General features: G+C 39.3%; 1 protein-coding gene across 1 annotated transcript; it reads left to right on the forward strand.

Moving 5' to 3' along the window:
• Positions 1 to 1,896: 1,896 nt before the first annotated feature.
• Positions 1,897 to 86,184, forward strand: LOC149184914 (putative galacturonosyltransferase 13). The gene is made up of 6 exons (XM_089417745.1): positions 1,897 to 2,408; positions 2,624 to 2,676; positions 3,403 to 3,558; positions 84,386 to 84,973; positions 85,225 to 85,527; positions 85,641 to 86,184. The coding sequence occupies exons 1-6, from the start codon at positions 2,183 to 2,185 to the stop codon at positions 85,923 to 85,925; spliced, it is 1,611 nt and encodes a 536-aa protein (XP_089273871.1). The 5' UTR covers positions 1,897 to 2,182; the 3' UTR covers positions 85,926 to 86,184.
• Positions 86,185 to 144,179: the final 57,995 nt, after the last annotated feature.

The following is a 144,179-nucleotide window of genomic DNA, read 5'->3' on the forward strand; positions in this document are numbered from 1 at the left end:
TTATAAAACATAATTATAATTTTATTTATTTAACTAATTTAAATAACTAAATGTAATTTAATAATATATAGTTATTATAAAAATGTTATTAATAAAAATTTAATTTAAATATATACAATTTTTTAAGTTTAGCGAATTTCATATAACTTAAGTCGTAGTCTATTTGCTATAAGTTTGGGAGGATTTTAGCTGTATTGTCTAGCTTAATTTGCCTAAGATCTAGTGGAGATTTGTTGGAATTACAAGTTTGAGCTATAAACTCTCCACAATCCAAGTGACTCAGTTTTTTCAGGGTCAAAAACTGATTTTAAACAACAAACATGTAGCTTAAGTTGTAATCTATTTGTTATACGTTTTGGAGGATTTTCGCTGTATTGTCTGGCCTAATTTGCCTAAGATCTAGTGGAGATTTGTTGGAATTACAAGTTTGAGCTATAAACTCTCCACAATCCAAGTGACTCAGTTTTTTTCAGGGTCAAAAACTGATTTTAAACAACAAAGATCAAGATTTGACCAAGCTCCCACAAAAAAGATCTAGTAGAGATTTGTTGGAATCACAAGTTTGAGCTATAAACTCTCCACAATCCAAGTGACTTGGTTTTTTTCAGGGTCAAAAACTGATTTTAAACAATAAAGATCAAGATTTGACCAAGTTCCCACAAAAAAAGATCTAGTGGAGATTTGTCGGAATCACAAGTTTGAGCTATAAACTCTCCACAATCCAAGTGACGTCAAAAACTGATTTTAAACAACAAAAATCAAGATTTGACCAAATTCCCACCGAAAATCCACAATCCAAGTGACGTCAAAAATTGATTTTAAACAACAAAGATCAAGATTTAACCAAAGTCCCACCAAAAATTTCAAAACACAAATGTTTAAACAAAACCATTTAAATATAATTAAAAAACCTAAAATTTGACCAAGTTCCCACCAAAAATTTCAAAACTTAAAATGTTTAAACAAAACCATTTAAATATAATTAAAAAACCTAAAAATCTATAAAATTTATTAGTGATCATTTATTTTAATTTCTAGTGGAGATTTGTTGGAATCACAAGTTTGAGCTATAAACTCTCCACAATCAATCCAAGTGACGTCAAAAACTCATTTTAAACAACAAAGATCAAGATTTGACCAAATTCCCACAAAAAATCCACAATCCAATTGACGTCAAAAACTGATTTTAAACAACAAAGATCAAGATTTGACCAAATTCCCACCAAAAGTTTCAAAACACAAAATGTTTAAACAAAACCATTTAAATATAATTAAAAAACCTAAAATTTGACCAAGTTCCCACCAAAAATTTCAAAACTAAAATGTTTAAACAAAACCATTTAAATATAATTAAAAAACCTAAAAATCTATAAAATGTATTATTGATCATTTATTTTAATTTCTAATAAAAAATTATAAAATTAATAATGATAATTTATTTTAATTTTTAATAAATAAATAAAATAAATATTCAATAATATCAAACTAGGGTAATAATAATTTATTTTAATTTAAAATTAAAATATTTTAATTTCTAATTTATTTAAACATTTATCATAAACTTAATTAGAAAACTAAATAAATCTATTAAAATTTATATGCAATTAAAAATTATACAACTAAAGTTTTAAATTATATTGCTAATGATTAAAATTAAATATCATGAAATTACTTGGTTTTACAACTTTAATAAATTTATTTAATTTGACTGATCTCCATGTGATTGAAAGGCAAAACCAAACCCATATCTCCAACAAAATCCTAAACTATAATAATGATAATTTATTTTATTTTTAATTTAATATTAATATATTAATGCTGAATTTCCTTACAGAGACGCAGTTAAACTTACTGAGTTTGACGGTGATACATAGTAATCAAGTCTAAATTTATTTTAAATTCTGGGTTGCGACCAAGATACCGGTGGATCGAAAACATTCAGATAATTGCTTCGGTAAAATATACTCCGATGGCGACTTTTGATACATAGAAAAAGTGTGCGAAAATGGCGATGAGCTTTTTGTTTTTATTCGGCTCTCGTCATTGACCAGACCTCTTCTGAATGGATCTGTTGTGGCCGCCTTACAGACAGATTAGCCACGGATTTTGACTGTGTTCGCTAAATTCTAAGGCCCAACGGATTGCTTTAAGAATGGTTAACTAGGAAGGACTATGTACTGGAATGATAAATCCCAAAATGCAGGTTCACGTATCTCCTAACATGTCTCGAATCACCATTTCCACCACCAATGGCTTTCTGGATTTTATGAAGGTGAAGGTTGCTGCACGCCATCTATCCTACAGGACCCTCTTTTACAGCGTGCTGCTTCTGGCATTCCTCTTGCCTTTTGTATTCATTTTCACTGCTGTGATTACTCTGGATGATTTTGAGGACTGCACTTCGCTGGGTAACAACATATGACATATGGGTTTTGATTCATTTCTGTGAAAATTGATTTGGGATTATTTTAATTTTTGGGCTTATTTCGGATGCGCACATACTCTTTTCATAGATTCGATGTGTAATGTTCAGTAAACTTTGGGGAGCAGAGTGTTTAGTTAAGATCATTTGGTGTAAGTTGTGTAACAGACAATTGTTTGTATTTGGGTTATTTTTATGCAGATTGTTTGGGGAGATTGGGACCAAGGCTTTTGAGGAGGGAAAATGCTTCACCTGTAAGTCATGCCATCTGTCCCATTCGTTGATCAGTCAGCCAAAACATAGGTTTCCAGGTCATAAATACATGACCGTTATGTTTGAAAGCTTATGCCTAATGTGGTTCTCTTGTTTGTATTCCTGTTATTAGCTTAGGATTGATTTGGTTACCTTCAATTGATTATGTTGTTAGCTGGGGCTTAGACTCTAGAGTGGTTCCTTGTGTTTATTCATCCTTCAGGCTTAGGGTTTAGTATAGTTAGCTTTACTGGCTTTCTGTTTTTGATCTTTTAATGTAACCCTAGGCGTTTAATGGCATTTCACACATAAAAACATGACTATATAACTGCTGGAGCCCCTCTCTGATCTGTCGATACAAGTCAAAGTTCGTCGAAACTCCTTCCCAAATTCAATCGGACCGTGTTCTGGTCAATAAGTTGCCCCATTTTTGCTCAATTAAGGTTCTCTGCTTTTTTTTGAGTGCCTGTTTCCGGACCTTTTAATGGGCTGAGTTATTGCTGAAGTTTGCGTTCAGCTGAGTTGCTGGGTCGAGTCTCCCGTTTGAGATTTCCTGTTGTCCGTGCAAATTGTTGCTGAGTCCAACTCATGTGATATTGTTTTCACATTGTGGTTATGGTTCTGTAGAAGGGCATAATTGTATATGTTTGCCCATTATGTAATGGCTTCTGTTACTCATTGGGGTTTTCAATTCATTGACATTTGAAGATGGCACATGTATGGTGCAGAGAATGGCTAAAGAGATTTTTGGTGTCCTCCTCCAAGTAAACAATAAAGCGCTTCCGGAAGGAATGGTAGTTCCAGAGTCGTTCAATGATCTAGTTGCTGAAATGAGAGCTCATCATTATGATCCCATGACATTTGCCTTAAAGTTGAAGGCCATGGTATGTTCTTGTTAAATTCAGTCTTGGACTTTTCCACCAGTATTTCATATGCTATTTTAGGTTGCTGTTTTTTGTTTCGACTCCCAAGTAGAATAATGAGATTGAGATAGATATAACAGATAGATCAATGCAAATACAATCTGCAAAACTGTAGGAGGTAACGTTCTGATAATGTCTCAGACTCTCAATTGTATCTGAGACCAATGCATTACAAGAAATACTTAAAACGTTTAATTGAAATCATTCCATAATTTACTGAAAATTTATGTGCTGTCCTTCAGACTAGTTCATGGTTACTTGCAGTTTGTACAAGTTGTCATTTTTTCAACAACACAAGATAAATTTCATTCATCTCACAAGAATGTCACATGGCCTGTGGCCATAACTGTGTGGCAATCAGAGCAGCCATAATTGTGGGGCAATCAGAGCTGATCTTTTCAAAGCATTTTGATTTAATTTCTTTTTTCTATTTTACTTCCTCAACCTCTAATTTGCTTTAGCTTTTTCCTCACTGTACCATGGTAAGTTGTTGCAATGCTGATGTATTTACTATTTACTTAACTTGGCATGTTTACAAAAGGTTGCATGCTTTACAACTGGAAATGACTTTAAAGGTGACCATAGTGTTGGCAACTCCTGTGTTGTCTATCCCACAAGAACAAATTTGTACAACCCAGCCACACATTAAGAAATAACAAAGTGAAAAGAGTCTGCATGAACTGGAGTCTCTGGATCGAAGGTTGCATGTTAGGATTGTTGAAGGCTAAGTACTGGGAAGGCTGTTTTTGTTCAATTATTGTTTTCTCAGCTATCCATGCCCTAATTTTCCATAATGAATACCGTTTATCCCCTTTGACGTCCCACCATTGTCATGATCTAGAGTTCATTCTTTGATGAGTGCTACAGAACTGCCACATGTTTCACACCTAAGGTAGGCGTTGTTATAGTGCTCCTCTTCGTTAGTCACCTGTTGCCCTGTTACAAGGCCCACAGATTGAGCCTCTGCTGCTGACAACCAATGTTTGTAGTCACAGAGTTTCTTTGTGAGTTCCTTGATCTGCGTGGTGAGAGAGATTCTTTTTGGAAAATCAGCTAGTCCGGTACTTCTCAAAATGCCATTAGAGTTATGTTGTAGATGGACTTCACAGCGTACCCTTTTTTTGAGGTCTTGGAGTTCTAAAAGTGGCAGCATAACGAAATCACTGGTAATCAGGAGTTTTCAGTGATGAAGTATGGGACTGTGTCACTAACACCTGATGTGAGCACAAAAAATCAAAAGCTAACAAGGAAAACCACTAGGAGCATTGGGGGAGAATGATCTTGCTTAGATTGTGCCAGATATTACTTAATGCTCAGAGTATTACTGCAAGATGATTTGTTCATCTGAATCTCTTGTGCTGAGATCAGCCCCCTTATAGGTAAGTGCATTGGTTTATGAGTTAAAAGTTATATAGACTTGCATAAAACTTATTGTTTTAAGTTTGAGGTCAATGATTTATCTTCAGTAATAATTCTTAACAAGTTAGTGCTAGTGGGGGAGGCCGCCCCATTCATAATGTCAATGATAATTTTGGAGTCCCCTGCAATTTTGATGTCTCAAATCTCTAATTTGGATGTCAGTTTTAGGCCTTTGCATAAAATATGTCCTGCAATATTATTTGTGGTTTGGTCACATGCTCATGCTTGAGCAAATTTTAGTCTTGTCTTTTCTCATGGGTCCCTTGAGCACCCTCCCCATGCTCTGCCTGGGTTTCATTTTGCTGCTCTCCCCATGCTCTACCATATACATTAGAGAGTGGGCTGAACTGGGGAAAGAATCTCAGGTGGGGAGTCTGAAAATTGAGTCCATTCTTCAAGACCCCAACCTTTCACCCATTGCAATTACTTGTCTGTATAATTGATTGCCTCATTTTGATCTTTTGCAGCAGGCCCTAATTTTTTCACTAATGAACACCTTTGCTTTCATGGCTTCCCTTGCCTTAATGGAAGATGATCTTATTCCAAATTTTCCAAGTGACAAACTTTGGAATCAGATTCCATAATTTGGAAATGAAAGATTTTTCCTTGAGAGAGCTTGGATAGTGATTATTCCAGGTGAGGACAGAATCTTCCCAAAACCTCTGGTCTTGTGAGATCCTGTGTGCTGGTACTGGCCAAAAAGGTTTATCAGATTTCTTTAGCTTTTTTGCTATGTGAAAAGAGTAATATTGTTTATGTATGCTTTAGAAGTATGGCAGACATAGAAGGCCTGGATAAACCTTGTGTAATTTCTCTGCTACCAGTGGTTTGTTGTTAGGACTGTAATGTACCTGAAAGCAAATGGCGAACTGATACTTCAATACTGATTTGACCTAAAAGTAAAAGCAGAAATATAATAGACATGAAGCTCAAAATATCAAAAGTAAGAGCTAAAAGCATAAAATAAGTATTGGGGACACTCTCACAAGTTACAACCAAGTAGATTGCACCTGCAAATCTGATTCTAATGGAGGAAGAGATATCTGAGAGAAACTTTGTTGATTAAATATCTGAAATAAAATTTACAAAAACCACTATTTATGCAAAAAAGAGAATGAAGCCCTAACTTAGATATGTTTCTGAACTGAAGCATTGAAGGCTCTTCTGGAGTCCTTTTTTCAACTTGCTAGAAACGTTGGGTTGGCTGATCCTCCAAAGAAAATCATTTAGGTTAAAAACACATGAAAAACATAAAATAAAAAATAAAATAGTCAAAGTGTGGGACCTTAAAACACTATCTTTTGCTTATAAAATACCCCCTCCCCATCCTGAAGTACACAATCAATGTTTCTCATTGCAGTTCACATTTTTAGATTTGTGAGAGTGATTTGGAGCAAAAATAGATAAAAGAAATATGAATTCTCTATGTTTCTGGTCCAAGTGTCTATTTTTCTTAATATTTAGGTTTCTCATAAATTGTTTCCCCATATTTAGATCCAAACTTGTCAAAAAATTTGGTGGATCCATCTCTGTTTGCATTCAACTTAGGACCAAAATAAATCAATAGGATTGAGATGTACATCAAGCGATAATGGCAAAGCGGCAGTGCGTAATTCATCCCTTGAAAATTACAAAGGGCTAAACTAGTAAAAGGACCAAAAAAAAAGACTACAATGAATAGGGGTAAACCCTAGTCAATGAATTAAGAACTGGTGCTATATAATGGGAGAGGAAGGACAAACAGTCATGTGGCTAAAAGATTGATTGAATCATGAATGGAACCAAAAGAGGAAAGAAATTTGTCCTGGTGGTTAGTGGTGTATGTTCCCAAGGAATATTCAATATATGCATTGATTACCCAAGACAACATTCACTCCTCTATTGTTTGTAACAATTTTTTTCTTTGAAAATATAATTCACCACCTTATATTTTATATTATGTATGACACCTTTACATTTAATGTGTTTGTGGCCAAGGATGACGATTGAAAGTGTTCAAATGTGTTGAGATGGAGGTCCAATCTTTTAATCTGTTTTTTTGTTAATTTTTCACTATATGGTAGGTAGATGTGCACTCCTAAAACAAAATCCTAAACTAGGAATCAAACTGTGATTAATCACCTATCAGAAAAACAGATAAAGGAATGCTAGATCTCTAACTACATCAACTTGAAACTGGAACATCAAGTTTAATTTGCAGCACTCAATCAAATCACTCTCTATTAACTGAATGAAAGAATTATAATACAGTAAACTGTAAGATCAAAGCTTCTACTGTCTGGTCATCTCAGTCCAGAATTGTGTAACCCTTCACACCACAGGCCATCCAAAAAGCTCTTGTAGCATTCAGAACAAACTTTTCTTGGTCAGTTGTCCTTTTTTGAAATCAAACTTTATAAATGTCCTCAACTCCAAAAATTTGTGACTTGAGCTTTGAGATTCAGATCCTCTATAGCTGTAGAAAGCTCTTCTACAACTATTCTAAGATCATAGCATCTTCCATATTCTGTTCAGGGAGCGAAGAGGTCATTCTCCACCTTCTTTACATATGAGGCCAAACATACATCTCTCTATTTATCAGGTACTTGTCTATCACACAGATAATCCTTGTTGATAGACAAAGAAAGGACCTTTTAAGTTTCACTGTTTGATCTTCTTCCAGATACCTAGATCTACCATTTTATAGAGTGGATGCTAAATCCTAACAATAGCTCCATATATTTGATACAATTCACTTCAAGAAGAACAACTCGGTGCCAACCTCTTCCTACCACCACACATTCACAAAGGACCACCAAAAGGAATGCCTTATAGTCCCTAGTCAAGGTTCCACACTAGCTTTGTTGCTCCTGTAGGACTTCGGGCCTTGGATCATACCTGTTATTTTGAAACCCTTGAGAGGCACCGTGACACTTCCCAAGATTGCAGAAGAGGACTCTATGTTACCAGATCTCAGACCAACTAAGACTGTTAGGTAGGTTTTGGAGGATTACTAGGAATTGAGGATAATAGACATATACCTGGACTATTCATAGTTGTGTAGGACAGAGTTCATCCTCTAATGGTCAATTGTCCTGATGCACTTTTACAGATCGGAGATTCCATAGATAGTGCTGTACTACATAGGACTTCATGTCATATCCACTATACCGCTATCTTTGTTTACTGTAGTCTTTTACTTTAAAGCTCTTTGAAAATGTCGCACTCAATCTAAACTTATTTTGTTCTGTATGACCACTTGGTCTTGTGGACGGTTAATAAATGCTATTATCCATCTATCTATTGAGTCATATTGACCACTTCTATTCACAATTCGATATTTATATAAATTTCTTTCAACCTTTCTCAAGCTCTTGTCACAAAGTCTTCCTGCTCTTGATTATAAACCATCAGTAAAAAGTAAGAAAAGTACTTCTTTGTAGCACTAATGTAATATATAGGATGTGTTTTTGCTCAAAGGAACCATTAGCTTAGATATACATGAAAGGACATTAAGATTCTGCAGTCTTGGTCCTTAGAAGTGTTAGAATGTTTAATGCTGATTTTTGGTCCTCGAAAGTGTGTTTTCAAAGTAAGTGCATTTACATGCAAGAAAAGTGAAAAAGCTATAAAAGCTATCTTAAGATAGGACAACTTATTTTAGGCAAAGATGAGGATCCATTTTTATCTTCAGGGACCAATTTTGAAACAGTTTTGTATGTTAAATATGTTTTTCCTTCATGTGTGTTCATTGTCTTGTGCATGTGTGCTCTGCAAAATCTAATATGGGAGCCTATAGCTTGTGAGGAAGAAAGTTGAATTTCAGGGTGGTGTATGCCCTCTGGTAGGAGAGCACCAGAAATGTTGAGAATCATTATATGCTGAGTACAGAGAGTTTTCGAGTGTAGCATCTGAGTTTTGGGTGCAACAATCAGTTTTTCTTGTGTCTACCCTACTTTTGTTTGGTAGGAGAAAATTGAAAACACTCCCCTAAAACAGCACAGGGATGGTGCATTGTCAAATTCAAGTATCATTTTGACTAAGATTGGAGCATACAAGCTCAGTAAAAGACATAAATACATATATTTTTATTAATGAATGATGAGTTTTACATAGAAGGGCCCCCGCCTTATATATTGTCTCGGGTGCCTCTTGGTGAAAGGGTGTGATCTTCTGATCGTGCCCCTTTGCCTAATTAACCTATAATTACAAACTTATTAAATTTTTTACATAACATTGCCTTCCTCTTGAAAAGATGCTTTGTCCTCAAAGCATACGTAACGATGGGTGTTGTTGACGAAATGTTTCTGTCTCCCAAGAGGCTTCTTCTTCTGGTAGGTTCTTCCACTTGATAAGGTACTTTTTAATTACTCGAGATCGTAATTTCCTTTCCCTGGTGGTAACAATTCCTTCTGGTTCTAAAACGAACTTGCCTTCATCATCTAATATCAGAAGCATTATCTGTGCTGATTGGTGTTTGCCCAATGCCTTTTTAAGACAAGATACATGGAAAACATTGTGAACTCGACTATTATCTGGAAGGCTTAAGCTGTATGCTACTTGGTTGATCTTTTTGTTAATTTGGTAAGGTCCATAAAACTTTGGCGCTAATTTGTTTTTTCCTTTCTGCTTTAGGGATAATTGCTTGTAAGGTTGAAGTTTAACAAATACCCATTCTCCAACTTCAAATTCTCTCTCTGTTCTATGTTGGTCGACTTGCTGTTTCATGCGATTTTTTGCAATACTTAGATTTTCTTTTAATGCTTGAAATACTTTTTGGGTTTCTTCTCATTGATCCTTAATTGCTGGAACTTTTGTCTTGGTGATGGCTAAGTCCTTCCATTTAGGAGGTTCTTATCTGTACAAAGCTTGAAATGGGGTCATTTTTGCGGAAGTGTGATAAGTTGAATTGTATTACCATTCAGCGAGGTGTAACCACTGAGCCCACTTACTTTGTTTGTCTGCTACATAACAACGAAGGTAAGATTCTAAGCACTTATTGACAGTTTCTGTTTGACCTTCTGTTTGAGGATGATATGCAGAACTCAAATTGAGGTACGTTCTAATATGTTTGAAAAGCTCCTTCCAAAAATTCCCTTTAAATTTAGCGTCTCTATCACTAACAATGACTTTGGGAAAACAATGTAATTTGTAGATATTCTTGCAAAATATCCCAACGATCTCTTTTGTTGAATTTGATTTCTTCATTCCAATGAAGTGTGCATACTTGGTGAGTCTGTCGACTACTACGAGAATTTTGTCCTTGCTGTTAGACATTAGGTAACCCTTCGATAAAGTCCATTGGTATTTCCTCCCATTTCTGATTTGGAATGTTTAAGGAATGGAGTAATCCGGGTGTCCTAATGTTCTCATTTTTGTTAGATTTTAAGCTTTGTTGGTAGTTTTTTGGAGTAACATGCTCCGGATTATCCACAATATTGTGTTCATTCTGTCGACGTTTCAAACCCCAAAGGGGGTCCATCATCAGGACTAAATTTGATAGAATATGAATGAAAGGGGTTGGAGCTTGAAGGTTAAATAAGGAAGATTACATTCATAAGATGAATGAACATTTAAATTGTGGGAGTTATAAGTCAACTCCAACCCTATTCCCAAGGTGATAATGCATGGAGTACCTGTTGAGAGATGACCCACCTTCTTTCAAGAGGAATGTCAGATGGGAGAGAGATTTGATGGGAGCAATGGGTGGGGAACTCTGGCATAATGCTATGTGTTGATCGACATAGGATTGTTGGCTAGTTGGCTGTCAAATGAGGAGAAAATTTATCTCCTTGTGTTACCCACCTTTTAGTCGATAACAAGGCATAATCTAATTATAATCTTAGAAGAGATTGAGACTAAAACTGCATGGATTAAGGAGGTCATAACTTATAAGGTAGGCCAGGAAGATCATTACATTTATCACCAACCACCCCCAATCTTGAGCAATATAGTGAGAATACTCCAAAGTGGACTTGTTCAATGTAGTTGAGACAAGATATGCCTTAAAATTCATAATGACACATCATCTTGTTGATGTCATCTTGCATCAATGAGTATGGTGGCAGGTGTGTCTTGGGTTGAGTGGAGACAGGGAGAGTCAGATTGGGTAAGTATGGTGCATAGGGTGTTGATTGATGAGGATTATTGGAGCAAGATAGATTTCTTATTCAAGATCATCTTACTAACATTTGGGCTTCTTGGAGATGTAGAGGTAGACAAATATTTTTTGGGAGATATTTATGATGGCATGGATACCATGTTTGAGAAAACCATGGAAATTATTACATGGGAGGCTTCCACTCTTCTTTTCGTTAATGCTGGTTTTATAGAGCATGTGAGATCCATCACTGTTATAAGGTGGAATGGCTCTAACACTCCATTGCACACTTTGCCACATGCTCTAAATCCAAAAAATTATAATAAAGAGTTCATTGCTCAAAGCAATGGGAAGATGAAGGCCTTGCATAAGAAAAAGTAGGTGGACAATGGAATCAATAAAACCTTCCATAAGTTGTTTCTAGCTTTTATTCAAACTAAAGCAAGGAAAGAATTTGCTTGTTTTGCCACTGGATTAGAGGACTTTACAGATTTATCATCTTTGGATGAGACGATGTGCATTAACATGGTTAAATGGTGGATTTGCCATGGGAAAATGCTATATATTTGTAAGTCCTACCACTCATGTTTTATCACAAGTGGCAAGCTCTTCATCAATAGAAGGAAATGGAACACCTATGGTTTCATTAATTTCTTGAAGCACAACAAGTCAGGATCGCAAAATGCTGAGAATCTTGTATTTATGCATTCAAACCTACATTTTGTGTCTTGTAGGGTGAAGAATATACAAGTGGGCCTCATAGAGAGTGGAATGTGGATGCCGAATGCTTAAACTTGGAGATCTCTCTTGCTGCGCTTGATATTGGTGATGTAGGATGTGGATGCAAAATGCTCAAACTTGGAACTCATGTTGCACTTGATATTGGTGGTGTGGGATGTGGATGTAGAATGCTAAAACTTGGAAATCTCTCTCGTTGCACTTATGTTAGTGGTGATGTAATCACAATTGGAGTTGCCTCTTCTTCCAATCCATGTTCTAGTTCTACTTAGCAAACATCTTGTTCTATTTTTGTTTGAAGATGAGATGGATATGTAATTGTACTCATCTTTAGCTCGTTTTTAAATCATTTTTAGCACATATAGCCTCATTTATAAAGGTTGATTTTGTATACATAGCCTCATCTATAAAGGCTAATTTTGGATTTTGCATCATGTAATCATTTATGGGTGTTAATATAGACATGAATTTCTTTCTAAAATGTCATTCATGTGTATCTTTCCATTGTTCTTGCAATATAATGTGTTATTTAAAAAAATTACACACACACACACACCTTTTTTTTCAATATTTTTTATATAGCATTTTTTCCTTGATGTACCCATTTTGAGGGGGCCATGTTTCTAGGTGTTCTTGTTTCAGGAATTCATATATGTTTCCATGTTTCTTGGACACACACCTTTTTTTTCTATATTTTTTATATAGTGTTTTTTCCTTGATGTACCCATTTTGAGGGGGCCATGTTTCTAGGTGTTTTTGTTTCAGGAATTTATATATGTTTCCATGTTTCATGGAACTTAGAAGTAGGGGAAAAGATCTTGGTGGACCATGAGTAGGAACTTCACCAAAGACAACATCTCTACGATTAATCACCTGGTGAGTGGAGGGATCATAGGTGTTGGAATTTCTAGTCTAACCCGTTAGAAACCCTTCATGTACTTTCTGATTTATTCCTACCTACTTGTTCTGTTAATTAACAAGTTATTTACCATGTAAATATTGGCAATAAATACAAGTACATGCTCAACACATTACACATCATCAACTGAAGGAAATAGAAACAAGCACACAAGTGACAACGTTGTTTTTGGATTAATGTCCCTGGAAAAACCCAATGCGGGAAAACCGGTGCAACTATTTGAGGGTTTGATTTATTAAGCAGTTTCAGAATACAATCTGGGTGCCAAATCCGGCTCACCCAACATAGAAAAATCTCGGTAGTAGCACCTCTCTACTCGGAAGCAAATATTCCGGTTGAAAACCCCGGATAAACACTCCGACAACTCCACATCTCCAATCTGCCCCACGAAACCCCAGCGTTAGCCCAGCGTCACTCTAGCTTGGCATGCGTCAGCTTTTGGAGGCACTGCATCAGCCCTCTGGCGCTCTGCGTCACCCACATTGCCCTCTGAGGCACTGCGCAGCTCTTGGCTGCCTCTGTGTGAGTCTTGGCTGGCTCTGCGTGAACCCTCGGCTGCTTCTACATCCCTCTCTTCGGCTATTGCGCTGATCCTCTCGGTGCTATCTCTGCCTCTCTGCTTCTGTATTCATTGCCCTTCAGCTGCAACTCTGATCACTCTTTCAACTTTCTTAGGAAACCCAGCCCCAGAAAGCTGACATCTTGATCTCTTGGTGTGTTTTCCAAGTGATCCTCAAGCCTCCTCTTTATACTTTTTCGTTGACAAATCAACGGCAGAGATTAAGTCCCTAATCAACGACTAAGATTAGATCTGACTTGATCCATGACTTTTGGACCATTCTAACACAGTTTTATATTAATTCACATTAATATTTTATTTTCCCTAAGTTTAGACTTAGGGACTCCATTAAAAATATTAATTATTTTAATATCTCCCAAACTGCTTAGAATTGGCCCAAACCCTTTCTGGGTATTGGAGATCTCACGTGCCTTAGCCTCTCCACCAATTTTCGTGGCTAGAGCACATTCGATGCTACCTGAAATCAACACTCCCTCTTAGCGAGGACTGTGCTCTAGTAATACTCCTCACTGAGCATCACTCTGATCATCCGGCATCGGTCCCTGTGCTGATGCTAGGCTTGCTGCCCAACATCCTCTGCACTGCTGCATCCTGTACTGCTACCCATGGCCCTGCCACTGCCACTGCTGCATCCGTACTGCAACTCCCTTTGCATCCGTGCTGCTGCCCATGGCCCTGCCACTGCCACTGCTGCATCTACACTGCAACTCCTCTCATCATGCTACATCGTGCTACCCATAGCACTACCACTGCTAACTGCTGCACTGCAACTCAATTACTGAGAAGTAAGTAACTGATCTCCCAACTCTGACATCTCCGTCAGGCTAGAAACACTCCTGATGCTGAAGCTCCCTCTGTCATTGACAAGTGCTCCCTCTCTGACCTTTGCGCTGTTGCAACAACTTTGTGCATCTCGCACTGTTGCACACCTCTCTGTGCCATCTTGCACTGGTGCAACACTCCCGTGCCTCTTGCACTGTTGCAACCTGCTAGCCTCACGCTGTCCTAGGATTCGTGCATTGTAGCTCCCTCTGTCGCTCCATCCACATCTGTCTCTACCAACATCTGCCAGTCTTGCTACTCATCTTCGAGGCTCCCGTAGCAAGGTCTAATCTAAGAGGCTGGGTACCTCGAGGATCCTACCCCTCATCGCCTGTAGTCCACCAGACTACAGCTCGATGTCTCCCCACTTCTTCTAAAGTGGAACATGAGCACTCATGGCACAATCATTGTCTGTCTCCACTTCCTTCTCTACCCTTGCTGGCGCTGCCTTGGTCTCGGAGGCCTCTTCCTTACTCTTCTTCCTTGGACATTGGGTCGCATAATGACCCAGCTCCACACAGTGGAAGCATTTGACCTTAGAGAGGTCCTTCTTCTTCTGTTTCTCCTGGTTTCCCTCAGATGCTAGGGCAACATCTTCCTCCTCCTCCTTGATTCTGATCCTCTTGCCGCTGCTTACCGCCTTGCTCAATCTTCTAATCTCTTCTTGGCGAAGTGCAGCCCACATTTCCTCCCAATCTGGAAGGGTCGCCTTGCCTAGTATGCTATGGACAAACACCTCCCAATCTTCTGAGATTGCGTTTAGGGCTGTTCTCACCATTAATTCTGGATCCGACATTGCCCCTATGGAAGTCCGCTGATCCCGGATCTCCTTGAATCGACCAAGGAATGGGTCAATCTGTTCTCCCTTCTTCATCTGGTATGATCGCGACTGATTTTCTAGTAGCATATTCCTCTGCACAAAAGTATGCTGATACAATTTGGTCAGGGCCTCCCACATCTCTTGTGCCGTGTTCTTCTCGACAAGATGTGGTACTATATGATCCTTGACCCCATCAAGGATGATACTCTTAGCCCTCGCCATTGCATCCTTGTACCTGTCGTTATCAGCTAGATCAACTAGGATAGCTATCGTCCTCAAGGCGAAGTGCTTGACACGATTCCTGTCTAGTACTGATAAGATTTTGGCCTTCCAGACTACGAAATTTGAGGCTCCGTCCAGTTTGTCCTGGTCTCTTACTCCGTGTAGTGCCATTTCGCTTCTCCTCTACTTCCCTCCTGGAAGTTCTCGGTATGACTCCCTCTGAGCCTCGATTTCCCTCCTGGAAACCCTTCTGCCAATGTCGAGATACCCCTCTCCAATCGTCTGTGAAACTGCAACACTGATTTGGATTCCTTGGCTAGAAATCCACCTCGACAGCAACTCCCTTTACCTTGGCCTTGCCCTGTTAGGTACTGTTTTGACTACAGTACCCCACCAACTTCACTCTGCAACTTACCCATAGCCTCCTAAACCCCAACACACTGAAGGTTAGAGCTCCTAGGCTCCGCGTAATCCCGACATCGACAAATCAACCTCCTTAGCCAACTGCGTCATCCCTCCTGGCCTTTGTGTGGCTCTGCGTGAGTTTGCCTTTGCCTCCCTCAGCCTCTGCGCTACCTCTTCCTGGCTCAATCTTGATGATACAGGCACTACGTCACCCCTTCCTTGCTGCTACTCTGCTAGGAACAACTTCTGTCACTTGGGACAACTGTTTTCTGTTGCTGCTGCTCTATTTGGCTGATGTCCTCAGTTCTCTTGTGATGTGCAACCACGCTCTGATACCATGTTGGAATTTCTAAGTTTAACCCGTTAGAAGCCCTTCATGTACTTTCTGATTTATTCCTACCTACTTGTTCTGTTAATTAACAAGTTATTTACGTAAATATTGGCAATAAAGACAAGTACATGCTCAACACATTACAGATCATCAACTGAAGGAAATAGAAACAAGCACACAAGTGACAACGTTGTTTTTGGACTAATGTCCCCGGAAAAACCCAATGCGGGAAAACTGGTGCAACTATCTGAGGGTTTGATTTATTAAGCAGTTTCAGAATACAATCTGGGTGCCAAATCCGGCTCACCCAACATAGAAAAATCTCGGTAGTAGCACCTCCCCACTTGGAAGAAAATATTCCGGCTGAAACCTCGGATAAACACTCTGACAACTCCACATCTCCAATCTGCCCCACGAAACCCCAGCGTCAGCCTCTCTCTGGCCCAGTGTTAGCCCAACGTCACTCTAGCTTGGCCTGTATCAGCCTCTGGAGGCACTGTGTCAGCCCTCTGGCCCTCTGTGTCACCCAAGCTGCCCTCTGAAGCATTGCGCAGCTCTTGGCTACCTTTGTGTGAGCCCTGGCTGGCTCTGCGTGAACCCTCGGCTGCTTCTACGTCCTTCTCTTCGGCTATTGCGCTGATCCTCTCGGTGCTATCTCTGCCCCTCTGCTGCTGTATTCACTGCCCTTCAGCTGCAACTCTGATCACTCTTTCAACTTTCTCAGCAAACCCAGCCCTAGAAAGCCGAAATCTTGATCTCTTGGTGTGTTCTCCAAGTGACCCTCAAGCCTCCTCTTATACTTTTCTCATTGACAAATCAACGATCGAGATTAAGTGCCTAATCGACGGCTAAGATTAGATCTTGCTTGATCCATGACTTTTGGACCATTCTAACACAGTTTTATATTAATTCACATTAATATTTTATTTTTCCTAAGTTTAGACTTAGGGACTCCATTAAAAATATTAATTATTTTAATATCTCCCAAACTGCTTAGAATTTTTCTGGGTATTGGAGATCTCATGTGCCTTAGCCTCTCCACCAATTTTCGTGGCTAGAGCACATCCGATGCTACCCCAAATCAACAATAGGGGCAATATCTTTGGAAAATTTTGCTATAGCCTACTAAAGTGTAATAGGGTTTTAATAGTTCCGTTATGTTTTTCCCTCCATTAGGAGTGTAGGTCCATGTACTTGATCCAAAAGTTCTGAAATGCAAAAATGAAGGTTTCCCTACCATTTCTCATAGGGAATCATATCTTGAACATGTGTGGATGTTTGATTGATGATGTGGGCTTCATTAACAACTATTTTTTCCTAGAATGTAAGTTTCATTTGCTTGAAGTGAAGAATGCATCGAGCCATCTCCATAATAATCCTATTCTTCTGTTCAACCACTCTATCTTGTTGTGGAGTGTAGGGAATAATTCATTGCCAAGTAACATGATGAGAAATGAGAAATATTTTGAAAAATTTGCTAGTATTTTTACCTTTGACATCAATCCTAATACACTTATTCTTTCCCCGTGCTTTGAATTTCCACAAAAGATTTAAATTCTTTGAATTTCTCAAATGCGTCATCCTTGGATTGAATTGAATGGTATATAATTAAAGGAAGAGGGAAAAGTCATCAATAAAGGTCAGGAGTACTTTGCCTTCTCCCTAGAATGTAAGCTTCATTTCCTTGGAGTGAAGCATCCATTGAGCCATCTCCATAATAGCTCTATTCTTCCAAACGACCACTCTATCTTGTTGTGGAGTGTTGGGAATAATTCATTGCCAAGTAATATGATGAGAAATGAGAAATATTTTGGAAGATTTGCTGGTATATTTACCTCTGACGTCAATCCTGATACACTTAATCTTTCCCTTGGATTTGATTTTCTACAAAAGATTTATATTCTTTGAATTTCCCGGATGCATCATTCTTGGATTGAATGGTGTATAATCTATGTTGCATTGGTTTTGGGGATGGGGGAATGACGAGGACAGGTGGATGCATCCTTGGGACGGCTAGAGCGCACCCCCAATTTTTTCAGGGGACAACAAATATATATATGTGTGTGTGTGTGTGTGTGTGGATTAAAAATTCAGAATTCACTATTAGCATCTGTAGTTGCTTTAAGCTTATAAGCATAACAAGCTATTTTATATAGTATTATGCACAACCCTTACACTTGCCAATTCTAAAATATATCGAGTAACTTAAAAAGGTTGAGTGACTTTCCATTATTGGCTGCTAGACATGAGTAAAATGCAGTTTAGCTTTAGGAAACTTAAGTGTGACTATTTTCAATTTGTAATAAAGTCCATGAACGGTCTATGAGATAGAGAATTGTCTCTATAGCAACTTTTCTTCATATTTCTTGTTAATGATGATTATGCTAAATGTAAAAGGCATCCCCTTATCAAGAATTTTGCAAACTTCTACAACTGTATTGAAAACCACTAATAGATACTTTGATTTTGTAAAGAGATTAGATTCATATTTCATTAAGAAGGTGATTGAATGGGAATTTTTTCAGACATTTAGTACCCAATCCAAGTCACTACTATCTGATTGTTTTTCACAATGCTTGAGGTTGGGATGGTGGAAGCATTGGAATTGAATGACTCTTGGAAATCCATGTACAATATGTAAAAGCTGAGATGACCTGAAAAATGAGAAAAAGCAAGAGCAATAACCACAAGGATTAGCCCTTTGAACTGTTGCATTTTCTGTTTTCTTGACATAGAGGCTTTGCTATTGTAATTTTGTTGTTGAAAATACAATATTTAAATTACTAGCAAGTTAGCAACCCAACTGAAACCCATCATCATACAAAACCTATGTTTTGGGCTGCAACTTGTACAACAGATTTATAGATTCAATGCAATACAAAAATAATGGATGGGAAAAGTGATCATATTGTCCAATCATCAATGTCCATGATTGTCAAAATTGAAGATATATGCCCATATTATCCTTGAAATCTGCTCAGAATATCCTTGAATTCTTTCCAGTACATCCTTGAAATCTATCATGAACGTCCCTGAAATTTGCCCGGAATGTCTTGGTGATTGCAAGGAAGTCCCCAACAATTTGTGGACGTTTCCTAAGTGTCCACAAGTCCGTGGAATGCGGGAATGCAGGGTACGTGTGTTTTTTTAGGGGGGATGGGTTCCCGTGCAACAAGTGTATAATCAAGGGAAGAGGAGAAAGTCATCAATAAAGGTGAGGAGTACTTAGCCTTCCAAATATAATAGGAGGTCACAGGCCCACAAATATTGCTATGGATCAACTGAAGATGTTGAGAAGCTCAACTTACTTTGTCCTTAGGAATATTGATGATGTTTCCCCAACAATCACCCGTCACATAGACCACTAGGTGGTTCCAATTTGTGGAAGGTCATCAATCATATGTAGATGGCTCATATGTGAGAAAGATCCAAATTTGGTCTGACCCAAACATTGATGCCATAACATGCTGGCAAAATAACATGACACGTCCTTCCCCCTCGTGTCATGTATTTCATGTGGGTGACACTTGTCTGACATGAGTTTGACTCATGTCCTGTTCGTAGGTTATGAGTCTGAAATTTGGACATGTGTCTATTGAAAAAAACATCTTAAAATCGATTTATTGCCTCATTTTCACACAATTCAGTCATAGGTTTGGAGCTTTCAAAGCTTTTGGAGTGTAGCTAAGGGTGCTTAAGCAATGTTAGAAAGGATTCAAAGTGTTGGGAAGTGGATTACTCCAGCCCCTACTAATTTGAGGGTGGTTCTGACCTCATTGGGTTTCATGTGGAGAAAGTAGAATTTTAGATCCCACTCAAAATCCAGCACACTAAGCAGTTTTCAGGATTTTAGGATTGGAGGGATTGCAATGTTTCCATTGGAGTTTGTCATGTATGAGGGTATGGAACTAGGATTTAACCCTCTATGTACCTTGATGTTGGTCGCATATATTGTTGAACCCCTCTATCATGACCCTAGTAAAAATGTACCCATCACTCAAACATAATCTCGATTTGAAATGTTAAGCTTTTTCTATCTTTTTTTCATGCTTAGAGGGTGATATTGATGATGAGGATCCCAATATAGGCAATGATTTTGATGACTTGTAATACAAATTATTTATTGTAGCATGATTTTTTTGGACTCTACAAGCCATTTAGGGCCTCTTGTTGATGTATTTTTGGTTCAAAGATGGAATGCACTCAATGCTATTTTGGTTATATGCATTATTTGCATGATTGAATTTGTATCATCATCATGTAAATGTTTTATATATTTCATATTCTATGTGTAATTCACTAATTTGCTATATTTTTTAATATATAATTATATAACATGTCCTCCGTGTCATGTTCTGAGGGGTCATCGTGTCATGTGTCAGATACTCGTATTTTTGTGTCCTTCGTGTTCTATGTCCTCATGTCATGTGGCTTAGCATGCTGGTGTCATCTGTATTGACTACCACAGCAATAACTCCTTTCTATTTTGTGGAAGGAGTCTTCTTTGTTTATAGATATGATCAGAATCAACAATATCTTGTGGAACCCACTTTAAAACCATCACTCATGTCCTTTATGACCCCAGACCCATTGATTGACACAAAATTCTCCTTTTTATTGGTGTGAGTGATGTGATACGTAGAAAGAAGACTTGGTCAAGTTGGTCCAACTCCTTAAACATGGAGAACATCTCCAAAGTTGGTAATGTTAATAATGATATCTTCACAACTTGAAATTAGTTGAGGCTGAGTTATTACCAATAATTACTTTCTCTTCTTTGTGTTGCAATGGATAATCAGAGAGTAGGTGCTGGTGTTTGGTCATATGCTTGATAGATCCATAAACAACAATCCATTCCTGCAAAGAAGGGGGGAGCAAGATGTGCAGTGCACAATCAAATGTGCATTATGAGAAGATCCAATAATATTGTCAAAAAGTCCTTGCTGCCCACCCTAGGTCTTGCAAGTTCTTCAATCATTTCAAGATGAATGATGCTAGATTTGAAAGCACCTCCCTCCTTATGAAAGTGGCTGCCTATGAAAATTTTCTTCTTGGAGTATTTTGAGTTTCCCCCATTAACTTACTCATGCTCATGCTTGGAAGAGGTCAAGGTAGCCTTTGGATGGATTTGATCTCTAGGGTGTAATTCTTCCATATTCTTCAATGTGACTTGATACTGGATAATGTAATACCCCAGTCTTGATCCTTGGAATGTGTTGGATCAGATCATGTTTAAATTGTAAATGCATGGTTATAATGATAGGAGTCTATGTGAGGTTAAATAAATGACCTCATGTGTAAATGATGTAAATATGTTTGTATGGACCCTAGTACATAGCTCATGGCCAAGCCCCAACTTGTGAATGGATAGGTATGCAAATGTTGCAAATAGACTTCTATGAGTAGTATGCACTGCATGGTAGGCTCACCACAACACACTAGAGCTATGTGAATGTTAATGCTGGAATATAATATATAATTGTTCAAGATGGCTATGGAGAGCATAAGAGAGTCTAAGATTGCACACGAAGAGCAGAGGAATGGGCATCTATGGAAAAGTAATTCTCTTTTTCCAATTACGTAAGATAATCTCTTTCCCATCATGTGCATTAAATGAACTTATCCACCTCCATTGAATTAGAAAGCTAATCATGGATGCATGTATAGTTTGGTGAGGGAATTTACCTCACATAGTTATGGAAGAACGTGCAAAGTGCAATTTGTTTGGGAAAATGTGAAGAATACTTCATTCTCCGAACTCGTGGGAAGTCGTTCCATTCATTCCTCGTACACAATTCTCAGGTTGCACTACCCATTTTGTTATGCAATATCCAATTCTAAAAATGACCAAATAAACCCTTTAAAGAGGGATTTGCAGACCTTGGATGAGAGATAGGTAAGCTGGAGATGAGCATATAATATGGACAAGTTAGAAAGCCTTCACTGACTATTATTTGTTGATTTTGTCTGTTTGGGAGCGCAAGATCATTTCTCTTAGGTTATTCTAGAAAGCATTCAATAGATTGGATTCTTTCTACCTGCACTGAAGAGTAATGGAGGGGAAGGAATCCTGAGGGGCTGTTGAGCAGAGAAGGACCTTCCCTTGTGTTATGTAGGGTAGTGGGAATGAGTGCCATGGTTGTTTGCTAGTTTGATGAGGTCCCTAGAGTGCTCTGTTGTGAGCATATTGGCAGAGCCGTGAGAGAAATTGGGTTGGGTTGAGTGAGTTGTAAGCTTGTTGTTGGATTCCTTTTCCCTAGTGGCCTCATAACTCGACTTGGGGGTGGCATCTACATTGGATACTTATGGTTGGGTGGGAAATGGCTTGTATGCAGCCAATTTCTTGAACCATTCTTGGTTAAAAGATGAGCGTTCTGTCTTTGTTTGTATCTTTGCAATTAAATTCTATTCTTTGTTATGGAAATGTATATATTATGCATGTTAGGTGTGTGATTATGTTGAATCCTGCAATGAATTTTGTCATGCCATGTTTGATTATTCTGATGCAATTTTACTATTTGCACCCATGCGTTTATTTTAATCATCGCGAGTCTCTATGGAAGGCCATACCTGCTATGTTATGGGGAAAAGGTCTTTAAAGCCCCAAAATTTTAATACCTTACAAGTGGCTCCTTGTTCCATGGCAAGGAGTACATGAAAGGGGACATCGGAGATAAGATTAGCAAAACCCTCCTTGAGAGTTGTGTATCCTTCAAAAATAGTGGGATAGTATAGAATGCAATATCAAAGTATTTGAATGTTGAAGAAATATTATCCAGAACAATACTTGCATATTCTGAATCTGTCTCTGCTGTTCCTATTGATGTAAGTATATCAGGCTTTACATTTTAAACCTCCCAGTTTACTTCTTAACACTTTCAAAGTTACCCATCTTGAGATTTAAAAGTTTGGTTTCAAGTCTGTTGATCTAAGTAGTGTTCAGAGTTCCAAAGAGTTTCTTAAAGGTATCCCATATTTCCTTTGCACTTTCATTGATCATGGTATGATGAATCAGATCTTGCTTGATATTTAGGGTTGTTAGTTCAAGGGATTTATCCCTTTGTAGAGATATTAGGCGAAGATTGTCATTGGCCATTGTAGGAAGCGGTTGTTTAGATACAGCCATACACCCTTACTTGAAAGAAGAGAAGTCATTTGGTCTGTCCAAACATGACAATTTGTCCCATTAAATTTGGAAATATGCTATTTTGAGTCCATCACGTTTGAAAGGAACAACAAAAGCGGAAGGCTTTGTAAAGTATAAAAAAATTAACATTGATAGACCCAAGAAAGGAGAGGTACCAACAAAGAAGGGAAGTCATTCGGTCTGCCCAAACATGATAATTAGTTCCATTTAATATGGAAATAGGCCTTTTTGAGTCCATCAAATTTAGAAAAAAACAACAAAAGAAGAAGCTTTGAAATTTCTGAAAAGAATTGCCTTGATAGACCCAATAAAGGAGAGGTATCAATGACTTAGTGGAAACAAATATGTAGTGGAAGATAAGAGTGCGCTCACCACATGCTATGAAATAGCATTTTAAAAACCTAGTGAACCCTAGAAAACCCTAAAAAGGGCATCAGCCTTAAAATAAGTTGGTAAGTTGAGTGGGTTTCAGTTCTCCTCCACTCTAATCCCATGTTGAGATTCAAAAGTGCTAGCAAGAGAATCAAATGAAACGAAAATCAACTCATGTTCTCAATGGAGAAAGAGATAAACAACATTAGTGTAACCAAGGGAGGTGCAACCCTGGTAGGAGGCCTTGAGGAGGTTTGCAACGTCTGTTGTTTGAGGTTCACTGCCTCACACATGTAGAGGGTGAGACAACTGTGGTCAGGATAGCAGATAAAAACAAAGGGAGTCCCCTGAATCTTGGCAGAAGCAGAGTGGAATCTCCCACAAATCTCATGGTAAATAGGGCATCTGAAATGAAATATTCTTTGGATTCAACCTCCCCCATATGACATAACTGACAAATTTGATCTGCATGCTAAGCTGTGATGATCCAATTCAACCTGCAGTTCTCAAGAGCAATGCCTGAATTGCCAAGTGGGAAAATGTAAGACTGCAATATTGTAGTGTTACTCACCATATTCACACGGGTAAATGACCTGGGTCTTGAGCAAGGTTCAATTCTTGTATGTACTTCCAGATATTCATTTTATAGACCGATTTTTACATATCTTAATTTCAGTTGCATGCTCAAGATACCTTTAACATTTGGAATTATTTGAGAATCCCCTTCCACAAATGAGGTCTTCTCAGCAAAGAAGGGTCTATCCCTAGAGTGGAGTTTTATATAACATAATTTGATCATGGATCCTGTGCAGTGGATCCAGCTCTGTCTGTCGGAATTGTCCCATATGCATTCAAATTGTAATGCTGTGACAAATTGCTGTGTCTATCTGGACAGAGATTCTTGCTCTTGACAATCATGCCAAATTGATTTGGTCAAGGATGGTGGTCACAAATACTTTTAGATTCCTTGACAGCACAGACATAATTGCAGAGCAGCATGCATGACAACTTTTGTGTTGGTTTTTATTGTGGTTGGTCACTGTCAATGGGCAAGAAGTTTGTTTCAATTCAGATTGATTAGTGTATGATTGCAGCACATGCAAGTTGGTCCTACAAGGGAGACACAGCCATAGCCTCAGCTTTTGCAGTGTCTTGGTTTGTGCCTTGGGAAACTGTTGGAGGAAGTGGGGGGCTGGGCCTTGTAGTCCTGTGAAGTCAGGTCTGGATCGTATTGATGATAATGGGGAAAATGAAGTGACTACAGTGCCTCTTGGTGCCAGTGCTGAAAATTTTGGATTGGCTTTGAAGACTGCCACCAGTTCATCATCCCTTGGAGCTTCATGTATTTTGAGAGATTTTGACTTGAATGATGACCCCACTTTTAATGATATCCGGGATGACTTGATGCATCAGAACTTTGGCTTGTTTTCCCGGCCTGTAGTTGACTTGAGAATGAAAGGGCTGGTCATCAAGTTGTAACTACCAATGTTGTCAACAATGCGATATTATCTCGACGTTATCACCATGTCGCGGTTTTTTGGAGTTGACGATATTATTGGCCAATAATATCAACAATCTTTTCCGTGCGAAAAATATCACAATAGTATCATAAAATTCATGAAAGTATGACAACACGATCCAAAAATTTGTCGATCCATGCCCAGGTCTGTTAATAAACTTAATTTTTGGTTTTTTTTGCCTCGTTTTGCAAACAGAGGCCAGGGGTTAGAGAGCAGAGAAGTAGGAGAACGAATTTCCTAGGGCGAAGGAGGAGAAAAACGGCGATTTTTAGGAGCCCTCCCGCAAATTTTTGCAATGTGGACCAAGTTTCCTCAACAGACTGTGCACTTACAGATATGGGCTTCAAATTTAACTCTGTTTTTTTTTTTTTTTTTTTTCTTTTTTGCCTTGGGTTTTAGTTGCCCATTTATTTACCATGAATTTGCTAGGGGGGAGAGGGTGTAGTTTTTTGCAATTATTGTTTCATTGAGTGGAGAAGATTTCTTGATTGTAAAAATGCTGACTTTTGCTTTTTGTGACCTAGCTTCAGTCTTACATTGAAGGTTGCATGTTGTGTGGGGAGCATATGACAGGGGGAATGTCCTGATTGAAATACCACCTTGCACAAATTTCGGGACATGACATAGAACTTTGCCTAGATGCATCTCTAGAAATCATTCGTATTGCCATCAAATCACTCGAAGATAAAGATTCTTCCAAAAGTAACAAGGCAGCTGTGAAATGTCAAATTGCAAGGGGAGGAGTGGAGGCAAGTGAGAGTGGTTCTTCAACATCACCTTCTACAATGGCTAGCCCCACGTCTACCTCATCACTTTTTGTTCTTAGAACCATACATGGTGCACAACCTTCTATTAGATGAACACTTAAAGGAAAGGAGAAGGAAGAAGATGACAAGCTGGTTGGTAGGTGTTTTCTATGGAGTGATATTCCCTTCAACGTTGCCAAGAACATTCCATTTTACCAGGATATATTTGATGCTATTGCTATTGTTGGGCTGAGGTACAAAGCCTCTTCCTATGATGATTTGAGAGGGCCTATTCTTCAAATTGAAAAGGCTGATCGCATCGCTAGATTGGAGGAATTTAGGGCATCATGGGAACATACTGGATGCATTGTGATGTTGGATGGTTGGACGAATCAAAAGGGTAGAATCTTATTAACTTCTTGGTTGATTGTCCCAAGGGGACAATGTTTATGAAATTTGTTGATACGTTTGCACATATCATAGATGCACGATTGTTACGTGATTTGTTGGATGTGTTCATTCAAGAGGTAGGTCCACAAAATTTTGTCCAAATCATAACGGACAACGTTGCAAATCATGTTGCTACTAGTAGGTTTCTTATGAGAGGTATCCTAACTTGTTTTGGACACCTTGTGCTGCACACTTTATAGATTTGATGTTAGAGGATATAGGGAAAATTCATTATGTCAGGGATATTGTTGAGTCATTGAAGAACAAAACAAAATTTATATATAATCATGCATCTGTGCTTAATTTGATGAGAAGATGCACCAATAACAAGGAGTTGGCGTGTCTTTCTATTACACAGTTTGCCACTAACTTCATATCTCTTCAATCTCTCATGAATTCTGTGTGGGATGTGAAGAACGTGTTTCTTTTAGGGGAATGACGTGCGTTATCTTTTAGCTGCAAACTAGAGGGAGAAGCCATATGTAGGCTAGTTTTATATCAGGAGAGCTTTTGGGCCATTATTGAACCTTTGGTTAAGGTTCTTCAATTGGTTGATGGAGACAAGCTTGCAATGGGCTAACTTGTATGAGGCCATGGATAGGGTCAAAGAAGCCATTCATAGCGATTATGAGGATAAGGGGATAAGGGGTTTGAGAAACAATAGTTGATGTGGAGAGTGATTGATGAGCGATGAAACAATACTCTCCATACTCCCATTCATGCTGCAAGGATCTACCTCAACCCCATATTTTCTTACTCTGGTTTCAGATTTGATGTTGAGGTGATGGATGGATTCTTTAGTTGTGTTCATAGGATGGTGTCATCTCTGGAAGAACGTGCAAAAATTTCTAAAGAAATGGAGATATACAGGATGGCAGATGGCACATTTAGTTTTCACATGGTTATCTACGATAGGAAGACTAAAATGCTAGGTAAGCTTTAGTTTGTTTCAAATTTCATTGTCTCTTCATACTTCGCTCAACTTTCAAATTTCAAATTGTTTTTTTTTTAATTTCTCTAATTTGTCGTAGATGTGTGATGGATAAGCTATGGTGTCAGAGTACCTAATCTCCAAAAGCTCTTCGGATGCGAGTGCAACCAGAGTGTATTTGAACGAACACACACCAAGAAGCGCAACAAGTTAAGAAAATTCAAATTAATTTTTTGAATTCATTATAAATCATAATTTACTATTTTTATAATTATTAATTTATAATTTATGACCCTCATATAGGTTGGAGTCCTAGTGCCTTAATGACATGGTCTACGTCAACTACATTCTCTGATTGTGGGTGAGTCGACTTTAGAAGACACTTGACATATGGAGGCTATCTCATTGGATGGAATGACACCACTACTGCTTAGAGGGTTGAGGTTAAGAGGCCTATCATGGAATGGATCCCTGATTGGTTAGGGAGGATGCACTGGAGGAGCTAGTAGCTGCGAGGGAGAGAGAAGTAGAGGACGAGGATGAGGAGGAGGAGGTGACACTACCTTCCATGGTCACCAGTAGAGGAGGTAGTCTACCTCCTCCTACTTCTTCTAGAGGGCATCATAGTCCAATTTTAGCCCAAGGGCCTTCTTCATCTAGAAAAAAAACCATTACTTTTTCCCATAAAAGGGGTAGAGGAAATCATTAGTTAGTAGTTTATAACCTTATGTATCTAATTTCATTGTATATGACTCATGATGATGAGATACATCTATTATATTTTTTGTTGATATTTTGAGGGTAAGTCAGGACTCGAGATTCAAGACATGATTCACTGTTATGTGTGATGTAGCACTAGACATCTTATACATTTTATATATTAGTTTTCTTTTCATATTGTGGTAATGCATTTATTTGATATTGTGGATGCTTTAGATGCTAATTTTTTTTGAAAAAAATGAATAATTTTGTATTTTTTAAATTTTTTTTCCAATGCTCGTTGATTTTTACCATTTCTTCCCCATATTTACGATTTTTTCGTTTTCCTAACCCTTACTGAAGTCTGATATTATCTTGATGTTGATGTTTTCAACATTGGTAACTACAACTGTGCCTCCACGTCAGTTTAATTGGAGCTCATTACATGTTCCTGAACTCTTTGGTGGTGATATATATAGAGGGGTCATGCTTGTTTGAAACAACATTGCAGTGAGCAATTTTACGAAGAGTTGAACCTTATAACTAAAATGTTATCAGGTTGTATGATGAGGTGCACCTTTTCCTGTGGTTATTTTCAGCAGTTTGAGGTCTGTGGCTAGTAGTAAGCCAAGAACCATCAAAGTCCAGTGTACACCTAAATCTCAGATTTGTACTTGTAGCCTTGGACTTAATGTTTTATAAAAGGGGTTGTGGTATCTGTGGTGAAGAAGCAACACCCTAATTGGCCATTGTTGGCAGAGTTTGGTGTCCCACAATCATAATTTGGCAATGCTGGAGAAAGTGGGCGTGTTGATCACCTTCCAAAGGTCTATGCCTCAAAATTATTTTATCTCTCTGTGGATGAAGTTTAGGCTGAAGTTTTCATCAATTGTGCCAAGGTTTCGAGTTGGCCGAGCTAAGTAATTATAGAGGAATATGAGGGATAGACGTCACATTTGTATGGCATATATATATATATATATATATATATATATAACGTGTGTGCATCAGTCCTTTAATAATGGGTCATTGAGCCAACCTAAATAAAAGCTTGAAGTTGATCTCAAGTTTTGGAATTCTCAATTGACTTTTAAGGGGAATTATAGGGCTGCCCTTTAGTTCATTGAAAAATGGATATAACCTTAGGGCCGACCTATATAAGTGCAAGGATTTTTGAGGGCTGACTTGTGGAATGTGTGTAATAATTATAAGAAGTGCCTTTTGGGACTATCATTGACTAGAACTTGAAGGGTTACTTGAACATAGACCCTTACTTTGGGGGCTTTAGAGGCTAAAACCTCACCTTGGAGCCTGCTTTTCCGCCTTGGATAACACTTGGAGATTGTATTTTCTGATTTTACTGAAGAATGGAGTGTTTGAAAAGCCATTGGAGGCTAAATGTTGCAAGTGGAAGCCCTTTTTGATGAAGGTGCCCCTTCTCTAGGGGTTTTTGAAGTAGATTTTGTACATGTGGCTTGAAAAGCCCCTATATTTTTTAAGATTACTTAATTGTACAAGAGGGTTTATCCCATCAGGCTAGGTCAAATGGTGGATATCTTGCATTAGAAAACATTTGTTGATCAATATTGGGGCCTTGGGGCCTGCATAGGTTCAAAACTCGGCTTACTTGCCTGGCATGCTTTTGAGTGATAGTGCCAGGCTTAGGAGTTTAGGGGTAGTCCCTTGAACTTGACCCTTGGCCTCCTTCCTTCGTGATAGGCGATAGGTCTATTGATTCCCTTGATAAAAAAAATATTGTACAAGAGGGTTTTCACCCCCTCCATAGGCTAAGAGAGGGGGCTTTTAGTTAGGAAAATAATATTTTAATGTTAAAGGAAGTTAAGGTTCTCTCCTATAAATAGAAGGACACTTACTCTCATTTTCTCATGTTTGGATTGGGGGTGGGGGGAGATGAAGGTGGGGGGCGGGTGGGGAGATCCCGTAGCAAGTCTCAAGTTAATGAAATTTGTTGGATTTCTTTTGTCATGGATTTGGTGCAATTGATGGAAGGTGCCTCATTGAGGAAACTAAGCATGGATGATTTCTTAAGTTTGATGGATCATTCATGGCTAGGTTTTATGGATGAGCATTGATTTGCCTAGTAAGTTTTCTTTTTAAGTCTTTGTGGATTTGTTTATTGAAGGTATAAAGTGCAATTGTGCTTTTCAAGTGGTGAAGGTGCATCTTTCTCTTGTATTATTTTTGAATAGATCCTATTTTATAAACCCTAGGAAGGTTTCTAGTGGAGAACTTACCCTTGACATTATCTTTAAAACTTGTTAAAGGACGTAAGAGGGTTTTCTAGGGTTAGTAGTTGACAAACCTAGTTATCATCCTATAGCAGAAATTTCTAACATTTGTAATGGACTACCTTAAGGTTTACCCAATATCCATTTTTGACCTTCTTCAATAGAAGACCTAGTTGACCCCAAATGCCTAATGAAAAGTCACTAGTCTCCCCTCCTCCCATCATCTTTCATACCCTTATTTTTACCAAAACCATTTTTCCTTGAGCTTCATTGACCTAAATTCTAGCAATCTTAACCTAGGGAACCTCCCCTTGAGCTAGAGGAGAGCCAACCTGAAGAGTAGAAGAGGGTTGGTGAGGTGACAGTTGCCATGTCTTAGTTTCACTCAGATCGCACTTGAGCTTCCATGCTTTATCTCCTAAAGTGCAAGTTTGCGTGGTAATGGGTGGCATTGTGTATATTTAGTATATGTGACCATTCTTCAATTGCAAAAAATGCTAGAAAGAAGGGATTTTTTGGGCCAAGAGCCTTTGAAGCAGTGATCCAACAAACCTTCTTGTATCACCTATAAATGCCTTCACTGACAAATTTATTGACCCCCTACTTAGGAAGGAGGTTGTGAGGGCTATCAAGAGCATAACCAAAAGGAGGGAGACACTCAATGGAGATGCCAGTGAATTGAAGTGGGGAAGCCTCAAAGAACCATACTTATCTCGATCTTGAGAGGGAAGATGTGCATTCCTTTGAGTCAGAAATGTGGTATATAGGATAGGGATATTTCTGTTGATTTTACAAGTGCAATAGATACAAGCACAAATTTCTAAAACTGATAATTACTTCTAATGATATTGATATTCTTTTTAACACTTCCAGTTTATCATCAAGCAATTATACTTAAGAAATTCAACCATAGAAAATAATAGGACAATAGAGATCACAATAGAACAATGATGCACAAAGACAACACAAATTTTATCTTGGGAAAACCCACTTGGGGGAAAAACCCAACAACCTTTTCCTTAGAGAAATTATTCAATTCAACAAGAGATACAACTGATCTTTTCCAGTCAAAATAAAGTCAAACAGACCAGCAATAGAACCCTGGTCAAACTGTCTTTTGTCCAAGTCAAACTTTTGCCCAAAAGATTAGGTCAAGTTTGATCTGCTACGTTGAATTTTGACCCTCTTCTTTTCCTCAGAAATTTGGTCTGCTACCTTGATATTTTTCCCAGAAGAAATTTGGCTTATCTGCCATGTGTGTGAGGTCAAGCAAAGATAGAATCCACATGTGTGAAGTCAAATAGAGAGAGAAAAGAAACCTGGTCAAAGGCTAGACTATCTGGTCAACTTTGGCTTCCTTGTCTTGGTCTCCTTCGCTTAGATGAACAAATGATATGTGTGCGTGATTCAAATTGCCCAGAGGAGGACAGTGAGAGGTATATATATATAGTGATTGATGAGGGCGAAAGGGTGTCTCTTTCTTTAGGGTCAACTTGATCATTTTGGTACCAAAAATTTGAATTTCAAAAATTGAAATTTCCCTCTTAAAATCGACTTGAAATCCACAGCATATATATATATATATATTTGGAGGGTTAAAGACTTTAATGTGTTGATTTTTCCTTGGCCCTTCAGATTTAAGTCTATGTCTAAAACACGATCACAAACACTCTGAAATACCTTCAACCTAGTAGCACTTTGCACAACGGAAAACTTCAACAGTGAAATCAATTTAGTGCACAAAGATATGAGCCCAACGCTCGATTATTTTATTTGTCCATTAATAAAAGAATCACAGGTCTCTCGTACCAGGGATCATGGCCCTAAAGCTCTGATACAAGTAGTATACATAATATACAACTAGGGATTGTAGTCTGCAACATCAGATTTGCAATCTGCCCACAAGGAACTAGACAAGAACAAACACATAGCTTACTTGCTTAAGCAAACCATCTAGATCAACCCTTTTTGCACTAGTTGTCCTTGACATTTGGTAGGTCCTTTGCCTCCTTTACACGTAGAGAGTACTGCTGCTCCAATACCTCTGCCATAGTTGCTTACAAGGTCCTCTGTTGCTTCAAATTTTCTTGCACATATCAACTCAACAACTTTGCCTTCTTTCAATGACTATGTTGCTCCAGAGGTCAGTGATCTTAGGCTCCAAAAGCCTACCTCCACATAGTGTCTATGTTGCTCCTTAGATAACTGTTCATGGGCGACAAAGTGTGCTCTCTAATAGTGGATTGCTTCTCCAAATCTCAGTGTATATAGGCACCCAACACAAGGTTTGCACATCCCTTGAATTCACTCTAGAATTCAACGTTCAACACAACCCTAAACTATCAACCTTCTCATAACCTCTTTACTCCATCAAAGTGACTATTCTTAGGCTTCAACGCACTATCCTAACACGCCATTGTAGGAAAAACCTACACACCTTCCTTCCTGCAATCATTCACAACAAAACACAACCCATTACCACTTCTGCTAACCTCTACTCAGGTCTGAAGAAGTTCAGTTCTATAGTCCTTGATCTTTGAGGCCTCTCGGCCCTGAAATAACCCTTTGCTGCCTCCTATAGTTCGGATCCTCTTGCATAGACTCCGACCTCTTTGCATTTGGGTCTGAGACAACTTGGGCCTAATCACAGTCCTAAAATAGGCCTTTCGACCCTCCTTTCCTCATCAAGTTAGGGCTTCTGCATCCTCCAATAATATGCACAGAAAAACACGTCCAACAACCTCCTACAATCCACAAACAGAGATCTCTTGCACAAAATTTTCCTTAAGCTAGCAAATCACACAAGAATTCATCCCTTATTCAAGATCAAGTGCTCCTTCTTAGATACTCGCCCTTCTTTCCAGATCTGTGACTTCTTATTGGCTGATGTCTCACACAAGATGAATTGCACTATTGTTTCTGCCCTCAGTGCCCTTCCTCATACTCATGTTCACTTGGTCAAGTAGCTTGAAACACTCGGCCTGCATACTTTAGGCCCCAACCTCTTATTTCAGCCTGTGGTCTTGTGCTATATCATCTGCTCATAGATCTGAGGTAGTTCTGTCCCAATTCCAGCCTTACAACAAACAGTTCAACCCCTTCTTTGCACTAGAATTAGGGTTATGGCCCTCTCCTAGGCTACAAAAAAACTCAACACGTTCCAACCTTACTCGACCTACTTAGACCAAGAGTATTTCGGCCTCCTAATGCTCTCCTAGCATAAGAGCTACTACATCTTCTCTGGTACTTGCTTGCTCATGAACCTCACCTTAGGCTCATTAAATACTTTTCCTTGGGTCACTTAGGAAAACTTCTAGATCTAGGGTTTTCGCTTCTTTGACCCCTGAAATAAATTATAATTTTCTCTTTTGGTCCTAAACCCCATCTTGGGTCCAAAACCCCATTTTGGGTAAATCCCCCAACAAACAACTTATTGTGGGTTGTCCTCTCTTGGAAATACCTTTCAAGCTACCCAAAATCTAACATAATGAAGACTAAGCATAGCTACAAAAATCAACACTCCCTCTTAGCTAGGGAGGTATTCATAATAATTACTTCAAATGTTCTCTTGTTGAAAAATTTCTCTAAGAAAAGGTTGAATGAGCTCTCTATGTTGATGTATCCATGCACTACATGTGGAAAGTATCTTGCATCAACATCATTCTCAACAAGTCGTCACTTGAAGCTATTCACCAATTATCGAAGTCGTCACTTGGAACCTAGTCAACACCTTTGACCTATGGTGAAACCTTGGACTTTGCTATTCTTGCATGCTAATTGAATGGTAATTCTCGTGCTCGATGCTAAAGGTACTCACTCATCCGCCTGGGGAGCACTCCGGGCCTTGATGTTCTCTGGGCCATTCTCCCTAGCCACATTATATGGCCCCTAGTCAATAACCTTGACCTGGTCAATACCCTTGACCCTAGGGTGAATGTTTGCCCCTTGATGCTACACCATCAACACTCCCTCTGGCTGAGGGAAGCATTCTCGACTAAACTAAGCTTGTCGTTGAAGTATACAAACTTCACCCTGGGATAAAGGCTTTGTGAGAATGTCAGCATCCTGCTCGTCTGTAGAAAAACATTGGAGCCTCACTGCTCCCTTCTGTACCACGTCCCAGATGTGGTGGTGCCATGATCTCGATGTGCTTCGACCTATCATCACAGTCGTCTCTTGCTCTTGATCAAACAATCTTGTGAGTAGCTTTCGAAGCCACACTGCTTCACAACTTGCCAAACTAGCCACAATAGACGTAGCTTCTGCAGTCTTGAGTGCGACAAATGTCTTCTTCCACCACAAGCAAATTCCAAACCGAATCATCATCCTGATGTGCTCTTCGTGTCTTCAATACTCTTTGCTCTTTTTGGATCTATATGTCAATTCACATCCAATTGTACCATGTTGGTACTGTTACTGCTCAAACTAGCAGGGGTCCTAAAGGGGCAACTGCTAGGACAAGGGCAACAATGGAGACTTAGCCCATTGTCACCTCAGCTAAGGCTCCCTACTCTTTACGGGCTTTTGTTGATGGGAGGAGACCCGATATGAGGACTCATTTTACAAAGAATATATCAGTGCAATGGATAAGAAGTGATTCCAATCACCATTTCCAGGGGCAAACTCAAAATTAGGGCTTGCTTGCTTTGTAAGCAAGGTGTAGGGTTTTCTAGGAAAGGTTGATGAGGATTTGAGGGTTAGGTTTAGAGAGTATGTCATGCAATGGAGCTTCCTATTCCTCAAAATCCTTATGGAACTTGGATTCCTAAGTGATCCTTGAAAAGTTAGCTTTGATAAGAAATAGGACCAAATGGACCCCAGGTTAGGTCAAGGGGGGAGGGTTTAGCAACCAATGATGAGCTTGACCTAATCAAGGAAGAGAAGGGGATCAAAGAAATTTTTTTCAATGAAAGGTGGCACAATGATCCTTATGAGGTAACTAGCTTAAGGAAAACCAAGGGCAAGAATTGGTCTTTGAGCTAGGGCTTGCGATATCTCAAGATCCCACTTAGGAATCTCATGAAATTTGGAGTGCTTCTTGAGGATACACCAACGCAGTTGTGGACCAAAAGTTGAAATATTTGGATGGCTAGATTGTGAGATATTTGATGCCATAGGTGACCTATGGGGCTAAACCTAGAAAGAAGAGGAGAAGGAGAAGAAAAAATGGTTTTATACTGATCACCTATGGTAGATCAGTGCCTAATCCTTTGCGGAGATTGGAGTCAAGAATGATTATAAATTTAGATTTGATTTTCTTGGTGAAGGAGGCCTTAAAGGCAGCTTCACTTTGCACTAGGGAAAATGAGAGCAACTTCAAAGACTTTATACTTTGTTTTGCAAAATAGATGTCTTATCAAGATAAATTTCAACCATGAAATATCCCTAGGAACATTCACTTGTCATACATGGCCCATACATGAAGCATCACTATCTAGAAACAAAATTTCCACAACTTTGCAATAATAGATGTAACAAATTAGCCTTAGAATAGCGAAATCCTAGCAACAATGTATGTGACAAAAATAGAGCAAAGAATAGCATTAAAATTGCATTTACATGTATTAGAATATATCCAACTATCAAAATTTTGCCAAACAAGAAGCTCCAAGACAAGATAAAATGATCCAAACATCAAAATTCATTCCATGCTCCAAAATTTTGTCCACCAAGAAGGATAGCGAAGTTCTCTAAAGAGATACAAGTCCAACCAAGTGATGATGCTAAAATGAATTCACATCACTTGTATTTATACACTTCTAATGAGTTTGAATTAGCCTCCTTGGCCTACATAAGCCCCAAAAATAAAATAATGTTCTAATAATCTAACTTTTGGTGACAAGCCCACCAAACTAGCTCATCAATGAAAGAATAAGCCTCTCAAGAGGTCAAATAATAATCTATACATGTTGTAGGGCCCTCTAAGAGGCCTAATGAGGTCCATGGGTGCCATAACGAAGAGTAGGACCCTCAAAAGTGATGGACAAGGGGTTGGCCCCTTGTTCTCCAAACAATAAACCTGTGGTGCCCTCAATGGGTGTGGGGGCACATCGATAACTTAATGGGTCTCCAAATGAGTCGAAGATGCCTGTAGATCATCTGCAAGGGCTTTGATGATGGTGTAGGGGATGCCAGATCGTCTTACAAGTTCTGGGTTAGTTGCCAAGTGCATGGTACATTTGTGGCGCAGGCTGGGCAAAGGTGAACCAGGTGCATCTTCCTCCTCCAATGGGAGCATCTTGAGCATCTCTAACCATCCTCCGGGATCCATGGAGTGCTGTCAATTGCTATGGAGGCCCATGGCTCTCAACACACACCCTACATTTGCCAATGTAGCCCTATGGAGGATTAGGACCCCGTACAGGGAGGTCAAACCCAAGATGGAGACCATCTGCAATCCTACATAAGATCCAATGCGTCCCCTAGCCTTCCAATACAACAAGTCATTAGAGAAATCGAGTAAATGAGCTTACCAACCATGGACCATAGGTGGGGACTTCATAATGGCCTGTCCTTCCATAATGGGCTTTGGGATGTGCCAATGTCTCCTAAGCTCCAAATGGGGTTAACCAAGTATTCTATTAAGTGGTTTCTACTTCTAAAGGGGATAATATGTTCAAGGTACATCCTTCAAAAGGTGGTGTCATGTGACAGATAGGTGAATGAAGTAGGGGATGAGAAGGAGCAACGCTGGACCACATGCTGGGGTACAAGGGTAGCTAATAAAAGGGAAGCCCACACTTGGGTTTATAATGTATAGGAGGGAGCAATCGTGGTACATGAGGTGCCTCGACCTTGATTTTTCCACCCTTCTTTATATGCCTTTTGCCTTTTTATGATTTTCTTTGATTAACTGCTCGGGGCTCAAGGGGTAAGAGCATGATGTATGAGATATAGTGGTGGATACCCCCCTTTAGGGTAGGGCAGTTCATTGCCCACTAGGGGGTTGGGACAATCATGGGTTCCTATATGATGAAGAAGGCTCACAGAACCTGTAGGAACTAGGATGATGGTCATGATGATGGGGTAGAGCTTATGTATTGGCTTTTGCCCACGTGCTAAATGTGTGTGTCTCGACCATCTTTTGCATTTTTTGTACATTTTCCTATTGAATGTGGTCAAATATGATTTTATATTTCTTTTTAGTTGTATCAACCTCCGAGGCATCATTCTAGGCCTGATCCAAGGTGTGGGCAAGGGGAAGGGGTGAGCTAGCCCTATGTGGACCCAAGTGGGAGAGATGATGGATGGGGTAATAATGAGTGGAAAGGGGTTAATATAAGCAGATAACAGAGTGGGACCACACAACCAAAATCAAGGTTTCCCATGAAATACCATCCCTAAAGCCAAATGGTCAATAAAAGAGATCCCACAGGACTAGAATGTAAGGTTAGTATCCAAAAAGGGGTCTAGGGGACAAGGGCACAGACCTAACCCATTCTTTTTGTCAAAACCCCCCATTAATCCATGCCTAGAAGTGTCCATGATAAGCAAACTACAATACTTAATTACCAAATGACAAGGCATACCTTTAGGTTCGGGAGGCCCACCTTCAAACATACGATCATGGCAGATGGGCACGAGACCACATGGCTGGTTCTGGTGGCGGAGAAATAGCACAATGAGCTAGCTGGTCACTGCAAGGCGCTGCTGCATGAAGACCATCCTGGAGATTTTTTTTTTTTTTTTAGTTTTACCTAGGGATATCACCCACAAAATGTTGGGTAACATCTGGCTCCAACTGGGACATGATCTCTCGAAGAAGTGGGTGAAGCTGCTCGAACGGGAGCTCGAACGGGAGGCCATGAGAACTCCAACAATCTCTTGGTTACCGTAGGCCTGTCACCTGCACATATAATATATGGAAGAATGCGGGGTAGCATGCTTTCGCGGCGTCTCATGATCGCACATGCTATATGTTAGGCCATAAAATCAACATAAAATAAAAAATATGCATCTATCTACCATGAGAAAAATCATATGACATTAGTTCTTATGTGAAAATGAGCATGCAATGCATCCTACCCTAACATGCATATGGCGAAGTTGTTATCAAGTGTAATCATAAAGCCAATGCAACCAACATATCATCAAGTCAATATAAGTATGCCTGCCTATATGATTACTCATGCAACAAATCCCAAAACGAATGCAAACCCAAACACATGAAGGATGCTGTGGGCGGGAGGTGGGAAAATATCATGACCACACATGGATGGTTATGTGAGAAGAGGTAAGAAGAGGATGTAATCTAGTCCTTGATATCTTCTCCTGCAACCAAAATATAGAGATGTCAACCAAGCTCATAAACTGTTGATGGATGGCAACCTCAAGCATATCACTTCCACCATTGTTCTAATTATTCATGTCATGGCTTATGGCCTTCATTGGGTTACGATTAGTAGGAAAGGGAGGCTGACGAGTTGGAAAAACACAAGTAGGTTGCACATGATGATTACACTAGAGAGGGGGGACTATGGAGTGATCAAAACCTTGAGGGTGCGTCCAAGGAGGAAAAGTATAATCAATGAAGGGTTTCTCCTTGACACTATACTCAGGAGGGGGGAAGGGCTCACAATTATTTGAGATCATATGACCAGGGGTGAAAGAATCACTTGATGAAGACTCAAGATGATGACCAATATGAAAAGGGGAAAAAGAAGTATTATATTCAACGGGTTGTGCTTTCCCAAAATCATAATCTAAAGGCTTAAGTGATTTGAACATAGAATCATACTCAAGAGAAGTGGGAGCCTTATCAATTTCATAGTACCAAAGATTGGGTCTGTCCTAAAGGGAAAATTGATCACTTCCAACTGCCTTTATGCAAAGGAAAATGAAGATTCTCTTTCCCAAAGGTATCGATGGGCATGCCATCATAAATAGTGCTTGAGGGGAAGGGAATACCAATCTCATCCTCATCCTCCTTGCCAGTGTCATAAATGGGAGCACAATCAAATTGGGGACCAACAATTGCCCATTTTTTCTTTACAATGTGGAAATATTCTTCAATGTCATCTTCCAAGGGGCTAATGAGATCATCTTTCTCAAGGTTTTCAAAAGAGGATTCATCGGGAGTAACATCCTTGAGAAAGGTAAGGTTGGTCCCAATTTCACTTTCCATAAATTCATCCTTCCTAGGGATATCACCGACAAAATGATATCCTTCCCAAGGGGCTGCTGGCTATTAGCTGAAGACCATCTTGGAGAAAAAATATTTCTCCTAGGGATATCACCCACAAAATGGTGGGTAACAGGGACCACAACACATGTTATGCCACAACTACTTTCTGATCACCTTGACTTTGTGCTCCCTTTGACACTGAAATAGATCCTGCTGTAGCAATATGGCTGCTCCCTTTGCCACTTAGCTTCTTCAGATTAGTTACCATAGAAGTGGCCATGGACTGGTCGTCCATCACATTAGAAATCCCTAAGGATTGTGATAATATGCTTACCTAGCTTTTGCCATACTTTCTAGTTCTAAGAAATAATGTATCCAACCAAGATCCTTCATCTCGAACTCATAGATCAACTCCCTTTGACAATGAAGCAGGGCTTGACTGCTCCCTTTATCACGAAAGCAAATTCTACTACCACTATTGCTCCCTCTGTCACGTGAGTCCTTTGCTTCTAAAGAAAACAAGTCATATAATAACAAGATCAACTAGGACTCATTAGTATACAATGAATACCATGCCCGAGGTCTGTATAGAGATTTCTTCAATCTGACAGCTAGAGCAAACTATTCCTCATAATCCTCTCCCTCTTCTTGGGGGAATCCTTGCTTTGTACTTCTTTATGTCGCCATCTGTTGCATGCTAGATCTTGTAGATCCACTTGAAAGTCACCAAAATGACATCCTTCAAACTTGTTGGCTTGCCTGCTCCCTCTGAACTAGGAGGTTTTTCGGTCATCAGGTATGATGATAAATATGAGTACAATTTCTCCCTCTCTAGCACAAAACACTCAAGTTGAGTTTGTGCTTCTTCCCGGGATAATACTTTTGCAATAAACTTTTGCTTCATTCTTCCCAATGCTTTCATCTGCTGCCAAAGCCTTGGTAGCTTTTATGATGTACTTGCAACCCTCACTAAAAGGTTATGGAAGAAACAATTATAATTAAGCAAAAGATACAAAGACAAGAGGCTAACTAATAGTAAAACAACGAGAATAATCAAGGAAGAGAAATATAAGTTACTTATCTTTTGATCAATTGAAGGGAATTGTGAACTCCCTCTCGATCCTTGCAGTCTTGTAGAAATTAACCATGTGCAACCTCATCATCCTTGTCTTCATCATCTGTTACTTTCCTTCCTTCCTTGCATGAGCTAGGGTTTCTTCTTTTAACAAAAACATTGATCTAGGTCTAGTTTTAGGGTTTTATCCACATACCCTAGGACTTTCACATCTAAGACTTCTAGTCTTCTAGGATTTACAAACCCTAGTTTTACAATTCTCATTTTACACCTTTTGTAAGTCCAACAGACTTTGTCATATGCAAATTCTCTTTTCCATATCCAAATGTCCAAAAGCTAGACTCCCCATGCCTCAATATATGAAATCCATCATGTCATCAAACAATCAAGGATGTTCCATCTTGATATCAGTCCAAGCAAAAGTATCAAGATTGATGGTCCATTATAGTTTTTGTAGGGCTTGTATAACATGGTAAAGAAACAACATCCTCTAACTATCGTTAGGACAAATATAGCAGGTAGAATCATAGATACAAATCTCCAAGGAGGGAATGACATTCCAATGTTATCTATAACATCTTGCAAAAGATCTTGCTTCATTAAGAACAATTTTCAATAGGCGTGAGCAAGGTCCGAACTTCCTTCACAAATTCATTCACAAATTGCTCTAGACCCTTTTTAAAAGAAGTATCTCAACCTCTTTAAGACAATTGTAACAACAACAACAATTCGTCCTTTACAAGGATAATCTTTAGTACAAGAAGACTTTTGACTCATATGCTTAGCAACAACCAAAATCAAGCAATGGTACCCTAATACCAACATAACTTACCTAGTACAACTACGATCACATCAGTACAATACAAAGCATCTTTTGTATACTTGATAACAACATCCATACAAAAACTTTAATCAACATATCACTCTTTAAGATGCCAGACTATCCCTTCGCAATTGTAGAAAATACACTTGATCAATCCTCCTATTAGCATGGCTTATCTTGCCTTGGGGTAGACCTCATGTATGGAAACGCTGAACTTCACAACTACTTGGATAATAGCATGTAAAAAACTTTATGCAATACATACCTCTTTGTTGAATGGAGTCATGAAATAAGATATTGTAGATCTTCTATTGAAATCTTTCAGTGGAACTCTCTTCATCAACTGAGGCAAACGACCTTCATTTTGCATGATACTTGAAACGATCCTTGTTTTATCAGTCCTTGTAGCCAGAACAAGCCTTAAGAATCTTCATGTGATACTTGAAATGGTCCAGATATTGAAAACGCTTCAACTTTATCAACCATGAATCATCAGTCAAATCCCTCCTTAAGAGGGGCTCCTTTTTTGGACCTGAATTTACAGTTTCTTCCACAATCAAATGGTTACAAACCACTTTTTGCAAACAAATTTTAGTAGACCTCATGCACAAAAGACAACTCTGCTGGCTTTTCCACTAACTGAGGTATTTCAGTCGGAGACACTTTAGTCATCTTATGAGGCCCCTCGACCCATCTACCACTAGTCTCGAGGCCTTCTTGACATTCTTGAGATCAGCCTTAGGGCCTTTCAACCCTCTGTAACTAGGCTGAGGCTTTTTGCCCCTCAGCATAATTCGATTCTTAAAATAATAAGACTTCTTTCCTTAGTACTTCATTCTTCAATAAGCAATTTCGTTTTTAATACAAGTTTGAAAGGACAAACATCCTCAACCTCCTTGATCCTCGATTGAGGCCTTTTTGATCTGTAATCGGGGATGTGGTCATTCAGCGCTAGTGTAGGAGTTTGACCCTTTTTCCAATCTGTATCAGAGGATTTGATCTCTTTAAGACTTCGATCCTTCCATAAGGTAAGTAGGACTTTGTCCTTCTGCTTGATTAGAACCATGACTTGAATTTAGCTGTTTTGAGGTTTGAGCTATAGGGTTCAAATTAGGGTTTTTCTTGGCTACTCCTATAAGGTTGCCCTTTTACCATAGCTTTTCTACCATGTTGATTTTACAAGTGCAATTTGATTCTTAAAAGAATAAAACTTCTTTCCTTAGTACTTCATTCTTCAATAAGCAATTTCGCTTTTAATACAAGTTTGAAAGGACAAACATCCTCGGCCTTCTTGATCTTGGACTGAGGCCCTTTTGATTTGTCATTGGGGCTGAGGTCATTCTGCCCTAGTGTAGGAATTTGACCCTTTTTCCAATCTGTATCAAAGGTTTTGATCTCTTTAAGACTTCAATCCTTCCATAAGGTAAGTAGGACTTTGTCGTTTTGCTTGATCAAAACCATGTCTTGATTTTCGCTGTTTTGAGGTTTGAGCTATAGGGTTTAGATTAGGGTTTTTCTTGGCTGCTCCTATAATTATGTTCTTTTACCATAACTTTGATACCATGTTGATTTTACAAGTGCAATAGATACAAGCACAAATTTATGAAATTGATAATTACCTCTAATGATATTGATACTCTTTTTAACACTTTAGTTTATCACCAAGAAATTATACTTCAGAAATTCAGCCATAGAAAAAAATAAGACAATAGAGATCACAATAAAACAATGATGCACAAAGACAACAAAAATTTAACTCGGGAAAACCACTTGGGGTAAAAATCCAACTACCTTTTCCTTAGAGAAATTATTCAATTCAACAAGAGATACAACTGATCTTTTCTAGTCAAAATTAAGTAAAACAGACCAACAATAGAACCTTGGTCATGCCTGGTCAAACTATCTTCTGTCCAAATCAAACTGCTGCCCAAAAGATTAGGACAAGTTAGATATGCTAGGCCGAATTTCGTCCTCCTTTTCCTAAAAAATTCGGTCTGCTGCCTTGGGATTTTGCCCAGAAAGAATTCGGCGTATTTGCCACACGCGAGGTCAAACAAGGATAGAATCCACACGTACGAAGTCAAACAAAGAGACAAAAGAAACTTAGTCAAAGGTTGAACTGGCTGGTCAACTTCAACTTCCTTGTCTTGGTCTCCTTTGCTTAGATGAACAAATGATATGTGTGAGTGATTCAAATTGCCTAGAGGAGGAGAGCGAGTGGTCTATATGTAATGATTGATGAGGTCGGAAGGGTGTCTCTTTCTTAAGGGCCTGTTACCCACTACTTGTGGGTAGTATGCATAGGAGAATTTTTTTCTCCTAGATGGTCCTTAGCTGATAGCCAACAACCCCTTGCAGCCATCGGATAGTTCGATGTGCCATTATCTCTGCCACCTAATCCAACCATGTGGTCCCTTGCCCATTTGCTATGATTGTATGTTTGAAGGTGGGCCTCCCGACCCTGAAGGTATGGATTTTCATTGGTATAGTTGAGTAGTTTTCCTTACATGTCATGGGCACTTTTGGGCATGGATTGGTGGGGGAATTTAGCGGAAGGAGTGGGCTAGGTCTGTACTCTTGTCTCTATTGCCTGATTTTGTGGTTAGCCTTGTATCCTAGTCCTGTGGAATCACCTTCACTGGGCATTAGCTTTAGGGTTGGCACTACATGGGAAATCTTGATTTTGGTTGCGGGGTCCCACTTCCCGACACCATATACATCACTCCCTTCCATTCATTTTAGCCTTATTCATCTCTTTTCCCATCTAGGTCCACATATGTCTACTGGGTCTACATAGGGTTAGCCTCCCCCTCCCCTTGTCCACACCTTGGGTCAGGTCCGAAATGATACCCAAGAGGTTGATGCAGCTAAAAAGAAAATAAAAAACATGATTGGGCCACTCTAAATAGGAAATGTAGCACAAAATGCAAAAGATGGCAGAGAAATACAAATTTAGCACGTGGGCAAAAGCGAAACATGATCTCTACCCCTTTCCATGGCCATCAATCTGGTTCCTATGGGCCCTAGATGAGCCCCCTCCATCATTAAGGAACCCATGATTGCTCCAACCCCTGGTGGGCAATGAAATGCCCCACACCAAAAAGGGGTGCCCACTGTCATCCTACCCATCATACTCTTATCTCCAGGAGTCCCGAGCAGTTATGAAGAAAAATCAATCAAAGGCAAAATGCATATGAAGAAGGGTGGAAAAACAAAGGCTCGGGTAACTCATGAACCACTATTTGCTCCCTCCTACACTCATGTACTTAGGTGTTGGCTTCCTTATTATAGCTACCTTTGTACCATGGCATGTGGCTTGGAGCATTCTCCTGACCCCCACTCCGTTCCATCACTATATCATTTGCCACCTACCACCTGATGGATGTACCATGGACTTGTCACCACCTTTAAAGGTTGAAACCACCTAATAGGGTCCTTGATTAACTCCCTTATTGAGCTTGGAGACACTCGTACATGCCAAAGCCCGTTATGGAAGGACATGCCACCATGAAGTGCCCCATTGATTCCATGACTTGTAAGATCTTTTACTTGATTATTCTAATGATTTGTTGTATTAGAGGGTAAGGGGACGCATTGAATCTTATGCAGGATTACAGGTGGGTTTCCATTAGGGGCTTGGTCTCCCTATACAGGGTCCTAGCCCTCACGAGGGCCACATTGGCACTTGTAGGGTGAGCATTGAGAGCCATGGGCCTCCACCATAACAGAGAGTACTTCATGGATCCACAACTCCACTTAGTGATTGCTTGAGTTCCACCTTTTGGATGAGGATGATGCACTTGGTTCACCATGCTTAGCCGACTCCACACTTGCACCATACACTTGGCAGATGTTCTAGGGTCCAGATGAGGATGTCTCTCACTGCAAGAGACTAAAGGACAGCTTATGTCATCATCCTAGCCTTTACAGATGGGTTACAAGCATTATCGATCCACTTGGAGAACCATGAGGATGTCCTTGTGCCCCCACACCCACTTGTGAGCACCACAGTGACTTGCTTGGAAAACAAGGGGCCAACCCCTTGTTCACTTTGCTTGGAGTCCATTCTCTCACCATGGCACACTTTAAACTTCATTAGGCCCTCTCAATGGCCCAACGATTCATATTATTGATTATTCTTCCCTATTGAGAGGCTCTTTTTATGTTATTGAGCTATCTTGGTGGGCTTGTCACCAAGGGATGTTATTATTGCACATTATTTTATTATTTGGGGCTTAATTATGCCAATTTAGGCAAATTGAACTACTTAGAGATTGTGTAAATAGTTGAGAGGTTCACTCATTCCTCTCATCATCACTTGTTTGGGTTTAGTAGCTACTTGAAGAATTGCACTTTCCCTTTTAGAGGATGAGTTTGGTTTCATGGATGAATTTTGATGTTTGGATACTATTCTCTTGGTCTTGGAGCTTCATTTTCGTCATGATTTCTATGCCATTCTTGTCATGATTGGATATACTCATTGTACATGTAAGTGATTTCTTTTTCATGTTTATTCTTGTATTTATCATATCACATGAATGTTGCTGTGGTTTTCACTATCTAGGTCTGAAATTTACTGCTACATTATGCGAAATGGTGGAAATTTTGGTCTATTGAAGTGTTGCAGCATTGCATGTGTCATGTATGAATGGGTGAATGTTCCTAGATGTTATTTTTGTTGAATATACATTGATAAGTCATCAAACATTGCACATCGAAGTATAAAGTCCTTGGGTAGCTGCTCTCATGCCCTAATTGCCATGCAAAGTTGCTTATAGGCCTCCTTGATTGGGTTAATTCTCTCCAAGTCACAAATTCACCTTAACTCCATCTCTCCCAAAGGCAAGGCACTGATCCAACCATTGGTGGCCAATTTAAATGATTATTTTTCTCGCCTTCTCTTTCTCTTTGTAGGCCTAGCCCTAATAGGTCTCCTAGGGCATCAATCGAATAACCTTCTAAGTATCCAATCACCTCGATTTTTGGTTCACTACTGCGTTGAGGCTTTGTCTAGAGGTCCTCCAAGTTAGAAGCAAATCCGATAATGGAATCCCGAGATATAGCAAGCCTTAGCCACAAGACCAAGTCTTGCCGTAGATTGATTTGGGTTGGTGTCCTCATTAGGATCATTGCATTCAAATCTCAAAAGAAAATTAAGCCCTTGATCCTATTCCCTACCCTAATTAGGTCAAGACCATCATTGGTTGATAAAGTCCATAACCTTGACCTAGTTTTGGGTCCACTTGGCTCTGTGTGGTCCCGCAACTTTGTAACTCCAATTTCACAAGGATTACATAGAAGCTTCTTATCCATAAGGATTCCTAGGTCTTGGCAACCCCTTGTTAAAGCACATCCTCTAAACGTAGGCTTAAGAATCCTCTTAGCTCTTCTTAGAGAGCCCATCACTTCGCTTTTGAAGCAAGCAGGCTAGCCAATTGAACCTCTCTTGTGACTAGACCTTAGGAATCACTCTCTATCCATTTATAGATCCATCCTTCTTAGTGATTCCCCGTATACAGGGTCTCCTCCCATCTATGAAAGTCCGTGAAGAGCAGGGAGCCTTAGCTAAGGTGACAGTGGGCTATCGCTCCAATGTTTCCCTTTGACCTAGTAGTGGCTCTATAGGATCTCCTCCTAAGACCCTTGCTAGTTTGAATGGTAACAGGGCTGACTTGATCATTTTGGTACCACAAATTTGAATTTCAAAAATTGAAATTTCCCTCTTAAAGCGACTTGAAATCCATAACATATATATATATATATATATATATATATATATATATATATATATATATGCTAAAGGCTTTAATGAATAACAACCATAGCTACAAAAATCAACAATCTTTGCCATGGTATGGACCATGGGAGGAGAAAAAAGACCAATCTAAAAGCACACTCATTGCACATAGGATGGGCACCAAAATGAGCATGCAAAATAGCTTGTGGAATCATTTTCTTCCATCAAATCATCTATTGTAGCATGGACTATTCTTGCTCTATGTGGGACCAATTATCAAGTAATAAATTCTAGCTCCAAATTTCGATACTGTAAAGCACAATTGGCTTGATTATCGAATCAAATAGATGCATCCTAGTTTTGAAGTGTTGGAAGTGTTTGTGGAAGCATTGGTGCTCTAACACATGGAGGAACCCATATCTTTTGCTAAATTGAGGTTGAGTTGCAAGAGTCAAGTTGAAAATAGGATTAAAACACTGGACAACTAGTCCATGGCTATCTCAACAAGAAATGAAAATCTCACAAGGCCCTCAATATATTGAAAATCATGGTCTTGGTCTTGTTCAAGTTCATGGTCCACAATTTGTGGTCACAAATGCTGGCAAGGGCATCTAACTATATTTGCTAGTCCTCAGGGAAGGAAGCCATGTGGATCACATAATCAATTAATACAAGACTAATAATCTTGACATAAAGGAAGATGCAACAAGCTTCTACATACTTGTATTCTCTCAAATGGCCCTCTAGGTCATTAATGTAAACCTCAAAAAAGGTAATGCTTTGAGAAGTGGAAAACAAATTAATGACAACCTTGTAAAATCTCATTATAGTTGTGATATGAGAATTATTGATGCCAATCTCATGAAGCCTCTAGAACAAGGACTACCTCAAGATTGGATCAAATCCCTTCTCTTGTAGCATTTTTTGGTTTTGATAAGATAGAATATTTGAAAAAAAATGTTAAGTTAGGATATGGACATAACAATAGTGAATAAAATGTTAGTGAAAAAATATATATCTTGATGATGATGTCCATATCAAAGAAAATGTTAGGGTAGAGACTCAAAAAATTCATGGCAAAAAGAAAATGTTAGGTTAGAAAGAAAAGAAAACAAATAAACTTTGAAAGTGAGCAAGTCCAAATGCCACTACTATTCTTTCTGCAAAATAATGGTTGTGTGCAGCTTGTCTTAAATGCCACATACCCATGAAAATCAATTAGTTTAATCTTGACTGCTTCATGCTTTAAATTTGATGTTATAGTTAGAGAATAAAGATCTGGCCAAACTGTTTAATCTTGGCAGATCAATAGTTAGGTAGAGAATAATAAGGTGCTCATCAGTTTAATCTGAGCCCTTGGAGGTTATAAGGGTAGATTTATATAGTTTGTTTTTATAAAATAAAAAGAAAGGAAAAGGGTTTGCTAGCTTAAATGCATCCATTAAGTGAAGAAAAAAATGATAGGATAAGAAAAGGGTAAGTAGAGAAAGGTTGCAGAAGTTTGATTATTCATTGGACTAAAGGTACATTATCATGTTTCACCATGTGTTTCTATGTCCATGATTCAATTACACAAAGCAAAAGAAGGTCTACAACATAGATTAATGAACTTCCCTTTCATCCCCATTCATCATCAATTTAATCTGAGCCCTTGGAGGTTATAAGGGTAGATTTAGATAGTTTGTTTTTGTAAAATAAAAAGAAAGGAAAAGGGTTTGTTAGCTTAAATACATCCATTAAGTGAAGAAAAAAATGATAGGATAAGCAAAGGGTAAGTAGAGAAAGGTTGCAAAAGTTTGATTATTCATTGGACTAAAGGTACATTATCATCTAAGTCACCTAACACGGGGATTCAGGACACGTAGGATTCGGGATTCGTGGTGTCTGATTCGGGACACGCTGACCCCCCGGAACAGGACACGTTATATATTATTTTATTAAATATATATATTAAAAATTAGATGTTATCATATTTCTTACACAAATTTTAATTAATGATACAAATTTATTGATTTCAAACATAGATCTTGATTCTTCATCTATAGCTATGCCTATTAGTAATTACTAATTAGCATGCATAGTACATACAAAATTCAAATAAATGTCAGTGGTACTGGTCACATAAATGATAAATTTATTAAAAATTTAAATCATGATTCATAACTGAAAGACAACTTACAACTAGATTTCACCATTTTTTTTAAATGGTGCAACCCTTTCAAAAGAACCAGATAAAAACTGAATCAATCAAGGTGGCACATCATGCTTGTTTGACCTCTAAATATCAACAATAATATTGACCACTTTTTCTCTGTAAATAATGCTGTTCCCTCCAAGCAAACCAGATTCAAGATGAAAAGATATAATGTTGTCCAGACTCCAAACCTTAGGGTTATATATCTCACATCTATACTCAGGAAAAACTGAAAGCAACCACTTCGTCAAATGCTTGCTTTGATATTAAAATATTGAACTCCATGCCAATCTCAAGCAAGGAATCTCAGTGAACCAAATCCCATTTATTACAGCAGCATTCCTTTAGCAGCATTTAGCATCTCAGTGAAGCAAGGGTTGTTCAAATTTGGCTCTTGAATATGCAACTACATTCAAGACAGAGGCCATATTTCATTAGAAAATCATCCAATCAATCAAAGAATAAAACCACCATTTCACACAGTTAGGATATGGAAGATACTAGAATAGGCCTTTCTTTTCTGGCAACTTATAATCGATTCATTAATCGCCAATCTTATGAACAGTACAAAAGAATGCTGAAAACTCTGGCTTGACACGTCCCAAAAACAGGACACGTCCCAAAAATCGCGACACGCACTGCAAATTCAGGACACGTTATAGGACACGACGTGTCCTGAAGTTTGGACACGAATCCGCAGAGAATCGTGTCGGATTCGCTGGATTCGCGATTCGACAGGGCTTTTGGACGAATCCGGTATCTTAGATTATCATGTTTCACCATATGTTTCTATGTCCATGATTCAATTACACAAAGCAAAAGAAGGTCTACAACATAGATTAATTAACTTCTCATTCATCTCGATTCATCCTTATATTCACTAATTACCCCTTCCCACCTTCATACATACACATTCACTCATTTTCCACAAAAACCTTTTTTCCAAAGGTCAAAACCCTTTTTTGCCTAGGAAAAGTGAAAATCCCATGTAGAATCATTTTTTACATAAAAAAACTCACCAAAATATGTTTTCCCTAAGTATTGATGCATATATGAAAAGCGAATAAATCATTAAAAAGCACTTTACTTAGTGTATTTCACCTTTTCCGCTCATATTTCATATAATTCCCTTTTCCGCCTATAAATCCCCTTTTCGCATATATTTACCTTTTTTCCACTCATTTTCCATATTAACACTAACTATAGTATTAAACCCCTAAAATTCCATTTTCCCGTATATTATTAACTTCTTTATTAAATATCCCGAAACCTTAGTTTTATAATAAAACTATGTATTTTAATATCGCATCGCAATATTGTCGCATCGCAAGCCTTTCATATGAATACACTCTTCCCCGATTGCGATATGCAATCAACGATGGGCCCGGACCCGACCAAATATATATTATAATCTATACCCATATCGCATCCGCCCCTCATCGCAAGTCTCGCTAATAGCATAAACCTCTGCTAGTTGCGATCTCCGATTGCGATTGGGACCTGGACCCGATCACATATCATATATCGTGTATTCTTGCGTCGCGTCTAGCGCCTATCGCATTCCTTTGCGATGGGCCGTCCTCTGCTAAACTGCGATTGCGATATGCGATATAAACTCGGACCCGATATCATTATCCGCTCGAGTTCATAAAATTTCAAATCCGCCATATGCGTTTTGCAAAGAATTTATTTGTTAAATCATTTTTTATGATTTAAACGAAGAAATAACTAAACTTTTGTTTAACCATAAAAACACCACTAATCTGGGTTTTAAGCCATAATACAACCATTACTTGCCATATTTAATCGTTCGTACCCTCCGTACTACTCCTTCGCTCCACTACCGTCCGATCTAATCCATCCAAATCCAACGGCCCTCGGCGATTTCGGGTACGCTCTTTGTACAGGCATTACCCACCTGAAAAGTGGTTTTCCACTGACTTCCCTTGCTATGTGTCAAGCTCAGATCATTTTGGGTGACCCTTCCCAAAACCGCCTGCGCTTCATAAGCGGTGCGATGAAAACCACCTTCCGCAAAACGACAAAACGGTCACTGTTCACTTCGCGCCGTATTTTAAAAGGAAAACTGTTTTTCCCGTTTAAACGCCAAAATGACCATTTTCCTTTGTTTCACCTGTTTTACACAGCGAAGCCTCCATAAGCCTCTGCGACCATATAAACCATCATTTTACCTTCCAATATGCTATGGACTCCTTCCAATAGCCTTTCAAGCTCAAAAAGCCATTGATGTCCTCCTCTGTCACCTCTGTTTTTCTTAATAATTTCTGTGTTTTGCAGGTAAAGCTAGTGTTCCAGGCTTACAAAGAAAAAGCCTACACACAGTTTAAAGACAAATATGAACACCATATCAAATTACATTACCATGTGACACAAATATAGAAGGATTTACTGTTGAAAAACACAGTAAAAACCTGAAAAACACAGTAAAAACCTGAAATGCACAGTAAAGTTGAAAATGCACAGTAAAGGTTACTTAGCATGGTTAAAGGAGATTTACAGAGTTTAAAGAGTATCAGATGAAAGATTAAATGAAGAAATCAACCAGCGTGAAGGATACAAACAATAAAGCAGCTTAAAAGGCAAAATATTGATCAACAAAGCCAACACAACCTGAATAAAAGGTGACATCAAGAAGCAGTTCAAATGCCGCCCCTATCTTCTTGCATGAAGATCTTTTCCTTTCCTAGAATAAATCTTAATCAGTTTTAGGATATTTCTTAGTTTTATTATTGTATAAATAACTCTCTTCTGGAGATGTTATAGGTTTGGAGTTCAAGATTCATAGTTCATTGTAATCAATGAAAATGAATTGAATTGATTTACAATGAGCAATGAAGCTCAAATAAATAATACAAATGTATTTACAGAAACAACAAGTTTCTACTAAGAAATAGAAACAACAAGTTTCTACTAAGAAATAGAAACAACAAGTTTCTAATAAGAAACTGCTAATAAGATCACAGACGATCTTATCCGAATAAAATACATAAATGAGCATTAAACATTAAAATAGCATTATTTTAATACCCTCCCTTAATGCTCAATCTATTTACAACACCTATAGACCCCTTGAATTTTACAAACTTATCAGGACCAAGGGGCTTGGTGAAGATGTCTGCTGGCTGCTTCGTTGTGGGAACATACAGCAACTGAATGGATCCGTCTTCAACAAGCTGTCGAATGTAGTGACAATGGGTTTCCACATGCTTTGTTCGTTCATGGAAGACTGGATTCTTGGCGAGTTTGAGCACTCCCTGATTATCACATAACAAGGTAGTAGGACCCGCTTGGGAAACATGCATATCCTCAAGCATACATCGAAGCCAAACTGCCTCACAAGATGCCTTAACTGCTCCCCGGTACTATGCTTCTGTCGAGGAGAGAACCACTGCCTGCTGCTTCTTACTAGTCCATGTGATAGCACTGGATCCAAGACTAAACACATACCCAGCTGTAGATTTACAGTCATCAACCGAACCTGCCTAGTCGGAATTTGTGTAACCACTGAGTGTAGGATCTGAACTCCGAATGTACAGAAGTCCATAATCAGGAGTGCCACTCACATAACGCAGCATACGCTTCGCTGCTATCCAATGATCAGCCTTAGGAGCTGTCATGAAGCGTGAAATGCAGCTCACTGCAAAACTGATATCAGGTCTAGTGGTAGTAAGGTAGATGAGGCTGCCCACTAATTGCCTGAATAAAGATTCATCCACAAGTGGTGATCACTGAAGAAGTCCCAAATCTGTCATATCAAAAGTGCTGCACAAATCCTGTTTGATCCCATGGATCAAATGCGCTGAACTGCCAGTAATGATAAGGTCATCCACATAGACAACCACAAACATAATGTCATCGCTAGTATGCTTGATATACAGGTTTGCATCAGATGGACTCCGCTGAAAGCCATAATCTGTTAGGTACTTATCAATTTTCATGTACCAAGCCCAAGGGGCTTGTTTCAGACCATAGAGTGCTTTGACTAATCTACAGACTTTCTGTTCTTGACCGACAACCTTGAATCCTGGAGGCTGCGTCATGTAGACTTCTTCCTGTAAGTCACCATTCAAAAAAGCACTCTTTACATCCATCTGATGGACTTTCCAACTAAACTGAGCTGCTAAGGCAAGGACGAGCCGTATGGTATTCATCTTGGCTGTAGGAGCAAAGGTTTCCTCATAGTCTATGCCTTCCTTCTGTGAGAACCCTTGAGCAACAAGGCGAGCCTTATACTTGTCTAGCGTTCCGTCAACTTTGTATTTCACTTTATACACCCATTTGCAGCTAATGGGCTTCTTCCCTGCAGGAAGATCAGAAAGGGTCCAAGCATGATTCTTCCGAAGACTCTGGAATTCAGCTTCCATAGCCTGTTCCCACTCAGGTATACCCTTAGCCTCTGAAGAGGTTTGAGGCTCTGAAACACTGTGTAGGTTAGCCATAAGAGCAAAATTTACTGTAGGCTGCTGTTTGCTCTTATTTCTGGAAGTTCTACCTTCAAGGAGCTCATTATCCTGGAGATCACCAATAGTTTTAGCCCACCATTTAGGTCGGAGAGTAGAAGAACCAATATCTGGAGTAGGTGGAGGACGCTTAGAAACAACAGGAGCAGTGAGAGGAGGATTATTTTCTGGAGGGAACTCAGGTAGTGCATCATCAAACACTGATGCTGCATTATCCCTCCCATCAGGTGGACCTGACGGAAGAACACTGTGAGGCTGATCCTCAGAACACTGCTTAGAAGGAGGGGACTGAAAGAACCCTCTGTCTTCATCAAATACTATGTCCCGACTGAAGATGAGACGATCAATGTCTATATCTATCAGCCTATAGGCCTTGTTGTGATCACTGTACCCTGTCATCATGAGTTTTTGGCTTTTGGAATCAAACTTAGAGCGCTTAGCAGCTGGAATCCAAACATATGCAACCGAGCCAAACACTTTGAGGTGACTGATCTTAGGCTTACGGCTAGACCAAACCTCTTCTGGAGTCTTCCCCTTAACAGCCTGAGTAGGTGATCGGTTAAGAAGATAGACAACAGTAAACACTGCTTCAGCCCAAAATTTGTTGGGAACACTCTTGTGTTGTAACACGGAACGGGCCATTTCAACAACCGTACGGTTGCGACGTTCGACAACACTGTTCTGCTGAGGAGTGTAGGGTGTAGTTAACTAGGGTTTGATGCCATGGGTATCGCAGAAGTTGGAGAAAGCAGAAGAACAAAATTCCCCCCCGTTATCTGTTCTAAGAGTTATGATATTATAGCCAGACTCTTTTTCAACTAAGGACTTAAACTTCTAAAAGATACTAAATACATCAGATTTATGTTTTAGAAAGTACACCCATATATTTCTACTGAAATCATCTACAATAAGCAAAAAATATTTGCAACCAGTAACTGAAGATGTATTCATAGGACCACAAATATCAGCATGAATTAACTGGAATACCTTAGATGCGCGCCAAGATTCTCCATCCTTGAATGAAGACCGATGTTGCTTTCCAGCTTGACAGGCGCCGCACACTCCCAAATGCTGAGTTTGAATATCAGGTAACCCTGACACAAGTCCCTCCCGAGATAGCTAAGAGAGATACTGAATGTTAAGATGCCCATATCTCTGATGCCACAGAGTGCTGATGGGAGAAACCCGAGCTGCTAGAGCCACTTCTGGAGAGTCACCGGTGTCAAGAAGCCTGTATATGCCATGATCCTTTAGGCCAACAGCAACAGTAAGACAAGTTTCCCCGTCAATAATGGAGCACTTGTGCGCACTGAACAACACAACGAGCTGAGGAGAGTTCCTCATAATCTGGCTGACAAACAACAAATTAATTTCCATACCAGGAACATAGTACACATTCAGGAAGATGAGTGTGTGCCCATCAGACTGGATCTAAACTGTACCTCTGCCAACCACTGTGTACTCCTCACCTCTGCCGAATACCATGGAATCACTGAAAGATGAGAAGTCAGTAAACCAGTGACGCCTGTGAGAGAAATGACGTGATGCACCAGATTCAATGTCCCAGGCAGAAGACGGGGCATGATCTGAGGACCTCTTAGCCATAAAGGCATAAAAGGCAGATTCCTTTTTCTCGGAATGTTCTGCAACATTTGCTTTCTGATGAGACCCTCTCTGCTTCTTCTGTTCAGAAGCAATCCTCTGTCGGCAATCTTTCTTCATATGGCCGAACTTGTGACAATAATTACATTGCACATTTTTCTTCTTAGCAGGATCAGAAGGCTGAGAAGAACCTTTTTGCTGAAAGGACTGAGAGGACTGATATTTGGCAGCAAAAGCATTTTCTGAGGAGGCTGATGAAGCACCACTACCAAACTGCTGTTTCCAATGATCCTGCTGTAGGAGTTTGGTGCATAACTCCGGAAACTTCAGATCAACATTAGTGGAGGTAATGTTGAGTGTTTCTATGAAGTGCTCATAAGGTTTTGGTAGACTTTTCAGAGTGATGACTACCATATCTTCTTCCTCCATGGTCCGACCAATGGCTTCGAGCTGATCTCGAATGTCTTTAATCTTGTTAAGATGTTCCTGTAAAGACATACTTTCGTCCATTATGATGGAGAACAACTGATTCTTTAGAAAGAAAGCTCTACTCTGATGTCTCGTGCAATTCCTTCAAATGTTGCCAGATTTCGGCAGTTGTCTTGCCGGAAGGAATCTGTGGTAACTGATGATCAGTCACAGAGAGTTTGAGAAGCATAATAGCCTCTCGATTTCGATCATCAAACTTATCTTGATCTGCACTAGGTGTACCAAGACTGAGCTCTTTGCCCAAAACAAGTTGGTCAAGACGCCTATATTAAAAAATGGTCAACATTCTCTATTTCTAGATGTTATAATTGGTGCCATTAAAGCGCTGACTGCCTTCCAACATCAGGTTGGTTAGCGAGGCCATCTGGACGTTTCCCAAGATAGAAAACAACAAAGGAGTCCGACACGGATTTCAATGCAGATGCTGGCTGATCCGGACAAAATTTGACAGGTGCAGACGTAATTGAGAGCAGCGAGACCAATCCCTCGCAAAGACCCGACCAACGATCGAATTACGACAATGACAGATGTCCAATTATATTGACATTTCCAGCGGCTGCAAAAAAACAGGTACCGATTGCAATAGATACTGATTCCTCGGATCGAAATCTAAGTCCTGCTTCAGAAGTTCATGTCAAGCTAACAAGCTTTGGGATATGCAGACCCTTAATCACGGTATTTCTTGAAAAGCAATATAGATCCCCTGTCGTCAAGCCAAATCGCCTAGTATTTTTCACAATATTAGACCTCCGACTCGAAGCTTTCCACTTAACTACCAATCCAGACCAAAGTAGACACCGGGCCAATAGAAATTCGAACCCGGAACTTTTAAACACAAAGGAAGCCGTAATTACGCAGATTACAAAGCAAATCGCTAGTCGTGCTTCCGGCGTTCAAATATCAAGCGGGCATGGGAAGAACAATGCGCAAACGTTGTCGTAGAGACCAAACAAAAGGAATCAAACTACGCTTTAAACAAATCTATTCTCAGACCTCCCCTCTTTGCAGATTTAAATTCCCCCACTCGCGTTGGCGTACAACGCCCAGACCCAATGCACCAAAAAAAGAGAGCTATTCGGCATCCGCAAACAGGTCCACGGGCTTCCTCCCACATGCCACTTCCAATAGCAGAAACTGTCCGCTTATTCAAATTCCTCGTACCCAAATCATTCCCCTCGCAGAAATCGTCCACTTCAATTCGGGATCTCTGCGAGGCTGAGGATATTTCTGAGGCATTTGCGTAAGCTTTGGGTGGAAGAATGATGCAAACCACAGCAGGCATTGGCCCTCCTTTCACAAACACTAATCAGAACCACCAACAACAACAATGGTTTCAACAGTGGCAGCAAATGGCGATGGCCGATTGTGACGCCCAATTTTTTTTTTTCCAGACTCCTAGAGAGCACGAAATGAAGCAGGAAATTTTTCAAACGATGAAAAAAAATATTTCTAAAAAATACCCGAGCTCTGATACCATAATCAATGAAAATGAATTGAATTAATTTACCATGAGCAATGAAGCTCAAATAAATAATACAAATGTATTTACAGAAACAACAAGTTTCTACTAAGAATTAGAAACAACAAGTTTCTAATAAGAAACTGCTAATAAGATCACAAATGATCTTATCCGAATAAAATACATAAATGAGCATTAAACATTAAAATATCATTATTCTAATACATTGCTTGTAAAGTCTTGATTGTTAATACTACTTTGAACCTGGAAGCCACCTTTGAAGGAAGCTTTGCAGACACTTGATGTACTCAGTCTTTCTGGAACCTTAATACAAAGCAGAGGATTCTGAATCTGGTTTTACACAGTTTTGTGTTATCCTGTAAGTTTTTCCAGTTATCAATCATTGTGTTTTTCTTCATATGCTTATGACTTATAGAGATATCTAGGTAGGAAGAATTGTGTCTCAATTTATTCCTATAAGCTCCTGAAGTGATCATCTATTAAGAGAATGGGTTAATGAACTGTCTATTTAGCTAATCCCCTTTAATCAATAAATCATCAGCGTCTTGTGTAAGCTTAAGTATATTGCGTTGAACCTTTGGAACGTAGTTTAGAAGGTTTTCCCACTTATGATTTTTTTGTTTTACAGTCTGGAAACTGTGATAATCATATTTTTTGCTGTCATCTACTCACCACTATTTTTGATCTATATCACTGTGTAATGCTTTATAGCAGCCCTTTGCTGAAGTACTAATATAACCCAAAGGATTAATTACTTTAATTCTACATTTGTCTTCATTCATTGGTCTTTAAAAAAACCTAAACCAAAAACCCCAAAACAACTATTTTAGATGCTCTGGCATTGGTAGCTGACCTACTACTATCTCAGAGGTACAACACCTTCAAAAGTCTAGAAAGCAAGAAAACACGTTGGAGGAGCCTAGCGTGGCCTCCTTAATAATATTATACATAGTAAAAATAAGAAGGAAGAGGAGAAAGCCAAAGTCAAGGAAACATTGAGTGTAAATATTCGAAGAAGGGCAACTTCAACTCAATTGACAATGGCAAGTGTTTGTATTATGGTAAACCTTGGTATTCTGAGATTGTATGAAAAGGGAGTTCGATTTTTCAAGGAAAAAAGGCACTCAAGTAATTATTGTTGAAGACGAATAAGACAACAATAGTGAAGAAGTTAGATAAGATAATTTTAGTAACGTCCACAAATGACCAAAAAAGTAGGTCAGTGGGACTCAAAAGAAATTCAGTAATGATAAGTAGTGGGAGTGCGAAAGTGACTCGAAAAAGATAAAAGAGGAGGAAAGAAGATACATAATAGCAAAAATAAAAAGCAAAAGTAATTAGCTATATCCATCAATATAGGGTATGAGTGCCCTCCTTCATGTTCGGTAGAAGTAGGAATAGAGTTAGAAGAGGAGGAAGAAGAAGCAAGCACAAGACCCCCATAGGGTGAAGATATTACTGTAAAAGAGGAAGAAACTCTAGACTTCACAACTACCATAGAGATGGGGCCAATGCACCTTTAAAAGGATACTTAGGCGAAAATTTGGCATTGAGAGGGCTTGATTGGGTGATCTTGGGGGGAATCTTGGAACAATGAAATGAGACTCTCCTAATACCTGAGGCCGATGGGAAAAATGTCAATATAGAATTCATGACCACATCTTAAAAGAAAGAGATGAAGCTGACCACACTCTGAAGTATCCATCTGTGATACGTCATCTCTTCTTTTCTGGTCTTAGAAAATGTCTCCCCAATCCTCAACTGTTTTTCTTGAAATCTCCACATTGGTATATGGCAAGAATACATAATGTATTGCATTTGTCTTCCTCTTTTTCCCAATCCATGGTCACGAGTTTATATTCCCAATATTTTCTTCATCTTCATTGTCAGATTCCACCCACCACAAGGTGTCCTCAAGAGCTCATACCAAGGAGATCTTGTGATGCTGATATACTAATTATTTCTCAAAATCACTTGTTTTTCTACTGATGTGTGAGTAGGCTGTAGGTTTAAGATGAGCTTGGCTGCTGATTTCTATATGTTGGGCTAGTTGAGGGTCGTTCTCTATTATTTGACATTGTAGATTTGCTTTTGGAATTGTGAGAGGCAATGAAGACTGCACATTTGCCACAAAACTGGTGATGTAGGTGCACGAAGCAAGTGGCATTATAAGCACTTACATGGTTTGTGTGTACATCAGAGTAGCGCGTGTTTGATCGTATGTAGACTCGAATTGCCCCCATAGGGATAGCCACTGTATGGTGGGACAACAAAGTGATAATTCCACCAAGAGGTGCATTCTACAGCCCAATATGAGGGAGATGTGTTGTTGATTTTTGATAGTTACTGTCGGTATTCAAATCAACCATTTTTTAAAAGAAATTAAAATTATTAATTTTGAGCTCATGTAGGCTCCAAATAGACAGGTCGGCCCCGCCAGTTGAATGGGTGTGACCCTTGGTCAAAACCCACTTGATTCGACTTCTATAAATACACATTCGACCTCACTTATTTGGCAATCAATTTGGATCGTCAAATCATCTATTTTCTGTTCACACGTGTGATGAAGATCAAGGTTTGACCAAGTTTTCTGACTGCAGTTTGACCGAAATTCTGAGGCTCTGTTTGACCGAAATTCTGAGGTTGTTTGACCAAATTTCTAAGTCTATGTTTGACTGGAATTGAGGCTGTTTGACCAAATTTCTGAGGCTCAATTTGACTGAAATTCTGAGCCTGTTTGACTGAAATATTTGACCAAATTTCTGAGGCAGTTGACCGACTTCTGTTCTGGGCATTTGACAGGGCAGTTTGACTGAATCTCTGTGCACTTTGACTGAGATTCTGGGAAGCAGCAGCAGGCTGAAATTCGGCCTGTTGACTCAGGGTTGATCGAATTTGTGGGCAGCTGCAGGAGGCTGAATTTAGGCCAGTTTGACCAGTGCTAGTTTGTTGGTTTACTTTGACCAAATTTGACTTGGAAAAATCAGACTGTACTATTGCTGAATTGAACAATATCTCCTCGAAAAGATTGCTGGTTTTTCTCCTGAGTTTGGGTTTCCTAGGTGAAAATTTTTGGTGTCTATTGTGCATGGCTGTTCTACTGTGATCTTTACTGTTCCTTTGCATTTACAATTGAATTTTCTGAGTGTAATAATGATGTTCTGAAGTATGCTAAAGTAAGACTGTATATCATTGGAAGTAATTATCAGTGGCAGAAAATTGTGCTTGTCTATAGTAGCACTAGAAAATCAATATGGTATTAGAGCTTTGGTGAAGAAAGGACCGTAAAGATCACCCTTTGAAGACACCTATTCAGTATTCTGATCCAAGACCAGACCTTTGACTAGATGGCTCCCTCTATTAAGCCTGAAAATATGATAGAAGGTGCAACAAATTTTAGGGCTTCGAAGACCAGAATAGATCTCATTCTTGAAGAAAATGATGTCATGGATGATGGAATATGTGGAAGGCAAGGTTACTGAACCTCAGGATGCTAAGGGAAAGGCCAATCACAAGAAGACTGAAATTAAGGCCAAGAGGATTCTTGTTGAATCCATCAAAGACCATTTGATTCCATTTGTTTGTGGAATGAAGACTTCAAATGAAATGTCTGATGGCCTAGTGGGGTTGTATGTAGTCAACAACATTGGTCAGAACATGACCTTGAGAAATCAACTTTGTGATATGTAGATCATTGGATCTGATACCGTGGCTTCCTACTTTTTGAGAATCTCTTAGTTGAGAGGTCAACTCAAGGCTATTGGAGAAAATATTGATGAATCAAAACTTGTCACTGTGACCCTTAATGGGTTTTTTGATTAATGGGACTTGTTACCGCTCAAACTAGCAGGGTCCTAGGAGGGGATCCTATAGAGCAACTACTAGGTCAAGGGGCAACCACGTTAGTTTATGTAGCATTGGATGTGTTCTAGTCACGAAACTTGGTGGAGAGGCTAGAATACATGAGATCTCCAAAACAAGAAATCGTTTATGGAAATTCCACGTATAGATGACTTAATTAGATTATTAACCTATGTTTAAATGTTTTCTAAGTCTAAACTTAGGAAAACTGGTTAATTAATTAGATTTAATTAAGTCAAGGTAAGAATAGTTTAAAAACACACACGGATCGACTTCAAGATGATCCTAGCCCTTGAATAAGTTTTAATCTTGGTCGTTGGTGCTCCAACAGAGGATTATAAGAAGAAGTTGATGGGCACTTGGAGAATATACTAGAGATACTTGAGTAGTTTGATTTCCTTGGCAAATCGATTTTCAGAGAGCAACAACAGTGGCCGGAGATGCAAAGATTGAAGCAGAGACAGTGAGGGGCAGGGACAGTGAATTGGAAGAAGTTTTCCAGAATCAGAGAGGCAGCAACAAGTGACAGAAGTGATCGACGCAGAAGAAGAGCAAGGAATGCGCAGTCGCTGAAGCGGAGTAGTTCGATTTAGTTGGGGAGGATGTCTATTAAGCTTCGAGAGGCCGGGAAAGTTTTCCAGAGTGCCGGAGAGTCACTTCCAGTAGCAGAGACAGGCTCGACGACTTTGTTGAGAGGTAGATTTGGGCCACACTTGTGAGAGGCAGCGCAGAGACTGTGTAGAGGGCCTATGTTGGGGTTTGGACGACTAATTTTTCTGAAGAAGCCAGTGCCGAGATTGCTTGTGGGGTGAGAGAATTTTCTCTCTAATTATTTCTGTTAGATACTAGCTGATTAGATTGCTAGTTGGGCATCCATAGATTGTACGAAGATTTCACTGCTGCATAATAATAAAAACCCTTAACTGCTGCAACAGTTTTCCCAAGATCGGTTTTTCTGGGGACGTTTGTCCAAAAATAACTGTGTAAATTTTATGTGTGCTCGTGCTAAATTTTCTCAGATTCTAACGCTATTTTTCTTCCGCAGTATTTATTTGTGAAAATCAATGTGAATTATTTGGTATTTGTCGTAGCAAGCTGCAAATAAATTGATAAATAAATTAACAATTAGGAAAACAAATTCCAGTTGCTGTGATAGATGAAATTTCCACATGGTGTCAGTGCATGAGTGATCAGCTGGGAAGCTTAGAAGCAGAGAAGAGAATTTCGCTGTTCAGAGGGAGCAACAGGCCGAAATTCTTAGAGGCTGTGTAGTATCTAAACAAGCAGATCGAATTATTGGGCAAGGTTTCGATTTTTAGTTGCAGGTTGGCAGAAAAGTTGTTTTGCCTAGAATAGCGATTCCAACAGTTAGAGGGAGCAACGACAACTCAAATTTTCGTAGAGCAGATTATTTGGTTGGACGCAGAGGGTTTTGCAACAACAAAATCAACATTGGGTGGAAGAGAAAAACACACACGAGGGAGAATTTCTCTTAGGGGACTTTGAGTTTTAGAAGTTCGATTTTCCATTGCAGATTGGCAATAGCAACTAGCAGATTTGCACATTCCAGAAGGAAGTGAGAGTAGTAGAGAAGAAGCTAAGCAAAGGGAAGGAGGGAGTTTTCGACAGTTTCAGTGATGGCCACAACCGGGCTTAGAGATCAGGATAGGTTGGAGGGTTCCTCCAACTATGTCATTTGGAAGGTTAGGATGTCCTTCCTTCTAGATGAATATGGCCTGAAAGCCTACATAGACAGTGTGGTAACAGTTCCCCAGGATGTAGATCAACTTAAGGAGTAGAGGAAGGAAATGGCGAAGGTCAAGTGGTTGATACTAGATGAAGTCCGAGATCATATAGTCTCATATATAGCGGCCAAGGGAACAACCAAAGAGATGTGGGATGTTCTCTCCACGATATACCAAGGTACTTCCGATCAACAAAAGATGTTCCTAGAAGAGAATTTGAGATGCATCAGGATGCAGAAAGGGGAAGGCATAAATCCTTTCCTCACCGAAATTTAGGAGGTATGAGACCAACTTATAGCTGTTGGGGCAACACTCCAACCTTCAAAGTTAGTACGGTTGGCACTAAATAGTGTCTTAGAGGATTGGCAAGTTCTTGTCCAAACCATATTGGGCAAAGATAGGCTATCAGACTGGGACAGAATGTGGTTCGACTTGCAGTAGGAGGAGTTGAGGTGAGCTCTACTAAAGAGCTTCGTCAGTGGTAGTAGTAACAACAGATTGAAGGGTGTGGAGGAGGAGAATGTTGCCCTAGCATCAAAGGGTCTCTATTAGGGGCAAGGGAAACAAAAGAAGAAGAAGAAAGACCTGTCAAAGGTCGAGGAGAATGTGGCCCTAGCATCAAAGGGTCCTAGTTAGGGGCAAGGGGAGCAAAAGAAGAAGAAGAAGAAAAAGAAGAAAGACTTGCCAAAGGTCAAGTGCTTCAGGTATGGCGAGTTTGGCCACTATAGTACACAGTGCCCTCTCAGAAAGAAAAACAAGCAGAAGAAGCAGGACCGACAAGCAACATTTGTCGAAATAGACAAGCTTTCTCTTAGGATTGAGGAAGAGTTTGCTATGTTTGTAGACATACCTCTAGGAGTGAGGTGGGGTGATTTGGTGATGTAGCCCCAGAGCGCTGCAGAAGTTTGGGTAGGATCCTTGAGGTGTCCTCATGGATCATTACCTTGCTATGGGGGTCCACAGTATTCAGTAGCAGGATGGATCAATGGCAGGCAGTGGATGCAATTAGTACCAAAGTGACAGTTGCAGACTAGTCGCAGTAAGATGCTGAGGAGTGCAGTGCAGTGTTGACAATAGAGCGGGTGGCTCAATGTAGAGTTGGAAACAACGCAAATTCTTCAGTGACAGTGTAGATGCTAGTAGCAGTCTCGGGAGAGATTTATCATACCGAACACAGTTGATTTAGTTTTTTGGATGCTTCCTAGTTGTAGTAGTTGTAGTTGTAGCAACAACAGATGAGAGGGAGTTGCAGTGCAGATAGCAATACAACAGTGTTAGCAACAACATAGATGCAACAACAAAGTTGCGCAGTAGTTGGTGGGCAGCAACAGCTAGACGTCACCAGTGTGACAAGAGATGACGCAGAGATAGGGTGTTGTTGCAGGATGCGCAACACTAGAGAGAACACAATCCTCACTAAGAGGGAGTGTTAGTTTTTGTAACATCGAATGTGTTCTAGTTACGAAACTTGGTGGAGAGGCTAGAATACATGAGATCTCCAAAACCCAGAAATCGTTTATGGAAATTCCACTTAGAGATGACTTAATTAGATTATTAACTTATTTTTAAATGTTTCCTAAGTCTAAACTTAGGAAAACTGGTTAATTAATCAGAATTAATTAAGTCAGGGTGAGAATAGTCTAGAAATTCACATGGATAGACTTTAAGATGATCCTAGCCCTTGATTAAGTTTTAATCTTGGCCATTGGTGCTCCAACAGAGGATTATAAGAAGTCAATGGGCACTTGGAGAATATACTAGAGACACTTGAGTAGTTCGATTTCTTTGGCAAATCGATTTCCAAAGAGCAGCAACAGTTGCCGGAGAGCCAGAGATTGAAGTGGAGACATTGAGGGGCAGGGACAGTGATTTGGAGGAAGTTTTCCATATCCGGAGAGTTACCAATTGACATAAGTGATCCATGTAGAAGCAACACAAGGAATGCGCAGTAGCTGAAGCAGAGCAGTTCGATTTAGTTGGGGAGGAAGTCAATTTAGCGTCTAGAGGTCGAAAAAGTTTTCCAGAGGGTTGGAGAGTCAATTCCAGTAGCAGAAACAAGCTAGACGGCTTTGTTTAGAGGCAAATTCGAGCCACACGTGTGAGAGGCAGCGCAAAGATTGCATTGGGGTTTGGATGACCAGTTTTTCAGAGGAAGTCAATACCGGGATTGCTTATGGGGTGAGAAAATTCTCTCTAATTATTTATGTCAAATACTTGCCGATTGGATTGCCAGTTGGGCATCCATAGATTGTACTCAGATTTCATTGCTACATAATAATAAAAACCCTCAGTTGCTGCACCGATTTTCCCAAGTTAGGTTTTTCTGGGGACATTTGTCCAACAACAACTGTCTAAATTTTGTGTGTGCTAGATTTTTTCAGATTCTAACACTAGTTTTCTTCCGTAATATTTATTTGTGAAAATCACAGTGTGAATTATTTGGTATTTGCTGTAGCAAACTGCAAATAAATTGTTAAATAAATTAACAATTAGGAAAATAATTTCTAGTCGCTGTGATAGATGAAATTTTCACAAACCATGGAGTGATAACCCAATGTCACCTCAGCGAAGGCTCCTTGCCCTTTACAGACTTTCACCGATGGGAGGAGACCTGGTATAATGGATCAATGATCGGATAAGGAGTGATTCCTAAAGCCTATTCACAAGAGAGACTCAATTAAATAACTTTTGAGAAACAAGGTGATGGGCTCTCTAAGAAGGGCGATGAGGATATCTTGGCCTACGATTGGAGGATATGCCTTGACAAGGGGCTTCCTAGACTTAAGGATCCTTATGGAGAAATGGATTCTATGTAGTCCTTGTGGAATTCGAGTTATAAAGTTGCGGGACCACAAATAACCTAGGTGAGACCCAAACTAGGTCAAGGGTATGGAGTTGATCGACCAAAGAGGGGCTTGACCTAATTAGGGAAGAGAATAGGATCAATGAACTATTTATTTTTGAAATTTGGAAGCAATGATCCAAGTGAGGACACTAACCCAAAATCAGCCTAGGGAGAGAAATGATCCTCAAGCTAGGGCTTGCGATATCTCGGGATTCCACCGTCGGATTGTGCTCAAATTTGGAGGACCCCTTGAGAAGACCCCATTGCAGTTGTGGACCAATTTTCAAGTTGTTTCGATCGATACAAAAGATTTTGTGTGATGCCCTAAGAGACTTTCCAGGGTTAGGCCTAGAATTGGGAAAAGTGAAGAAAAGAGAGGGAAATTTGACCACCAAAGGGATATGAGGATCAATGCCTTATTGCTTGGGCTTAATGGAGTCAAGATACACATAGATCGAGAATTTTCGTGTGCTAAGGAGCCCTAATTGATCTTTGCTAGCCTCTCCAAGGGCAACAACTAGGTCAATAGGGATTTATACTTCAAATTTGCCAAAGAGATGAAGTTTCGAGGTCTTTCAACCTAAGAGGTGCCTCTAGGAACATTCACCCACTCTCTTCAAGTACAACACATGCATTAAATCACTTATTCAAGGTTCCTAGAAGAATTTTGCATTTACTTTAACCCATACATGAATAATGATAACAATAACATGCAGTAAACCAATAAAATAACAAGAATAACATCAAAATTCGACTTACATGAGAGAGAGAGTATATCTATTCATCAACTTTGCATTAGAAAGAAGCTCCAAAGACAATAGCGAAAATCCAAACATCATAGTGCATCAAGAAAGCTCCAAAAAGTTCACCCAACAAAAAGTGCGAAAATCTCTCAAGAGATATTAATCCAATCCAAGTGATGATGATGAAAATGAATCATCTCACTTCTATTTATACAATCCTCTGAGGGATTCGAATGGCCTAATTTGGACTAATAATGGCCCTAAAATAAAATGTTTGCATGGTAACAATACTTTTGGTGACAAGCCCACCAAAATAGCTCAATAAAACAAGAATAAGCCTCGCAAGAGGGCAAAATGATCAATATAGTGAGTCATTGGGCCTTTGAGGAGGCCTAATGAAGTCCTAGTGGTGCTATGATGTAAAATTGGAATCCAAACATAGTGGACAAGGGGTTGGCCCCTCGTTTTCCAAGCAAGAACCTGTGGTGCTCCCAAGTAGGTGTGATGGCACAAGGACATCCTCATGGATCTTCAAGTGGATCGAAGATGCTAGTAGACCATCTGTAAGGGCTAGGATGTGACATAAGCCCTCACTCTACAACGGGAGATATCTTCTGGACCCTGGAACATTTGCCAAGTGTATGGTGCATGTGTAAAGCCGGCTGGGCATGGTGAACTAGGTGCATCATCCTTATTCAAAAGGTGGAACACGAGCAATCAACGTGTGGTGCTGGGGATCCATGAAGTACTCTCTACTATGGTGGAGGCTCATGACTCTTAATGCTCACCCTACAAGTGCCAATGTGGCTCTCTGGAGGAATAGGATCCCGTATAGGGTGGCCGAGCCTAATATGGATACCCATCTGCAATCCTGCATAATATCCAATGCATCCCCTTGCCCTCCAATACAACAAATCATTAGAAAAATCAAGTAAAAGAGCTTAGAAGTCATGGAATCAATGGGGCACTTCATGGTGGCATGCCCTTCCATAGTGGGCTTTGGAATGTACAGGTGTCTCCAAACTCAATAACGGGCTAATCAAGAACCCTATTAGGCAGTTTCAACCTTTAAAGGGGTTGACATGTCCATGGTACGTCCCTCAAGTGGTAGGTGGCAAATGATATAGTAATGGAACAGAGTGGGGATCAGGGGATTCATCCAAACCACATGTCATGGTACAAGGGTAGCTATAATAGGGGAACTCCACACCTGGGTATATGAGTGTAGGAGGGAGCAAATCGTGGTACATGAGTTACCCTAGCCTTTGTTTTTCCACCCTTCTTCATATGCCTTTTGTCTTTGATTGATTTTTTTCATAACTTCTCGGGGCTCCAGGGGATGAGAGCATGTTGTGTAACATATAGCAGTGGATAAATCCTCCCTCATTAAGGTGGGGCAGTTCATCACCCATCCAAGGTCGGGACAATCATGGGTTGCTTAATGATAGAGGGGGCTCATCTAGGACCCATGAGAACCAGGGTGCTGGCCATGGATAAGGGGTAGAGCTCATGTTTGGCTTTTGCCCATGTGCTAAATTTGTATGTCTCAGCCATCTTTTGCATTTTGTGGTACATTTTCTGTTGAGAGTGGCCAAATTATGCTTTTTTCTTTTCTTTTAGTGGCATCAACCTCCGGGGCATTGTTCCAAGCCCGACCTAAGGCGTGGGCAAGGGGAGGGCGGAGGGGGGGGGCTAACCCTATGTGGACCCAGACGGGAAAAATGATAATTAGGGTCAAAATGAGCAGAAAGGAGCGATGTATATTGTGTTAAGAAGCGGGACCACATAACCAAAATCAAGATTTCTCATGTAGTGCCAACCCTAAAGCTAGTGGCCAGTAAAGTAGACTCCACAAGACTAGGATACAAGGCTAAAACCAAATTGGGCAGAGGAGGCAAGAGCACAGTGCTAGATCGCTCTTTCCGTTGAACCCCCCCACCAATCCATGCCCAAAATCGTCCATGAAAAGTAACAAAATTACTCAACTAAACCAATGAGAAGTCATACCTTTGGGGTCGAGAGGCCCATCTTCAAACACATTCATAACAGATGGGCGAGGGACCACATGGTTGGCTCAGGTGGCAGAGAAAATGGCACATCGAGCTATCTGGTCGTTGCAAGGGGCTGCTGATTGCCGGCTGAGGACCATATAGGAGAATTTTTTTCTCTCTTATATACACTACCCATAGGTGGTGGGTAAGAAGATTCATTTGTATCACGCTGTTAGATCCCTATAATACTAGTGATTACCCCATTACTATTGTAGTTGTATCCCTTATTAATATTGTTGTGCCCCTATTGTCCCCATATTGTTATTATTATGCCCCGTAGAATGCCTCTATTGTTATTTTTGTGGCTTTATATTATTATTGTTAGGTCGGCTGGGTTATATTGTGACTCCTTAGACTCCTATATATAGAAAGGAGGTTTTGTGATTTGAATCATCCAAGAATTGTTCATTTGTGTAATTTAAAGGACGTTGTCCCCTTGAAGAGGTTGAATTCTAAGGCGTTCAACTATCTTTTCTATCTTTTTGTGAGTTGGTTTCATAACATTTGGTATCAGAGCTTTGGATTCTAGGGTTTCGCTGCTCCAAATAGGTCATCGTGGCATTTTCGATATAACTTTTTTCCTGCGTCGTTTCAGAAGCTAAAAAAAAACCCATTTGAGAAGAAATCACACTAAACCTCGGGTCCGAATTTCGTAGCTTTTCGCGCTATATTTGCGGAGATATGATTTGAGGAAGTTGGTCTTTTTGCAGACTTCTGAATTACATTCCAAACAGGTGACTTGGGGAAAATCGTCATAACTTTATCTCTGAGCATCGGATTTAAATTTCGTAAGAAGTTATAGAAAGAGGACGAGTTGTAGTTTCTTGTATATATTTTTCAGAACCAAAGGTCGAAACAGTGACTTGTGGCACGTCATACAAGTTCGCTCCACTGAATTAGTCTATAATCAGGTCACTGTGGGAGATTTGGCATAACTCTTCCCTGGAGAATCCAATTTGGATCAGACTGGTGGCATTGGAAAGAGGACGCAGAGGGCTACCGCAGGTCGCAATTTCAGAACTGGATGACTTGAAATTACAGAGATATATCAGATTCAATATCAAGCTCCTACAAAGTGAAAAAATGTGTAGTTTTTTTTAATTTTTGCATAAGCTTGGTTTGAAAAATTAGTTTGAAGGAATTCAAAGGGCGTAGTAAAGCATTATTATCGGTAATTGATGCCCCGAGGAAAGAAAATGCAAACACCCAGTAAGCAACTTGAAAGCTCTAGCATGACTCGTGAAGAAGAGGAAGAAATGCAACATGACATATCAAAATTACGAGACCAAGTGCAACAAGTGTCGCACAAAAAGGAACAGAATCTAAGATGGATGGTTTAAAGAAAGATGTAGAAGCTAAGATGGATGGTTTAAAGAAAGACGTAGAAGCTAAGATGGATTGTTTAAAGAAAGGCGTAGAAGCTAAGATGAATAATGTAAAAGCTAAGATGAATGACGTAGAAAGCTAAGATGGACGATTTGAAGATAGATTTGAAGACAGACTTGAAGATAGGCATGGAAGATTTGAAGACAGATTTAACAAAGTTTCTACAAGAAATGCTTACTAATGGTGAAAGGGTAGTAAAGGAAACTCATGATGAGAACAAAAGAAATGTTAATCATGATTTCATAGACTCTAATGTTGGATCGAAGACCCACCATATTCCAAAAATCGATATGAGGAAGTTTGATGGCAAGGATCTCGCAACATGGATATTGAAGATGGAGCAATTTTTCGATCTCAATAATATGCAAAACACACAAAAGGTACGTATTGCAACTTTATATTTGGAACCAAATCAGTTTGTATGGTATCAATTTCTTTGCTCTCGTAAACAAATTATCACTTGGGCAATTTTTACAGAAGAATTGACAACACATTATGAGGATACAAAAAGCAACACTTTTTTTAGCCAATTGATAAGTCTCAAATAAAAGGGTTCAATAATGGAGCACATTGAGGAGTTCCAAAAATTGAACATAAAGGTAAAAAATATTTCAGAGGAGCATAGGATTGATGTGTTCATAGGGGCTTTAAAGGATAATATCCAACATGATGTTCGCCTTTGGGAACCTGATTCATTAGAGAAGGCATTTAGGTTAGCAAGAAAAATGGAAAGCAAAATTATGGCAACCAGGAAGCATTCCACTCACAACTATAAAGATGGAAGTGTCGTTGCCCCTAGTCTTCCACAACCTATAAGGTTGATGCCACAACAATTGGAAGAAAAAAGAGCAAAAGGGCTTTGTTACAGTTGTGATAGCAAATACACTAAAGGTCATAAGTGTGCTGAGAAGAAATTTTTCTACATAGATTGTGAAGAGGAAGAAGAAAAGGAGCAAGAAAGGTCGAAAGAAGAAGATATACTCCAGGAACAAAGCCTAGATAACGAAGAAATGAATCCGTCCATATCTTGTAATGCATTGGCTGGAATTACCACTCCTCAAACCATCAAAATAGAAGGACAAAGCAATAAGAAAAAGGTAATAGTGTTGATTGATTCAGGAAGTACCCACAATTTTATTCATTGTAGGATAGCAAAAGAATTGAATTGCTTCCTATATCCAGCACCAGAGTGTCAAGTGATGATTGCAAATGGAGACGATAATTTGCTCTGGAAAGTGCCATAATATCAAGCTATCCATGGGAGAATATGTATTGACTAGCCCAATGCTTTCCATTCTACTGGGAGGTGCTGATGTTGTACTAGGAGTCCAATGGCTACAATCCTTGGGTACAATAGCTTTTAATTTTCAAGAAATTTTCATGAAATTTTTTGCGGAAGGAAAGGAAGTTGAATTAAGGGGTATTGCAGGAAACCGAGAAAGATAATCAGCTCTAACGGTATGACAAAGCTTCTAAAAAAACAACAAAGAGGTGTAATTGCACAATTATGTTCACTAGATGTTTTCACATCGGAATCATCTATTTTTCTAGATCTCCAAAAAGTCTGGGACAATCATTCCAAGGTATTTGAGACTCCCAAAGGTCTCCCACCTATTCGTGATCATGATCATGCTATTCATCTGATTCCAGGAAGTGTTCCTCCAAACATCAGGCCGTACAGATATCCCTATGCCCAAAAGAGTGAAATTGAACGTATGGTTGCAGAAATGCTAGAGGCTGGTATAATTCAACCTAGTCAAAGTTTTTTCTCTGCAGTAGTATTGGTGCACAAGAAGGATGGATCATGGCGCATGTGTCCGGATTATAGGGAGCTCAACAAGCTCACTATTAAAGATAAGTTTCCCATTCTTGTCATTGATGAATTACTGGATGAATTGCATGGATCAATTTATTTCACCAAGTTGGATCTTCGTTCAGGATATCATCAAATCAGAATGAAGACTGAAGACATTCCGAAAACAACATTTAGAACTCATGAGGGTCATTATGAATTTTTGGTCATGCCTTTTGGCCTTACCAATGCACCTTCTACATTTCAAGGTTTGATGAATTCCATTTTCAAACCCTTCTTTAGAAAATTTGTGTTAGTATTTTTTGATGATATACTAATCTACAACAAGTCTTGGAAGGATCATGTTGAACATGTTGACAGGGTGCTACAACTATTGGAGGAGAAACAATTATATGCAAAAAGATCCAAATGTTTCTTTGGAGTACAAGAGGTGGAATATCTGGGTCATATTGTATCTCATGAAGGAGTTAAGGTAGACCCTAGCAAAATTAAATCCATTAAGGGATGGAAAATCCCCACATCCATAAAGCATCTGCGAGGATTTCTCGGGTTGACAGGGTATTATCGCAAGTTTGTTAAGAATTATGGGAGAATAGCAACACCTCTAACAACATTATTGAAGAAAGATGCATTTTCATGGACTCCAGAAGCAACAAAAGCCTTCGAACATCTTAAAGAGGCAATGTGCCAAGCACCGGTCTTAGCTACACCGGACTTCACAAAAACCTTTATTGTGGAATGTGATGCTTCAGGAAATGGAATTGGTGCTATTTTAATGCAAGATGAAAGACCCATTGCTTTTGAAAGTCGTCCAATCAAGGGAAAGTTTTTACACAAAGCTATTTATGAGAATGAAATGTTGGCAATACTACATGCACTTAAGAAATGGCGACCTTACCTAATGGGAGGACACTTCAAGGTAAAAACGGATCATGATAGCCTTAAATACTTTTTAGAACAAAGATTATCCTCTGAAGAGCAACAAAAGTGGGTCACAAAGATGTTGGGTTATGAATTTGAAATCATCTACAAAAAAGGGAAGCAAAATGTGGTGGCAGATGCACTCTCAAGAAAGGATGAGGATGTGGAAGCATTGTTGTGCGCCATTTCTATTATCCAACCAGATTGGATAAACGAAGCAGGGGAAGAATGGAAGAATGATGAAGAAGTGTGGGAACTTATTCGAAAGTTACAACAAGATTCCAGTACATCTGATACATTTAGCTGGCAAAATGATTCATTATGGTACAAAGATTGCTTATACCTTTGTAAGAATTCCCAACTCAAACAAAAGATTCTTATGGAATTGCACACTCCTCCCTTAGGAGGGCACTCAGGATTTTTAAAAACTTACCACAGGGCTAAGAAGGATTTTTTTTGGGATGGCTTTAAATTGGATATTCAAAAGTTTGTGACTGAATGTTTGGTTTTACAACCTTTATCCATTCCAAGCCAACGTTGGGAAGAGGTTTCAATGGATTTTATCACAGGTTTACCCAAGTCTGAGGGAAAGAGTGTCATTATGGTGGTAGTTAACAAACTTACCAAGTATGCACACTTTTGTGCATTATCACATCCATTTAAAGCCAGTACAGTTTCTACTGCATTTATGGAAACAATTCAAAAGCTACATGGAAATACAAAGATTATTGTAAGTGACAGAGATCCCATTTTCACTGGAAATTTTTGGACATAATTATTTTCTTGTCTTGGTACTCAGTTAGCTCATAGCTCATCTTATCATCCTCAATTTGATGGGCAAACTGAGATAGTAAACAAATGTTTGGAAGGATATCTTCGTTGCTTTGTATCTGATAAACAGACACAATGGGTCAAATGGTTGCCTCTGGCTGAATGGTGGTATAACACTTCCTTCCATACAACAACAAAAATGACCCCATTTATGGCACTTTATGGATATCAGCCACCATCCATCACATCATATTTAAGAGAAAATTCTAAGGTTCAAGCAGTGGAACATCACATCGAACATCAACAACAAGTCCTCCAACTCTTAAAGGATAACCTCGTGTTGGCACAAAATAGAATGAAACAACAGGCAAATCAACATCGCAGCGAAAGAAGTTTTGATGTAGGTGATTGGGTATTCCTACGGCTACAACCATATAAACAAATGTCCCTCAAGCAAGCTAATAAGGATAATAAATTATCACCAAAGTATTATGGTTCGTACAAGGTGTTGCAAAAGATGGTACGATGGCATACAAATTGGAGCTCCCTGCAGCTTCTCGAGTGCACCCAGTTTTCCATGTTTCATGTTTAAAGAAGGTTATAGGTGACAAGCTCCCAGTTCAAACAATATTGTTAGAACTTGAAGAGGAAGAAAAAATTATATTGGAACTAGAAGCAGTCGCAGAAGCAAGAACTCGACAGCTACGAAATCGATCAATTTCGGAGTATCTCATCAAGTGGAAGAACTTATCTGATGAATATTCCACATGGGAGGATGAGAATTTTATACAGAAGCATCTAGAACTACTCAAGCGTTGAGGACAACACTTTTTTGAAGGAGAGGGGCATGTTAGGTCCCTATAATACTAGTGATTACCCCATTACTATTGTAGTTGTATCCCTTATTAATATTGTTGTGCCCCTATTGTCCCCATATTGTTATTACTGTGCCCCATAGAATCCCTCTATTGTTATTTTGTGGCTTTATATTATTATTGTTAGGTCCGCTGGGTTATATTGTGACTCCTTAGACTCCTACATATAGAAAGGAGGTTTTGTGATTTGAATCATCCAAGAATTGTTTATTTGTGTAATGTAAAGGAGGTTGCCCCCTTGAAGAGGCTGAATTCTAAGGCGTTCAACTATCTTTTCTATCTTTTTGTGAGCTGGTTTCATAACACAAGCATTTGTTGTAGATAAAAAATTCCAAAGTTTGTTCAACTATGGATTGCTTGTACTCAAGAGGAGTCTATGCTAATATCACAGGCGAAGATTCAAAGACCTCAAGATGATGAGTCCCAAGCACGTGTAGCTCATACCAGGAATGGAAAAGGAAGAAGAAATTGTGGAAAATTCAGAAAAGGAAGACAGGTAGAAGACCTGCTCCTGTTCAAGATCAAAAGGAGGATATGTCAAAGATTCAATGTTACAATTGTCACAAGTATGGTCACTATAAAAACAAGTGTCCTGAAAGGAAGAATGATAAGAAGAGGAACGGTAAGCAACATGTTTCAGTTGTAGATATTGATGATGTTGAGTATCCAGATCATAAGATATTCGAGAATGATAGTATAGATGATCTTATTATTTAAGATAATACAGTTCAAGGCTCAAGATTAAGAGGGAGTTGACAATTCCCTACAATCCTCAGATTAAAAGATAAGTATTTCATTTTTTCCGTGATTGTTAAAAGATAAGTACAACCTCTTGTCTTTGTATCTTTTGCTTGGTTATAATTGTTCCATGACCTCCCAATTAGGTTTGCAAGTACATTGTGAACACTGCCAAGGCTCTGGCAACAAATGAAAGCATCAAAAAGAAGGAAGTAAAGTTTGTGGTAAGAGGATTCTCCTAGGATCGAGCATAAACTCAATAAGTGTGATTCATGTTCGAGAGGGAGAAATTGTACAAACAACTAGAACCGTGCCAAATGACCTGAGCCGCTCCTAGTTTAGAGGGAACAAACAACCAGGTAGTTTGGAAGGATGTCGTGATGGGGGAATATTAGTCCATCATGAAGAATGATGCATGGGAAGTTGTGCCGAGACTTGAAGGGAAGTCAATAGTGACTTCCAAGTGGATCTACAAGATCAAGCATACAATGGATGGTAGCATAGAGTAGAACAAAATAAGATTCGTGGCAAGAGGGTTCTCCTAGAAAGAGGGAGAGGACTATGAAGAGACATTTGCTCCAACTGCTAGGTACAATTCTATTAGAATTATTATTTCTATTGCTTTTGTTATGGATTGGAGGTTACATCAGATGGATGTATAGATTGCTTTCTTCAATGGAGTAGTTACCCCATTGAGGAAGAAGGACTATACATAGAGCTACCTCAAAACTTTGAGGTTCATGAGAGGGAATCTCATGTTTGCTAACTAAAGAAAGCTTTGTACAAACCTCGGGCATGGTATTCTCAGATTGATGGATCTGATAAATCTTGGTTGGTCCTGTTATTATATGACTCGTTTATAACATTAGCAGAAGGAATTACATGACAGAGGGAGCAACTATTGCAGGAGGATTTGCTTCCGTGATAGAGGGAGCAATCAAGCCCTGCTTCAATGTCAGAGGGAGTTGACCTCTGAGTACGAGATGAAAGATCTAGATTTGATGCATTACTTCCCTAGTCCTGCTTCTTAAATAACAAAACAATCGGCGCCTTCCACGGGTTGAAATTTCCTGCCTCATCCAGCTTGTCCTCGAAACATAACCTAGTAGCCATCTTTGTCAAACTGATCAACAACTAATTTTTCACCGTCTGCCCACTTCCCAGGCCTGGTGCTTGGTGCTCGAAGACTTCAATAGTCTAGCAGCAAGAAAAAACATTCTTTTTTAATTGTCTGGTCCTCTGGTCTGCTTCCAAAATAACAGATCTTAGCCCTGTCACTGCACTTGGTCACGCTACGAGCTTCAACCCCTTCACTATTCAACCAACACCCTCTTGACCCTCTGATTTTCGACCACTGTATCTCCCTTTGCCCAATCATGCCTCTGCTTCACGATTTGATCGACAAAACTTCCTTGACAACTTCGCTGTCTAACTCACTCAACTTGCGACCTGCATTTTTTTGGCGGCTGCATGTGGCGATGGGTAACCAACAACAACTGGCTTTGCGAACTCTTAAGCGCGAATCTACCTTCAGCACACTGCTGCCCTTTTGTCTATAGAACATTGCAGTCATTGTCCTCTTCTTCCACGACTACTTAGCCCAACGACTAACCTTAAGATTCATCTTTTGTGCAATTACTGGCTCGACTCCTTGCTGTTGGTCTCTACCTCGACCGTCTCTTCTTGCGCTATGCGGATCTGCAGGTGCCGTTGGTCGGCCCTCCCTGAAATTTCTGCATGGCCCTTCAATCCTCTGCACATGTCTCGACCCTCTTAGCCTACTTTATTCCTCCTTGACGTGTGCATGGTTCAGCTAGGCTGATCTCTGCTGTGAGAGTCGCTCTGCGACTGGTCTATTTGTTCTCCCGCCTCTCGCTGTGGGTGCTGCGACTGCTGCTGTGCTTGCCGGTCGATTGCCCCAAGTGGCTGTTGCCGATGACTTGGTTGCCCCACTATTGGCCACCACCCAAACTTTTTTATTTTATTTTATTTTAAAATTGGTGCTCCTTTTTTTACTTATCTTTTTTTTTCTTAGCATGAAAAAAATTGCCCATAAAAAAAAATCCTTCTCGGCCCCTTTAAAAAAAAACTCACCACATTTTTTTTTTTTTTATATTAATTTTCTATTGTTGTTTCCGTTCGTATGATCTGAGCCAACCTGGATTCGACAATCTGATACAAACCCGACACCTATAATTTTGAGATCGATTTAGAGTTGGTGCTCTGATACCATGTTAGAATTTCTGAACCCAACACCCGATTTTTGGTTCCCAACAATTAATACGTGGAACGAATACACAGCGAGATTTCCAACACATAAAAATATAGCAGAAACAAAAATTAAATACTCGATTTGAATCACACACACGCAAACAAATTTCTACCCAATCACCAATTCTTCATTAATAAATTAATCATGGAACTTACTTGGGCTCTCGTACTAGGGATAATGGCCCAACTGAGAAAATACAATACTGATCACTAGCTTCACTACACTCTCTTGGACCCAACACACGCTCACTGAGAAGCCTCTCTCAATCTTGTGCTAATGTTGTGTCTTAGCACCTCACATTAGGCTCAATTTATAACTTTCCTAAGCTAAGATTGACGACCAAAATTAGCTTGTCAAGTTAACTAAAGATAAGTGACATTACTTTAGTTAACTATCCTATCTTTAGCTTTCTCTACTTTAACTCAAGTACAAGTCATAAATTTAGCTTGCCTTACATGCACATCACATCAACATGCGTGCAACTCACTTGCACACTCTGCATGTCAAATGCAAGCTCCTAACGAGGCAAATCAAGGTCCTTCTAGTCAAGACACAAGACTAGAAGTACCTTTCGAGCTACAAATCTCAACACATTGTGTGTGATGGTGTTTGATATTTTTGTTGCATTTTAATTTTCACATTTACACATGCATTTTATTAAACTTTGGTCTTTCCAAGAGGCTTAAACAACTGTTACTATGGGAATTTAGTCTTTGAGGGCTGGAATTTGGAAGCTTGTGTTGTGGCTAGCCATCTCAAAGTTGGGATTGGTAGAAAGGATTTTACCTATCTGGGGTTAAGATGGATCCAAACTGGTGTTGCTCGAATGAAAAATTAGGCTTAGATCTATCTCTATACATAATGAGAAGGGTCTTTAGTGGTTGTGCTTCTCTCTCTTTTTCTCTTGAAGTTGCATATAATAGAATTTGATAGATGCTAGACTCCATCCTTTCATGGCCACTTGATCTAGACGAGTTTTGGACCATCTGTCTTGACGTGGTCTTCATCACATAAGTTGCATTGTTCCCTGATCGTGTTTACATGGCAGTGGTTCACTCCTTCTCCTCCTTTTTCAGAACGTCCCCCTGTTCTACTCTTTCTTATTATAATGATGATGATTTTGATTGTAACACCAACGTGGAAGGAGCATGACTAGCTGGTCCTCTAATTAAACATATGCTAATTGTCATTTAAAAACTAATGAATTAATTAACACAACTGAACGTTGGACAACCTTACGGATCCTTGGCCCAAGAGAAACTTGCTTGCTTAGCTATTTTGCATGAAGCTGCTTTAATGCTTGAAGCCTGCTTGCTTGCTTGCTTGAAAGGCCATGACCCATACCAACGAAATAAAAATCAAGGTTTCTTGTATACTTAATGAGTCAGTTGTTTGACAAGTGTTATGCGATGTGATTGGGTCTGAATGGAAGCTAGCAGAGCTTATTGACGAGCGTTACAAAGTGAAGTGGAAACAGCACCATCACCTGAATAGGGAGGAGGTGTTGTAATAGACTGAACCACCTCCTGACAGATGAGGGGATGCGATTGGACTGGGTGGTAAAAAGGCATAGACGATGCTCATTCTTGGGGCTCCCTCTCGTAGATCGAGAGGAGGGATGAATTGAAGAACTAAGTTCGGCTTTGGGAGCCGAAGGAAAGAGAAGAAGGGTGCGCTGGACACTGAGATTTCGAGTTGTTGGCCTTACCTGGTTCCTATTCCCTTGTTTTCTGGTGCTTTGCCATTGAACTGATGGACTACGCTTTGTGACGTGGGTGATCATCCATGTGGATATGTTTTATAACCATTGAGTTCTTGTCTAAACTTGGGTGGCCTATGTGAATTTCAACGAATGAATGGACAACTAAGTGTTGGTCGTTGAGCTAGTGAAGCACTGGAATAGTGGACTCCATCTCCTTAAATCATGTTCAACCCATTGGTGTGAACCCTTTCCCTGTGCAAGTATTTCCTCAGACCTTGGATCTGACTCTGGGGTGGTTAGCAACAAGAAAGGTTGCGGTGTAGCTGGCCTATGGTTGGGTGGAAAGTGGAAGTCCCTCCTTCAGTTGCCAACCATTTCAAGCTAATCATATAAGTATTCTTGGTTATGCATGTTAGGCTACAGGCTGTGATATGCCTTATTGTGCTTATGGCTGACTAATCCCATGCCGTTTATTTAAGTATGCCTGTTTCACTATCTAATCATGGTTGACTAGCTAACTTGTATATCTATGGTGATTATGAGCTGTTTGAGTTATGTGGTTGTAGCCTTCTTAGTCATTTGCAGGTTGTCTGATATGTCCTTGATTTGTGATCTGAAATCACTTAGGACTATTTGTGATTTCATAATTTTTAGTTATATTTATAAGTTTGGGCAACTCATTGTTGTGATCATGTTTGTTGGTGATCTTGTTAGTAGTTCAATCTATGTGCTATGTGTGTGGATTAGTTCTACCTCAAGAAGGTTGTTGAGATCTCTGTAGGATCATGGTGAATGCTTTTCTTTAGGTGGCTTCATGGTCTTATTTAACTTATGGAGTGATGTGTTTGTTGATATCTTCGTGATTTATAGAGTTATTTACAAGAATATGCATGGTTGCTTGATATGTTATTTCTAACATGTTGTGAATATCATGGATTTATGTTTGTTTAATACTGTTGTTTGTCTATCTTGGCAAAGGACTAAGCATTATGCAATGTATGATATATCAATGGATCTGATAGTGTTGTTTGGGATCCATTATGTGGTATAATATGTTGCTGCTGTGTTTTAGTTTACAGAGTAGTGTTAACTATGTCCTAGCTTGTTTTTGAGTCTGATAGTAGGCTAGTTAATGAATCGATGAATTGTTTTATGGCTGAATATAATGAGTAGAATGTTTAGTAAGTGAATAAGGGTCTTGATCTTGTGAAATTAGCGATCTGAGCAACACCAAACTTCGAGGAGAACTCTGGCTAAGTCCCTTAAGTTTCTTAGATTTTATAAGTCTTAAGTGTGGCAAAAGTGAGATTTTGTATTTGGACTCAGATGGGTTATTGGTAGGATAATGTATTTGGGCTGGATATGTTTTGACCTTTGTTGTCCCACGCATTCGGATATACAAAATGGGAGGATACACTTGGGTCTAGTGGGATGTATCCGGGAACTCGAGCATCCAACTAGTCAACAAGGATGCAACTTCAAAAACACCCGAATTGACAGGGATTAAGAGGTCAATATCTGGGGTCGGCTCCACAGGAGTGACTATCAACTCGACGCTGGATTCTCTCATGAGCGGAAATGTATTTGGGATGGGCCCTGCTGGGTGAATATTTGCACGAGGTTGGATGTGAAAGGTGCTAGATTTCTTGTAAAGTATAGTTATCCGGGTTGGGCCCTGCTTGGGTGGAATACTTGTGTGAGCCTTGTATATGTGAGGCGATCCAAATTTTGGAACGAGTAGAACTTATTTGGACTGGGGCCTATTTGGAGAATTGTAGGCGCGCGACTGGATTAACTAGCAAGTGAAGTTTGTATTTGGGTCATCTGGGGGTAAGGCACAGTGCAAGTTCGCAAAAACCTTGGATGGTGGGCCGAGGCCAAATATACTTATGGAGTCATGCGAGATCTGGAAGTCTGGGGGTTTGGGGGCTATGCCTAGGTGTAAATTCAGGTGCACATGGATTTTCCCACAAATCCAGACATAACATGAAATCGTTGAATTCCACGAAGAGGCCGGACCCAGTGGGGCTTGCGAATTAAGATGAGGTGGCAAGTGATGCGAAGGCATGGCTATGGATACGTAGGTGCCATGTTGGATCCACAAGTGACGTGGACTATTCAGGGTGATGTGGCAAAGCCACGTGGGTGCCACGTAGCAATGTCTTATTGATGTGGCAAGAGTTTATTGGTCAAACTTTAAAAGGGCATAACTTTCAATCTAGGAGTCAGATTGAGATAAAATTTATATCGACAGAAAAATCTCAACGAGCTGAATGTGACAATGGTATTTATTTTGGGTTTTCATAAAGTTGGTAAAAGAGGATTTTTTTAACCCCATCTTCATAACAGACCATAAGGGTCAGGTTAATGATAAAGTAACACCTTCTACAACCTGAGTGAGTACAAGGGGGTGGGAGGGAGCATTACATTTATGATTTTTCCTTTAGGTTGTTGACTGTTCACTGTGTCACTACAGAATAAAATGTCCTCCTTTAAAGCCTTAATATGATACTCAATTTTTCCCTTGGAAACCTTATTGGATTTTCTTGTTGCTAGGTCTTTTCTTGTTCTGTACTCTTGTAGGTAATTGGATTTCCTTATCCCCACTTGCGTAAGCACCTGGAATAGCGAAGGCAGAGGCTCCCAATGTCATCTAAAGAGTTCAGTGATGTATTTCTATTAGTCACCATGTGAAGCCACATGTGGGATTGCCTTGCATCCTAGCAAGGAAGATTGCTATGATCATTTCTTCACTATACCTGTGTTGTGGGCACCTTTGAGGCAAAGCTTCAAGATTTACTAGTTAATCCTCTAGACTTCATTTTCCTGCTATCTCATCTTCCAAATTTCTCCTTTTGGGTTCACTGCTATGTTTGCTTCATTTTAATGGAATCTCCTTTCAACCCCATAAACCACTTCATTGTGAGCAAGGTTACTTGGGAGCGGGAGCGAATCTTTATATAATATATATATTTTTTATATTTTGATGCATATATGTCAACAAAAGCATGTAGAATGATGAATTAGATATAAAAATCATAAAAACAATGATTGAACCATATAACATCAATCATCTTGAAGTTATAATCTTCATCAACCATGTCCACAAGTTAGTAACATACAACATATTGAGTCTAATGATTCATCAATATTAAAGTTTCAAGCTTTCAAAATTCAATATATAACATTTATCATCATTGATCACCAAAGTTGTACTTGTAAGCTAAGTGTAACCATTACAACAAAGAATATCTAACATGAAATGAAATGTTATAAAATGAAATGAATGAAACAACTTTCAACTTTCACAAAGCGTCATATTCATAATTCATTACCAGTGAGTTATAATTGCCAACTTCAAACTTCAAACTTAAATTGTCATATATTGTTTACAAAAAATATCATAATAAATATGAAAGAGTCAACAATTATAAAAACTACTAGAAACTAGAAAAGACAAGTCTATTATCTATTGCTAATGCTTGGGCCTCTTGCCGCCACAAGAAATGTCTAATTTTCGAGTGTTGTTGGAAAATCAAGATCTTGTCATTCATATCACCCTATAAGCATTAATATCCAGAGGTATCTTTGTCATTACCTCTGGATCTGTATAGGGATCTTTGTCATTAATATCACCCTCTAAGCATTAACATAAGATAGGAAAAACATAGCATGTCAAGTCAAGATTTTGTTTGAATGATGGGAACATTTTTAGTAGGATCATGATAGAGGAGTTCGAAAACCAATGTCACTGACATCAAGGTACATAGAGGGATTGGTGCTCTTGCTTAAATACGAGTTCCACACCCTAATACATGACAAAATCCAATACCCGAAGGGAGCGGGTTTGGGGGGGAGCCGCTAAGTTTTCACCTCAGGCCCTTCCAGAAGAATTGTTAGTTTTTATACTTTTGGTATTTTTATATATTGTGAAGAAAATAATGCTATCTACTTCAAAAGAAAAGTGTTGCCATTATGATTCTACGATTCCACACATCTAACATTTAACATCTACTGCTGTAATAAGTAAAACTACTGAAATAACTGCTGAAACAGAAAATAGCAAAATAGAAAACAACATGTGACAAAGAAGGGGTGATTTTCTTGGGTTCCAAATTCCGTTAGGCGCTCTTCCATCTTTTTATCGACAATCCAACGGATGCATTGATATTGCCAAGATGAGATCCACACCCAGGAGATAAAGCAAGTTGACTTGAAACAAAGTTAAATGTCTTCCATTTTCTGCCATCCAAGGTTGAAAGTTGAAACTCAGTTACACACACACAGACACTATATGAAAAGTCATGATTTTTCATAGTAACGCTTCATGTACTTAACATATCGTGACGAATAATAAGGAAAGTTAAATGGTTGTTCATTTTAGGTTTCATTCAAATGAAGGTGAAGGTGAAGGCAAGATTCTCATTCACCCTTTGACAGTGAAGGCAGCAACTTCATTCCTTTGTATTGTTTTTTGAACTGGCTTCCACTTATCACAATAAGGCCAGTTTACCGAGATTTAGCATTACGGGGGAACTATTAGCACCATTCAATTCAGTCACCTTTGGCTAATTAGCTGCAAGTGAGTGGGGTTGTGGGGGGGGGGGGGGGGGGGGGGGTTGGGCAGGAAGTGTTAATCTGTTACACAAAATCCCAAGGATTTGCACCTGGCCACAGCTGCTGTTGCATGCACTGGTTTGCATCCACAAGTGCTAGCACGATCACTACATGTCACTTGGTGAGACTTGAACCCTAATGGGGTTGCATGCACTGGTGTGCATCCACAAGTGCTAGCACGATCACTACATGTCACTTGGTGAGACTTGAACCCTAATGGGGTTGCATGCACTGGTGTGCATCCACAAGTGCTAGCACGATCACTACATGTCCCTTGGTGAGACTTGAACCCTAATGGGGGCTTTATTAGCTACCCACTTTCACCAACCCGGAAAGCTACTGTTGACACATCCCATTGTATTTCGCCCAAAAATTTGGGTTAATTGTCCATATCTGATGCTGCTGCTCAAAATATTCTTTAAAATTCCTCTTTTCTGCATCAAAGGTGGTCATCAAGGTACATGAAGGCATGCAAAAAATGGTGCAGAATTTGCTGATCCATCAAAGGTGGCTGTCAATTCCTTTTGTCGGTAGATGTGGTGTTAAAACTTAAAACAATAGACTGAGGGACTTGAAGGTTTCCCTTTCCAAATATTAACAAAGCCTTAGCAACTTTGATTACACCTAAACAAATGCACAGTTGCCTATTTCAACACGGAGTAATTATAATTTGGTTTCTTGAATGGTTATTTTGAGTGCATGAATGATACCCAATGTTCCTAGATGGAAGGCACAATAATTACTGGGCATTCTAACACAAAAAGAGAAATTAGTTCAACTCAACGAACGAGTCCTAACAGTTTAACAGTGACTAAAATTTATCTAAGCCCTTCCAGTGCACATCTCAAAATTCCTGTTCTGATGAGCATTGCTATGCTTTGTAAATATTCTGGAGCTTTAAAGAGTTTTCAAAGTTTTATGTTACAATGAGAATGACATATGTTGCAATGTAGATGTGTTCACAATTCTCATGGATTTTGACTCTCCTTTTTAGGTGGAGCAACTGGAAGAAAAAACTCGATCGGCAAAGCTACAGGAGAATTTGTATAGACATGTTGCTTCTAGCAGTGTTCCAAAAGGAATGAGTTGTCTCTGTTTGAAGTTGGCAGATGAGTATTCCTCCAGTGCTCATGCTCGGGGACAGCTACCAAACCCTGAGTTCGTCCCCCGTCTTACTGATAACTCATATCATCATTTTGTTTTGCCAACTGACAATGTCCTTGCAGCATCTGTGGTAGTTTCATCAGCTGCGAAAAATTTTGCAACGCCAGAAACAGCAGTCTTTCATGTCATTACAGATAAGAAGACATATGCAGCCATGCATGCATGGTTTGCTTTGCATCCTCTAGCTCCTGCCATCATTGAGGTGAAAAGTGTTCATCATTTTGAATGGCTAACCAAAGAAAATGTTCCTGTATTGGAAGTCATGGAAACCCAGAGTGAAATCCGAAGGTATTACCATGGGGGTCACATCATCGGGACCAATCTCAGTGATTCACCGAAAACTGTTGCTTCAAAATTACTTTCTCGCAGCCCAAAGTATATGTCAATTCTGAACCATTTACGTATATATCTTCCAGAGGTGAGGAAATTTCTGAAAAATATAATGAGATTGTAGTTTCTGTAAAACCTGGACAATGTCTGAATCCATATTGCAGATCTAATGTACGGCAATTTTGCATTACAAATCCTCAAGTGGTTGAATATTTTTTGTGGAAATCATCCCATGTTTTGTTGTTGTTGCAAAATACATCTTATATGAACAAAAATATATTCAACTAATTTGGTATTTGTTTTAAACTCTAACTACTTACATGCCTTCCCCTTGTACAGCTTTTTCCAAACCTTCATAAAGTTGTGTTTCTGGATGATGACATTGTGATTCAGCGTGACTTGTCACCATTATGGGATATAGACCTTCAGGGCAAGGTAAATGGAGCAGTTGAGACATGCAGAGGTAATGACCCCTGGGTTATGTCAAAGAGGTTCAGAACATATTTCAATTTTTCTCATCCCCTCATAGCACAGAACTTTGATCCAGAGCAGTGCCCATGGGCATATGGTATGAACATTTTTGACTTGCAAGCATGGAGAAAGACAAATATCAGAGAAATTTATCATTATTGGCTTAAAGAAGTAAGTTATTTTTAATTCCTTTTTGAAGTTTTTGTAACCAATACTTTTCCTAAAAAAGATTCCCAATGTGCCCCAGTTTACAAGTTTAATTTATTCTAATCATTGTTTTACAGAATTTAAGATCCAATTTGACTCTCTGGCGTTTTGGAACATTACCGCCTGCACTAATCGCATTTCGTGGCTATGTTCATCCCATTGATCCTTCATGGCACATGTTGGGATTGGGCTATCAATTTGATACAGATCTTGCTAACGTACAAAAAGCTGCTGTAATCCACTACAATGGTCTGGCAAAACCATGGTTGGACATTGCATTTCCAGCACTAAGACCTTTCTGGACAAAATATGTAAATTACTCAAATGACTTTATCAGAAATTGTAACATTATGGAGTCTTAGGTTCAACAGGGGCCCATTTTATCAATTCCTTCTTTTCCACGGTGAATAGGCTGCAATTGGCCTGATAGTGATAAGAGATTAAATGGCTAAGTGCCACACTATCTCTTGTTGTATGTTCTCTATTAATCTATTTTTTGCATCTCAAAATCAGATGATGCAATCCAGGTGTAAAATTCATATTTATATTGTTATTTCATTATGACGGGGTGGACTCCTATTTTTGCGGGGTTCATTCAACTCAGTAGTTTCTAATGACCAATCTTGTTCTACTGGAATATATGTGTTGGCTTCTATTCACACACATTTTCTCTCTACCCTTTCATTCCCCATTAACACGCGAATATAAATTGCACATATATCCATATATAATAGAAATATGGAGATATTCGAATGTGTTATCACATATGATTGTGTTTTTTGTACGTTTTAATGTGCACTTCGACCAATAATATTTAATGGACTTAAACATTGCCTCTTACATTGGAGGTAAGCAATCCACACTCTTGGATCAAACTGGTAAGGGTGCCCATCATGAATGAGCATAAAGCTTAGCAATAGAGCAACCTGTTTGCCAAGGGTAGGTCCTGCGATTGAATCCTAGCCTGTCTAATTTTTAACATACTATCATAGCTTGAGAGGCTTGAGGTGGCTAGGAAGCATGAGTTAAATATGTGGATTGAGGGGGGGCTGTTGGAGGTTAAATATGTGGATTGAGTGGGGGCTGTTCGAGGTTAAATATGTGGATTTAGTAGGGGTCTGTTGGAGATAACAATCCGTACCTTTAGATTGAATAATTGCAGGTTCCCACCATGAGGGATATATAGTTTAGAGGCATAGCACCCTGTCAACCAAGTGTAGGTCTTGAGTTCAATTTGTAGTCTACCAATTTTCAACATGGTACCAAAGCTTTGGTTATCACAAAGGAGAGATTTGTGAAGTACTTGTGGAGGTGTTAGTCCCTTTTACTATTTAGATCCGTGCAAGGAAAACAAACACCCGGTGAAGGCTTCTGTTGGAGCCTGTGATTGTGTGGAGTCCCAAAAACACAGCAATGAATTGGTGGTGGAGAGAAATCATGAAGGGAGACCACTACCATTGAGTGCTTAATCTTATGACGGCTGCCAAAAAAAATTAAAGATAACGAGGTGCAGACCTGCAAGGAATCTGAGGGTGTGGACAATAAGACATCCTTGAAGAAGATAAATGCTTGCACAGAGTTATTAAATGCACAAAAATGGAATGACGGTGGAGACGGGCAAAGCATCTAATTGATTATAAAGTTTTATTTATTTATTTTTATAGTTTTTATGAAGGAACTATTTATTACTCAACATGCAAACAAACATATGGTTGTAATACCTTGATACACACCCATACCTTACATCTCCACCACGTTGGAGCTAGTAACTCACATCTTCGTGTCAAATGAAGGGGCATGCCACTTAATTGTAGACCAACTCGTTAATTGAGGGAAGGTCGGGGTTTGATTCTTAGTCTGTTCAATTTTTAACATGGTATTAGAGCCAGGTAGCTCAAGGTGCCCATTATTGGAGTTAGCAATCCGCACCTTTAGATCACATCTTTAAGGGTGACCATCATAAAGGGGCAGGTTGCTCACTTATAAAGTAACTCAGTGAAAAGTATCACATTGGCCAAGGGAAGGTCTTGAGTTCGATTCTTAGCTTGCCCAATTTTCAATAATCTTTTTGGTTGTATTGCACGGTGATCTTTATTGTCAATCTTCAAAACATTGTAATACTTTTAGTTGATTATAACAATTACTCAATCTTAGCATTTCTCTCATTACCAAAACTTGTAATATTTGAATACCTAAACATCGACATTCCAAGGAACAATATATGTGAGAAGGATTGACCAATACAACAAATACAATAGGAAAACAATGAAGGCAGCGATTGGAGAGAAGAATATTGTGAGGAGGACTTGATCGATGACTTGTATGAATTTGCTCTTTTAATCTACAACTTTCCTCTTTCACGCACTTGTAGACATTAAACTCATTGCATATGAATTCATACATCTTATTTGGTGCTTCACATACTAACATATTTTCCATGATTCAATATTTTTTATTCCTTACCTTGTACCCCTAGTAACATTTACTCATACATCTTCCAACTCAGCCTCTTGTGACACTTTTACAACCATCTTAATAAAGACTCTAGGAGTTACAACAACTATGTGCCTTCATGTTATCTTTAACCAATGACTTACTAAATATTGATGTAGTCCATCATATCAAACCACATAAATTACATGTTTGTTTATAATTTTCAACGCTCCCCCTTAGCAGCCAATTATATTGTTCATCACTCCCCTTTAGTTTGTCTTCTTTGGACCCCAAAATGCATTCAAGACCATCGCTAAAAGGTCTAATGCTAACGCTACATCGTTTGAGGCCAACAAACGCTACATGCTTCAAGTGTAACCAAAACTCACTGAAACCTTCACCTCACAAACAATTAGCTCCTATTAGAAGTATGTCATTTATTACACTATTTGAGTAATTGACCATCACAATAAATAGTTTTGTATGACAAAGTTCTAGATTCAAGGTTGTTTGCTAGTCTTTAATGAACAAAACTTGCATAACATCACTCAGTGGTCACTTCAACAAACATGGAATATGACAAGGGTTTTATTTATGTCCGTGTTCTTTTTTTGTAAGCGAACGTGCATCACTTCATTATATCTAGATAAAAATATACATAGTTACCTGCGTGGGACTAGGGAAACCAAACCAGTGGTAGTGTCATAGTTTCTTCATCATCCAAAACACTTTAAATTCATAGAAAGTTGAAAGCAAGAAACTATTGTCCTTGTGGCCTATGCCAACCAAAACAACTATAAACTTAAAACTAGAAAACCAACTAGACATAATAGTAGAAAGAGAGAGTACTGAGTGCATCATCTAGTCTTGGGAGAGATTGACTCTTCAACCATGATCAATTCCTTCTTGCTCCCTAGTGAGTAGCCTATATTTGGGGGAATGCTAAAGTGGGGCTCTATGTACTCCATTCGTCAGTCCAGTCCTCGAGTAATGAGTTGAATCTCGTCCAATATGAGTACCGTATCCTCCCTCGTTGCGTTCCTATCCACTAGAACTCATCCCATGAGCATCTTAAGATGCCAGTGAATGTCAATTGAATGCATGTAGTGGTTGAACCTCCCTTAGGCATGTCCCACATTCGGGATCCAATCAACAACTTCACCAATGATCCACATTCAGGGTCCAATCAACAACTTCACCAATGACCTCTATGTTCGATAGATAACCTCTGTACGTAGCAATCTCTCTATCAACATGTGCAATCTCCTTCTAAATCGATGCTAGTGTATTTTCCCTATACATGCTTGTCAAAGTTTCAACTTTTTTCTAGGCTCGAGTACACTCCATTTCTCTATAGTACACTACCTTGTGTCTTATCGTTGCTTGATGTTTGGGCATTTTGTTGCTCAAGTTATAGCTTGTGAGAAAGGCGGTTGATGGAGCAAGGGTGGTAGAGTTGGAAGAGAAGAGGCGAGGTAAAAGGTTTGAGTCTGTTCTTTGTATATAACCTTGAAACCAAAATTCTCTAAAACGTGCGAGAGGAAGGGGCTCTTGAGAGCTCGGGAGGTCACTAGATGAATTTTGGAGTTGAAGGGTAGGAGCAGAGAGGGGACAAGAGGGAAACAAGAAGGAAACTGTTAAGGGAGGGAAAAGCTTAATGTAAAAAAAACCACAAAAAGAACTGAGAACTTAAGATACCCATAATAGAAACAGTTAGACCCAATCACTGCCTGCAATGGGGTCTAAGCATAAACCATGAAAACTGCAAGTGGAAACCAGAGGCCACGAGTGCCGGTCTACATTGCTTGATGCGAGGTATGTGTGTGCAAATGCTTCCCAACTTAAGTAATGATTTGCTTGTGCAGAGGATCTTCATATCTTTGCGTGCTTAGTGTAGTTGCCTCACGGTGCAATTGTTGGAAATACTGAGAAAGGGGGTGAATCAACATTTCTTAGCAATTAACACTTTATTAATCTTTTCAGAGCATTAGTTAATCTTCAGTTATTGTTATTATTCAGTAAAAGTAGTAAACAACAATGCAAAAGATAAAAACAGTAAGCACAAGATTTTTAGGTGGAAAACCCCCTCCGGGTCAAAAACCACCAAATGCTTTTCTAATAAATTCTTTAATCTTCAGCCCCAATTGAAATGAAAGTTACAACTTCCTAGAATTCTAGAAAAATATTCTTCTCCAGTTCCCACTTGAAGGATGCCCCAACACCTTGGTTTTATTAGCAATCAGCTAAAAGGATGCCCCAACACCCTAGTGAGCCCCAACTCGCCCTAGCACCACCCTACCAGCTTATAAAGACAAAATAAAATAAAAATGTGGACTCCCGTACTAGGGACAATGATCCATGTTACAATGATATTGCAATGATTTCCTTGACTAACTGACACACTAGGATCTATGCCCTTGTCCCAACAAACTAAGAATCCCCGACTCAATAAATCAAAACCCTCTTCCCAAACCAAATTTGCCTTCTTCAACTCTAGGCAATGACACATTTTTACATTTACATAGATGTACATTTTTTAACTTCAATTGACAAAAATACTCTCTTTATAAAGCTTACAAAGCTTGACAATTTTTGATCATATTATCTTTGAAGCTGATAATTAGCATTTTGCTGTAGAAGTAATGATGCTCTGCTCTTTCTCTTGATATGTTGATAATCTTTAGGGCTTGGATGCTTGTGGTACAACTGCCTTTTCTATAGTTGTGAAAGTTTGATCTTGAATAAGTCCGTACCTGTCCAAGCAAGACCCCGACCTGAAAAAAATGTAAATTACTTAATTACTTACCTTTCCCTAAAATCAAAGGTTAGTCTGGTAGTAATCAAGTTAAGCATATATCTGATATCTTCAATAAGAGATGTACAAAATTTCAATGCAAAAACATAGCTCACATATACTTACCTGACCCTGATGTTTGTTGAACCTTTGAAAACACTCATAACATGTCAGATTTACTTGCTTAATAATCACTGCAAACATTAACCCTAGATGAACCTAACAACAATAATACTAAATAGTACAAACAAGGACTTACCCGAAGTGCTGATGTTGACACTTTTCAGCTGCAATCAATTAGCACAAGCAAATGAAGTAAATAGTAGCTAGAGCTTGCCTGTACCGTTTAGAGTGTTGAATTTGGTTATTGAATAGGTAGTCCTTCAATGCAAAGTACTCCTGCTTCTCCCATAGTTCCTTTTCTGTATATAGTGACAGAGTTTGTGCTTTGGATTGTATAATGAACCTTCAGGAGATGGGTAGCATTTTTTTAATGAAAATTTCAATCTCCTTGCATAATTTAGATCTCTACCTGAGGAGACCTTAGGCCAAATCCACAACACTTTGCTCCTTATGGAAGCTCCTTAATCATAGAATTTTTGGCAATCGTTGCCTTGAATGAGATGCTTTCAATTATTTCAGGTCTATTTCTTGTTCGATTCTTTCATATGGATTAGGTTGCCATAACAGTTGAGATGAAGACAAGTAAAGAGACCTCTCGATAAGGACTAAGGAAGCTTTGCTATGAAGTCGATCACTGTCCTGAACTTTGCTTACTCTTAAATAAGATTGCCTGTAACCAAAACCACAATCCAAACGATTTCTAAAAAGATAACAAACAATGGTCTTGTCTTACTGTTTTAACATAGGTCCGAAATCCTTCAAACATCTTAATTATGCCATTCAAATCCTTCGTTTCCCATGACAAAGACTCCGACAATGATCGAACTCCTAAGCAATATTTTTTGCCAAACCCTAACCGTCAACAAATGTTTGCATTGTATCCTTCAGGGGGCCGAAAATTATAGAGGTAATTTTGTTGTAGATTCTATGTTTTTGGCATATGTTTAGGTGATAAATTAGTCCTCTTTTTATAGGATGGGAAGGGCTTTATGGTATGATTGTTAGAGGCCTCAAATGATCTTAAAACAAATAAAAATATTGAATAATAAATATCTTGTAGATTAAGGAAGAACTGCTATCCCTTTGGCACTTAATTTAATATATTTTCAACCTTCTTAATGCGAAGACCTTTTGACTTTATTGAGGATTTCTTAGTAGATCGTTGGAGAAAGGGATAATCCTAAGTAAAGAAAGCCGCTAGGATTTTAGTGAGTGAATAAGATCTTTAGGGTATGCCATCGAATAAAAGGGCTCCATTAGAGAAATGTTGGATGGATAGGAGCTCCATGAAAATCATTGTAGAAATTTATCCCTTATGGTAATTTATTTGATAAGTACAAATAATTTATCAAAATAATATAATCTCATTAATATTAATTAAATAATAATAACTAACCCTTTAGATCCCTATTTAATATTGTGTCAAGGATCTTTCTTAGAAATATTTTCAATTCCACTTAGAAATGTGAAATCAATGGTTGGCTTAGTGTATATGGTCCTACCAAGGTTGTGAAATCAATGATTGAGTTACTACCTTTGGTTCTTGAAGATATTCAACTTATACACAATGAGATTGCGGTGATAATCACTATCATATAGTGATAGTGGTTTGGTGAATAAATGATAAGGTGTCATGTCACTACCCCTTGGGGGTTTAGCCTACAAAACTGGGTCTTTAACTTATAATGCAAATAAATTTTAAACTGTAAAGAATTACATGGGGTAGCACATATCATCAAAAATATATTTTCGAGGAGAATCTAACTAGATTGATTAGGAGACAAGAAACCACAAATTTCCATGCCAAATTTGCCGACAAAGATTGGGGTAGCTCCTGGTGATGCTTGGGTTGACATCAATGACAACCACCTATCAACAACAATAAACCCAAATGGTCTTGTGGCATGATGTCTCCCAATTTTTCCCTTATCTATTTGACTCTGAGTTGATTCCCAATCGATCGCATATTAAACACCAATTCAATCCATAAGTCTCCTCATGCATAGATATGAGTGTCGTCATAATGGTCATGGTAAATGGTATTAAGAGTAGGGGGAACTATGCCACACCCACTCGCTATAATGCTTGATTGGGTGGTGGTAAATTTCTTGATTGAGATTTTAGTTCAGTTGCATTATTACTATTGAAGCCTAATGAACAATAATAGAGATATTTTTTTAAACCAGAATGATCTTGAAATACACCACCTTATCCTGCAATGCCCGGGTTTCCTTTGGAGGCTCCTATCAACAACAATAAACCCAAATGGTCATGTGGTACGATGTATCCCATTTATCCCTTATCCATTTGACTCTGAGTTGATGCCCATCCAATTGCATATTAAACACCAATTCAATCCATAAGTCTCCTTGTGCATAGAGATGAGTGTCGTCATAATGGTCATGGTAATTGGTATTAAGGGCGGGGGGCACTATGCCACACCCACTCACTATAATGATTGATTAGGCAACAATAAATTTCTTGATTGAGATTTTAGTTCAATTGCATTATTACTATTGAAGCTTAATGAAAATAATAGAGATTGTTTTTTTAAACCAGAATGATCTTGAAATACACCACCTTATCCTGCAATGCCCGAGTTTCCTTTGGAGGCTCCATCAAGTTTCAACTTTATGAAATATTGAGGAGGAGGAGACTAAAGAGAAGGGATGGATATGGTCGTGTTGTTACAAGTATTTTGTGCCAACGAATTTGGAGTTGGTATCTCCTACATCTTAAGCATTTCCATCTCTATGCCATGGGCTTGCTAATCTTGCTCCTCCCAATGCTGTGAAAGCCCTGATTCTCTAATATTAGATTTAAAAATTCTCCAAATTTTATCTAGTTCTAGAGAGTAATTTTGGAAGATTATTCAATTCTATTTTTTCCATATTTCCCATAATAAGAAGCTTGGAAGGAGGGTCCATACCCTATTGAGAATAAGGTTTGCAAAGACTCGTGGTCACCAATTTTTGATAGTAGTTGAAACACTAGTCTACTTATGGTTTGATATACACATCTTGCCTTTGAGAGTTGAACATAAGATCTCAACGAAGAGACGTGTGTTGAACATACGCTCCATGTTTTCCTCATCTGTTTTGCATAGGTTGTTGAAGAATCTATGGAATTTATATTAAGGTGATTCTTCTTTAACATCATAACAATTTGTGAAGTATTTATGCAATTTATCTTAGCTTGATGTTCCATTCATTATTAGTATGTGTGTTTACTTCATCATACTGCTACCAAAAACAAAAGAGACAAGAACACAAATAATTGGGTTTTTGCCAGGGCCAAAACCTCTCCCTCTTGGAGAGGATAACCCACACAAAATTCTTCTTATAGAGATTCCATTGACGAATACCAAGACCAGGATCCCTAACACAATCTGCCTCTCCAGAGATCAATCCTCTTCCTCGAACACTGTTGAGATCATCATGAGTGCTGTTTCATTGAAGCTCTCACTGAGATCTTTATTACTACTTCTAACATTTTCTCCATAACTATTCTTTGAAGTTTCCACCGAGGTGATCTCTGCACCCTTCATCAAGAATATGATTTTCATTAACTAGATCATGATTTGTGATGACACCTTACTGTAACTTGGGACAATGTGTGAGATCATGATCCTTGTCGAGACTGTTCACCCTTGTCATCATTGTCACAACGCCCTTCATTATCGTTGCTTACTGCTCCTTTTAGCATATCGAAACTCCAACTCTAAAATTGATTATCACCGCTCTTTATTATGATTAGATTGCAGTAGACATATTCAACACCGAAATATTCTTCAACATAATTACATCGATGCTGAGACTGAGATAACAACTTCAGGGTTACTGTGATCTTCATTAGACCGAGATAGTGAGGATAGTGAGGGAACAAAAAGACACATATATATGCCGAGATTAATAGCACAAACTTCATGCCAATGCTTTGACCTTATCTGTTGTCCTTTCTCCTTCATCCCTCCGAGATCTACTAAGTATGAGATTTGAGATCCATCTAAACTGAAACTACAGGTATGCCGAGATTGGGACCGAGTCCAGACCTTAGTTAATGTTGCGTCTTCATCCGAAGTAGTTCATGCACCCAAGATCTGGCTATGACTACACCTAATGCCCAACCGAGGTGCAGTCAAGCCCTAATACGAATCTACTTCTTGTTTGCAGATATGTGAGCTCTGTCTCTCCTTGGCTGCATATACCTGTAGCCCATACTCATACGAAATTTCAGAGAGAATAACGAGAAACTGATTTTCCTTCACTGCGGCTCCTTCACCCAATATTTACCTGAAATTTCAGAGGAGAATGCAAGTTCCTTGCTTGTAATTTGCGGATACCTCAATGAGGTATTTATAGTGGTTTGTGCACATATAATAAACCGACATGAACCTATGAACCGTCATGACTAATCAACTGAGCCGACGTGACTTTCATTTATACATTTAAATTCAATATTGAAGTTGACATGAAGAATTCATTCTTGTTTTTGCTTGCAGACTTCTTGGAGGATTATGCTTGGTCTTTGGAGGGATTTTTCACAACTTTGTGGACTTGAATACATAAAATCATGAAGAGTTTCTATGCATATGACATGACTCTTTTGAAATGTAAATAAATCTTAAAGACATCAAGAAGAAGTTTTTCACTAAGTGACACTTCTTGCTCATGAAACCCATGTAGCAAGGCATACAGAAATAATTTATTTCCTTTTATTACATCGTTTACAAAGATCATGTTATTATGAAGACTGAACCTAGTTACATTTTCTTCAACATAGGTAACATATTGATGGGCCTAAAAAGCCTCTTTTGAGCAATCTCCTAAGAGTCTTTTGTTATGAAACCAGCTCACAAAAAGATAGAAAAGAGAGATCCACGCCTTAGAATTCAGCCTCTTCGAGGGGGCAACCTCCTTTACATTACATAAATGAACAATTCTTGGATGATTGAAATGACAAAACCTCCTTTCTATATATAGGAGTCTATGGAGTCACAATATAATCCAGCCGACCTAACAATAATAATATAAAGCCACAAAAATAACAATAGAGGGATTCTATGGGCACATTAATAACAATATGGGGGTAATGGGGCACAACAATATAAATAAGGGGTATAACTACAATAGTAATGGGGTAATCACTAGTATTATAGGGACCCAACATGCCCCTCTCCTTCAAAAAAGTGTTGTCCTCAACGCTTGAGTAGTTCTGGATACTTCTGCATAAAATTCTCATCCTCCCATGTGGAATCTTCAGCGGATAAGTTCTTCCACTTGATAAGATACTCTGAAATTGATCGATTTCGTAGCTGTCGAGTTCTTGTTTCTGTGACTGCTTCCGGTTCCAATATAATTTTTCCTTCCTCGTCAAGTTCTGGCAATATTGTTTGAACTGGGAGCTTGTCGCCTATAACCTTCTTTAAACATGAAACATGGAAAACTGGGTGCAATCGAGAAGCTGCAGGAAGCTCCAATTTGTATGCCATAGTACCAATCTTTTGCAACACCTTGTACGGACCATAATACTTTGGTGATAATTTATTATCCTTCTTAGCTTGCTTGAGGGACATTTGCTTATATGGTTGTAGCCGTAGGAATACCCAATCACCTACATCAAAACTTCTTTCACTGCGATGTTGATCTGCCTGTTGTTTCATTCTATTCTGTGCCAACACGAGGTTATCCTTTAAGAGTTGGAGGACTTGTTGTTGATGTTCGATGTGATGTTCCACTGCCTGAACCTTAGAATTTTCTCTTAAATATGATGTGATGGATGGTGGTTGATACCCATAAAGTGCCATAAATGGGGTCATTTTTGTTGCTGTATGGAAGGAAGTGTTATACCACCATTCAGCCAGAGGCAACCATTTGACCCATTGTGTCTGTTTATCAGATACAAAGCAACGAAGATATCCTTCCAAACATTTGTTTACTATCTCAGTTTGCCCATCAGATTGAGGATGATAAGATGAGCTATGAGCTAACTGAGTACCAAGACAAGAAAATAATTCTGTCCAAAAATTTCCAGTGAAAATGGGATCTCTGTCACTTACAATAATCTTTGGGTTTCCATGTAGCTTTTGAATTGTTTCCATAAATGCAGTAGAAACTGTACTGGCTTTAAATGGATGTGATAATGCACAAAAGTGTGCATACTTGGTAAGTCTGTCAACTACCACCATGATGACACTCTTTCCCTCAGACTTGGGTAAACCTGTGATAAAATCCATTGAAACCTCCTCCCAACGTTGGCTTGGAATGGATAAAGGTTGTAATAGACCCGGTGTCTTAATTGTTTCAACTTTATTTTGTTGGCAAACCAAACATTCTGCCACAAACTTTTGAATATCTGATTTAAGGCCATCCCAAAAAAATTCCTTCTTAACCCTGTGGTAAGTTTTTAAAAATCCTGAGTGCCCTCCTAAGGGAGAAGTGTGCAATTCCATAAGAATCTTTTGTTTTAGCTGGGAATTCTTACAGAGGTATAAGCGATCTTTGTACCATAACGAATCATTTTTCCAGCTAAATGTATCAGACGTACTGGAATCTTGTTGTAGCTTTCGAATAAGTGCCCACACTTCTTCGTCATTCTTCCATTCCTCCCTTGCTTCATTTATCCAATCTGGTTGGATAATAGAAATGGCGCACAACAATGCTTCCACATCCTCATCCTTTCTTGAGAGTGCATCTGCCACCACATTTTGCTTCCCTTTTTTGTAGATGATTTCAAAGTCATAACCCAACATCTTTGTGACCCACTTTTGTTGCTCTTCAGAGGATAATCTTTGTTCTAAAAAGTATTTAAGGCTATCATGATCCGTTTTTACCTTGAAGTGTCTTCCCATTAGGTAGGGTCGCCATTTCTTAAGTGCATGGAGTATTGCCAACATTTCCTTCTCATAAATAGCTTTGCTTAAAAACTTTCCCTTGATTGGACGACTTTCAAAAGCAATGGGTCTTTCATCTTGCATTAGAACAGCACCAATTCCATTTCCTGAAGCATCACATTCCACAATAAAGGTTTTTGTGAAGTCCGGTGTAGCTAAGACCGGTGCTTGGCACATTGCCTCTTTAAGATGTTCAAAGGCCTTTGTTGCTTCCGGAGTCCATGAAAATGCATCTTTCTTCAATAATGTTGTTAGAGGTGCTGCTATTCTCCCATAATTCTTAACAAACTTGCGATAATACCCTGTCAACCCAAGAAATCCTCGCAGATGCTTTATGGATGTGGGGATTTTCCATTCCTTAATGGCTTTAATTTTGCTAGGGTCTACCTTAACTCCTTCATGAGATACAATATGACCCAAATATTCCACCTCCTGGACTCCAAAGAAACATTTGGATCTTTTTGCATATAATTGTTTCTCCTCCAATAGTTGTAGCACCCTGTCAACATGTTCAACATGATCCTTCCAAGACTTGCTGTAGATTAGTATATCATCAAAAAATACTAACACAAATTTTCTAAGGAATGGTTTGAAAATTGAATTCATCAAACCTTGAAATGTTGAAGGTGCATTGGTAAGGCCAAAAGGCATGACCAAAAATTCATAATGACCCTCATGAGTTCTAAATGTCGTTTTCGGAATGTCTTCAATCTTCATTCTGATTTGATGATATCCTGAACGAAGATCCAACTTGGTGAAGTAAATTGATCCATGCAATTCATCCAGTAATTCATCAATGACAGGAATGGGGAACTTATCTTTAATAGTGAGCTTGTTGAGCTCCCTATAATCCGGACACATGCGCCATGATCCATCCTTCTTGTGCACCAATACTACTGGAGCAGAGAAAGAACTTTGACTCGGTTGAATTATACCAGCCTCTAGCATTTCTGCAACCATACGTTCAATTTCACTTTTTTGGACATAGGGATATCTGTACGGCCTGATGTTTGGAGGAACACTTCCTGGAATCAGATGAATAGCATGATCATGATCACGCATAGGTGGGAGACCTTTGGGAGTCTCAAATACCTTGGAATGATTGTCCAGGACTTTTTGGAGATCTGGAGAAATAGATGATTCCAATGTGGAAACATCTAGCGAACATAATTGTGCAATTACACCTCTTTGCTCCTTTTTTAGAAGCTTTGTCATACCATTAGAGCTGATTATCTTTCCTGGTTTCCCTGCAATACCCCTTAATTCAACTTCCTTTCCTTCCACAGAAAATTTCATGAAAAGTTCTTGAAAATTAAAAGCTATTGTACCCAAGGATTGTAGCCATTGGACTCCTAGTACAACATCAGCACCTCCCATTGGAATGGAAAGCATTGGGCTAGTCAATACATATTCTCCCATGGATAGCTTGATATTATGGCACTTTCCAGAGCAATTTATTGTTCCTCCATTTGCAATCATCACTTGACACTCTGGTGCTGGATATAGGAAGCAATTCAATTCTTTTGCTACCCTACAATGAATAAAATTGTGGGTGCTTCCTGAATCAATCAACACTATTACCTTTTTCTTCTTGATTTGTCCTTCTATCTTGATGGTTTGAGGAGTGGTAATTCCCGCCAATGCATTACAAGATATGGTCGGATTTATTTGTTCTTCATCTAGGCTTTGTTCCTGGAGTATATCTTCTTCTTTTGACCTTTCTTGCTCCTTTTCTTCTTCCTCTTCACAATCTATGTAGAATAATTTCTTCTCAGCACACTTATGACCTTTAGTGTATTTGCTATCACAACTGTAACAAAGCCCTTTTGCTCTTTTTTCTTCCAATTGTTGTGGTGTCAACCTTATAGGTTGTGGAAGACTAGGGGCAACAACACTTCCGTCTTTATAGTTGTGAGTGGTATGCTTCCTGGTTGCCATAATTTTGCTTTCCATTTTTCTTGCTAACCTGAATGCCTTCTCTAATGAATCAGGTTCCCAAAGGCGAACATCATGTTGGATATTATCCTTTAAAGACCCTATGAACACATCAATCCTATGCTCCTCTGGAATATCTTTTACCCTTATGTTCAATTTTTGGAACTCCTCAATGTGCTCCATTATTGAACCCTTTTGTTTGAGACTTATCAATTGGCTAAAAAAAGTGTTGCTTTTTGTATCCTCATAATGTGCTATCAATTCTTCCGTAAAAATTGCCCAAGTGATAAATTGTTTACGAGAGCAAAGCCATTGATACCATACAAACTGATTTGGTTCCAAATATAAAGTTGCCATACGTACCTTTTGTGTGTTTTGCACATTATTGAGATCGAAGAATTGCTCCATCTGTAATATCCATGTGGCGGGATCCTTGCCATCAAACTTCCTCATATCGATTTTTGGAATATGGTGGGTCTTCGATCCAACATTAGAGTCTATGGAATCATGATTAACATTTCTTTTGTTCACATCATGAGTTTCCTTTACAACCTTTTCACCATTAGTAAGTATCTTTTGTAGAAAATTTGTCAAATCTGTCTTCAAATCTGCCATGTCTGTCTTCATATCTGTCTTCAAACTTGCCATGTCTTTATTCAAATCTGTCTTCAAATCTATCTTCAAATCGTCCATCTTAGCTTCCATGCCCTTTATCTTAGATTCCACGCCATTTATCTTAGCATCTGTTAGCTTTTGTGAGCGTGACATTTGTTGCACTTGTTCTTGTAATTTTGATATATCATGTAGCATTTCTTCCTCTTCTTCATGAGTCATGCTAGAGCTTTCAGGTTCCTTACTAGGTGTTTGCATTTTCTTTCCTCGGGGCATCAGTTACCGATAATAATGCTTTACTATGCCCTTTGAATTCCTTCAAACCAAGCTTATGCAAAAATAAAAAATAAAAACTACACCTTTTTTTACTTTGTAGAAGCCTGATATTGAATCTGATGTATCTCTGTAATTTCGAATCATCCAGTTCTGAAATTGTAACCTGTAGTAGCCTTCTGTGTCCTCTTTCCAATGCCACTAGTCTGAACCAAATTGGATTCTCCAAGAAAGAGTTATGCACAATCTCCCACAGTGACCTGATTATAGACTGGTTCAGTAGAGAAAACTTGTATGAAGTGCCACGTGTCACTGTTTCAACCTTTGACTCTAAAAAATATATAAAAGAAAACTACAGTCCGTCCTCTTTCTGTACCTTCTTACGAAATTTCAATCCGATGCTCAGAAAGAAAGTTATGACGATTTTCCCCAGGTCACCTGTTTTGAGTGTAATTCAGGAGTCTGCAAAAAGACCAACTTCCTCAGATCATATCTCTGAAAATATCGCGCGAAAAGCTCTGAAATTCAGACCCAAGGTTCAACGCGATTTCTTCTCAAATGGGTTTTTTTTGCGACTTCTGAAACGTCACAGAAAAAAAGTTATAGCGAAAATTCCACGATGACCTGTTTGGAGCAGCGAAACCCTAGAATCCAAAGCTCTGATACCAAATGTTATGAAACCAGCTCACAAAAAGATAGAAAAGAGAGATCCACGCCTTAGAATTCAGCCTCTTCGAGGGGGCAACCTCCTTTACATTACATAAATGAACAATTCTTGGATGATTCAAATAACAAAACCTCCTTTCTATATATAGGAGTCTAAGGAGTCACAATATAATCCAGCGGACCTAACAATAATAATATAAAGCCACAAAAATAACAATAGAGGGATTCTATGGGCACATTAATAACAATATGGGGGTAATGGGGGCACAACAATATAAATAAGGGGTATAACTACAATAGTAATGGGGTAATCACTAGTATTATAGGGACCCAACATCTTTCCATAAATCAAGAGCCCTAAGAAGATAGAAAATTTTGGCCATTAATTATGCTTCCAAATTATTTTCCAAACTGCCTCTTTGGTATGTTCTTGTGTGTTTGTGGCAATATGATGTGCTTCCTTGATGGAGAATGTTATGCAACTAGCTCAAAGAACAGAAGAAAATATAGATCAATGACTTAAAAATTGTCCTCTTTAAGTGGGAAGCCTCTTTTACATTACATAAATGAACAATTCTCCAATGATACAAATGATAATACCTCTTTGGTATATATAGGAGTCTAAGGTCTCACAATATAATCATAGCCTACATACAAGTACCAATGTAAGAGCACAACAATAACAATAGTGGGCTTCTATGGACATGGGGGATACATGGGCATAACAATGACAATAGGGGACTACACTAACAATAACAATATGGGGAATACACTAGTATTATAGGGACCTAACATGCCCCTCTCCTTCAAAAAAGTGTTGTCCTCAACGCTTGAGTAGTTCTACATGCTTTTGTATAAAATTCTCATCCTCCCATGTGGAATCTTCAGTGGGTAAGTTATTCCACTTAATGAGATACTCTAAAATTAATCGATTTCGTAGCTATCAGGTTCTTGTTTCTGTGACTGCTTTAGGCTCAAATGTGATTTTTCCTTCTTCGTCAAGTTTTGGCAACACTATTTGAATTGGGAGCTTGTCACCGATAACCTTCTTTAAGCATGAAACATGGAAAACTGGGTGTACTCGGGAAGATGCATGCATCTCCAATTTGTATGCCATAGTAGCAATCTTTTGCAACACCTTGTAAGGACCATAGAACTTGGGTGATAATTTATTATCCTTCTTAACGTGCTTGAGGGACATTTGTTTGTATGGTTGTAGTCGTAAAAATACCTAGTCGTGTACATCAAAATTTCTTTCACTGTGATGTTGATATGCCTGTTGCTTCATTTGATTATGTGCCAGAGTGAGGTTATGATTTAAGAGTTGGAAAATTTGTTGTTGATGCTCGATGTGATCTTCCACTGCTTGAACCTTAGAATTTTCTGTTAAAGATGATGTGATGGATGGTAGATTATATCCATAAAGTACCATAAATGGGGTCATTTTGTTGCAGTATACCACCATTTTTGTGTCATACAGGAAGTGTTATACCACCATTCAATTAAAGGTAACCACTTGACCCATTATGTTTGTTTATTAGATATAAAACAATGAAGATATCCTTCCAAACATTTGTTCACTATCTCAGTTTGCTCGTCAAATTGAGGATGATAAGATGAGCTATGAGCTAATTGAGTACCAAGACAAGAAAATAATTCTGTCCAAAATTTTCTAGTGAAAATGGGATCTTTTCCACTTACAATAATCTTTGGGTTTCCATGTAGCTTTTGAATTGTTTCCATAAATGCAGTAGCAACTGTCTTGGCCTTAAAATGATGAAATAATGTAGAAAAATGTGCATAATTGGTAAGTCTATCAACTACCACCACGATGACACTCTTTCCTTCAGACTTGGTTAAACCTATGATAAAATCCATTGAAATCTCCTCCCAACGTTGAATTGGAATGGCTAAAGGTTGTAACAGACACGAGGTCTTAATTGTCTCAACTTTATTTTGCTGATGAACCAAACATTTTGCCATGAGATTATGAATATCAGATTTAAGGCCATCCCAAAAAAAAATTCATTCTTGACCTTGTGGTAAGTTTTTAAAAATCCTGAGTGCCCTCCTAAGGGGGACGTGTGCAATTCCAAAAATAATCTTTTTCTTGAGTTTGGAATTCTTACAAATATATAATCGATCTTTGTACCATAATGAATCATTTTTCCAGCTAAATGTATAAGATGTACTGTGATCTTATTGCAACTTGTGAATGAGTGTCCACACCTATTCGTCATTCTTCCATTCATCCCTTGCTTTGATTATCCAATCAGGTTGGACAATAGAAATGACACAAAGCAATGCTTCCACATCCTCATCCTTTCTTGAGAGTGCATCTGCAACAACATTTTGCTTCACTTTTTTGTAGATGATTTCAAAGTCATAGCCCAACATCTCTGTGACCCATTTTTGTTGCTCTTCTGAAGATAATATTTGTTCCAAAAAGTATTTAAGACTATCATGATCTGTTTTTACCTTGAAGTGTCTGCGCATTAGGTAAGGTCTCCATTACTTTAGTGCATGTAGTATTGCCAACATTTCCTTCTCATAAATAGGTTTATGTAAATACTTTCCTTTGATTGGAAAAATTTAAAAAGAAACGGGTCTTACTTCTTGCATTAAAACAACACCAATGTCATTTTCTGAGGCATCACATTCCAAAATAAAAGTTTTTGTGAAGTCAAGTGTAGCTAAGACTAGTGCTTGGCACATTGCCTCTTTAAGATGTTCAAAGGCCTTATTTGCTTATGGAGTCCAAGAAAATGCATCTTTCTTCAGTAATGTTGTTAGAGGTGTTGACTATTCTCCCATAATTCTTAACAAGCTTGTGATAATACCTTGTCAACTCGATAAATCCTCGAAAATACTTTATGGTTGTGGGGATTTCCATTCCTTAATGGCTTCAAGTTTTTTAGGGTCTACCTTAACACCTCATGATATACAATATGACCCAAATATTCCACCTACCTTAATGGATTTAATTTTGTTAGGGTCTACCTTAACACCCTCATGAGATACAATATGACCCAAATATTCCACCTCTTGTACTCCAAATAAACATTTGGAGGTTTTTGCATATAATTGTTTCTCCTCCAATAGTTTGAGCACCCTTTCAACATGTTGAACATGATACTTCCAAGACTTGCTGCCTATTAGTATATCATCAAAAAATACTAACACAATTTTTCTAAGGGTGGGTTTGAAAATCGAATTCATCAAACCTTGAAATGTCGAAGGTGCATTAGTAAGGCTAAAAGGTATGACGAAAAATTCATAATGACCGTCATGAGTTTTGAATGCTTTTTTAAGAATGTTTTCAGTCTTCATTCTAATTTGATGATATGCTGAACGAATATCCAACTTATCTTTAATAGTGAGCTTGTTGAGCTCCCTATAATCTAGACACATACGCCATGATCCATCCTTCTTGTGCACCAATACTACTAGAGAAGAGAAAGAACATTGACTAGGTTGAATTATACACCTCTATGTTAGGCCCCTATAATACTAGTGATTCCCCCATTACTATTGTCATTTTATCCCTTATTGTTATTATTGTCCCCCTATTGTCCCCATATTGTTATTAGTGTGCCCCATAGAAACCCACTATTGTTATTTTTGTGCCCTTATGTTATTACTGTTATGTCGGTTTGATTATATTGTGACCCCTTAGACTCTTATATATAGAAGGGAGTTTTAGTCATTTGTATCATCCAAGAATTGTTCATTTGTGTAATGTAAAAGAGGTTTCCCCTTCTAAGAGGCTGAATTCTAAGGTGTTGATATATCTTTTGTGAGATGATTTCCTAACATTTGGTATTAGAGCTTTGGATTCTAGGGTTTCGCTACTCCAAACAGGTCATCATGGCATTTTCGCTATAATTTTTTTATTTTTTTATTTTATTTTATTTTATTATTTTATTTTTATTTTTATTTTTATTTTTTATTTTTTGCGACGTTTCAAAAGCTACAAAAAAAACCCATTTGAGCCGAAATCGGTCTGAACTTCGGGTCCTAATTTCAGAGCTTGTCTCGCTAAATTTGCGGAGATATGATTTGAGGAAGTTAGGGCTTTTGCAGACTCCCGAATTACATTCCAAACAGGTGAACTGGGGAAAATCGTCATTACTTTTGTTTTGAGCATAGTTTGAAATTTCGTAAGAAGTTTCAAAAAGAGGACGACCTATAGTTTTTTGTGTATCAGTTTCAGGTACTGAGGCGGAAACAGTCACACATGGCACGTCGTACAAGTTCGATCTACTGAACTAGTCTATAATCAGGTCACCATGGGAGATTTGGCATAACTCTTCCTTGGAGAATCCAATATTGATCAGACTTGTGGGGTTAGAAAGAGGACTCAAAGGGATACTGCAGGACGAGATTTCAGATATTTGAGATCCGCAGTTACAGAGATACAACAGATTCAATATTAAGCTCTTACAAAGTGAAAAAAAAAGTGTGTAATTTTTTTAAAATTTTGCATAAGATTGGTTTGAAAAATTAGTTTAAAAGAATGCAAAGGGAATAGTGAAGAATTATTAGCATTAATTAATGCCCCAAAGAAATAAAATGGAAACACCTAGTAAGCAACCTGAAAGCTCTAGCATGACTCGTGAAGAAGAGGAAGAAATGCAACATGATATATCAAAATTACAAGACCAAGTACAACAAATTTCACTCTCACTAAAGGTAAATGAAGCTAAGATGAATGGCATGGAAGTTAATATGAATGGCGTGAAAGCTAACATGGATGGCGTGGAAGCTAAGATGAATGGCATGGAAGCTAAGATGGAAGAATTGAAGATAATTTTGAATAAGTTGCTATAAGAAATGGTCACTAATGGTGAAAGGGTAGTAAAGGAAACTCATGATGAGAGCAAAAGAAATGTAATTATGATTTCATAGAATCTAATGTTGGATTGAAGACCCACTATGTACCAAAAATCGATATGAGGAAGTTTGATGGCAAGGATCCCGGAACATGGATACTACAGATGGAGCAATTTTTCGATCTCCATAATGTGCGAAACACACAAAAGGTACATACATCTATGTAAACTTTGAAACGGGAACTATAAACTCAAAACGGGAACTCTGGAAAAAAAACCCCGAAAATACATCAAAAACAGTGCTAAAAATGAAAAGTGTGTATACTAGAACGATGATTTTATTTTTTAGGGGTCAATTTGGAACATGTTTTAAAAATGGCAGTGACTACGAAATTTTCATGCAAAATATAGCTTCAAAACGAAAGTGATGATACTGGAACAATGACTTTTTTTTTAGGGTCAATTTTCAAACTTTTTCAAAAATGTTAGTAAAACCAAATTTTTATGTGCCAAAAAAAGTTGTCTGAGGGAAAAAACACATTAATGTTTCTGGTAGAATATCATTTTTCTTTCCTAAGTATAAATTCAACATGTTTTCAACCATAACATGTTAGATACAAAAAAAAATGAATTTTTTTCAACTATAAAATTAAAAAACCATGACATTATGAACGAATTGCATCACTAAATGAATTCAAAAGTCATTATTTGTATATTGAATAAAACATACAATGTGTCTAATTTAATATTGCATTGTAGATATTTTAAACAATAAAAATTATCATAACGAAGACATATAATCCAACAATATAAAAATGCCTCATAACTTCTTATTTAACACCATATGGAAATCATTAATTTTATTTCAAGATACGATGCATACATCAATTATATAAACTATCTTAAACAATTATTCAAAATCACTCATATTTTCTTGCACACCATCAGAATTCACATCTTCAGATGAGTGACTAGATGCCGACGAAGATGTTCCATATTCTTCTCTTTCATCAACTAGTGCCCCATCTGAGTCCACATGCATGCCCAACACTTCAGGTTTCAAAATTCTTCTAGATCTACGACTGGTTTCAACAGACTCCCATCTCAGCACTGTTCCTTCTGGTAACAACCTTTTCAGAATCTCTATCGTCTTGAAGCGAAGAGTTCCTCTCTTTGTTAAATTGAAGTCATAAACAAGTATGTCAACATCCTCTAATTTTAATATCTCTGTGCGGCGACGATTTATATTTGTACCCTTTCTTTTTCTCTTTCCGCCATTTTTTTTTGTCAACTACCATCTCTGGCTTATACACACCATTGAATGGGTGTGTATTTGTGGCATGCCAATGTACTTCAACACTTGTAACATCCTCATTTTCTGTAAAGACCTTTATAACTTTAGCAATCCAAAATGGATAGCCATTGGGATCTCCATTTGCTAGCATTGCAATCATGCAACCCTCCTTAATATCCTGTACTGAACCCCTATAAAGGTCTTCCATGGCTTCACGTTGTGCACGAGATCTTCTGGAACCAATATACATCTCTCTTTCCGCTGCCTGTGAAGAATTAATAATACCTTGAGATTGTTGCTGTTCAACAATGTTTACTTTCTCATGTTCATTCGACACATTTTGTGGCCAAATAAATGGATTTTTCAAAGGTATATCTTCATTTGTTGTTGTTGAAATGATATCACTTTGATTATTGAAAAATGACTCCCACAAAACTGAATCAGCAATGTCAAAGCACTCATATGTATATCTAATACATTTTTTAATTTCTTCCAGGCAATCAGAATAATTTATATCTCTATTTTGTTTGTGTGCATTCTGAACTTCACCAACTGATTGTAATAACAATATTTTTGATGCAAATATTGGATGATCTGGAATGAACTTCAAAAGTTGCAAACCTGATGATGGTGCCCATTCTGTAGTAGTTGAATACTTCTTGCCCCATATTAGTGTTTTCCCATCAATTTTTTTGATACGAAATTGATGTTGGAAGCTAATGTCATTAAGTTGTTCAATGCATTTCCCGTCACCATATGATCCCAGAATAAACCTTCGCATGTCAACAGTTTCTTCCAACACATCAAAAGTACGCTCTGGCATGTATGATTTCTTAAGACATTCAATTAGTGATGGAAAGCTCCCAACTTGCTTCCTCCTCAATTTGACTGAAAAACGACTGAACATCTGATCAATATGGTCATGAGTGTGCCTAACAAGAAGGAAACCAACCTTTACCTTATGAAAAATTCTCAATTCAACAAGCATGTTTAGGTATCCAAAAACAACTTGATTTTTATTTTCACGGCAAGTGTTGTCCAATTGTAGATACAAAACTTTAGGAAGAGTACTAGACCAATGAAAAATCACATCATGAATTATGGTTATGGTCAGATTTGCATCATTATGAATATTTGGAGTTGTGAAGTACACCCTTGACAACATTTTCCCATTGAAGACCATACAACCGACCAAGTGAAACTGAATAAAATTTTCCTCTTGTAAATTTTTGGGTGTGCGAACAAAATGTGGTAAAAGTATTTTCTTCTGGTCCATACCATCAATTATCAAACCCAAATATTTATTTGGATTATCATAACACTTCTTTCTATGCTTGTACAACTTCTTCCTTTCGTTTGTTTGTTGTTCACGATGATCCTGAAGTTCTTTGACAATTAAATCTACACAACATAAAAGAAATTCATTAAGAAATATGTTTTCATAGTTGATGACTATACAATTTTAAAAGTTAAAGTTATGAATGCTTACCTCTTTCTGACCCTTCACATTTGTCCCTTTTTGATTTTAGAGAAGCACATGTACTGCAAATCCCCATCCTTGTCTTCTTAGGAATATGGACATTGTTGAATTCTTTCTTCCATACTTTCACAAAATATTGATATGTAATAAACTAGCCATGTCCCTCAGCACCTTCTGCATATTCTTTGTATAAGTTGTAGGTTTCTCGTCTTGAAAAATTATTTGGAATATGTATTGTCTCTCTATTTGGCATACACTCTCCATGCTTTGAAAAGAAATCTTTCATCTATGGCATTGCAGTATTTGATAATGGCCCAAACTGTCTTTTATGACGTACTTCTGAATAAAATGTGGGATCATTTTCCAAATTTTCTTGAATTCTCGAGAGACGAAAATTCCCAATCGAATGAAACATTTTGAAAGCTTTTCTACAGATAAATAAAGTCCCAATATGATAATCATAACCTGACAATGTAGATTGCATGCACCCAACTAAATATGAATTTTGCATGCTTTTATTCATTGACAAATATCTCTTCCTGCTTTCTAATGCAAATTTGAAATCCATATGTTTCAAGCAATCTTTTTGGCAACATTCACTTGAAATGAGAGCACTGATAGAACTTCTTCTTGTCAGATATTCTGCTCTACCCCTTGTATAACTAGAACAACTTGCATTGATACGAAAAGGTCTGCTCCTACTCCTCGATACAATATTTCTTGGCAACATCTCCATCATTGGATCATCATTTGTATAAGGCTTTTCATCATCATTAAGAGGAATGTTATCCACACTATGATCAGCTCTGCTTTTCAAATATTGACTTGGAGGATATTCTAAGTCATCTTCCGCTTCTTCAGTGCTATTGTCGTAGTCCTTAGAATTCGGACTGAATGGAAAATATGACTCGATGTTTAATGGATATTCTTCTTCATGTGCATTGTCAGTGCTACTCTCATAGTCCATAGAATTAGGACTACATCGAAAATGTGACTGTTTACTTATTGAAGATGCTACATCTTGTCCTTTGTCACTGCTACCTTTATACTCATTAGTGTTGGCATTATGATACATATGTTGTACTTGATGGCAACCCACTCATCTCAGATAATAAATTATAGTGTAGAGAAAAGTTCACGCACTTTTATGCAGAGAAAAGTTTATGTAGAGAAAAGTTCACGCACTTTTACGCAGAGAAAAGTTTATTTCATGTAGAGAAAAAGTTCACGCACTTTCATGCAAGTATATGTTGGAGAACTTACCTTTGGTCCATGGTAGTTAGTCCTTGGTATTTGAACCTATGGTTTTGGACCATGGTACCTCGTCAAAAGTGTTGATCTCACGCAATTTCATGGTTGGTTCATGGTATTAGTCCGACAGTTTTTGATCCTATGGTTTTGGCCCGTGGTATTGCATCCAAAAGTGTTGATCTCATGTACTTTCATGGTTGGTTCATGGTATTAGTCCAACAGTTTTTTGATCCTATGGTTTTGGCCCGTGGTATTGTGAAAGGCCTAAGACTATAAAAAGAGGAAGGAGATCATTTGGAAAAGCATCTTCTGAATTATCGAATATCTGATAAAGTGCTAGATCTGGAATATTGTGATTGGGTTTTGGTGCAGATCTGGATCTGAATGAAGAAGGAACCTGAGCGTAAGGAGAAGGATAAGTTCTATTGATGGGTCAAAATCTTAAGGCTGGAATAGTGGTATCTCTATATGATTTTGATCTGTGATATGTGGCATACGCTTGATCTATAAATCTAATAATCTGGGTCTGAATTATTGATGCATGTTTTATTTTACACATGTTATGATCTGGGTATGTCTGATGTAACAACTGCAAAGTTATAAGGAAATATTTGCAGATCTGTATGCGGGTTGGCTTTGGTGAAATCAGAGATTGATGATGCAAGTGTAGTTGATGGGTTTTTGATGTTCTTAGATCCAGTTTGAAAATTTATGAAAAGTGGTCCTTGAAAGAAAAGAAGTAGGGGGTTGTAGCTCCCTTCCAGGAGAGACTGGAAAACGAGAGAGAGTTGTAACTCTCTGTAGGTTGCAGCCTGCGTACTGGTAAAGGACTGCACCAGTACAAAACCATTGTAAAAGGAGTTTCTAAAGAAGATAGAGACATATTGCAGCAGGTGTTTTTCACCCACATTGGGTTTCCACCTTACATCTTGTGTTCTTTGGTGTGACTATCTGTTTTCTTTGTTCATGCTCATTATTTTATGGTACTGACATGCAAAAATAATTCAAAGAATAAATAAGGAAGATTTATTAAAAGATTTTGATAATACTGATTCACCCCCCCTCTTAGTATTATTTCCAACAATTGGTATCAGAGCAGGTCCTTCAGAGAAGCTTGATCGCTTGAAGGAAGATCATTCATCATGAGCAACTATGAGAGGGAAGCATCAATCAGGCCACCAATTTTTGATGGGACAAACTTCAATTATTGGAAGGTAAGAGTTACTGCTTATCTTCAATCTCTTGGTACAGAAGTTTGGGATATCATAGATACAGGCTACACTTTTCCTTCAGATACTCCTACAGATACGACCGAAAAGAAGAAATATGAAACAAATGCTAAAGCAGTCAATACTCTGCTGGGATGCTTATCTCAAACAGAATTCGTGAAGGTTATGCAATATAAATCTGCAAAAGAAATATGGGACAAGATTGTCTTGAGCTACGAAGGAGATGAACAGGTAAAGCGTGCTAAACTTCAAACCCTCAGGATTCAGTATGAGAATCTCAGAATGTATAATGATGAAAGTGTGGCTAACTATTTCCTTCGGGTAGATGAGATTGTTAATTGCATGAAAAACTTGGGTGAAGAAATAAAAGAGGCTATTGTGGTTGAAAAAGTTCTAAGATCATTTTCCCCCAAGTTTGAATCTAAAGTGTCTGCAATAGAAGAAAAGGAAAATCTACGAATTCTTACTATGTCTCAGCTACACGAAATTCTAACTGCTTATGAAATGAGAAAGGGAGGTCCATCAGACAGAAGAGAAGCTGCTTTCAAGGCTTTAGGCAAAGGAGACTATTATGAAGCAAGTCACGTGCCAGAAGAAGAAGAAGAAGAATAAAATTTTGTCAGAAATCTTCAAAGGGGAACTGGAAGGTTTAGAGGTAAGTTACCTTTTAAATGCTTTCCTTATGGAAGAGTAGGTCATTATGCTGCAAAATGTCCTCATAAGGATAAAGGAAAGGAACCTGCTAGATGGAACAAGAAACAAATTGCAAATAAGAAAAGCTACTACACTCATGAAGATAGTGATGGTCTATCAAATAGTGACGAAGATGAACGAGGTAATGACTATAAACTCTTAATGGCATTTGAAGATGATGATTACATGGATGCTATAGATGTGGATAGCTTTTGTGAAGAAATTTCTAGACTCAAGACATGTATAGAAGAAAAGAATAGGATCATTGATACTCTACAACTTCAAATTGATGAAAAAGAAAAATATCTTGAAAAGTTAGAAGACGAAATTGTTGGTCTTAGAAAAGAGATTGAGAAAACAAAGGCTATTAATCTTAAGTTTGTCAAAGGATCTGAAACTCTGGATGAGATCATCAATGTACAACGCTCTCCTCTAAACAAGACAGGTCTGGGCTATAATGGAGAAACTTCTCAAGCATCCACCTCAAAGAGTTATCTTGATGCAGCAAGAAGGAATGAGCAAAAGCACAATGGAGATCACCAAGTAAAGCAGGGACCAATTACAAACAAAGACTATCAGGCAAATCAGGGGCAATCTGTCTTAAGGATGAACAAAAGCTACAACCAGCCACAGGTAAAATCCTCTCAATTTGCTTCAAGAATGAATGACAATAGAAATTACAGTCGTTTGGCCGGAAGATTTGATAACCGCAGAAATTTCTTCAATGGACAATGCTTTTCTTGCCATAACTTTGGTCACAAAGCAGCTCAATGTGTTGCATATAAAACGATCATGACTAGAGAAGCTCAAAAACAAAGAAGTATGACCGGGATTACAAAAAGGACCTATAACAACTTTTCGGTTCTTGAAAATGAAGTTGAATGTTTTATTTGCAATAACTTTGGTCATGAAGATTCTGAATGCAGGAGCAGGTTTCAGCAGACAAAGGAACAAGCCTCAAGCACCAAAACATGGAGAATAAAGGAACCACAAACAGAAAGATGTGGGATAGCATTTTATGCAGAGGGATAGGAAAATCTATGGTACATTGACAGTGGATGTTCGAAGCATATGACAGGTGATAAAGAAAAACTTGAATCATATTCTGCTCTAGAAAAAGGAAAGAAAGTTTCTTTTGGAAATGATACTCCTGCAACTATAAAAGGAAAAGGCACTGCTCAGTTAAAAGAAAAGGTCAAAGCTGGAAATGTTTTGTATGTTGATGGATTGAAACATAATCTTCTAAGTGTCAGCCAGATGTGTGATCAAAGAACCGAGGTGATATTCAGATCAAATGGATGTCTTGTTCGAGATCTTGATACAGGTAAAACAGTGATCAAAGGTAAAATAACTCCAAATAATCTATACATATTTGAAGAAGGACAACAACAATGCTATCTGAGCAAGGATGATGAGCACTGGTTATGGCACCGGAGGTTGGGGCATCTAAGCTTTTCACAAATAAGGAAAGCATGCAAATATCAGGCAGTTCGTGGTCTTCCAGATATCAAAGTTCCAGACAACACCATATGCAAATCATGTCAGTTTGGAAAGCAAACCAAAACTACCTTTCCGGAAAAGGAAGGATCAGCTAGCATGCCTCTTGAGCTAGTACATACTGATACATGTGGTGCATTCAGGAAAAGGACACCTCGAGGAGAAGAATACTTGATATTATTCATTAACGATTTCTCCAGGTTTGTCTGGTTAGGACTTATGAAGCACAAAGATGAAGCATTCGAAAAATTCAAATCCTTTAAAGCCTTGGTTGAAAATGAATCAGGATACAAAATTAAGTGTCTTAGATCCGACAGAGGTGGGGAGTTTACCTCAAATGAATTTTTCAATTTCTGTGAAGAACATGGGATAAGAAGAGAATTCTCTACAGCTAGAACTCCTCAGCAAAATGGAGTGGTGGAAAGAATGAACAGAACTGTCCAACAAATGGATCGTGCTATGCTTGATGAATCTGGAACTCCCACAACTTTCTGGGGTGAAGCAACACATGCTGCGGTTATTATTCTCAACAAAACAAATGTCCGAGTGAACAGCACTCAAACCCCTCATGAGCTCTGGTATGGTGAGACTCCTTCGGTAAAGCACTTCAAAATCTTTGGGAGAAAATGCTATATTAAAAATACTGATAAGCAACTTGGCAAACTTGAACCTAGAGCAGATGAAGGCATCCTTCTTGGTTATTCTCCACACAGCAAAGAATACAAGTGCTATAATAAAAGACTTGGAAGAATTGTTGACATCATTGATGTAGTGGTTGATGAGAAGGGATACATTCTTAGGCAAGTAAATCATGAAGATATCGAAGAAGATGAAGGCCATCCTCAAAGACAGAATGATGAAGAAGAAGAACCTCAAGAAGAACCAGAGGAGCAAATAAGGATAGAAGAGAAGACTCCATCCAGATATGTTCAGAATAATCATCCAGAATCTCAGATTTTGGGACAGAAAGAAGCAGGTGTACAAACAAGAAGAACAATTGCAGAAGCTTCAAGCTATTTGGCATTACTCTCTTCCACTGAACCACAAAATGTGAAAGAGGCATGCAAAGATGAATGTTGGGTCAAAGCAATGGATGAAGAACTTGAGCAGATCGAAAAGAACAACACTTGGGAGCTGGTTCCTAGACCAAAGGATAAGAATGTTATAGGAACAAAATGGGTCTTCAAAAATAAATTGAATGAAAATGGAGAAGTAATTAGAAACAAGGCCAGACTTGTTTGTAAAGGGTATGCGCAGCAAGAAGGAATATATTTTGAAGAAACTTTTGCTCCTGTTGCAAGACTTGAGGCCATCCGAATGTTCCTTGCTCTCTCAAGCTTTCAAAACTTCAAAGTATTTCAAATGGACGTGAAATCAGCCTTTTTGAATGGAGACTTGGAAGAAGAAGTATACATTGAGCAGCCAGATGGTTTCATTCTTGGAAATGATCCAAATCTTGTATGCAGATTGAAAAAGGCTCTCTATGGCCTCAAACAAGCTCCAAGGGCTTGGTACTATCGTTTGGACAAATATCTTCATCAACAAGGTTTTTCAAAAGGATCAGCAGACAACAATCTTTATATAAAAGTTGAAAATGACAAATTGCTGATACTTGTTGTGTATGTAGATGATATTATCTTTGGTAGCAATGAAGAAGCTATGAGTCAAAGCTTTGCTTTGGTGATGCAGAAAGAATTCAAAATGTCTTTGCTGGGAGAACTGACATATTTTCTTGGTTTGCAAATCCAACAAAATGAAGGAGGGATCTTCTTATCTCAAACCAAGTATCTCAAGCAGATTTTGAAGAAATATGGTATGGAAGAAGCAAAACCAGTATGTACACCCATGGTCACAGGATGTAACCTCAGTGCAAATGATGAATCAACAGCAGTGCATCAACCAACTTACAGATCTATGATTGGAAGTCTACTTTATTTGACAGGTACCCGACCATACATCATGTATGTAGTGGGAATAGTTGGAAGATTTTAGGCAAATCCAAAGGAAACTCATCTTCAGGCAGTAAAGAGAATATGCAAATATCTTCAAGGGACTCAAAACTATGGCTTATGGTATCCTAGAGATACAGATCTCACACTTCATGCTTATACAGATGTAGATTGGGCCGGAAGCGTGGATGACAGGAAAAGCACAAGTGGTGGTGCATTCTTTATGGGTTCCAGATTAGTATCTTGGTTCAGCAAGAAACAGAGTTCGATTGCCTTGTCTACAGCTGAAGCAGAATATGTTGCTGCTGCATCTTGCTGCACTCAACTCCTTTGGATGACGCAGACCTTGCAGGATTTTCAAATCACTTGTACACCACCCATCTCCATCTTATGTGATAATACAAGTGCAATCAGCATTTCAAAGAACCCAGTCATGCATTCAAAAACCAAGCACATACCAATCAAGTATCACTTTCTCCGGGAACAAGTGTTTGAACAAAAGGTCAAGTTGGAGTATGTTCCTTCTAAGGAACAGGTTGCTGATATACTCACCAAACCATTGCCTAGGGAGACCTTTGAATACCTCAGGCAAAATCTGGGGGTTGTTGATGCATCATCTTGTTGTTGAATCTCTTCTGATTGTTGGTTGTACGCAAGGTTCATCTGAATTATATGCGTACATGTGCTGGGTTGCGGATTGGTCAAAGATCGAATGGCATAGGTTAAGGGGGAGCATATCATGCATTGTTGGCATTATGGAGGAAGTACAGAAGGAGATCATGGATGTTGGTCTGAATATTGCTGCAATACGTCTCTATCTCTTTCATGGTCATGGATTATGGTTCTTCTTTGCAGATTTGGTTTATAGTCAGGGGGAGCATGTTCTTAGGGGGAGCATAACCCTTTGCCCTTGATGTCAAAGGGGGAGAGTGATTGGTTGTTGTTGCCATCAAGTCCAAAGGGGGAGATTGTTGGCATTATGATACATATGTTGTACTTGATGGCAACCCACTCATCTCAGATAATAAATTATAGTGTAGAGAAAAGTTCACACACTTTTATGCAGAGAAAAGTTTATGTAGAGAAAAGTTCACGCACTTTTATGTAGAGAAAAGTTTATTTCATGTAGAGAAAAAGTTCACGCACTTTCATGCAAGTATATGTTGGAGAACTTACCTTTGGTCCATGGTAGTTAGTCCTTGGTATTTGAACCTATGAGGAAAAGCACCTATATGTTGGAGAACTTACCTTTGGTCCATGGTAGTTAGTCCTTGGTATTTGAACCTATGGTTTTGGACCATGGTACCTCGTCAAAAGTGTTGATCTCACGCAATCTCATGGTTGGTTCATGGTATTAGTCCGACAGTTTTTGATCCTATGGTTTTGGCCCGTGGTATTGCATCCAAAAGTGTTGATCTCACGTACTTTCATGGTTGGTTCATGGTATTAGTCCAACAGTTTTTTGATCCTATGGTTTTGGCCCGTGGTATTGTGAAAGGCTTAAGACTATAAAAAGAGGAAGGAGATCATTTGGCAAAGCATCTTCTGAATTATCGAATATCTAATAAAGTGATAGATCTGGAATATTGTGATTGGGTTTTGGTGCAGATCTGGATCTGAATGAAGAAGGAACCTGAGCGTAAGGAGAAGGATAAGTTCTATTGATGGGTCAAAATATTAAGGCTGGAATAGTGGTATCTCTATATGATTTTGACCTGTGATATGTGGCATACGCTTGATCTATAAATCTAATAATCTGGGTCTGAATTATTGATGCATGTTTTATTTTACACATGTTATGATCTGGGTATGTCTGATGTAACAACTGCAAAGTTATAAGGAAATATTTGCAGATCTGTATGCGGGTTGGCTTTGGTGAAATCAGAGATTGATGATGCAATTGTAGTTGATGAGTTTTTGATGTTCTTGGATCCAGTTTGAAAATTTATGAAAAGTGGTCCTTGAAAGAAAAGAAGTAGGGGGTTGTAGCTCCCTTCCAGGAGAGACTGGAAAACGAGAGAGAGTTGTAGCTCTCTGTAGGTTGCAACCTGCGTACTGGTAAAGGACTGCACCAGTACAAAACCATTGTAAAAGGAGTTTCTAAAGAAGATAAAGACATATTGCAGCAGGTGGTTTTCACCCACATTGAGTTTCCACCTTACATCTTGTGTTCTTTGGTGTGACTATATGTTTTCTTTGTTCATGCTCATTATTTTATGGTACTGACATGCAAAAATAATTCAAAGAATAAATAAGGAAGATTTATTAAAAGAACTTGATAATACTGATTCACCCCCCCTCTCAGTATTATTTCCAACAATTAGAATTAGGACTAAGTGCATCATCCTGTCCTTCATCACTGCTGCTCTCATAGTCCTTAGAATTAGGACTAAGAGGACATAGTGACACTCCATTCTTTTTAAATTCATCATCATGCTCTTCAAAACTGCGGCTCTCATAGTCCTCAGAATTAGGACTAAGTGGACACCGTGACACTCCATTCTTTTGAACTTCACCATCATGCTCTTCAAAACTGTTACTCTCATAGTCCTCAGAATTAGGACTAATTAGACATTGTGACACTCCATTCTTTTGAACTTCACCATCATGCTCTTCATCATTGCCGCTTTCATAGTCCTTAGAATTAGGACTAAGTGGACACTTTGACACTCCATTCTTTTGAAATTTGTTATCACACTCTTTATCACTGCTGCTCTCATAGTCCTTAGAATTAAGACTAAGTGGACACCATGACACTCCATTCTTTTGAAATTCGCCATCATGCTCTTCAAAACTGCTGCTCTCATAGTCCTCAGAATTAGGACTAAGTGGACACCGTGACACTCCATTCTTTTGAACTTCACCATCATGCTCTTCAAAACTGCTACTCTCATAGTCCTCAGAATTAGGACTAAGTGGACATCGTGACACTCCATTCTTTTGAACTTCACCATCATGCTCTTCATCACTGCTGCTTTCATAGTCCTTAGAATTAGGACTAAGTGGAATATGTGACTCTTTATTTATTTGAAATTCTCCATCCCCTCTTTCATCAATGCTGCTCTCATAGTCTTTAGAATCAGGACTAAGTGGAAGAATTGACTTTCTATTCATAGTGGAAGAATTCCCGCTATATCCATCAATATGAATAGAGTTGTTACGTGATGAAGATGTTGATGGTATATAAATCGAAAATTCACTATCAGAACAATCTATCCCTTTCAAATAGAAGATGTTGAATGATACAAATGGAGTCTCCTAAGGATATTATATAGCTTAAAGAATGAAAATTTCCCTCCAAAATTTTTCGCGAAAATATTTCCCTCCAAAAAGTTTGTTAGATTTATTTACCTTCATTATTTTATTCTACAATTTATTGAAAAATGTAAACTAAATTGTTTTAATGAAATAAATCACTAAAATTAAAATTGTAAACTACAATTTCTAGATTAAATATTCTAATAGTTAAAGTATATAATATTTACTAAACAATTGGATTTTCTTTTTTAATTTTTATAATATATTCTAAAACAAATTATCCCACATCAACCCGTTGTAAAACAATTCTACAATATTCACTTTATAATATTTTAAAACAAATTATCCCACATTCAACCCGTTGTAAAACAATTCTACAATATTCGCTTTAGAATATTTTAAAACAAATTATCCCATATTAACCGTACAGTAAAACATCTCCGTAATTTCACTTATATATTAAAATTTCATTATCACTATTACTCACATCACATCCAGGCTTTCTGAAAATCGTTGAAAGACTCGTGAATTTGTGGAGCAGCTACATCGCTATCAACAACATATTCACCGAAGAATTCTCGCAATTGAAAGGTAAGTTAATTTTTTTTCCTTGAAAATTTTCATATTAAATTAGTTTAATGAAAAAGATTTTATTTTATTATTATTATTATTATTTTTTTTGTAAATTAATAATTTTTCTGAGCCAAAATAACAATTACATCCATCGTGAGCATGGTGGGCCCGATCAAACTCAATCGCTCAATACCCGTGGGTGGGCCGTCGTGGTGTCGCGGGGTGGGCTCCTTCCCTCACTACCCCCTTCACCTCCCCTTCCCCCCTCAACCTCCCGCGCCCATCCGCCCCTCACTCCCCTCTCACCTCCCCCCACCCCACCAGGCGCCCTCGCCCCTCTTGCGCCCATCTTTCCCTCAGCCCCCTCTCACCACCCCCAACTCCCCGTGGGCCCCTCGTGCTCACCCCCCCGGGCGCCCCACACCCCCCGCACCAAACCCCCATCCCCCACCCCCGGGTGCCCACCCCCCATCCCCCCTGTAAGGCCTTCGTATCTGCGGTGCAGTTGGGCGCAGGGTGACCGCGTGCACGCGTCCGGCGGGCGTGCGATAGATGTGCGACGGGCATGCGATGTGCGACGGGAGTGCGATGTGCGACGGGCGGGCGCGACATAACCAACGTGCGGAGGAAAAGCGACGAACAATGCGACGAAAGCTGAACGATATGCGACACTTGGAAATGCGACTAAGTGTGGAGCATTTTATATGGAGATTGAAAGGAGGCTTAAGCCGACTTGGAAGAAGCCCTCATGGGGGGCGTTGTTAGTGTTTTGGGGTTCGGTCAAGGGGCTGCTAACCCCATGTAAACCCACACAGAGATGTCTATATATATGTGAGCATGAGAGCTCATTAAGACATCGAATTCTCTCACTCCTACGCATAGAGTCAAGGGGTAAAACCAGAAGTGCGCAAATTTAAGTGGAGCTGCACATATCCCATGCGCTCTACTCGGAGGTGCACTTGGAGGTTGTCTTGAGTCAGTCGAAGGGTGGGCAAGGTGTGCCCGGGGTTCGGTGGATGTGCAGAATTGTGCAGGACTTGGCAAGGGTATCTAGGTGGCTCGGGTGAGCGCCGCCCTTCGTGCAAGAGGTGCACACGGTTGTAAAAGGCAAGGTTGTCTCTCTTTGTAATATTTGGCTAAGTGTGAGACTTGGTTTGGCAAGACACACTTGTATGTTGTAAACTGATATTCTTAATATATTGTCGGGCAGACTCACATTATGGGGAGTTGCCCCTCCCCTTTATACTTGTTGCAATTGTTGATATTCTTGTTATAATTGCATGATGATAATGAATGAGTATGGGCTTCATTAAGTATAAAGGATAATTGCATTTTTACTTGGTTGCGAAACAAAAGCTAAGTAATGTTAATGTGGAAGTGGCGTAGTCCACGAATGTTAGTATTGGTGAAAAGAAAGCGTTCGGTGGTGCCGCACCTTGCTACAAGCGGTTGGAAGACTACCACAGGTGTAGGGGCGTGACAGGTGGTATCAGAGCAGGCTGATTCAGGGTTGAAGAAGCTTGACAAGTTGAAAAGGTACTTGCAGGTGAAGGAAACCGTTTCACACAAGTGGAACAAGGGTTGGTTCAGGTTGCAGGTGACTCGGTGAACATGGAGAAGGCTAAAAAGGCAGTGATGGTAGATGAACCTACGAAAGATGAATCTAGCCATAGTGCAGTTAAAGCTCTTCGGTACGAGGTGTTGGAACATATGAGTCGATGGAGTTCTGAATGGGTTTCGATGAAGGCCGAGAACATGAAGATTCGAGAGAGCTGTTCAGAACTAAAGAAGGAACTTGAAGAAATCAAGAGCCAATGCAGAAGTACGACAGATGTTGAACTCAAGGAACTTGATGAGGAGATCCAACGAAGTGGTCTTGATCTTCAAGAGCTCTTTGATGAAAGAGCTCGGTTGAGGAAGGAAAGTGCCGGGTGGAAGCCGAAATCAAGCAAATTGAGGAAGAGATAAAGAAGAAGCTTCTTGGTAAGAAGGTTGTTGTGATTGAGCGGGAAGAGCTCGACTACATTGACAGGTTGGGAAATCAATACCGAGTGCATCCAGAGGACATTCGGAAGTTTAGTTCTATGAACTTGGTCAGTGGACACTTGGTTGATGCACTTGAGCAAGATGCGATGAAGGGCAAGCTTGAAGGGAGTCAAGTTGAACCAGGATCGAATTGCTTAGACGAGCCAAGAAAGGAAGTGAAGTACCTTAGGAGGAATGTCAAGGTGGAACATGAGCCAATTAACACTTCTGAGGCCAAATTCTTGAAGAAGGTTGCTGATGTGAGACGCAAGACAAAGCCAACAGAGGGAGGTGATTCCTTGAAGCTAAGTTTTGTGCAGGTGACCGTGAAGGGCAAGATATTTGCAGCTTTGGTGGATACGGGGGCTACTCATAGCATCTTAAGCAGGAAGGCAGCAAAGTCTTTTGGGAAGAAAGCAAAGATGGAGAGGGAATGGAGTGCTTTCAAAGCAGTCAACTCTACCATTAGAGCTATTGATGGTGTGTTGAAGGAAACTCAGGTGAAAGTAGGATCGTGGTTTGGGAAGTTGGACTTGAGAGTTGTGGACATGGATGATCATTCTATGGTGTTGGGGCTGGACTTTATGGAGCTTGCACAAGCCATACCAATGGTGGACTGGGACATCCTCTTGATCACAGCTGAAGGGAAGACCATGATGGTACCAATGAATAGAATAAGTTGCTTGGGGTATAGACCAAAGATGGCTTCTATGACTTTGTATCCCAAAGATCTAAATGTGAAGCATGAGGATGTGGAGCAAAGAGGACTTGACAGCGAAGGAAAGGAAGCTGGTGGACTTCGTTGCAAGAGCTGGGAAGAAGAATGAAGGGAGTAAGAAAACAACCTCACGAACATGGACACACTTGTTGGGAGCATCTTCTACTGATGATCTTCACAATGGAGCTACAAGTGAAGGGAGCCCGAGTGCTACTTCAAAGGCAGTGGTTGATGAGGATTATGAAGGTAGAGATCCTGCTGGGATAGTGGACTTTTGTAGATATGCTATGGGCATATATGACTTTCAGTTGACAAAGGGAAAGCTAGGTGAGCTTGGATGTACATGTGATGAGATTGAAGCTGTGCATAGATACTTGAGGACACAACAACAATCTGACACATGGGTGGATGAGAGTTAGGGAGGAAACTTCCTGGCCTTCCTTTCTCTATAGATAACCTTGGAGGAAGGTTGGTGTGGAGGCCTTGGTAGGAAGGAACCACACCAACTTTACAAGGGGCCTTGAGGAAGGCTTCTTTATGACAGGTGCAGACTTGGATGCAGATGGCCAGAGGTTGAGATGGAGTCTACATGGGTTGGACATCATGGACAACTAGAGTCATGGACATCAGGTTGGTTATATGGAGCATGTTGCAGATGGGATGGAGTTTCCATGGACCTGAGCATGGGATGATTGATAGATTCTTGATGAGTCCGAGATGTAGCAGAAGTCAGGGAAAGACTTGTGATGGCATAAGGATGTGCATTCTTATGGTTTGGGCGTATGGTTGGACTGATCACCCGACTAGTTCGAGTCATGAGGGGTACCAATGTGCAGAGATATGTTGGCATTAGTCGAGACATGGTAACACATATGTGTTGGCATCTGACAGGGAGACTACATGGAGGAGGGACACATGATGAGGTCGACACGAGATGTTGCAGTGGAGATTGTGGCAGAGGAGTCGATGATCATGGATCGAGATGATATCTGATGGTGTGCATACCTTGGTATGGTAAGCTTGGTGGCAGTTGGTCACTAAGTCGAGGCATGATGGAGATGAGGCTCTACATATGTTGCAGGGATGTTTGCCTTGTGTGGAGAGGTCGACGTCATGGATGATGATGATCTTGGTGGATGGCTACCGGGATGGTATGTTGTCGAGGACGACAACGATTTCAGGTGGAGGAGGATGTAAGGCCTTTGTATCCGCGGTGCGGTTGGGCACCGGTGACCGCACGCACGCGTCCGGTGGGCGTGAAATAGATGTGCGATGGGCGTGCGATGTGCGACGGGCGTGCGATGTGCGACGGGCGTGCGAAGTGCGATGGGCGGGCGCGACATAACCAACGTGCGGAGGAAAAGCGACGAACAATGCGACGAAAGCTGAACGATATGCGACACTTGGAAATGCGACTAAGTGTGGAGCGTTTTATATGGAGATTGAAAGGAGGCTTAAGCCGACTTGGAAGAAGCCCTCATGGGGGGCGTTGTTAGTGTTTTGGGGGTCGGCCAAGGGGCTGCCAACCCCATGTAAACCCACGCAGAGATGTCTATATATATGTGAGCATGAGAGCTCATTAAGACATCGAATTCTCTCATCTCTTCTACGCATAGAGTCAAGGGGTAAAACCGAAAGTGCGCAGTTTTAAGTGGCGCTGCACGTATCTCATGCGCTCTAGTTGGAGGTGCACTTAGAGGTTGTCTGGAGTCGGTCGAAGGGTGGGCAAGGTGTGCCCGGGGTTCGGTGGATGTGCAGAATTGTGAAGGACTTGGCAAGGGTATCTAGGTGGCTCGAGTGAGCACCGCCCTTTGTGCAAGAGGTGCACACGGTTGTAAAAGGCAAGGTTGCCTCTCTTTGTAATATTTGGCTAAGTGTGAGACTTGGTTTGGCAAGACACACTTGTATGTTGTAAACTGATATTCTTAATATATTGATTCGGGCAGACTCATATTACGGGGAGTTGTCCCTCCCCTTTATACTTGTTGCAATTGTTGATGTTCTTGTTATAATTGCATGATGATAATGAATGAGTATGGGCTTCATTAAGTATAAAGGATAATTGCATGTTTACTTGGTTGCGAAACACAAGCTAAGTAATGTTAATGTGAAAGTAGGCGTAGTCCACGAATGTTAGTATTGGTGAAAAGAAAGCGTTCGGTGGTGCCGCACCTTGCTACAAGCGGTTGGAAGACTACCGCAGGTGTAGGGGCGTGACACCCCCCCTCCCCCTGGGCGCCGCACAATCCTCGCCCCCTAAGCCCCCCAAGCGCCCAGCCCAACTCAACCCCCTGCCCGCCTGAGCGCCCGCCCCCCATCCCCCTCGGGTGCCCCACAACCCTCGCCCTGCAAACCTCCCCCGACGCCCTACCCAACGCAACCCCCCGCCTGCCCGCCCCCCATCTCCCCCCACGGGCGCCCCCCAACCCCCCTCGGGGCGCCCGCCCCCCACCCGGCTGCCCCAAAACCCTCACCCCCCAAGCCCCCCCCGGGCGCCCTGCCCAACCCAACCCCCCGCCTGCGCGGGCGCCTGCGCCCCATCCCCTCCCGGGCGCCCCACAACCCTTGCCCCCGAAACCCCCCCAGCGCCTTGCCCAACCCAACCCCTCGCCCGCCCCACATCCCCCCCCCGGGGCGCCCGCCCCCCAACCCCCCCCTCCCCGGGACGCCCGCGCATCCCCCGCCCCAACCCCCAGCCCGCATCCACCCCTTCCCCCTGCCCGGGTGCCCCTCCCAACCCACCGACACACCCTCCCCGGGGGCGCCCGCCCCCCACCCCGGCCACCCGCGCCTTCCCTCACTTCCCCGGGCCTCACCCTTCCCCTGCCTATGCGCCTCACCTCGTTCCCCCACCCGGGCGCCCCACCCCACCCACCGGCACCCCCCCCAGGGCGCCTGTCCCCCGCCCCCCACTCTTCCCTCCCCCCTCCCTCTGCCGCCCTCCTCCTCTCGCGCACTCCTCCCTCTGCCGCCCTCCTCCTCTCCCTCCCGCGGCCCGCCCCGGCCGGCGCCCGACCCGCGGCGTGCGCGTGCCTCGGCGGCACCTGACCAGCGGCCCGTGCGTGCCTCGGTGGCGCCCGACCCATGGCCCACGCCCGCGCCGGGCAGGCGGCAAGGCAATTCCGGGAATCGCCCTGCCGCCTGCTGGGTGGGGGCGTGGGATGCCGGGGTGGCTGGAATCACCCTCCCGCCTGCTGGGCGGGGGCGCGGGCCGACGGGGTGGGTGGCGGAGGGAGGGGGGAGGGAGGAGTGGGGGGCGGGCACCTGGGGAGGGGGTGCCGGTGGGTGGGGTGGGGTGCTTGGTCGGGGGAAGGAGGTGAGGCACACGGGCGGGTGAAGGGTGCGGCTCGGGGAAGTGAGGGAAGGCGCGGGTGGCCGGGGCGGGGGCGGGCGCCCGTGGGGGGGTGGCGGTGGGTGGGGAGGGGCGCCTGGGAGGGGGGAAGGGGTGGGTTCGGGCGGGCGCCCGGGGGGGGGGGGGGGGGGGGGGTTTGGGGGGCGAGGGTTGTGGGGTGCTTGGGGGGGGAAGGGGGATGGGGGGCAGGCGCCCGGGGGGGCGGGGGGTTGGGTTGGGCAGGGTGCCCGAGGGAGTTTGGGGGGCGAGGGTTGTGGGGCGCCCGGGGGCGGGCGCTTGGGCGACCGAGGGGTTGGGTTGGGCAGGGCGCCCGGGGGGGGGGGGGGGTTTGGGGGCGGAGGGTTGTGGGGCGCCCGTGGGGGGTGGGGATGGGGGGCGGACGCCCGGGGGGGTGGGGGGGATGGGCAGGGCGCCCAGGGGGGGCCCTAGTGGGTTTGGTGGGAGGGTTGTGGGGCGCCTGGGAGGGGGGGATGGGGGCGAGCGCCTGGGGGGTCGGGGGGTTGGGTTGGGAGGCGGGCCCCCGGGGGGGGGGGGGGGGGAATGGGGGGTGTGCACGAGGGTGGGATGGTTGGGTTGTGTAGGGAGCCTGGCGGGGTGCGAAGAGGGCGCCCCCTGGGGGTGCAAGGAGGGCGCCCGGGAGGGGGCGCCAGTGGGTTTGGGGGGTGTGAGTGTGCCCGGGGGGTAGATGGGGTAGGGCGCCAGGAGCAGGTTGGGGGGCACGCGCCCGGGTGGGGGCGCGGGGGGGTTTGGTGGTGGTGGGGTGTGAGGGTGCCCGGGGGGGTAGATGGGGTAGGGCGCCGGTGGGTGCGGTGGGGCGCCATTACATATATTTTTTTGTACTTATTAAAAAAATCAGACATTTCATATAATATATACATAGTTAATTTTGGAATGTTTTATTCGTGATTTACTTTTTTTACACTAGAATGTTAATGCATACCCTTTTAGAATGTGAGGGGTGGTGGGTGAGGGAAGGGGCGTGGGCAGGTGGAAGAGTGGTCACGGGGTAGGCGAGTGAGGGGGGCGGCGTTGGCGGGGCGATTCTGATCATACAAATAAAAAATTTATGATATATTTTCGTTCTTAATTTAAGTTAATATGTTTTTATTATTTACTGATTTATGTGTTTCTATTTTTCAAGAAAATGGCATCAAAGAAAATTTCAGTGAATCTTTCTGGACCAAAGATTCTTAAAGGTGCATCTTCAAGAAACATTGGTGAACGAACTCCACCTGAGCTCATGACTACAAATCTTTCAAGTGCCTCAAGTGATAAGAAGATGATTTCAGACTAGAAGAATTCGAAAGAGGTGAAATTTCCATCAAGAATCTGGCATGTGAAAGAAAAAGAAAGCACAAATATGAATATATATCTATATATTGATATACCGAATGATAATGGAATTTTTGAGGTGATGGGAAGAGTCGTAGATATGTGTTCGGTGCCGAACACTGAAGTTGTTTACATACAAAAGCTCCCAAGTCACATGAAAGGATTAAATACCGACTATCATATTCATTGTATGACACGAGAGAGACATCTACAACGTTGTGTAAACAAATCGTAAATGAGATGACACAAAACATCATAAGTATTGTTATTTATATTTGTATTTTGCGTTCTTCAAAGTGTCTCGCTATATTTTTTAACTTTGTTTTTAATTGACATATGATATTTTGTTTGGCAGAATTTTGTTGAAAGTTGTTCAATTAGGTTGGGAGGCATTCATTTCATAGAGCATGATATCATGAAAGTTGTCAGCAGTTTTTACTCAGTGTCAGAACAAGATATGGAAAATAAGAAAAATGTAGTAATTGATGATGCTACAAAACTACATCCAAAGAATTAGAAAAAAGGCCTCTGGTGAATAAATCTAGCAAGGGTAAACAAGTTACTTTTGAGGATGATGAAGTTGAAATTGACAGTGAAGCATATGTTGCCATTACTGAAGATGACATTGGAACTGATAAGAGCCATAAAAGACCAAAAGTAACAATGCCCAAGAATAAATTTGTTGGGAATGTTATGACCAAGAAAAGTAAAGTTGAAGATTTTGTAGTAGTCATTACCAGCAGTCAAGAACCTAGTGAAACTTCAAAAGAAAGCAGAGAAATCATTACACTAGGAGCTGATTTAGAGGATGGCATTATCAAAACAAAACAAAATGCCATTCGAGAGAATTTGACGAAGAGAAACTTAATTGGTGGTGGTCGTACATTTCAGCTTAATGTCAGGCAAACCTATAAAGTAAGTGAAGGACAATGTCAATATCAAGTTAGAAAGCCACATCATCTGCATGTTCACAATTTGAAGAAATTGATGAGGTACAATCCATATGCTCATGGGTTAGTTATGTGCTTCTTGTTGATCCACTTCAAGTTCCCAACAAAGAAGCATTTGATAAGTCAAAATGTTTTGAATACAATTATTATGTGCTTGGGGGGAACCATTCTGTAGAAGCTCAAAGCCAATTGATGGAGGAATATCCTAATAACCCATGTTTTGAAACAATGAAATGTATCATTTACGCTGATTTATCAGATACAAAAGCAAAGTTAGTGGCATGGGATCATAATTCAGATAATGAATATAGGATGTCTATGAATTTCATCCAAAGGGTTAGATTTATTCATAGTGAATTTGAAGAAAAATGTGGTGGGGATAGCATAAATTTTACTGCAGATTTCTGAAAGGAATGTTGTATGGAAATAGGCTATCAAATTGAAGAGAAATCCAATTCAAAAGGTGGAAAAGGCAACAAAAATAGTGATTTATTCAGAGGTGTTGATAACATTTTCCAATTGGCATTTAGTACTGGAGATGTTTGGAAGTTGATTGATGAGATTTTTAGCATGTGGGAAGACATTGCCATTAAAAACCAGAGGGTCAAAAAGTCTAAGCCATTGATATGTGGCAACAATAAATCAGCGCCTGAAATGAAGCAGCTTCCAGACGATATGACTATCACACCTTGGAGGGCGATGCAAGGAGTGAAAGATGAAAAAATTGTCAAAACAAGATTATCTCATGTGAGGTCAGGGGAATTATCATTGGAGAAAATGTCTGAAGAATTTCAAAAGTAAGTTTGTTGAATTATTTTTATTTATTTCTAGATTATAATTATATTTTAAATAAAACATGTTGTTCTTGGTAGTATTTTTTATACATATCATTATATTAACTTTTTGTTACTTTATCTATGCAGTCACAAAGTTTACATGAAAATTCAAGAACAAATGGTTAGATTGTTGAATGAAGATAGTTGGGATGATGTTGTACGCAACTATCCAGATTCAAGTTCTACATCAACATTAATATCTTTTTATCTTGCATTTAAAAAGGTATATTGATTTATACATTCATTTTTATTCACCTGTGTACTATTTTTAATTTATAACTTACACATATATTTGTTTATTTTATAAAAGATGAGGAAGGATGATAGTGGAGCGCCAGATAGTTTCAAAACCTTTATTGAAAAAATAAAGATCGAAAGACTGAGGAAGCAACGTATTAAGAATGTTCAACTTGATCCAACTCTTAATCATTTCATTTGGAATGGGCTAGACACTATTCAATATCAAGTAATACAAGGCAACTGTGAAGACATTGCTAAACTCATACCTAAAAGGGATTATGCCCTAGTCATTGCAGATATTCCCCATGGTTTCAATATTCCAAACATTGACTATGATAGTGACCCTTATACTTATCAAGCTCTTAGTAAAGTGGTTGCGGGATTTGTAGAAGTCACGTTATCACCATTATGGAGATTTGTGACATTTCATTCAGACACACAATTGGCAATGATATTGTCAAGCTTCAAGGGGAAAACAAATTCAAGGATGCAGCTTACATGGTAAGACGTTTAAAATGTATATTTGATTAATGTTGAAAAATTTATTTATGTACAAGTTAATTGAACTTTTACTATTTCATGTTACAGGAAAAAGTCAAATCTTCTTAACAATAAAGATCAACAATTTATAAATGATTGTGAATTCATTCATATTGATAGTTGGGCAAAAGATGATAGCCATATGTCTATGATTTTTAATCGGGTAGATGGAAAGAGTCATAGCCAAATACTGACTTATGATGCTGTTGTGAGAAAACTAACATATGAAGACAAAGAAGCAAAAGGAGATATAGTTAACATTTATCAAAAACTACAATTATTGATTAACTATCTTATAGACATTTGTTCAAATGAAGGAGATTGGGTTCTGGATTTATTTTCTAGCTCAGGTAAGTTTTATTATATGGAATTGAATTTCAATATGTTATTTTTTAATTAATATGTCATTGTACTAATTTAGTTCATTATTTATTTTGTGCTTGATAATTAGGTACAACACTAGCATGTTGCCTTCAAAAAGGAAGAAATTGCATTGCAATTGAAAAAGATCCAGTATAGTGCAATTTCATTCAACAAAGAATTAATGCTCTTCAATTTCTTCCAGATGCAATGCAAGAAATTGGGTTGAAGAAATGGGACTTTAGTGAATCACGTGTGGCAAAAAAGGCAAAGGAACCCCAACCACCATTACATGGAATGTTTGGAAAGACATACATTGGGAGATTTGCAGACATCAAAGATCCATTAGAAGAGGAAAATGAGCAAAAGGAAACATGAAATATTGTGGAAGAAGACAATGATGAAACTCTAGAGGATGAAGAGTTTGGATTACGTGACATTGTTGATTAAATTTAAGTTATGCTTGTAAATCAAACTTTGCAATGTTTTGACTTTGACATTTTATGAGAAGCATAAACACTCAACTAGGGTTGTTATACGTTTAATATTTGTAATATGTGATTTTCGCATTGATTTTTAAGTTAATCATTATTTTTTGAAAAAAAAGTGATTATTATTATTTTTGACATGAAATTCATAAACAAAAACTATTATTTAACCAATTTTAGTTAAAATTATCGTATAAAAATTGTGATTTTGACATGTCAATTCTAGCAAAAAATTATCAAAATGTGTAGTTTTTTAGTTATATTTATGTTAAAAAATATTGTTTTTTAGAAACAATTATTTGATGTGGATTGAAAAATTAATTAAGGATGTATAAATATGTAGAATATCGAAAATTCTAAATATCGACCTTCTAATTTAAAAATGCAAAACAATAAAAACCTCACTAAAAAAAATTAAAAATTAAAATAAAAAACAAGAAAATGTGAAGAAAACAACCACTCCAAAAATTATCAAATTTATAAAATAATTATTTACATTTTATACATTAGAAAATTTAAATCCAAAAAACAGGTCTTTTAAAAAAAGGGTGTGATGCAGAATACTCACTTTTTTAAATCAGCATGAAAATCACTACCATTCTAAAACGTAATGTACATAAAAAAATTAAAGTGCCAAAAACCATGCTCTAAAAAAACATGTGCGTTCTGCATCACCCCTTTTCAAAATTAGGTCACTTTTTACTATCTCTACGAAACAGGTAACAATATCAGTTCCCGTTTCAAAGTTTACATAGTTATACCAAATCAGTTTGTATGGTATCGATGGATTTTCTCTCATAAACAAATTGTCACTTGAGAAATTTTTACGGAAGAAATGATAGCACATTATGAGGATACAAAAAGCAACACCTTTTTCAGCCAATTGATAAATCTCAAATGAAAGGGTTCAATGATGGAGCACATTGAGGACTTCCAAAAATTGAACGTAAGGGTAAAAGATATTCCAGAGGAGCATATGATTGATGTGTTCGCCTTTGGGAACCTGATTCATTGGAGAAGGCATTCATGTTAGCAAGAAAAATGGAAAGCAAAATTATGGCAACCAGGAAGCCTACCACTCACAACTATAAAAATGGAAGTGTTGTTGCCCCTAGCCTTCCACAACCTACAAGGTTGACACCACAACAATTGGAAGAAAAAAGAGGAAAATGACTTTGTTACAGTTGTGATAGAAAATACACTAAAGGTCATAAGTGTGCTGAGAAGAAATTATTCTACATAGATTGTGAAGAGGAGGATGAAAAGGAACAAGAAATATCAAAAGAAGAGGATATACTCCAGGAACAAACCTTAGATAAATAAGAAATGAATCCGATCATATCTTGTAATGCATTGGTTGGAATTACCACTCCTTAAACTATCAAGATATGACATATCAAGAAGAAAAATGTAATAGTTTTGATTGATTCTATTGGGTGTGGAGCATGATTATATTCTGTATTCAAAGGTTTCAGCCGGATGTATACCCCAGGAAGATTGTACACCCCTCCACGCGGGGGGACTTGTCACCCCCGTGGGGGTTTGAGGGGGTCCATCCCCCTCGGCTGGGGGGTCTGGGGGCCAGCGGTCCCTCAGCGGGGCTTGGGTACAGCGCCATTGAAGCTAAAAACAGATATAAAATTGCCTTGTAAAAGTATATTAATTTCCAGTCAATCTGGGTTGTTCATTAGACGGATGATCTGACGGTAGAAGTTATGTTTAGTTTAGGGTTTTTTTCCCTAGAAGGCAACCCCTCACTATATATGAGAGAATTGTATTACGTCTATGCAGATCTGTATTCTGAGTGAGGAAAAGATAGGATATCGAGAGCGAAGAGGGAGTTACAGTGGATCTGCTGTAGGTTGTATCTCTTCAATTTGCTGGATAATATAATAAAAGAAGGACTGACTGTTTCTCCGTGGATGTAGCCCAAACTAGGTGAACCACGTATATCTGTCTCTCTTGTTATATGTGTTTTCTGTGTTTATATTTCTGTAATATTTTATGTGTTCCATTGCTCTGTAATATATAATTTTCTAATAACTAGTATTAGAGCCGAAGGTCTATTTGGCTGATAAACTCGCAGGAGAGAAGGGTTCCTGATTTGAGTGGGAGCAATGGTGGAAGATGGTAGGTTTATGGTCGAAAAATTCAACGACCAAAACTACCAGTTGTGGAAGATGCAGATGGAAGATTATCTGTATTAGAGAGATCTGTACCTACCATTGAGCGGAAAGACAAAGAAGCCGATGAGTATGACAGACACAGAATGGAATATTCTTGATAGAAATGCACTTGGAACAATATGGCTGTGTGTAGCGACATCGGTAGCGTTTAATATTTCAAAGGAAACGACAATAGAGGGTTTAATGTCGACATTGGCCAAACTATATGAAAAAACCTCGGCCTCAAATAAGGTATTTCTTATGAAGCGTTTATTTAATATGAAGATGTCAGAAGGCGGATCTGTTGCAGACCATTTAAATGATTTTAATACAGTTACAAGTCAGCTAAGTTATGTAGGGGTAACTTTTGATGATGAAGTTAGGGCTCTGTTATTTTTGTGCTCATTGCTAGAAAGTTGGAATGGTTTAGTTATGGCCATTAGTAACTCTGTCTCTGGATATAGTACTTTAAAGTTTGATGACGTTGTCGGTGCAATCCTTAGCGAGGAAAGCGACGGAAAAGCTCTGGTGAGACATTAGGTAATGCTTTGACTGCAGAGACTAGGGGAAGAAAAATGGAAAGAGGAAAGAGCCCAAGATACCGCAGTAAGTCAAAAAAGGCAGATCCAAGTCTAGATCGGGGATAGTGTGATGGAAATGCGGCAAGAAAGGACACCTGAAGAAAGACTACAAGTATCGGAAGGGAAAAGAAGGAGACACACAACAAGAAAACAATCATGAAGCGAATGTGACAGGTGATGTGTTGCAAGATGCTTTGATTATTTTTTTAGAAAATATTATTGATGCTTGGGTGGTAGATTCAGGGGGCTCATTCCATGCCACACCTGATAGGAAACATTTTTATGATTATGTTCAAGGAGATTTTGGACAGGTTCGATTGGGTGATGATAAACCCTGTAAAATCATTGGAATGGGTACAGTTTTCATAAAACAACAAAATGGAAATCAGTTGCTATTGAAGGAGGTAAGGCATATTCCAGATCTGAAGAAAAATCTGATTTCAACAGGGCAGTTGGGAGGTGAAGGTTGCGTAACTACTTTCACAGATAAAACCTGGAAGGTCACAAAAAGATCCCTGGTAATAGAAAAGGAGAAAATGTCGGTACATTGTATTTATGCAATGGCATTTCTAATTTTGTTAATGCTTTAACCTCTACAGGAGAAGATACGACATTGTGGCATAATAGGCTCGGGCACATGAGTGAGAAGGGGATGCAGATTCTTCACTCAAGAAATTTGTTGCCAGGTTTGAAGAATGTTGATTTAAAATTATCTGAGAATTGTGTTTATGGAAAATAGAAGAGAGTCAGATTCCTTTGAGTTGGGAAGGAAAAGAAGAGCGAAAAATTAGAGCTTGTGTATACAGATGTATGGGGACCTGTTCAGGTATCATCTCTTGGTGGCTCTCTTTATTATGTTACTTTTATTGATGATGGAACCAAAAAAACCTGGATTTATTGTATTCGAAATAAATCTGATGTATTTGATACTTTCAAGAAATGGAAAACTTTGGTTGAAAATGAGACAGGAAAAAGGTTGAAGTGTCTCAGATCAGACAATGGAGGTGAATATTGCAGCAAAGAGTTTGATAGGTACTATTCAGAGAATGGAATTTGTAGAGAGGAGACAGTTCCAGGAACACCACAAGAAAATGGTGTCAGAAAGGATGAACAGGACAATCATGGAGCGTGCAAGGTGCATGAGATTGCATGCAGGATTGCCTTTACAATTTTGGGCATATGCTGTAGATACTGCTATTTATCTAATAAACAGAGGGCCTTCAAATTCCTTGGATGATGGTATTCCAGAGGAGGCATGGACAGGTAAAAAGGTAAACTACTCTTTTTAAAAGACTTTTGGTTGTGAAGCCTTTGTCCACATTAACAAAGAAAATAGAACAAAGCTTGAGGCAAAATAAAAGAAATGTACCTTTATTGGATATGATGTTAATGATTTTGGTTATCTCTTTTATGATTATGAAAAACATAAAATCATTAGGAGCAGAGATGTCATATTTAATGAAAATGTTTTGTATAAAGATCAGTTGTAGGAAAAGAAACAGGGGAAACAAAACAGAGAATACACAGTGCTTGACGATATCACAGGAAAAGTGATGGTGCCTGAAAATCATAATGATCAACAACCAAAACAACAACCACAACAACAAAAAGAACTTAAAACACCTGTAAGTGGTGTTAGAAGATCTACTAGGATAAATAGACCCCCTGAACGATACTCTCCTTCATTATATTATGTATTGTTGACTGATTCTAGTGAACCAGAATGTTATGAAGAAGTAGTGCAGGTAGAAACCAGGAAGAAGTGGGAGCAAGCCATGAAAGAAGAGATGGACTCCTTAGCACATAACCAGACTTGGGACTTAGTCAGGTTGCCTATAGGTAAAACAACATTGCAGAATAAATGGGTTTACAAGTTGAAGGAAGAAGATGGACTCCTTAGCACATAACCAGACTTGGGACTTAGTCAGGTTGCCTATAGGTAAAACAACATTGCAGAATAAATGGGTTTAGAAGTTGAAGGAAAAAGATGGAGGTAGAAAAAGGTATAAAGCTAGACTTGTGGTGAAAGGGTTTGCACAGAAAAAGGGTATAGACTTTGATGAAATATTTTCTCCTGTTGTTAAAATGTCTTTAATCTGAACTATTTTAAGTCTAGTAGGAGTTGAATATTTGCATCTTGAGAAGTTAGATGTAAAGCCAACCTTTCTCCATGGGGATTTTGAGGAAGAGATATATATGCAGAAACCACAAGGATATGAGGTAAAAGGGAAGGAGAAACTAGTGCACAGGTTGAAGAAGAGCTTGTATGGCTTAAAACAGGCTCCAAGGTAGTGGTATCTAAAATTTGACAGGTTTATGTCTGAAAAAGGTTATACTAGATGTCACTATGAAAATTGTGTTTATCTCAAAAGAAAAAATGATGGCAGTTATATTATATTGTTATTGTATGTAGATGACATGCTTGTTGCAGGTTCTAACATGCAGGAAATAAATGTGCTCAAAAGAAAATTGGCAAACTCATTTGCAATGAAGGATTTGGGTGCTGCAAAACAAATCCTTGGTATGAGAATAACTAGAGACAGGAAGAATCTCAAATTAACATCGTCTCAAAGTGAGTACATAGAAAAGGTCTTGAAAAGGTTTAATATGCAGAATGCAAAACCAGTTACTATACCTTTGGCTAGCCATTTCAAATTAAGGAGGAGTGTCCCAAGACTTAGGAAGAAATGGATCATATGTCTAAAGTTCCATATGAATCAACAATTGGAAGCTCAATGTATGCAATGGTCTGCTTAAGGCCTGATATTGCACATGAAGTGGGAGTTGTAAGTAGGTACATAAACAATCCAGGAAAAGAACATTGGATGGCGGTGAAGTGGATTCTCAGGTATTTGAGAGGTACCACAAATCAAGCATTATGCTTTGGTGGTTCAAACATTGATCTACAGGGATATGTTGATGTATACATGGTGGGTGATAGAGATAACAGGTGGAGCACAACATGGTATGTGTTTACTATAGGTGGAACATATGTCAGTTGGGTCTCAAAACTGCAAAGTGTTGTTGCACTCTCAACAAGAGAAGCAGAATATGTTGCTGCTACAGAGGCTAGTAAATAAATGATTTGGTTACAAAGTTTTATGGATGAATTGGGTAAGAAGCAAGAGTTGGGCAAGTTATACAGTGACAACCAGAGTGCCATACATCTTGCAAAGAACTATGCATTTCATTCCAAGACTAAGCATATATATCTCAAGTACCATTTCATACGGTCAGTGTTGGAAGATGGAATAGTTGAAGCTGGAAAAGATACAGACTAGCCAGAATCCTGCAGATATGTTAACAAAAGTTGTAACCAGGGAGAATCTGAGAATCTGCTCAGTTTCAATTGGTCTTCAAGTATGATCGAAATCATATATTTCTCCAGATCTCCAAAAGGTCTTGTACAATCATTCCAAGGTATTTGAGACTCCCAAAGGTCTCCCACCTATTCGTGATCATGATAATGCTATTCATTTGATTCCAAGAAGTGTTCCTCCAAACATCAGGTCGTACAGATATCCCTATGCCCAAAAGAGTGAAATTGAACGTATGGATGCAGAAATGCTAGAGGTTGGTATAATTCAACCTAGTCAAAGTTCTTTCTCTTCTACAGTAGTATTGGCGCACAAGAAGGATGGATTATGACGCATGTGTTCGGATTATAGGGAGCTCAACAAGCTCACTATTAAAGATAAATTTCCCATTCCTTTCATTGATGAATTGCATGGATCAATTTACTTCACCAAGTTGGATCTTCATTCAGGATATCATCAAATCAGAATGAAGACTAAAGACATTCCATAAACAACATTTAGAAGTCATGAGGGTCATTATGAATTTTTGGTAATGCATTTTGGCCTTACCAATGCACCTTCTACATTTCAAGGTTTGATGATATACTAATATACAACAAGTCTTGGAAGGATCATGTTGAACATGTTGACAGGGTGCTCAAACTATTGGAGGAGAAACAATTATATGCAAAAAGCTCCAAATGTTTCTTTGGGTACAAGAGGTGGAATATCTGGGTCATATTGTATCTCATGAAGGTGTTAAGGTAGACCCTAGCAAATTAAAGCCATTAAGGAATGGAAAATCCCCACATTCATAAAGAATCTGTGAGGATTTCTCGGATTGACAGGGTATTATCGCAAGTTTGTTAAGAATTATGGGAGAATAGCAGCACCTCTAACAACATTATTGAAGAAAGATGCATTTTCATGGACTCCAGAAGCAACAAAGGCCTTCGAACATATTAAAGAGGCAATGTGCCAAGCACCGGTCTTAGCTATGCCAGACTTCACAAAAACCTTTATTGTGGAATGTGATGCTTCAGGAAATGGAATTGGTGCTGTTTTAATGCAAGATGAAAGATCCATTACTTTCGAAAGTCGTCTAATCAAGGGAAAGTTTTTACACAAAGCTATTTATGAGAAGGAAATGTTGGCAATACTACATGCACTTAAGAAATGGCGACCATACTTAATGGGAAGACACTTCAAGGTAAAAACGGATCATGATAGTCTTAAATACTTTTTAGAACAAAGATTATCCTCTGAAGAGCAACAAAAATGGGTCACAAAGATGTTGGGTTATGACTTTGAAATCATCTACAAAAAAGGGAAGCAAAATGTTGTGGCAAATGCACTCTCAAGAAAGGATGAGGATGTGGAAGCATTGTTGTGCACCATTTCTATTATCCAACCAGATTGGATAAACGAAGCAAGGGAGGAATGGAAGAATGACGAAGAAGTGTGGGCACTCATTTGAAAGATACAACAAGATCCCAGTACATATGATACATTTAGCTGGAAAAATGATTCGTTATGGTACAAATATCGCTTATACCTATGCAAGAATTCCCAACTCAAACAAAAGATTCTTATGGAATTGCACACTTCTCCCTTAGGAGGGAACTCATGATTTTTAAAAACTTACCACAGGGTTAAGAAGGATTTTTTTTGGATGGCCTTAAATCGGATATTCAAAAGTTTGTGGTGGAATTTTAGGTTTTCCAACAAAATAAATTTGAAACAATTAATACCTCAGGTCTATTAAAACCTTTATCCATTCCAAGCCAACGTTGGGAGGAGGTTTCAATGGATTTTATCACAGGTTTACCCAAGTCCGAAGGAAAGAGTGTCATCATGGTGGTAGTTGACAGACTTACAAAGTATGCACACTTTTGTGCATTATCACATCCATTTAAAGCCAATACAGTTTCTACTGCATTTATGGAAACAATTCAAAAGCTACATGGAAACCCAAAGATTATTGTAAGTGACAGAGATCCCATTTTCATAGGAAATTTTTGGACAAAATTATTTTCTTGTCTTGGTACTCAGTTAGCTCATAGCTCATCTTGTCATTCTCAATCTGATGGGAAAATTGAAATATTAAACAAATGTTTGGAAGGATATCTTCGTTTCTTTGTATCAAATAAACAGACACAATGGGTCAAATGGTTTCCTCTAGTTGAATGGTGATATAACACTTCCTTCCATACTGCAGCAAAAATGACCCCATTTATGGCACTTTATGGATATCATCCACCATCCATCACATCGTATTTAAGAGAAAATTCTAAGGTTCAAGCACTGGAACATCACATCGAGCATCAACAAGAAGTTCTCCAAATCTTAAAGGATAACATCATGTTGGCGCAGAATAGAATGAAAAAACAGGCAGATCAACATCGCAACGAAAGAAGTTTTGATGTAGGTGACTGGGTATTCTTATGGCTACAACCATATAAACAAATTTCCCTCAAGCAATCTAAGAAGGATAATAAATTATCACCAAAGTATTATGGTTTGTATAAGGTGTTGCAAAAGATTGGTACTATGGCATAGAAATTGGAGTTTCCTGCAGCTTCCCGGGTGCACCCAATTTTCCATGTTTCATGTTTAAAGAAGGTTATAGGTGACAAGCTCCCAGTTCAAACAATATTTCCAGAACTTGACAAGGAAGAAAAAATCACATTGGAACTGGAAGCAGTCACAGAAACAAGAACTTGACAGCTAAAAAATCGATCAATTTCGGAGTACCTCATCAAGTGGAAGAACTTATCCGTTGAAGATTCCACATGGGAGTGTTATCACTCAGGTTGTTCCTTGCCTCCTGAAGGGAATACGGCCGAGGTAACCACTAACCAATCTTTTAGCTGCAGGTCCTAGCCTACTTGCAACCAGAGAGGGCTCTCTCTTTCTAATTTAGCTTTGTTTTGGTGTATTTTAGGCTAGTTATGGTGCACAGAGTTTTGTTTTGAGTTTGTTGGATGGTGATTTCAGGCAGAGCTAGGATGCAAGTCCTAAACAGTATATACTATTGGGCCATGGAGTCAATGATGGTGTACTACTGAAAGTGTCTCTTGGGTAAATGGTAATGCTACAGAGCAAGAAAGGCAGTTATGGAACAATTTTTCAAACCTGGAAATTGATGGAATGAAGTCAGGGAATGAAAGGCAATCAAGAATCTTTCATTATGCTGGCAGAGGGAAAGTGTGTGAGTATTATCCCGGAGCAATTAAGAATTCCTAAATAGTATTCAAAATGAAGGAATTAGTGCAAACATGAGCAATTAAGAATTCATATTTATGACTAACCCTGAAGAAAACATAATTGATAGCAGAGATTGAACATAGGGTGCATTTAAACAAATCCTGGGCTATTCTTTCTTCTCTGTTACCAAGATTATGGAACATATATGAAATTTGCAAACACAAAAAACATAAAACACAGTTTAGAATAACTTATTGTTCCATTGAATGACACAGGAATTCTGTAGCAGGTCCCAGAACATCATTTGCACTTTCAGACGATGCAGAAACCATGAACTTCAATAGCCATTTGTATTAGAGAGTCTCAAAAATTACAGCGCAGTCTAGAGAGAAAATTACCAACCCCAAATACATTCTATGGGGAGGTATTTATACAAAAATGAGATACAAAATATCTTGCAGATAAGTCTTCATGCAATAACTTTCTTTACCAACTCTTCAAAGAAGTAAATGAAAGAAATAAATGTTGTAGTAATTGTTGGTGTGCTAGCTGTCCACTTTGTCAGAGATTTTTGACTTTTTGGACTAATTGATTTGTCTGAAGCTGCGTCTTTAATCTGCGGTTCCTGTGTTTGATGTCCTGGTGCTTTGCTGTGTCACTGCTTTGCGGTCCTGGCCTTGGCATCCATACTTGGTATTTTATTAATGAGCTGCAATCATAATTTGACCCTTTCTTTCTGATTTTTTTTACTCTTTAACAGGTGGCCCGTGTATCCAAATTTGCTGACCTGTAGCTGGTTAAAAATCTGAAGCTGATCAAAAAGGGAACATAAATCAAATTACCTGGGTAGAATTTCCAGCATTGCCTGCCACCAATCCTCTGTAGGCAGCTGATGTCTTTGTATCTTTATGAGTGTTTCATCAGCTTCAGTGTATCTGTAAAAGTTGGGCTGAACCTCAAACAGGTGATTTATCTCATGTTCAATGTAGAACAGATTTTCTAGCTTGTCATAAAGAGTCTGTCCAGAGGGAGGCCCTGTTTCCTCTGAGGTACTTGAGGATGCTGTAATCTGATTTGAAACATAATTATTCATCCTGGTAGTATACTGTTCACGGGTCAGCAGTCTTCCAGCGCTGGTTAATAGGCTGGGTAATCCTCTGCTCTGCAATGCTGCAAGCTTTAGCTTGAAATCATCTATTTCTGCCTGCATTTCCTGGCACTTTCTTTCTAGAGTTTGCACAAAATTTCTTAGGGTCAGCACCTTTTTTGCTGTCAGAATAGTATCTGTCCTACTACTGATGTCTAATGCTGCCAACTCCTCTTTGGTATGAGTGTTCAGGAAGTGAATCATTTTATTGGCCTGCTCAGGCATATTTCCCAATGCTACTCTAGCCCTTTGAGTCTCAAACTGAGCTAGGCCTATCAATTCTATCTGTTCATGTATGGCCTGAATCGATCGCCATTGGTCAGTGATTGACTGGCCAATTTTGGCCCACAAAATCTTCTTGATTTCAGCTAGAGTTTTGTCTAAAGTAAGCTCCTTCTCTAAGGCTTTTATTTTGTTGTCCAAGGCTTTTATTTCTCTTTGTTTCTCAGCCACTGTCATCTTGGACTTGTCATAGCTTGCCTCCAGCTTGGCCAACTTTTCTTTGGCCTCTTTCACCTCTGTCACCTGAACTTCTAGCTCTTTGACTGCTTTCATCATTTCTTCCATGCTCATGCTAGATTCTGGTGCTGTTGTTGTTGCTGCTGTAGCATCTGTAGTTGATGTAGTTGTGGTGGATGCTGGGATAACAGGAGGGATTGCTGCTGCTTGTGTAGGAGGAACAGTGGCAACAGTTGGAGTTGTTTGAGGTGGCTGGGAGGTCGACTCTCCCTGCTTGCCTTGCAATTCCCTCTCCAATTCTTCCTCCATCTGAATTATTCTTTGGTTCATCTTCATTAGCAGATCCATGGTATCTTCTCCTTCCTTTTCTTGTACAAGTTCTGCAGTTTGAGGGTGCATGGTTGTAGGCAGCCTCAATTGCTTTCTCAGTGCAACAATATCTTCCTCTTTTTTCTTTATGAGGGCCTGGATGGCTTTAGCATCCTTATTAGGATCATGTCCTAGTTCCACAATGATTTCCTCCAATTTCTTTATTCTATTATCTTTGGCAGAGGAAGACATTCTTTCCAAATCCAATTGAGTGTTTGTGTTTTTCAATGATTCCTTCAGTTGATGAGCCAGCATGGCCTTGTCTGCTAGGGTGGCACAAACCATCTCACCTGTTTGCTTGTGCAACTCTATTTGGTCCATCAGATGTATGTCCTTGGAGAGGACCTCTAAGCTTGTCTTTATATAGTCTGTAGCTGTCTGGGGCTGTGGTATCTTAGGCTTGAAATGACTCAGAATCATCTTTTCCTCCTTAAAGTCATAGGCTGCCATTAATCTCTGCTGTTTGGAGGGTGTTGCCTTGAGGAATTGATCATATAGCTGTACTCTTAACAATTCATTCTGAGCCTTGATTTCCATGAAAGCTGCTTTGATGCCAGGCGGTTGCTTGCTTTTCTACCTTGAGGAAGAGACTTCCATACCATGCTGCCTCCCTTGCTCTTGCTGGAATGAGCTAGTAGGTGTTTGTTGGCTAGTTTCTCTTCCACTCCTTGGACTCTCTAACACTTCTTCAGTAATTTCTTCCTCAACTTGAGGATCAACTCTTTGTCTTTTGGCTTCTCGTTGCTGGATTGACCCACTTGGAGGTGTGGTCTCTTCCCTATCCCGCTTCTTACCTCTTTCCTCATTAAGAGGAGTCTGTAAAGCTGGCACCTGTAGTGCCTCAGTTTGCTGTGGAGGGGCCTGCCCTTGACTCTACTCCTTTGAGGTGGTAGGCTGTTCTGTCACTATTTCTTGCTCTGCATCCATCACCTCCTTGCCTTTTGCTATACCTTTTGCTGGTGTAGATCTTTCTTGGGAAGCTTGTGAAGCTGTAGCAGTAGATGTGCCTTCTCCGGCTTGTTGTGGCAGTTTGAATATTACCTGCTCAAAAGAATCCAAGTCAAGAGTTTTTTCCAAATCTTTGACATTTCGCTCCATTATTTCTTCTTGAGTGAACTCTTCAACTAGTGTCCCTTGCACCCACTCATCTTGGTTGGAAAATTGTTCAATTTGTGGAATTTTACAATGCTCATAGGCTGACAGCCTATATTTTAATTTTTTGGCATTAATAAAGCCATCTGGGTCATAAGGGACCCACCAAAAACTCCTTTTCAACTTAAGTTTCTCTCCCAATATTTGATCAGCATCTTGCCAACCTTCTTTCTTGTTCATGACAAAGGGGCCTAGTTGGTCTTTGAATTTCAGGCGAGCCTTCTTCTTGGCACTATGAAAATGAGTTAAATCTGAATTGATGAGTTGCCTGTAATACTCCAAGGCAAACAGTCTCATTGGCACATATCTTGGGAGCCTGTAGGGACAGAGCTCACAACCATAGATCCTAATGACAGTGTGATTCTGGTAAAAGTACCAGTCACCTATTTTGTAGTTCTTTGAAAGCTGCAATATTTTCTGCATGTCATAGGATAACCTAGCAGGAGGAGTTCTCTTTAGGAGAAAAGAAACTGGATAGACAAAAAGGTCAATGAAATCACAGTAAGAGTAGGGGGAATGGTGGACTTCATGAAAGACTGAGGTCCAGAAAATCACAAACCTCTTTTCCCCTTTAGAGTCCAATCTTTTGATGGGGCATTGAAAACAATCTGGCTGAAAATACATGAATAGATGATAGATATAGGATGAATATTTGAAGACTCCCTCCCTATCCAGCTTCAATAGTTGGTCATGTATCTTATTGGAGATGAATTTGGCATAATTGTACTTGACAGCAGGGGGCTGTCCTGGGCTAAATGCAGACAACATGACTAGTATAGTTTCATCAATGTGCTCACTTGTTTTGAAACCTAGTACATAGGATATCATATCAACCAGTAACTTGCCCACTTCATTAAAGCACACATAAAGAAAAGGAGGTGGCCCTGTAGGCTGGCGGTCTTCTCTCATGAATACTTTGGCAATTCGGGCTATCTCAGAGCTGGAAAGTTTAGGACCTTCATCAAGCATGAATTTCATAGAGAGAGGGACCAGAAGCTGAGTTTGCTTGAAGTTTAGCATTTGGTTGATTGAATCAGGAGTTATTTGGAAGAGGGTGCTCCCAGATGGAGACTTGACTGCTCTTTGAGATGGGTCATAGTTTTCACAGCAGAGGTGAATAATTTCAGGGAAAATATTGACAGAAGGGAGGAAGTAGATGGGCAAGTTTGATTCCCAAATGCCATAAATATCACTGTTGTTCAGGTAACTGTTTCTCAGCTGACAGAAGGTCTGCAAGTGGTTTCTGTCACCAACCAAATCTTGAATTAGGTGGTCCCTATCAGCTAAAGGTAATGCTTCAAGTTCCTTATGAGGTGCATTGAGAGGAGTGATGTTCAAGGCTGCTGGAGTGGCCATGTTGAATGCTCTGTGTCTGTAATCTGGAACTTGGATTGGTGTAACAAATGAACAGTAAAAATTGTCTCTGAAGCTTTGTAAGGGAGCTAGCAGACTAGACTTTGATATAGATGTGGCCCCACTGTGTAAATTTTTATGGTAAAAGAGCAAATTCTGCAGAATTCGGATAGGTTTTTAAATGAATTCACTGGATTGATAGGCTCTGTGGGTATACTGCAGAGGGAATGGGAATGTTTTTTAGCCAAATGAGTGAAATTCT

The sequence above is a fragment of the Pinus tabuliformis genome, chromosome 3_2 (assembly GCF_031772625.1).
Source record: "Pinus tabuliformis cultivar Carrire ecotype Pingquan chromosome 3_2, CPIR1, whole genome shotgun sequence".
NCBI classification, from domain to species: Eukaryota; Viridiplantae; Streptophyta; class Pinopsida; order Pinales; family Pinaceae; genus Pinus; species Pinus tabuliformis.

Coding starts and splice junctions, on each gene's coding strand:
- LOC149184914 (XM_089417745.1), top strand. CDS start 2,183: ATGATAAATCCCAAAATGCAGGTTCACGTATCTCCTAACATGTCTCGA. Junction 3,559..84,385: donor CCTTAAAGTTGAAGGCCATG/GTATGTTCTTGT, acceptor TCTCCTTTTTAG/GTGGAGCAACTGGAAGAAAA. Junction 84,974..85,224: donor TACGTATATATCTTCCAGAG/GTGAGGAAATTT, acceptor CCCCTTGTACAG/CTTTTTCCAAACCTTCATAA.